The following is a 143,567-nucleotide window of genomic DNA, read 5'->3' as shown; positions in this document are numbered from 1 at the left end:
GCTCTCCTGTACACCTCCAGAAGACGGCAGCTCTGTCCTGCCCTACAGAGAATAGTAACATAGAATGAAAGATGCCACGGAACCAGTAGAACTTTACAAAAATAAAAGATATCCAACCTTGTTGGATTACAGTTCCAGACATTTTAGGTTTAACAGCAGGGAGCTTGTGTTAATTGAATTACACCCACCACAGTGCTCCCGGGGCACAACTAATTCCATCAGGCACTCCCAATCCTCTGTGTTTATCTCTAACCTCTCCTTGGTGCTCTTGTCCCCCTATCAGTTAGTCACAAATATCTCCAAATCAGACATTGTCAAACCTTCTGATGACTCTGGATTTTGTGGTATGTAAGTGGAATATTGCTTTTCTTTTTCCTTTATGCTTTTGCACAATTTTAGAGCAATGTCCTTTTTGTATAGATGTAAGAAGACAGTAAATGCTATGCTCTTTTAACATGGGAGTTGATTGATTCCAAATAATATTTACTCCTGGGCATTCGTCACATTTACTTAATTTAAGCCTCAGTTGCCCTGATATTGACCTTAGTTCCTAACTCCCCAGAAGTCCTGCTGGAGGTCTTGGATGGAACCAGGGCAAGTGATAAGCTACCCTGGCTTTGAGAAGGGGTAGCCTACATGCCACAAGAAGTCTAATAAGAGCACAGTCACGAAACAAGCACTGTCATGACCCATAAAGAAGCAACTGAATAAGGACCTTGTTGGGCTTAGGAAAAATGAATCTGTCCTAAGCGCTGTGGTTTGGGATATATAGTGGGATGTCCCCAGGAAGAGCCATACTTTAAGCTTAAGCTACCTCTTACTGTGTCTATATAAAGTGACTAGAAATGTTATTAAAAGTAAATTTAATATGATTGTTTAAGTGGATTACCAGCAAAGGAAAAGAGAAAGTTATATGCCCGTAGATGAAATTCTGCCCTTGGACAAATCTCCAGAGTGCTGGAGCCCCTAGATGAGATTCTGTCCTTGGGTGGGTCTCCTAGAACAACTTCCCCTGAAGGAAGGGCTTTACATCTGTTCGTTGTTTATGTTAATGTTCAACCACAACTATGTGTAATTGCTGCACCAACCTTTCACGATTTTTATATAATAATGCTGAGATACTTGAATAAATGATCACTGATACCGACCATTAGTTACTAGTCTGTGGCCCCCGTTCCTTTGTTCATAGGACAGGAGGATGGTCTTTGGCCCCAAATGCACCAGGGGACCCCCGGTTACTGCAGGACAGTGGCAAAGCCACAACCCCCTCAAAATATGGGGAGAAGAAAGGAACAGAAACTTGCTCAAAGAATAATTTCAAATGGTCAAAAGGCACATCAAAAAATGCTTTACATCACTAATCAATAGGGAGATGCAAGTCAAAACAATGATGAAATATCATCTCACCCCACAGAGACTGGCACACATCAAAAGAAAGAGAACAACCAGTGCTGGCGTGGATGGGAGAAAGGAATTCTTCTCCATTGCTGGTGGAAATTCGAACTTGTCCAGCCTTTTGGGGAAATACTATAATAGGAAATAATATATTAGGAAAAATGAAGTCATAAAATTTGCATATAAGTGGATGGACATGGAGAGTACCATGCTGAGTGAAATAAGTCAGAAGGAGAGGAACAGGGTTAGAATGAGGGGCAGGGGAGAGAGAGGGAGAGAGAGAGAGAGAGAGAGAAGAACTCGCCAATGAAGCAAGTGGGGTTGGGGGAAGGTGGGAAACTGGGGACATTTGTGGTGGGAAATGTACACTGGTGAAGGGATGGGTGTTGGAACACTGTATGACTGAAACCCAATCATGAACAACTTAGTAACTGTGTATCTCACAGTTGTGATTCGACTAAAAAATAAAAGGAAAATATATAAGTAAATAAAACAGAACAAAAAAGATGCTGTGATTTTTGATGGATCTCCTTAATGTTCCAGAATACGAAAAATCATTTACAAAGGCTTGGCATTTTCACTTTTAACTTCTAATATGAAGACACGCTAAGTTGAATATCAAATAAGGAGAATGATTTATAAGAAGCTGTTGGATAACATTGGTTTGTCCTTTCTCCCCCGCTGCAGGGAACCTAGGTTTATTGAGTAATGCCAACACAGTGCTCCTGAGGCACTCCATTCTTCTGTGTTTATCTTTAACTTCTCCTTTGTGCTCTGCTTCCTCTCTCTGTTAATCACTTATTTCCCCAAATCAGACCCTTTGACTCGTAAAGTCAGATTCTTCTAAGGACTCTGGATTTTGTGTATATGCAAGTGAAATATTACTTTTCTCTTTTCTTTATGTTCTTTGCATAGTTTACTTTAGAGCAATGTCCTTTTTGTATAGACACAGGAAGACAGTTATGCTTTTGTAACTTGGGAATTGATTGACTCCGAATAATATTTACTTCTGGGCATCTGTCATATTTACTCGACTTAAGCCTCAGTTGCCCTTAGTTCCTAACAGCCCCATAAGAGAGTCCTGGGGAGGAACTTGGATGGACCCAGGGCAAGCTGTAAGCTACCCTGGCATCGAAAAGGGACAGGCTAAGTGCCATAAAATTTATAATGTTGAGAGCATGGTCATGGACAATCTCTGTCATGACCCCAAAAGAAGTAACTGGACAAGGATCCTGCTAGGATTACTAATCTGGCAATCTGGCCTGAGGACCGTAGCTGTAGCACTGTAGCACTGTCCTCCCGTTGTTCATTGATTTGCTCAAGCAGGCCCAGTAACGTCTCCATTGTGAGACTTGTTGTTACTGTGTTTGGCATATCGAATACATCACAGGTAGTTTGCCAGGCTTTACCATGCGGGGGAAATACTCTCAGTAGCTTGCCGGGCTCTCTGAGAGGGACAGAGGAATCGAACCCGGCTTGGCCAGGCCGGTGGTTTACAAGGCAAGTGCCCTACGGCTGTGCTATCGCTCCAGCACTGAGGACGGTAGTCAGGGATATATAGTGAGATGCCTCCAGGAGAGCCACCCTTTAATCTTAATATATCTCTTACTGTGTCCAACAAAATGACTAGAACGATTATTAATAAGTAAATTTAAGATGACTGTTTAAATGGATCTGGACTAAGGAAAGGGGAAAATAATACACTTTAGATGGAATTCTGCTCTTGGACAGATCTCCTAGTAGGATGAGATTTTGTCCTAGAAGAAGCTTCCCCTGAGGGAAGGGCTTTACATAGGTTGATTGTGCTACCACACCCATGTGTATTGCGACCCTGGATGCCTGGGATTGTGTCAATGAAGAGGGCAGTGAGACTGGGCACTGGGAGATGGGAATGAGGGGCAGGGGGAGACTGGAATGGGGGACAGAGTAAGACTAGAACAGGTGCGTGGGGAGAATGGAATAAATAGCGGGACAGAGATTGGAATAAAAGGCAACTGATCAGCAACCAGCCTGGCCCCCGTTTCCTCCTTCATTTTTCCATCACCTTCCACCAGCTGGGGTGCAGCTCACAGCCACCGAATGCATGTGTCGAGCACCCACACTTTCTGAACTCACAAAAAGCCTGGGGGGCGGGAAATCCCCTTTTATTAGTTTATAGTCACATCCCCATTAAGATGATGACTTTCTTCCTACAATGGCTTTCTATCGACTCTTGACTCTTTGAGGGGACAGTGCACACCTGGTGGTGCTTAGGACTTACTTGTGGCTCTGTGCTCAGGAGTCACTTCCAGCCGGGTTAGGGAGACCATAGGTGGTGCCTGGGTAGGTCACATGCAAGGCGAGCATGTACTGTCTCTCTGTCCCCAGGACTGGAAATAAGGTATGGGACCAAAAAACCATATTTGTCTACTCAGAGTGCGAAAGAACAAACACAATGGAAAGAACATGGGGTCTAATCATGACTTCATCTGTTCCCTGCTAGAGCAAGGGCCTAGCTGCCTTTGCTGAGGCCCATGAACAGGCAGGGGAATGAAAAGGCTCTGTAACGGGCAGAGGAGGGGCCGACCAGCCCTGATGGAGGCCATGGGCAAGGGAAGTTGAAGGTGAGTTAATTAAAAGTGAACATCCATGCATAGCGTAGAGGTGAATAGAGTAGGGGTGAACAGAGTAGGGGTGAATAGGGTAGAGGCGCATAGACTAGGGGTGCATAGGGTATGGTGGATAGGATAGGGGTACATAGAGTAGGGGCGCACAGCACAGGAGTGAATAGTGTGGGGGCACATAGGCTAGGGGTGCAGACAGTAGGGGTACATAGGGTAGGGGTGTATAAAGTAGGGGTGAATAGAGTAGGGGTGTAGAGAGTAGGGGTGCACCATGTAGAGGTGAATAGAGTAGGGGCACATAGGTTTGAAGCACATAGTGCAGGGGTGCATAGGTAGGGGTGCCCAGTGTAGGGGTGCAGAGTTACATTCTCCAATTGGTTGGAATTAGAGATGAAAACTAGGGAAATTGGAAGATGGTCCTGAGGGTGGGAACGCATACTTTGCATGTGGGAGCCCCACATTTATCCAGAACCCCACAAGGTTTCTCAAGAATCACAGAGTGACCTCCAAGCACTGCCAAGGATGGCCTGGAACAAAAGCAAAAACAAAAAACAAACGAAGAAATTTAGCAATGCTGTTCAGTTATGAATCAAGTCCTGGTCCTCTGGGGTTGAATGCTGCAGGGGTTATTGGGCTTCCTGGGCGGACTGCCATGGTTCAGGTTCTGTGTTATAAGTGCTCTGGACTTTGCTGTATGCTGTTGCATCTCTCACAAGCCAATCAGTTATTAGGGAAGAATAAGCTGTAGCCACCCAAGGCAAAAAAGCAAACCAACGTTGGCTGGGAGACACAGAGTGTTGGGGAAAGAGTCATGGAGAATAAAGCCCCATGATATTCTTTTGGACCCGGTCTTTCGCATGCATCAGAAAAAATACAGAGCTCGGAGCACAGAATTTGTATGAAGGTGACTCTGGGACAGAGGTCTCCATGATGCGAAGAAGCAGTCAGCAAAGTGACCTGGGCCACTAGAGAAAAGTAGGGCCACCAGTGTATGTCAGATGGGCATTCCTATTCTGGAAAATTCTCTACCAGTTATTCGCATCAAATGTTACTTCTATCCCATTCTCTCTATCTTTGCACAAATAAGTTGGAGAGTTCCAGCTTTTTATTTTGTCTTTATTTTCTTTCTCTTCATTTCTGTGTTGAAATCTGTTAAGTTCTTAAACTATTTTCATCTTGTCCTTCTTTTCTTCTGTTGTGTTTGGGCTACAGTTTTTTTCCCCTTAAATTTTTATTAGTGAAACACCATGAGGTACAGTTGTAGACTTACAAATTTTTTTTCCTTTATTTTATTTTATTTTTTTTACAGTTGTAGATTTACAATTTTTTGTGCTTTGGTTTCAATTATACAATGATCAGATACCCATCCCTCCACCAGTGCCCATTTTCCACCACCATGGATAATATCCCTCCCACCCCCATCCCCCCACCCCCCCTGTCTCTGTGGCAGGGCAATCCCCTGTGTTCTCTCTCTCCTTTTGGGTGTTCTGGTCTGCAAAAGAGGCATTGAGTGGCAAACATGTTCAGTCCATAGTCTACTTTCAACATGCATCTCCCCTCCTGGGAGGATCCTCCAAACATCCTTTATTTGGTGCTCCCTTCTCTATCTGAACTGCCCTTTCCTCTAGGATACCCGGCTGGCCTCTAAATTATGGAGTAATCCTCCTGGTGCTGATCTCAGCTATTCTTGTGTATTAATCTCATACTTTGTTACTTTATATCCCCCAGATGAATGCAATCTTTCTATGTCTATCCCTCTCTTTCTGACTCATTTCGCTTAGCATGATACTTTCCATATAGACTTACAAATTTTTGTGCTTGGGTTTCAGTTATAAAATGATCGAATACCCATCCCTCCACCAGTGCCCATTCTCCACCACCACCAGTCCCAGTATCCCTCCCACCCCCATCCCCCCATCCCACCCTACCTCTGTGGCAGGGCATTCCCTTTTGTTATCTCTCTCCTTTTGAGTGCTGTCGTTTGCAAAAGAGACATTGAGTGGCAATCTTGTTCGGCCTATAGTCTACTCTCATCACGCATTTTTGGGCTACAGTTTATCTGCAACTTTTCATTTTAAAGCTCAAGCTTTAGTTTAATGTTTTTTTTTTAATAGCCTGCTCTTCCACTGAATTTCGATATGCTTGCATTATGAATTCAAATACTTCTGCTGTTAAAACATAAACTCACTTAAAAAATCTTTCCCGGTTGTTATCATTTCTTTTCTTGGGGTGGTGGTGCTATTGATATTCAAGGCTCACTCCTGATTCTGTACTTAGGGATCATTTCTGGTGGCACTCAGGGGACCTTATGTGGTGCTGGGGATGGAACCAGGGCTGGCTGTGTGTGAGGCAAGCACCTTCCACATTGCGCTATCTCTCCAGCCCTTATTTCTATATTTTGAGGTGTGTCCCCTTTCTTCTGGGAATTCAGAGTCAACTGCTCTGTTCACGGTCTATTCCCAAGACATGGGGTCTTCCCTGGACTTCCAACCACAGTGCCGAAGGGTATTGGCACACCACAGACTCTGCCCATCCTGAACCTTAGGAGACAGCTCTTGGATTTTCAGATCTTGTGACGCTTCTGGCACAAAGGAATTGACCTTTCTTGCTTTTGCTTGACCCTCTGTCCAGCGATGACTCTACCCCATGTTTCTGCTTGCATGTAGCAGTGAGCTCTATCATCTGCCAGACTGAGACCCGTACCAATGAACACTTATGAGGAGCCTGTGGCATGCTTCCAGCAGCAAGGCATGCAGGAGGACATGGAACATACGGACGTGGGCAAAGCAGGCTCCAAGTCCGAGGGCAAAGCAGAACTTTGCACCTCTCTGGCAGACTGCTGAAGAGCCAGGGAGTTTGACAGAGGTGGGCGTGATGGGAAGGTGGTATGGGCATCGGGGGAAAAAAAGCTTATCCTTCTCAACACTGTGTCTGTGGGGAGAAGATGAGGTGTGAGAAAGGGCATTTTGCAGGGAACACACTTTTTTTTTCCTTCACGTTCCAGTTCTCTGTGTGTGGGCCCGACCACACCGCTATCCGCGGAAGCTGTCCGAGTTCCCACCGCCTGGACTTTCACAAGCTTTGTGTTTCTTTCAGCACCAGAGATATTATTTGATGAATCATTTCTCCAGCAAACATTCTCCAAACAACTGTAAAAGTATCTTCCCCCAAGATTAGTTTTACTGCTGGTATATAGATTATACTCTGAAGGCTGAGAATCGTTGCCAAATACCATTGTAAATATTTATTATGAGACGGTTCCCAAGGATTTAGGAGGCTTTCTTTAGATTTTTGTTTTTTTAAAAACACTAAAAAGTGCTTATTTTTCACATATTTTGGTAACATATGGAAATTATTATTTATATTAAAGATAAACAATTGGGGACCATTTAAAACTTGAGAATCTGGAGTAGAAACAGAATGCCAAGCTTTCCCTTGGACCCAGGGTGGGTGAGTGGGACGTGATGGTGTTGGAATCTCACTGACTCTCGTTGGAACCAAGGTCTAACTACTACCCCTGCACGCCTGTCTCGGGCCACATGATGTGGCTGGCACAGGCTCCTCCTTCCTCTGAGGTTTGACGAAGCACCCCAGATGCTTCTAAATGCCTCCCCAACGAGGACTTCAGGTGCAAGCCCTTCACTTCAGAGATGAGGAATGGAGCCCAAAGCAGGAAGAGATGGAGCAGACAGGCACAGAGACTCTGCAGTCAAACCTGGCTGGTTGCCATGGAAACAACACCATCACCTCCGAGTTGATTTTCTGACACGGTTTAGCCTGGAGCCTTGGGCTCAGACACTCAGAATATAGCTTCTGGGGGAAAACCCAGCCTGGCAAGCTTGTCCTATCGGTGTCTCCTACCTATTAGAGGGGACTCAAGAGTTTGGTGGCGTTTCCACAATCCTCATTGAGTGGATTCTGAGTCGCCACCCTCTTCCTTCCAAGCCTGACTTTTCTTCCCGAGTCATTATGTGCTGCTCTTTCAGTTTCCTTCACTGAGGAAGAAAACAGCTCCTTGGAGCCAACCTCTGAGAATGTGGGGGTTCTAAGTCATGTCCTGACCCTGGTGATGGTATGATTGGTCACCCACCTCTAGATTAGTTTTTGAACCTTGGGTCACTAGGTGGCATGTGAACCAAACGAAAATTCACTTCATGGAAAATATCTGGGCTCTCTCTGATGTAGACACAGTTTTCAGAAGGAAATCAAAGATCATTCATGGTTTGAAACCAGGGGTCCTGATTTGTCACCTGGTTTGTCCCTTAGTCACCATAAAGAGGTAATTGAGTCATTTAAGGGTAAGTGAAACCAGATTCTAGAATGTTCTTCCCTGGGGACTGTGGCTCTTGAACCGGCCCTGCCTGGTTAGACCCTCCACTCATCTCGGTGGCCTGGGGTCATTGGTAGACTGTCTTGGATGGGGATGCTTCTGAGCTGTTGGCAGAGCCCCTTGGAGGTGGCCGTGGCAGTGACATCCAATTCCACTCCAATTTATGTCAGTGTGCCAGTGACGAAATTCACGCCTCTCACTCTGCCCCATGTTGTTCTGTGGCGCGTCCTCTCCAGGGCTGTGCCAGCTACTACAGCAGGTGTGACTCGATGCCCTTTATCCCAATGACCCGAGGCTCCAGGGGACAGCTCAGGAATGCCGCTGACGCCATCGGGCACAGCACACTGCCAGGCCTACGTCAGTGCGTCAGAGGATCTGTGTTCCTGCTCGGGGCAAGTGCCCCTAAGGAGGATTTGGAGTTGGCTTTGTCAGTGTCCACAATATCCATCGTCAAATTGAAGACTGGTTTAGAAGCAGACCCCACCCAGGACTGTGTGGTCAGGCCACCTCCATGCCCCCTGTGCCCCTGTCTCTTTTGCCTGATTCCCAGAATTGAAGGTGGCCATGTCCTGGCGGGAGAGGCCTGTGTCCGGGACTGTGATGGCCACGTGGGAGTTCAGAGACCTCCACTGAGAGCCTGAAGGGTTTGTCCAGACAGGCCCAGTGCATTGGAGGAAGGAGCTCAGGAGACCGGGGGACCCTGTTTTCCTTTCATCTCTTGGGAGAGGGAATGTCCTACAGCTTTTCAAGACTTACGGTGCAAGTTCAAAATTTAAGAATCTCTGGAGAAGCCAAAGGTCAAAGTCTCTGATGAGGTTCCTAAATTTCTGGTTTCTTGGGAGAGTCGTGGGAACCAAGCTCGTAATCCAGGTGACTTACCTGGCAATCTAGGGAACTGAGGCCCAGCACCCTGAAGGGCCCGCTCATCATCATGTCTGAAACCACATGTTTCTGTGCCATGTCACAGCTGCTCAGGTCACCTATCCCCTGCAGCTGTGCCTGGATCTGCTTCGTCTGCACCACCACTTCTGTGTCTCTGCATATCTGTGTCTCTGTGTTTCTGCCTCATGGCCTGTTACCTACGTCTCTGTTTCACTGTTTCCATCCTTGACAGCATCGGTGTCCAATCTGACCTATGTCAGTGTCTGCGTGCCTATGTCTCTAGCTATTTTCATATCTATTGTTGTCTACAATTCTATCTATATATCTATATGCCTACTTATCACCTATATATTTCTCTTTCCATGCCTACCAGGCTTCTCCATCTCTGTATATGTACACATCTGTGTGTACACATGTGTGTATGTGCAGCTCATCATTACGGAGTATGGAGCACAAAGAGTTGCTTTGTTATAAAAGCGCCATGAACTGAGGTCTGGAAAATGCAGACACTTGGCCATAATCATACCTTTTCCTGGGCCACCCCAGTAGGTCCCGGCCTGAAACTTGCTGATTTTGACTTTATTTCAGTAACGTCTAGGTATAATTTTTCAGTTGTGGTTTGCTTTTGAAAAGAATTTCAAGATGTTGCTCCATAATAGTTGCTAACATTGTTAAAAAAAAATCCTGTCATTTCTCAAAAGCATTAAAAGACGTTCTTCCTGTTTTTTCCTGCTCGGTTTTGCTTTGCACTCATTGGAAGTTGCACACGTTTGGTCTTGGTGCTTGCACCCTTGCTTGTGATATGCATACTTCACGTGTCACTGTGTCATTGTGTGCACAGCAGAGCTACCCAGTGTCATCTTCCTCGGTGCATGTGCTGGTTGCCAGGGACCCAACTCTTGTTCTCCTGTTTGCAAAGCTGGTGTTTTGCCTCTCAGCGATTCTTGAGTTCTCTGCTATCATTTGGATCCTCCTCCTCTGTATGGAGTCTGTTTTTTTTCTTTTGCTTCCCACACCCATGCTCCCAATCCCCCCTTTATTAGTGGTCTATCCAATTTGATTATGTTTCAACTTTATGTGATTCTAAAATATGTTTTGTACTCAGGATTAGACAAAGACCTCAGATCTGTGGGTTTGTACTCTTACCAAATTTGGGAAAATCTCATTCATTTTCCTTTGAGATAGTTTTCTGCTGTTTCCTCTCTACGTTCCAAATTCAATGAATGTAGATCAAAGTTGTTCCATTCTTCTCTAAAGACTTTGTACTTTTTCAGCTTTGTTTTCTCCATGTTTTACTTTGAATAGACCCTATTGCTGCTTTCAAACCATGAGTCTTCGCTTTTGCTGTGTCTATTATTACCTTTATTCTTCCTCGGTATTCTTCTCCTGTCCCAATTTCTCTAGGATACACTTAGTTAGCTGTTTTATGTCTTATTTGCAAATTCTAAGATCTGATCCATTTAGGGTTGAATTCTATTGCTTATTTTTCTCCTCATTACAGATTTTTTTTAAAAGGGGGAAGATTTGGGTCACATCTCACAGTGCTCAAGGACTTACTCCAGGCTCTGTGCTCAGGGATCAGTCCTAGTAGTTCTTGGGAGAATATATATGGGGATTAAACTGGGGTTAATGAAGTATAAGTGTCTTTTTAACCCTTATAGTCTTGGTAGAGTCTTTCTCTCTCTCTCTCTCTCTCTCTCTCTCTCTCTCTCTCTCTCTGCCCCTCTCTCTCACAAACACACCACACATACATATTTGGCAGGATTGGTGAATTTTATTTTTCTGGATGATGAGTACTTTTGTGTGTCTATAAATATTCTTGACTCTGGATCACATTTAAGTTACTTAGAAAAAGTTTGATCCTTTGGGTACTTGACTTTAAGAACCTAGTTGGAATGAAGCAGAACATCCTCTCGGGCAAACTATTCCCACGCTTCTACAGCAGATCTCAAGCACCAGCCAGGGCCCCTTGCTGGGATGCTTTGCTGATTTGCTGTGTGGACAGGCCATGTTTGCTGTCCCGGTGCGAGTCTTTCACCTCTCCCCTCTTGGAAAGGTTTTTTCCTGGCCCCATGAAGTCTTTTCATGCTTGTGTGTCCATTAGCACCCTGCTGGATGCTGGAGGGTGTCCACAGATTTTGGGCAAGTCTCCTCAGAACTGTCCAGGCTGGTACCTCGTTCTGCAGACAATCAGTTCCAGGTTCAGCTGTCTATTCAGAGAAGGGAGGCGGGCTACACAGGAAGGCCATGGGTGCCACCAGGCTTGGGACCTGGCCACCCTGCTCAGACACTGTGCAACATCAGCTCAATGCCCCGTCTCTCACAGGGACGTTCCCTATCGTGGGGGGTGCCCAATGCTTCAGAGTATATTTTTGGGAGACACCCTCCACTGCAGTCTTTGTTTGTTGGTTTGTTTTGCTTTTTGGGTCACACCCAGCAATGTTCAGGGGTTACTCCTGGCTTTGCACTCAGGAATTACTCCTAGCTGTGCTTGGGGGACCATATGGGATGCCGGAGATTGAACCCGGGTCAGCCGCGTGCAAGGCAAATGCCCTACCCACTGTGCTATCGCTCCGGCCCCTGTAGTCTTTTTTTTTTATTTGAAAAATTTGATTTTATTTTCTGAATCAAAAAGTATATGTTAAATTCAGAATGTTAAATTTCCCATTACTTTCCAGATATTGTTAACAGTGCTCCAAACTGTGTAAAAGTTAACATCCAATACTGTATTTTAAAGAAAAAAGTTTAAATGTAGACTCTGTTTCTAGAAACCCTTTTCAAAGGTTCAATCACTTAATCACTTAACTTCCCGTTAGTCGTCGATTTGCTCGAGCGGGCGCCAGTAACGTCTCCATTTGTCCCTGTCGCGTGCTAGTGTAGCCCAGTGGCATCTGTTCGCTCCGGGAACATGAAGGGCCTCAAACCGATCGTTCATGATCGAAGAAGTCTGACCATCTGGTAGGTGGGCGGCCACGCGGTCTTTTGACATCCTGTGGAATCCAGTCGGTAACAGCTCTAGTCCAGCGGTCGTCTTTAAATCTCATTACGTGACCAGCCCATCTGATTTTTGACACCTTGGCAAACGAGACAGCGTCCCTGATTCTTGATCGTCGACGGATGTCAGAACTCCGGATTCTTTCTCTCATTTGAGTGAAACGTGATATTCCAAGCATAGCTCTTTCAATTCCTCTTTGGGAGACCCGAATAGCATTCTCATCCTGTTTACGTAGGGCCCAGGTCTCTGAGGCATATGTTAATGCAGGAAGAACAGTGGAATCAAAGAGATGTGCCCGGAGCCGGAGGTTCTTCATCCTCTTAGTTATTTCTTTGACGTTCTTGAAGGAGTTCCAAGTTGCTCTCTTCCTCCTGTGCAGCTCAGGTGCCAGGTCATTTGTCATGTTGACTTCTCGACCTAGGTACACATAGCTGTTGCATTCGGAGATGGTTGTTCCATTGAGAGCGAATGGGGCATCAGGAACGAGGCTGTTTCTCATAAACATTGTCTTCGTAAGATTCAGCTGTAGTCCTACCTTTCCACACTCACGGTCAAAGTCGACCAGCATTTGTGCCGCTTGGCTGATGTTTGGTGTTATTAAAACAATGTCATCAGCAAAGCGAAGGTGGTGTAGTTGCCGATCATCTATCTTCACTCCCATTCCTTCCCATTCCAGCCATCGCATGATGTTCTCGAGGGTGGCACTGAAGAGTTTCGGTGAAATGGTATCACCCTGCTGAACCCCTCTCTTGACATCAATGATTACGTCTTTGTAGAATGGTGAGATCCTGGTAGTGAATCCGCAATATAGCTCACGGAGGATCTTTTTTTTTTTTCTGCTTTTTTTTTTTTTTGGTGACTTAGATACCATTATTATTTTTTTTTTTTGTAGATTTACAATTTTTTGTGCTTGGGTTTCGATTATACAATGATCAGATACCCATCCCTCCACCAGTGCCCATTTTCCACCACCATGGGTAATATCCCCCTACCCCCATCCCCCCATCCCCCCCGTCTCTGTGGCAGGGCAATCCCCTGTGTTCTCTCTCTCCTTTTGGGTGTTGAGCTCACGGAGGATCTTGATGTATTGAGCTTGAATGCCCTGATTGGCTAGGGCTTCAATGACCGTTTCCGTCTCAACAGAATCAAAGGCCTTCTTTAGATCAATGAACATTAAACAGAGCGGCATCTTGAACTCCCGAGAAACCTCAATGAGCTTGGTTATCATGTGGATATGGTCGATGGTGCTGAATCCTTTGCGGAACCCGGCTTGCTCGCATGGTTGTCCTTCATCTAGTGTTCTGCTAATCCTATTTAGGATGACTCAAGTGAACAACTTGTAGATGACAGACAATAGGCAGATCAGGCGATAGTTGCCAATGTCATGGATGTCTCCCTTCTTGAACAGTAGTATGGTCCTGCTGGTTTTCCATTGGGACGGAACCTTGCATTCAGACAGGTAGCGTGTGAAGAGCCTAGCCAGTGTATTGATGAGTACTGACGGCAGGTTCTTCAGGTGTTCAGGTCTGACCTTGTCTGTGCCGGGTGCTGTTCGTTTCTTTACCGACAAAATGGCGTGTCGGATTTCGGAAGGGAGAACGTTGGGAACGACATATCCATCCTGTGGAATTTGGTATGTCGGCAAGTGGACATGGCTATCAAAGAGATTTGAGTAGAAGTCATGGATAATCTTCTCCATTGCCTTTCTAGAGGATGTGATGGATCCATCAGGACGTCGGAGGGCAGTCATCTTGGTCTTGTAGTTGGCAAAGGACAGGCGGGCGTTACGAATACTTTTCCCGGCTTCTGCCGCATCTACCAGCACTTCTGCTCTTCTCTCTTTGAGGTCTTCCTTGATCGCATCTCTGCACTGCTTTGTGAGCTCGGACATTAGCTTGCGGTTGCCTGAGGCATGCGCCAAACCACGCTGTCGAATAAGCTCAAGAGTTTTCGAAGACAGGCGTTTTTTTGTGGCTATCTCTCTCTTGGCGTTCCTTGCATATTCATGGAGGTGCTGTACCAGTCGATTGTATTCTTCATCAACGTTGTCAACAATGGCATCTTCCCATGTTGCCGCAATAGTGCCAAAGAGTTCCCAGTTGGTGGTCGTTCTGGGAGTTCTCTTTTTAAACTTTGCAGCCCTTTCTCCCCGCTGTGTGAAGTAGAATTTTGCACGAAGGAGACGGTGGTCCGATCCCGTTCGGAATTTTGGGACAACAGCGACATCGGTCAGGCAAAACCATCGATTGAATATGATGTTGTCTATTTTGTTGTGGAATTGTCCACCAGGAGACTCCCATGTCCAACGTTTAGATTCTGCCTTCTGGAACTGTGAGTTACCATGGATGGTCTTGGTCGACATGATGAACTCAGACAGTCTCTCACCCTGTTCATTCCATTCTAGGCCATGGGTCCCGATGTGAAGTTCTTCAGCTGATCTTCTCGGTCCTATCTTGGCATTAAAATCACCCACAATGATCTTGTAGAAGGTGTGGTCTTCTTTATAGACCTTCTCCAGCTCCATGTAGAACTTCTCGATTTCTCTTTCATCATAATGAGATGTTGGTGCGTAGACAACGAAGACAGAAACTGCTGGCAGTGAGCCACATCTATTCAAATGTAAACGTCCGATTCGGGTTCTTAGGCATTCGAATGAATCAATGCTCATGGCCAGGTTTGTGTTGACAAGGACACTGACACCTCCAACACCTCTTTTATCGCATGTTCCGAGGAACAATTCTTCTCCAGTGTCGAAAACGGCATGTTGAGATTCGTGCCTTCTTGTCTCGGTCAGACCAATGATGTCGTACTTGATCATTCGCGCTTGTACCATCAGGTCCTCGATGGATGCATCTGATGCTAGCGTACGTGCATTGAAAGTACAGACGATCATTTTTGTCTTCCTTTATTGTGGCAGCCTAGGTCGGCCTTGAGATTTTGTTGGCCTCTCCTTTCTCATCCTTCTCAGTGCTGCCATGTCGGTGAAGCCTTCAGGGTCAGGTGAATGAGACCAGTTGTAGTTACTGGTTTTGGCATATCGAATAAACAGCGGATAGCTTGCCAGGCTCTTCCGTGCGGGCGGAATACTCTCGGTAGCTTGCCAGTCTTTCCGAGAGGGATAGAGGCTTTTGGGGCGACCTCTAATCAAAGGTTCAAAGCATTGGCAATTTTAATTTTAAAAGAAAAAATTTTTAGTATTACTGGAAATTTAAGTGACAGCGATTTTCAAGAATTAAAAGTAAGATTTCTAGAACAGAAAAAAAAAAGGCTGAGGGGCCATACCTAACAACACTGTGATTTCTGGCAGGAGAGCTAACCTGCTCTCTGCTGCTGCGTCTTGTGAAGAGGTGATCCTTAGGGTGGGTTTTATTCTTCTCTACCCAACATGCAGGCATGTGGCTCTCTGGATCTAGTTTAGTCTGGACCCAGAGAGCCACATGGACCACTCTGTCCTTGAAACAGTCTTAAAATCACATCTCCAAGTACCAGGCTTTGCTCCCTGGAAATTTTATCAACTAACCTCTCCTAAAAGGATCCCCTCCACTCATTTCCTGTTTGAAAAATCCAAGCCTCCAGGAAAACAAGTTTGAACTAATGCTTCCCACAGGACATCCTGAGACAAGGGAAGGTGCAGGTGTTTCGCAGGTACCCAGGAAGTCAGGAAGCAAGCGGCTCAGAAGCAGGAGAAAGCGTTGGCGTTTTGGGGAGGTGCTCCCACACCCCCTGTGCGGGGCACAGAGGTCCTGGAGGAGGGACAGCAGTGGACAGCCCACAACAGTCAGAAATAGCTTGTTCTCCTCCCGAGTGGACAGCACTGCAAAGCCGGTACATTTTAGGAAGTTGAGAGTTGGGGCCCGGGATTTTGTTCCAGGCTTATTTTAGGTCTTTTTTTAAATTTTAAGGCATTATAACTTACTAAGGTGCTCCCAAGTTAATCAAATGTTCTCTTATTTTTCCAATTTTTTTCCCATTGTTTTTAGGCTCTGGTTCACTCCTCGTGAAGATGACAAACAGTTTTGATATCTCCTATGGTTTGCATGTGCTGAAGCGATAGCATAGTAGGTAGGGAGTTTGCCTTGCATGTGGCCGACCCGTAGGCCCAGGCTTGATTCCTCCACCCCTCTCGGAGTGCCCAGCAAGCTACTGAGAGTATTTTGTCCACATAATAAAGCTTTGGAAGTTCTCTGTGATGTATTTGATATGCCAAACACAGTAACAGCAAGTCTCACAATGTTACTGGGCCTGCTCGAGCAAATTGATGAACAACGAAAGAACAGTGACACTGACAGTGATGGTTTGGATGGGGCAACTTTCTATATGTGGCTATTTAATTTATGTGGAAATCATTAGGGAACTGAGAAAAGAATATTCTTATTCATTAAGCTATGATGCCATTTTAGACCATCTTAGAGATATGAAGATTAATTTTAGGGAATGTGTCTGCTCTGTTTTCTACATTTTTGTGTCTTTTTTCCTCTATCATGTACTCTAAATTATAGAAATGGACTTTAATAAACTAGATATATTCTTCTCCTCAGTATTCTTACCCATTGAATTAGCTTCCAGGTGGACTTTATATTTTTTTCAAAGTTCCTATTTTACTTTTTTCCTTTTTTTATATTAATTTCTTTAAAAAATCATAAACATTTTATTTGGAGTTAAATAGGATACCTCAAACAATTGTGAGGGGCAACAATTTTTTTTTTTGCTTTTTGGGTCACACCCGGCAATGCAAAGGGGTTACTCCTGGTTCTGTACTCAAGAATTACTCCTGGCAGTGCTCAGGGGACCATATGGGATGCTGGGAACTGAACCTGGGTTGGCTGCATGCAAGGCAAACGCCCTACCCGCTGTGCTATCGCTCCAGTGGGCAACAAATATTTGGGGCAATAATTTGGTTTTTCTTTTCTTCCCACCAGAAATATTTGATCTCTCTATTTACGCAACTCAGTGATATCACTAGGTGACACAGAGATATTTATTGAGATTGATGTATGTGTACTTCCTGTGCATGTTTATAAGATATACCCCACGTTACCTTTTCCTGGTGCTATTACGATTGTAGCTGGGAATGGATGAAAACCTCAGTTTTGTGATTGGTTCTCAGCCACTCTGTGTTTCCCATCTGACAACTTTCATAGCTTCCTGTAACTTCCTGAAGCTTCCTGTGGTTTCATAGTTTCCTGTCGCTGGGTCCAGATGGCGTCTTTCTCCTATCAATAGATCTCTTCAGACTCCTGTAAAGTTTTTGTTTCTTTGGTTTGATTTCAGGACCACATCCTGTGGTGGGTTGGTGCTACGCCCAGCTCAGGGCTAAGAAGTCCCCTCTGGGCCGTGCTCAGGGAACCAGATGGTACCAGGAATCCAACCTGGAACTCGAGAGTGCAAAGAATTTGCTGGAGCCCCTTCGAGAGTCACCCTCGCCCTTCTTGAAGTTGTTTTCTTTTTTTGAAACTGAAGTCCCATTGCGTTGTTCTGTTCTATGCTTAGGGTATGCTTAAGCTTGCAGTCCCATCTGTGCTCGACTTCAAGTTCACCTCAAAACTCCTCAAAGCTGGGGAGCAAGTTTAAGGGTAAATACAACCAAGCCGGGGTCCATCCTGCACCAGGTATGGTCTGGAGACTCCCAGGCTGCAGGGTGACCTGCCTATCAGGGTCCACGTGGCACTGGCCCTCCTCTGGGGTCAGGGTGATGGTTCAACAAGGTTCAGGTCCCAGTGCCTCTCCCACGGGAATGCTGAGTCCTGGTTCCTTTTCCTGGTTTCTGAGGGATCTGGGCCAGAGCGAGGAGCAGGGTGAGAGGGAGGGCGGGGCAGCCGCCCAAGGGCCGAGGGCTTCGAGGCTGAGATCCCAGGGGAATCTCCCAAACGAGGCTCCCAGCTGTGGTTGGGTCTGCGCCCTCACCCTGCCACCCAGAGCAGCACCCGTGGGGGCGACTTCTGAAAAGCAGGAGGACGAGGACCCGGGCCTGTGGTATTTCACCTCTTGCCTGTCTTGAGCGCCCTCCAAGCACTGTAGGTACAGCTGTCTCCCCACAGTGTGCCTCACCTGGCTGGGTACTCAGGGACCACCCTGGGGTGCTGGAGATAGAAGTTTAGGGTGGGGTCTCCCCCACCAATGAGGGCACTCTAGCCTTTTGTTATCTCCCCAGCCCCAAGTGCTGACTTTATGTATTCTTTCTGGTCCTCACTGGAGCATGTGGAATTCTTTCCTTTGGGGTGGGGGTGGAGGGTGTGATGGGGGTCTGTGGCACACACCCAGCCGTGCTCATGGGCTGTTCCTGTTCTGAGTTCAGGAGTGCTCCCAGGGGGTGCTAGGGGCTCCTTCTCTGGTGCCTGGGATTCGAACCTGGGTTGGTGGGAGTCAAGGCATGTGCTAGCACTCTGGTCCTGGTGTTTTCGTGTGGAACTTTTTAGAAATTGTAGTTCTCTTTTCCACGATGTCCGGGCCAGTGGGCATCTCTGACCCAGACCACTGGCATGTTTCCCTGCCCCATCCTCTCAAAACCGAGTTCATGGTCAGCAGGGACAAGGTTGGATGGACACGGCCTCAGCAGCCAGCACAGTGTGGAGAGAACGCAGACCCCTTATGTCAAGCAGAAACCACTTTCAGACTGTTAACCCAGAGGGAAAGGGGCAGGGAGTTGGGGACAAAAGGAACGATTTCAGGTGAAGGACAAAACGGGATGCCTGGGGGTATAGTTTGGGCCCGGGGCAGTTTTCAGAGCCTCACCCAAGACTCCCCTGGCGTTAGCATGCGGGGTAAAAATGAATGGCAGTAGACACTGGCCTGTACCTCAGCCTGAGATGTGGAGAAGTCCACATCGTCCCTTCTCTCCCTTCTCATTTCTGGAAGTAAATTTGTTCAAGAGAATGATTCTACCTCACTAAATAAATAAATGGCAAAGAAACTGGAAAGAAAAAATAAAGTCTCAGGACTGGTACCTGCAAGCCACCAGGATCCCTCTGTGGGACAGAAGCCGAGAGGCTGGGCCTCCAGGCCTGCCCCCAGGGTGAGGGGAGAACATGGAAGAGACCTGAGGCCCCAGGTCCCCTGCCCTGGCCAGGCCTGCCCTGCTCTGGGAAGCCCCCATCCTCACCTTGCTCTTACTAGAGGCCCCGTCTCTCTAGGGCATCTCTGTGGAGGCTGTGAAAGTTGGGAGGCTTCCTGGTGAGCCCATGGCTGGAGCAAACTTCCCCCCCCCCCACCCCACTGGTAAGGCTGCCGCCCAAATGGGGCTGCCAGTTACCCCCCTCCCTCCAATAGGCTGCACTTCCTTTTTTTTAATTAGTGAAACACCATGAGGTACAGTTGTAGACTTACAAACTTTCGTACTTGAGTTTCAGTCACACAATGACCGAGTACCCATCCCTCCACCAGTGCCCATTCTTCATCATCAATGATCCTAGTAGCCCTCCCACCCCCCCACCCCATCCCCCCACCCCACCCCGCCTCTGTGGCAGGGCATTCCCTTTTGCTCACTCTTTCCTTTAGGGTGTTGTAGTTTGCAATAGAGATTTTGAGTGGCCAACATGTTTGGTCTAGAGTCTACTTTCAGCACACATCTCACAACCCGAGCGAGTCCTCCAAACATCCTTAACTTGGTGTTCCCTTCTCTATCTGAGCTGCCTTTCCCCCCAGCATGTGAGGCCTACTTCCAAGCCCTGGAGCAGATCTCCTGGTACTTATCTCAACTATTCTTGGGTGTTTGACCCCCCATTCTGTTACTTTATATTCCCTAGATGAATGCAGTCTTTCTATGTCTGTCCCTCTCTTTCTGGCTCACTTCACTTAGCATGATACTTTCCATGTTGAACCACTTGTATGTAAATTTCATGACTTTATCTTTTCTAACAACTGCGTAGTATTCCATTGTGTAGATGTACCAAAGTTTCTTTAACCAGTCATTTGTTCTCGAGCACTTGGGTTTTTTCCCAAATTTTGGCTATTGTGAACAATGCAACAATGCACTTCCTTTTTTTGAGGGAACAGGGTCACATCCAGTGATGTTCAGGGTTACTCCTGGCTCTGCTATGGCTCCAGCCCCCATCACCTGCATTTCCAGAATCCTGCAGCCCTGCTGGCAAAGCCTATTGCTCCCAACAGCGGCCTCTGGGCTGAGCTCTGACCTGCCATTGCTGGGAGAGAGCTGCTCTTCCAACAGCTCGTGCTGGGCCCTCCCTGTCTGTACTGTGGCTTGCACAGCCTACTCTAACAATTGGGGAAAGGAAGACGGATGTGATCTGTCAATTTTAAGCTACATCTTTGGCTCTGCTGCTCCCTGAACCTTTGGATTAAGAAATGCCATGTCATGAGGTACCTTTGTAGTGCTGGGGAAGTTAGAGACACAAGCAGGGAGCTGACAGGGCACCAGGGAGGCGGCCAGAGACGGTTGGAGCGACCTGTGCTGGGAACCGGGCAAAGAAAGTAGGTCCTAAATCAGTTATGATTCAGAACAGGACAGAAGGACCCAAGCCCGCCTGTTACCTAGGTGGGAAGGGGAGCACAGCCACTGAAGCAAGTGGTCACGGTCACTGTCCTGTCACTGTCCTCCCGTTGTTCATCAATGTGCTCGAGCGGTCCCAGTAACGTCTCCATTTTGAGACTTCTTGTTACTGTGTTTGGCATATCGAATACGTCACGGGGAGCTTGCCAGGCTCTGCCGTGCGGGCGAGATACTCTCGGTAGCTTACCGGGCTCTTCGAGAGGGGCAGAGGAATCGAACCTGGCTCAGCAAGGCTGGCCACACACAAAGCAAACGCCCTACTGCTGTGCTATCGCTCCAGCACAAAGCAAGTGGTAGATTAATAAATGTCTATATGGGCCCTATACCTGAATACACCCACCCCGAAGGTCCCAGCAGCCCTCACGGTCCCGTCTGGTGCCTTTCCAGTCTCAGTGCTCCTTAGCGGGTTGTTACCAAGAAAACAACTTTCGCTCTTCTCCCCTTTGCCCCACTCGTGTGCTAGACTGTCAGGAAAACTCCTGTAAAAGTGCTCCATCCCCTACTCGGGGCTACAGCTTCAGGAGATCTCCTCGTTGCAGCCTGCCTTGAAGTTATTATTGATTCCCTTGTTCCCTGCCTGAAGATGGTGACCGATTAAGCGTATTCCATTACAGCAGGTGAAGGGTTATTGGAGGCATTTCCAGAATAAGCCACGTTGGTGGGGACCAAGAGAGAGGGGCGGGGGCGGGGACCCCAAACTGCCTGGGCACTACTGCCAGCAGATTTGGCCTTTTCTAGCTGAGTTTGTGATGACAGGATCTTTCTCCTCGAGCAGTACCTGGTTCTCGGGACCAGGGGATGGCAGAGACAGTTCTGAAGGTGTGCGGCATATTAGCCCAGCCCAGGGACCTAGAGGAAAAATATGTGTGTCAGGGGAGGGCACACAACGGGCCTGAGGAAGTCACAGGCAGTGAGGATGGTGAGGAGTGAGGCAAACATTTCCTGAGACTGGCATGGATTGATCACTGATCTCCAACCCAGAGGCAAAGGATGACGCTGCACTTTCCCCAGGTGACCACGGGTCACCATCATCTGTGTTACTCACTGAGACCTTGACAACCCCCTCGGGAGCCATACAGGTGGGACTACTCCTCAGGAGCCGTTCTGAGGAGCCAGCTCCCAGGACGTCACACCCAGAGATTCGTGGTGTCTCTGCTGTGACAGGCACTCACTGACACAGGGCAAGCAGTTAGGCTTTTGCGTGGGTCCGTGCTCCCGAACCCCGGTTCTGGAGTTTGCTGCTCAGAGGTCAGAGTTGAAAGACGACTGTGGATGTCGGAAAAACATTCCAGACTGTGCGGACACTAGTGGTGACGGGGGCCGTGTGTGGCCAGAGGCAGTGTCCTCCACTGCACCCCAAACCTGAGGCTGAGCTCGGGGCTTATGGAGGCAGCTGGGAAAGCACATTGCAAGGGACTTCAGGGTGATGGGCCGGGGAGGGGAGTCCCCACTCCCAGGCGGCATCCAGCCGTGGTTCAAGAACCCTCAGGGCAGGACAACTGCTTCTGCGGAACGGGGAGATCAACAGGCTCTGGGGGGCAGGCCTCAGGAGCTGTCCCAAGAGGCCTAGTGTTGACGTGTCGCCTCCGCCCTCCCAGTGGAGCCTGGTTTCACATTCAGCAATGCACAAGGGTGTCCTATAGGGGTGGAGGACAGGGTCACAGCGGGGGGCAGTGAGAGGTTTATAAGAAGCTCCCTTGGAGGAGCAAGATGGAGTCCCTAGTGTCTGCTCACTCGCATCCAAAAATCTTCATCCACATATTTATGCGTGTGTACTCACATACACATCATATTCATATACACATAGACACAGACATATATACATAAGCAGGCACACATGTATGATTGTACAGGTACCCATCCCCACACACACATTCACTGTGGCCCTGTCTATATACTTGTGGGTGCGTATACACACATGTGTATGTTTATCCAAGTCGAATGCATCTATGTACACATAGCATGAGATTGTAAGCTAATTGCGTTCCCCGAATTCCTATTTCCTCACCCCGGTGCTTCAGAACGTGAGTGCGCTTGCACCAACACATGCAGCCTGGAAGGAGGCAATGGTGTTCAGTGAGCAGAAAAGCGGCGACTGACTTAATGTTGCTTTCTGATAGAAAGAGAACACTTCAGCACCCAGAGAAGCACCAGAGGTGACACACATGCATGGCAGTAAGGCCGCGTGTGGCAGCTGTGTCACTATCTGCCAGTCGTGAGTCCTGCTCCACTGGTCTTAGGCTGCTGAACCTCAGGGAGGGGAGAAAAGCCAGTCTCCCCGTCTGTGCTCTCTTGATTGGGTGGCCTGAGAGACTGACGTGCATGTGAGTTTACACAAAGTGCATACAAACCACTTCTTAGGTCACATGTACCTTGTAAATGCATCTTTGTCTCATTGTCCTCATCCCAGACTTCTCAAGGTCATCCATGTACACATTATATTGTAGGAATCTCTGTCTACTTATGTAATCAGAGACACAAAAATCACAGACAACTACTTATGCATACACACATGACAACATATGCCATTATGCACATGAATGGAACCACCCACAGTTACCCATGTGAAGACATCCATACATACAGGACCAGGTATGTGCACATGATCACATCTAATCACACGTGCACATACATGCGGGGCAGAGGGCCACACAGACACACGTGTGTACACATCGACAGAGTTGAGGGCCAGCCACACCACTCTTCAGTGGGGACCACGTTCTTACCAGTTTTCATCACGTTTCTTTGGATTGCTCTTTACATTTAAATAGTTTTTGTATAAAGGGCGTTCGCCTTACAAGCGGCCAACATGGCCGACCCGAGTTCGATTCCTCCGCCCCTCTCGGAGAGCCCGGCAAGCTACCGAGAGTATTCGATATGCCAGACACAGTAACAACAAAGTCTCCAATGGAGACGTTACTGGGCCCGCTCGAGCAAATCGACGATCAACGGGAGGGCCTTTACCTTACCTTTACCATACCAGTAACAGTTTTGTAAACTATGGTGCTTAATTTTTTTTTAAAGTTTGAAACAATTCAAACTTGGAGTGTAGTTGTAAGGGCAGTGCTCAGGCTGCCAGTCACTGGGCACCGCACTTTTCTCGCACCTTCTACAGCAACAGGAGAGTGAGGGTACCCAGCTCTTCTCGAGGACCCTCCAGCCTGCCCAGGGCCTAGCCACTAGCTGTGATCTATGAGTCAGGGCTGCCTGCCGGCTTTCTTTACTAGTGGCCATGAATCACGTTTGCAGGGAGAGTCTTTGGCAGAATGCGTCTTGTTTCCCATCGAACTTTGTGTTTCCTTGCTTATTTATCCTATTCTGGACTCCCAGTGACCTTTTGTACCGAGCCAGCTCCGTTCCGTTAGCTGTCCTATTTTATTATAGTGTCTTTGCCTCCTTGACAAGTACCCGATGTGACCTGACCATGTTCTTGCTTTGTGCTGGGAGCTGGTCCAGGTTCACCCCGTACTTGCCCGCCATGGCTGCTTCTCTGAGAGTCTCTCCATTCTGCAGAGACCAGTGCCCACAAATCTCAGTCTGGGCACAGCTCCTCGTTGCCACCAGGGGGGTCTGCTCCTGGCCACTCAGCTGGGGGAGGTCTGCACACACTCGTGTACCTGCATCTACTCACCACACACACACAGGGACGTCTATAGATCGCATGCACTCACACACACGTGGTACCACACAGGTGTATATGTATCCATACATGATATGTCTAGTCATTATACAAGTTCATATCTCCACATTCCACAGCGCACACATATGCATGAGCCGCAGTCGTACTTCAGGTGTGCACATGTACATAGCCATACACTACATGTGCACATGTGTGTGTCCATAAAGCCACACGGAACATGTACATTTCTCGCCATCCCCACAGGAGACAGGCCTGCCGGCTGTGCAAAGGGCCTTGGTCGGGGACCCAGGGGCTAAGGGAAGGCCCCCTCTGTCCAGTGGGGACGAGACACAAGATCTCAGCCCATAACAGTTCTCCACTTCTGTGGAGCATTGTTTGAGCATGTGGAGGTCTGGCCAAAATTCTCCTCCTGCTTCTGCTATTTGCAGAGAAATCTCGTGTCCAGCTTCCCTCCCAGAAGAGAGTGGGCGAGCAATAGCCCTTCGTGGATCCCCCCAGGGAAAGAAGTTTCCATTTCCGTTTCCTCTCCCTGGCCGGGCACGAAGGACTCCCCATCTCCTGTGTGCTGGCCAGGGAGGCCTGAGCACTAAACGGCACCTCCATAAGGAAGAGGGAGAAATCTCCAGCGTGGAGCCAAACAGCAGAAGCTCGCCTTGGAGAATCGGCACAGCCCCACCTAGTGAGTGGAGGAGGAAGGGACACCAACGCCCCCGCTGCTGGCTCCTCTGGGTTCCAGAACCTTCACTGGTGGTGGGAACTCTCAGTGGAAGATCCTGCAGGGGTGGATGAGCAGAGACCCCACAGCTGCAGAGGCCGATCTCTGCAGCCTCGCCTTTGAGAGAGATGTTGAATTTCTCAGGAGGGTCAGGGTCCTGAAGAGCCTTTTCTTGGTCAAAATCAACTAAACAAAAGGCGTCCTTACTCCCAGGCTGAAATAGCTTGTGCTGCGAAAATCAGCGTACGACGAAGAGGGTGGTAGGTGTGTTGCAGAGTTGGCGTCTGCGTGTGGGCCTGTGAGGGGATCAGTGAACTTCCCCCAGGATGAGTGGACTGCCAGAACGACCCCTCGCTCCTGCCAAGTGCATGCGTGTACGTAGACTCGGGGTCCCAACCAAGGCTGTTCCTGAGCATCGACCACTCGAAGGACCTTGTTGAACTCGGGGCAGATTTCTCTAAGCAGCAGAACCTGCTCCACCCTGCGCCAATCTCAAGAGCGGCCCGTGCTCTGTCTGAGTGCAGAGGATCTCGCGCTAGAATCTCGGGGTGAAGTGGGTGCGCTGGTCCCACAGGGTCGTTCCAGGGGCTGTGACAGCACAGCTGTGTGGCTGGTGTCCCTAACCCGGTGGCTGGTTCTGCCCCTCTCTTCCCAACAAGCTCTAAATGCATCTCCATGGGGCGGGTGGGGTGGGGCAGGTCGGGAAAGAGTGAGTCAGGCAGGGGAGCCCCTGGGGAGAGGGTGGCTGGGGAAGCGTGGGGTGTGCAGGCAGGAGGCAAGTCTCTGGTGTACAGGAGGAAGCCGGAAGCAGAGAGCAGGGAGCTGGGGCCTGGGTCACAAGGAAGGTGAGGCCAGGTCTCGTGCTGAAAGCAATGCCCGCGTGCTTGCTAGAGAGATGTGGAGCTGACCGAGGCCTGTGCTGGTCTGTCCGATCCAGAAGAAAATCCAGAGTGACTGTTAGAAACCCAGCTACGAAGCGCAAAGGCAGCAGTGACAGCAGGTCAGCGTCCACTGCTCAGGCTGAAAACAGCCCAGCGGATCCCAGGGCTGGGGGCGCCTCCTGCCACTCAGAAATAGAAGCAAAGTGGCTGGGGCTGGGTCAAAGTGAGACAGCGGCGACCTCATGTCCTTCCCAGTCCTGGGACCTCCTGCAGCTGAAAAAAGAGTCAGCGGGGGGGCAGGGCGGGGGGGGGCGGGGGGCAGACAGCACCTGAACTCAGGGCCCTGAATTTGCAAAGCGTTTCAGTTCCAACTCCAAGACGACGAGGACGCCCTGCTGCTTTATTATTTTTTTTTTCAGGGGCGTCTTTGAAGAGGCAGCTGGATTCCGGGAAGCCTGTGCTATCTTCTCCTGTGAACCCTGGAACTCAAGAGCTTTGGAACTCAAGAGCTTTGGAACCGGAAGTTTTCTGAGGAGAACTCAAGAGCTTTGGAACCGGAAGTTTTCTGAGGAGAATGGTGCAATCGCGGGTGTAGATGGTCCTCGCTGCATAACAGGTGAACCGATGGAAGACGCATGTTCTCTCGCCTGCCGTTGTGGTGTCTCCTGTCCACAGCTGCACAGGCTGATGCCAGTCTTGACCTCCAGGCTGCAGGCTAGCAAGGACGGGGCATTGAGGTGACACTCGGGCTCTGGGGAACAATCGTGGGAAGCGCGTCTGATCCGGCAGTTCCATAGGAAGAGAATTGCAGAACATTCCACTGACATGTGCACGTTGTTCTCACAGATCTCCGAGGTGCACAGATGTTAGGGTCAATTCACAGCACCACAAGGTTCCCTCAGTATCTCTGGGTGCAGCCTGGAGGTCCCCAGCATCATCAGGATGGCCCGGGCATACCAGGCCTTGTAGGCTGCACCCTCAGGCCTTGCGTGGAACAGATGGTTTAGTTGGCAGAGACTCGCTGGGAGCACCCCTGCCCGCCCCAACAAACAAGCAAACAGATCTTGGTCCTTGAAGGAGGAAATCTAAGTTTCTGCCAGCTTTTCTGTCCTCTGGGCTCAGCTGAGAATTAACACTAGAGACTGAAGGCACCTGACTTCTGTGTGGCCCCGGGGAGGGGAGAGGAGATGCGAGGGGGGTGGTGTGTCTTGCCAGGGGGATGTTCCTTTTCCTTTAGGATAAAAGGCGGTCGGGTCACCCCAGGTCTCCCATATGCTCAGCCCTCGCCACTGAAGGGTTTTCCTAGGCCTTAGAAAGAGGCCTAGGAAATGTCTCATGCCTGTGGGACCCGTCGCCTGGCCTCAGCCCACCCGCCTCCTTCTCCCCACCAGGAACCAGAGAGGCTGAGGGGTGACGGGACCCTCCAAGATGGAGAGTCACTGATTTTGGGGTCACAGAGCAGGCATCTTGTCTGAGATCAGCTAATGCTGGGGCAAAGGAGAGAAAGGATGGGAGGCGGAGGGATGCCCCGCGAGTTTGGGGGATGGGGTTCGAATCAACAGACAGACACAGGAAGAGAGGGGACTGAGAGCAGTGGGCGGATGTGCACCCCTGTGTGCTTCTCAGCTCTTTGCCGACATGCATTCAAGCTGCTTTTATTTATTTTCATTCATTTTTACTTTGGCGGTGCTCCTTGGTGGCCCTGCTTGCTCCAGCCTCTGTGCTCAGGGGTTACTTCTTGCAGGGTTCAAGGCACCATGAATAGTGGGTCGGCTGGGCCGGCTGCCTGCAAATCTAATGCCCTACCCACTGCACTATTGCTCTGCCCCTTCAGTGACTTTTAAAATTGAGCGAGCCCAGGGTTGCAATTCATGGAAGGATGGTGTGAGATGGTGTGAGCCTCCGGAAAGTTTTCAAGGGGTCAGTAACCCAACTCTGGAGCAAAGCCCTCCCCACAAAGCCTTACCTGTTAGGGAGCAGCAGGGATGGGGCAAGAGAAAAGCACTTTTAGCTGAGCCCGAGTTGTCCCTCAAGTTCGGGGTGAATGGACCCTGCTTTCTCAGCAAGAGGGTCCTGGGAACCTCCAAATTCTTTGCTGCCTCTGTTCTCTGGCCCCCAAGCCCTTCCTGAGTGCTTTCCAGACTTTCCACCTGAGTCTTCCTTACTCTGCCAGCACCGGCCTTGGGAGAAACTTGGAAAGCAGGGACAGGGAGGTGCTGGGTGAGAGGGTTTCAGGGAGCAACTTGGGGTGTCCGTCACCATCACCTCCAGAATCGCTTGCTGCTCTCCCTCCCCTCAGGCCCTGTTGGCACAGGAAGGGGTGCCCGCAGCCAGCCCCGGCATGGGTGGCCCAGCAAGAAGGCCCTCAGTGTTCTCACTCGTTGGTTCAAGTCCAAAAACATGAGTCATCGTGTGCTTACTCCGCATCTTTATTTTTCCATCCTGTCCTCTCGGAGGCCATTCCAGGGCCCAGGAGGCTTTCCTTGGTCTCGGAGTTCATGCAGGGAGAGAAGCCGGGAAGGGAGAAGAGTGCGTGAAGGAAAACCCTGGTGGACCCTAACTGGGTGGGCCCAAGCCCTGGGAGAAGTGACTCGTACTCTCAGAGCACCCCGCGCCTGGGAGCTGGATGTGTGCGGGCTTTGGAGAGGCCCACAGGAAGCGGGGATGAATGTGGCCCAGTCTCCCCCCAAGGCCTTGGCTGGACAATGACCAGCTGATGAACAGAGAAGCCTGTGAGGTCGGGGCGAGCAGCTGTGAGGACCCTGCCCGGCAATGACTGTGGAAATTGTCCTGCGCCAAGAGCTGGGGGGGCCCTGCTCAGAGTGGAGGCACACTAGCAAGTCAGCCACCTGTAGCTGTGTTTTAATATTTTTCAGGGAGGGAGCACACCTGGTGGTGCTCAGGGGCTACTCCTGTCTCTATGCTCGGGGGTCCCTATGTAATGCAAGGTGGGAACTGGGGTCTGCCTTATGCAAGCTGATTACATTTAGAACCAGCCCAAGAAAAGACTTAGCATCACTGGCTATCAGAGAAATGCAAACCCAAATGACCAGGTGGATGACCCAGACCCAGAAAAGACCAGAAACAAGCCGGCTGGCAGGGTGTGGAGCGAGAGGAACTGGGGTTGGAATAGAAGCACATCCAGCCGCAGTGGAAAGCAGTCTGGAAGTTTCTCAAGTCATTTGACACACACACAAAGCATGTGCCCTGGGAGTTCTACGGGTAGGCATCTCTCCCAAGATCACACAGACATGAACTTGAGAAGCTTCGAGCACACCTGTGTTGATTACTTCGATGCTTACAACGGCCAACATCCCAAGGGCCCTAGGATGGAGGAGTTGATGAAAGAGCTTCAGTACTCGTACACAGTGGAAGTGACTCAACTAGAAGAAAAGATGGAATTTTGCTTTAGGTTCAACATGGATGGAGTTGGAGTATGTCATGCTAAAGCAGAAGGAGACAGATATTTGAATGATCTCACTCGGATGTGAGATCTAAAGGGGAACTGAGCAAGGGAAAAGTCTATGTCCAGTGAAAACAAATTCTCGGACTCAGACCAAAAAACTGAGGTCACCTCAGGGTGGGTGGTGGGGAGTGGGAGGGTTGAGAGGGTTCACAGGACTTTTGTGGTGGACATGACGTTGTGGCAACATTTTGCCACTAATTTGTATATACATTTACACTCTTGTGAACCATAGTTACCTAAATTAAATATAATTTAAAAGGAAAAGAAAACTCAAAAGAATCAAGTTAGCCTACCAATACATTTATTGCCTATCAGTATAAAACCAAGTGGTTCTTAGTGGACAATCTCAAATTTGTACCTGTAACAAGTTGGCTTTATGGACCTGTAACAAGGTGACTTTCACAGTTTTCAGCTGCAAATCACAATTGATACTCGTGTGATTCACAGGAAAATGTGACCACAATCAAGGGAGAAAATGAGTAGAGGATTACCCTGAAATGTAGTCATGACAAGTAGACAAGGATATTTATATTTTTTAATACTTAAACTCATTATATGCAAATATATCCAGGAATTAAGACAAGAATGGTTGTAATAAAAAGACTTTTATACTCTAAAAAGATCAACAAGCTGCAGAGAGGCAGACCCGCACCAGGCTGGGTCTCATATCCGAGGCTCTCCAGAAGGGGGCAAACAGAGCTCCTGCAGACAGAAAACTCCACACTCCAATCAATCCCTGCCAGGTTCACAGCACGACTCCACAGGCTCAGGACGCGCCTCATCCAGAAATTAATCTTTGAAAATCTGTCTCAGTTATGTGGGTTTTGTGACCGAAATCTCCAGGCTCTCAGGAATCAGGCATGGGCCCCCTCCCTCTATCTCCCTATTCTTCCAGGAGTCTGGGGGTGTCACACTCATGAACTGCCTCTGGCGTCATATAAACTCATTAACTGGCCATGATTCAGAGATTCATAAATAAATCCTGAAAGACATCAACAAGGTACAGAGATGCTTCTGGACCCCAAAGTCACCACCCAGTTAAAAATTTAACTCCAGCTGTATCACTCCATTCAAAATTTAAGAATTCCTGGAGCTCAACCTCAAAATCTACACCACTGATACACCAGGAGTAGCACATCATATTGGATGGAATGTAAAGTAGAAGACGAGCAATCTCAATTAAGGAAATAGTAACACACAGGCTTAACCTGTAACAACATGTTAGCAGTCTCTTATACAAGGGCTTAATGGCTCCAGGGTGAGATACTACAATCTTCACACTCTTTCTTCTAAGGAAATCTTTTTGATCATTTTTAGTAAATTATTCATAACAAACAATATAAAAATAAATTATTTAGGGCTGGTGACTGGGGCAGACTTGGGTTGTGTTTGGGAAAATTGGGATAATGGTGGTGGGAAGGTGTAATGGTGGTTGGATTGGTGCTGGAATATTGGATGTAATAACTCATTGAGAAAAACTCTATAAAAATAAAATAAAATAAAGACAATAAAGACATTTATAGTATTTCAGCAGACTAATAAAAGCAAAAAAGAAAAAAATATCCAAATGGAAATTTTAGAAAAATTATAAAAAATTAAAAATTAATTGGATAAGCTTAACAGAAGCTTGTATATGATAAAGTAAATCAAAAGAAATTAAAGGTTAATTAATGAAGATTATCAATTCTGAAAACTAAAGAGAAGTGTATTGAAAAAAATGCTGACTTGTGGGATTTGACTAAGCAATAAAAAAAGTGTAAAACGGAGTCTCAGGAAAGGAGAAGAACTGGAGAAATGGCACATGGATAAGGCTCTTGCTTAAGCTTCCAGCTCGGTCCCCGATGCCACAGATGTTCCCCCCAGCCTGAGCATGGAGCCAGCAGTAAGCCCCAAGTCCAGGCCCAATGACAAAAAAGAAAAAGAAAAGAACAAAGTATCAAAATAATATTTTTTAAAAAAAACGACTTAAAGTCTAAACTCCATGAAAATACATGAGCATAGTTTCAAATCCAAAGAAAACCACATCTTGTGATGCTATGGTCAAACTGTTGTGAAACAAAACACAGCTCCAGGGAATCCACACGACAACCACGGATTTCAGTTTCCAGTGAGAAGGCAACAGAACCTGTCTTTAAAGTACAGAGACCACCTGTGAACCCAGAATTCTATACCCAGCAAAAACAGCCTTGACCAGGTACAGTTGTTCAGACCCTGAAGATGGAGAGAGTCTGTTAGTGGCACCTTCCCCCATAAGAGAATAGGAAGGAAGAACTCAAGGCTGAGAAAATTTACCCCCAATAAAATTTGTTTCTATAGGGCAACAAAAGCAGCCTCTAATAATAACTCTGTTAGAAAAACGACAAGATTACATAGTTTTTTTATCTTCTTAATTTTCCAAAAGACTTAACATGGTGTGACACGGTGTTAGGGTTTATGAAAGAAGTAGATGGGACATATAGGGCAACAGTACAATAAAGTATGGTGATAAATGGAATGATATTCTTGTTTTTTGCCGACCAATTTAATCTTTTTAATTAAAAATTATTATTGAATCATGGTGATATACAGTTACAAGATTTCATATTTGAGTCCCAACCATGCAATGATCAAACATCCATCCCTCCACCAGTGCACATTCTCCACCACCAATGTCCCCAGCATAGCCCCCCCTTTCCCACACTCCCCCTGCCTCCATGGCAGACAATCTCCCGCATACTCTCTCTCTCTCTACTTTGGGGCATTATGGTCTGCAATACACATACTGAGAGGTTATCGTGTTTGGTCCTTTATTTACTTTCAGCACACATCTCCCATCCCAAACGAATTCTCCAACCATCGTTGACTTAGTTATCCCTTCTTTATTCCACCTGTCTTCTCCCCCAGCTCATGAGACAGGCTCCTAACTATGGAACATTATTCCTGGCCCTTCTGTCTACTGTCCTTGGGTGTTCATTTCATATTATGTTATTTTATATTTCACAAATGAGTGCAGTCCTTCTATGTCTGTCCCTTTCTTTCTGACTCATTTCGCTTAGCATGATATTCTCCATGCCCATCCACTTATAAGCAAATTTCATGACTTCATCTCTTCTAATAGCTCCATAGTATTCCATCGTGTAGATGTACCAAAGTTTCTCTAACCAGTCATCTGTTCTCGGGCACTCGGGTTGTTTCCAGATTCTGGCTATTGTGAACAATGCTTCAATGAACATATAGGTACAGATGTCATTTCTACTGTGCTCTTTTGCACCATCTGGCCATATTCCCAGAAATGGTATTGCGGATCATATGGAAACTCAATTTTTAGTTTTTGAAGGACTGTCCATATTGTTTTTCAGAAAGGCTGTACCAGTCGGCAGAATGATATTCTTATTGTTACAAGGAGCTTATATTTTATAAGTGGTACAGAATTAACCCTGGGAAGATATTCATAGGATTTATCTTGCAATTGCTATGGTGGAAAGGGATCTGTAAAGAGACAATGAAAATGAAAGGTTCAGCATTGAGTTTTGCCTTCCAGGAATCCCTAGAAGATGTATACACATGTATACATTTGTGTATATATACATACACACATACATCACACAAACATCTTGAAGGGAAGACTTATTTCCCTAGCTGCTAGTGGTGCCTTTGGCAGACCCTTCTCCTGTCGGGCCCTTGGAGGGGACTATGAGCTGCAGAGTGCTGCCTTAATGTTCCTTCCTTGCACAGCACCTGAGAAATAACTTAGCAATTGGAAAATACAGAAATCTGGCCACAAGAGCTCGCTCAACTCAGGGCCCCTCTGAAGGACCCATGTAGCTACGAAGTTCTCTCTGGGGTCTCCCAAGCTAGTGTTGGGCCTCAGTATAGTTCAGTTTCTCCCTCTGGCCCTTCCTCCTCCTATGCCCTCCCTTCCTCAGATGTTGCTTTCCATGGAACACCTGAACAAGCTCTGTGAATGCTCAGTTCCAACCTAGGACTTGCCAGAATCCCACCAGGCAAGTTCAGACTTTGGAGCTGGACCTTCTTCACTTCTTTACTCATCTGGCTGATGGGGAAGACCGCCGTCATTGATGTTAGGTGGAGACCTTGGCGGGAGATGGAGATATCTCTGGCTTACGCATTCCAATCTTTGCTTCCTAGTTTATGCATTCTTTGATGGTGAACTTGGAAGGCATATCAGAGGAAAAGAAGTGATGTAATATAGCAGATTAGATAGACCAGGTGCTAAAGAGAAAAATGTAACCTGAGGTTTATAAACAAGAAGAGAAAGGAGAAAGTATTCTTGTTTCTTGTAACAGGAGGGAAATCAAAACTAAGGAGGAAGCTCAGACTTAATTGTCCGAGTAGCTGCTCTCCAAAGGATGTGATAAGCTTATCAAGGCTGATGCTACAAGCTGTACACTTATGGGACATAGAATGACCAGTATTCATGAAATGGGGACAATGTGGTTGATATTTCTCCAAAAGTCTCTTTATACTTACATTTTTATTTGATTTCACAATGGAAAAGTCAAAAAAATAATTAAAAGACTAGAAAAATAAAGAGGAAAATACAAATATCTTTCGTTTGAGATTAAATTCACCCTTATCATGATTTTAAGATCTACAGCTCAGTGGAGTTTAGTATATTTAAAATCCTGTGCACCCATCACCACTAATTTCAGAACACTGTACCATTCTCCCAAGTGACTGTCCCTCTCCCAATCTGTCTTGCTCCTGTACCCCAACACCACAAAGTTACTGTCTTTACACACTTCACCTTCCTGGATATTTCATATGAATGGGCTCTTACAAAATGTGGCATTTTGTAATCTAGTTTCTTTGGGCATAAAGTTTTGTAGATTTGCCTCTGTTGTAGCACATATTAGGTAACTAGGATTTACACCTTTTTCCTTATGAGAATACGTAAGTTTTGGCCTGAAGATTTAGGTTTCTGATTTGATTTGAGTTAAATATTTTGTATGATATGAAGTAGGACTCCCAATATATTCTTTTGATTGTGAATATTCGGTAGATCCAGCACGAATGTTGAAAAATCTATTTTCTCCCCTGCTTATTCTCTCTGCTACAGTCTTGGATCTCCTGACAAAGATCAATTGACCATAGAGAACTTGGTTAAAGTTTGGACTTTTGATTCCATTCATTGGCTTGTTCCATTCATTGGTCTATCAGGACCATACTATTTTAAAACCATAACTTTGTAGTATGTATTAAAACTAGAAACTGTAAACCTTTCTGTTTCATTTAAAATATTATTTTGGTCATTGGGGAGTGACATAAATTTCTCTATGAATTTTATGATCATCATGCCGATTACTACACAAAATACATTGTTATTTCGATTGGGAATGAATTGAATCCATAGGCAGGTAGGGGAAATACTGTCATCTTTACAATATTAAGTCTTCATGGGGCGGGAGAGATAATATAAGCAAGGCAGGGTGCTTGTCTTGTACGTGGCTTACCCAGGTTTGATCCCTGGCACTCTATATGGTCCCTTATGTACTGCCAGAGTCAACCCTGAGTGCAGAGCCAGGAGTAAGCCCTGTGCACTGTTGGGTGTGGCCTTATAAAGGAAAACCAAACAAAAATAATATTAAATCTTCCATTTCTGGTGATGTTTATTTATTTAAGCTTCTTTTAAATGTTTTGTAGTCTTCACTGTACAAATCCTAAATTTCTTTGCTTTTCATTCTTTTATTGTCTTTGCTGCTATGAAAGATGGAATTTTTCACTTTATCCGTTCTTCATTGTTATGGACAATGCAACCGTTGTGGACAGTGTAACTGATATTTGGATTGGTGATTATTAGCTATTTTATTAGCTTAGTTTTTTATTTTTTATTTACTTGTGGTCATATGTGGCAACAACCAGGAGCTACTCTTGGATTAGTGCTTGGGAGACCATGAGGTGCTGGGGAGCAAATCCAGACACTGCCCTCCTGCATGGAGAGCAAACACTCCAGCCCATGGTGTGATCTGCCCAGTTCTGCTGTCTGATCTTTTATAAACACTTTGCCTTTGCCTGTGTTTCTGACATATGCTAATACACTGTAGTGTTAGCTGCGGGTGAGTTCCCTGCTAGCAGACATCAAGGCAAGCATGTCAGGCATCTGGTAGACCCAAAGCTGTCACTACAGTCCTCCGTACCAGGACTGGAACCCAGGGTAAAGGGTGGAGTTTTCTGCACGTAACCTGGTATCACCTCCAGGTTAGGTCCTTTTACTTGCTTAAAGTCCAAGCAAAAGTCTTGGGAGTTATCTCTTTCACCTCCAATCTCGATAAGGATCATGGTCACGGTCCTCCTGTTATTCATCGATTTGCTCGAGCGGGCCCAGTAACATCTCCATCATGACACTTGTTGTTACTGTGTTTGGCATATCGAATATGTCACGAGTATCTTGCCAGGTTTTGCTGTGGGGGCGAGATACTCTTGGTAGCTTGCCAGGCTCTCTGAGAGGGGCGGAGAAATTGAACTTGGGTCGGCCATGTTGGCTCGATAAGGATAATAAATGAAAAAAATATGTACTTTGTGGGTGACGGAAATGAGTTTTCCTTCAAGGATCTGGAAGAACAGGATGGTAAGCTCCATCAAATTTCTTGTTTTGGAATGGAGGGCAATGTTGGGCCATATTTCATAGTGCTCAGGGCTTACAGTTGGCTCTTGTAGTAAATTGTCATAGAAGTTATTTTTCAACTGTGTGGGGTGAGGGATCAAACTTAGGTCAGCTATATGCAAGACAAGTACCTTATTTACCGAGATATCTCCTTGCCCCATTATATCAATTTTTAATTCCAGGCCCTAAAGTCCCAATGGGTCTTGAAGGACCGTGATAGACTTAGCTATTGCCTTTGAGCCAAATGTGGTCTGTTGGCTAGAATTTGAGGAACACAGCTGCATGTGTGTGGTCTGTGGCCAACAGATGGCAAATATCCTTTTGATCTTCAGGAAAGAGAATCAGGATGAACTTGAATCCACATGGGGTGGTCAAAAGCCTGAGTCTCTAGAATCTCCAGCCCTCTGTGAATTCTCTCTCTGGGTCATCCTACATTTGGGAGAAGTATGGGCCACCTGAGCACTAGGTGCTTCTGTATTAGCAGTGCTGTTTGAATAGGGCTGGACGGCCAGATGACCGTGTCCCTCTGGAACATGCTTGTCCAATGAGTGTGAGATGAGCCCTAGGAAGAATTGGGGGTCAGATTTGTCAGTGAAGGGGATCCAATGGTCAGAGAGATGCTGGAATGCCCCATCCCCAGCAAGGAACAAACAACGGTGTCTTCTTCTATCTCATAAAGGGGGAAGCACAGCACTGGCCCAGACAGGGGGCAAGAACATTGTCTACCAGGGGGACCCCAGAGCAGGAAACAGAGTAGAGTAGAAGCTCCACGCTTGGATCCAGGTGAGACAGATCAGGCTTCCTAGGCCTCAGCCTTGCTGTCTGCAGTGGGGACTAGATACCTGTTCAAAAATAACTTCTGTGACAATTTACTACAAGAAAGCCAATTGGATGGGCATCTTTGATCTCCATCCAGTATATGGGGGTGGGTGTGGGGGGTTGGTTGCAGAGAATGAGACAAACTAACTCACAGGAAGACAATATACAAATACTGTTCAAGCTTTGAGGTTCCCTGGGCAACCGTCAGTAAGCTCACAGGCTGGCCACTAATTCAGTACAATATTTCTTGCCCAACCAAGTTTAAAGGGACAAAGACATTAAGGACAGTCAGTAAACACATCCACATTCAAGGTAGCTGAAGAGCAGAGGCTGGGGTGTTTCACGGCCAGTCAGCTCTGAACGTGTACAGTCATAATTTCCTCTCCTCTTCTTGCCCCATGTTGCTCTCTCCCTCTAAAAAACCCTCCACTGGTTTATTCTTTGCTTGGTGCAAGTTTGTTGCCCAGGGGTGTGCGTTGTCTTGCCCTCACCTCCTCTTTCCAGGGCGCATGTTTACTAGGCAGGTAAGACCTACATTGTTTTGCTGGGAGATGGTCCTGACCGTGGGGATTTTTGTTGTGTAGATGATCTCCCACAAATTTCCAGGAGATTCTCCAAAGGGAGACTTGGCAGCTGTCCACATGGAGATATCAAGTCCCAGGTCAGGTGGTTTATATGTGTTGGTGCATCTAGAATTGTGTCCGAACTGAGCCAGGGGGACAGGCTGTCTCGGGAGCACATGGCTGACCCATGGTGCACACCTGTCTCCCGCTCCCCTCTCCTCCCAGCCAGAGGGTGGGGAAGGGACAGGTCTAGCCTGATTCACCAGGGATTGGCTCAGAAACAGACAGTGCCAGTGCCACCTCTTGCTCCAAGGGGGCTTCTGGGCACCTTTGGAGGCTCTGGTGATAGTGTGTGGAGTGTTGTGGGTCATCCCTGGCGGGTAGGACAATCTGGTTCTGAGTTATGTATGCATGGACACACAGACACTGCAAGGTCATGGCTGACGGTCGTGGCCGCAAAAGAGACAGTTCAGTGGGTAAGGTGCTTGCCTCACACGTGACTACCCTGTTTGGTCTCCAGCACCACATAAGTTCCCCTGAGAACCACCAGAAGTGACCGCTGAGCACAAGGCCAGGAGTAAGCCCTGAGTGTTGTCAGCTGTTGGCCTGTCTCCTCCCTCTCCTGCTAAGAAAGGCTGTGGCGCACATATACAGCATAGCATGAGGTCGAGAAGGAGGTTGTTTCCCGCTGGCGTTGGAGCGGAGGGAATGCGAGGGGGTCATGAGAAGCAAAATAGTCAGGAGACAACTATGCACTGGATGATTTCACTTGAGTACAGGGCAAGGCGCGCAAGCTGATGATGTAAGAAACTCAGAAGTCAGTGAACAGGGGTGTCGGAGCTGAGATGACTACAGGGAAAGAAGCTGGTGATGGGGAAAGAGTGGAGGGGATTTAAGAATGGGCAGTAGGCACTATATCAGCCCTTTATCTGCATGCTGGAGCAGAGACGTGTTCAGGTATGACGGGAGGACTCCCGAGGGTCCGACTTACCCCTTCCATGAAAAGGGTCAGACCAGGGCAGCCAACTCCAGCCTGCAGGCACTAGAGAGCTCGCTGGCCGCTCCTCCCAGGGACCAGACACTGCATTGGAAGAGGTGGACACAGAGAGCACCCTCCTCGGTTGAGACGTTGACGTGCCTTTTCTCCCCTGGTATTTTCACAATGTTGAGTTGCACTGATTGATCCCCAATCAGGACCTCAACCTCATTTCATGAAGGGATAAGCTCACCTGACCCTAAGGCATCACCCTTTGCGTGTTTGGCTGGGTGGCGCTCAGGGACCTTTTGCTGGGGATCTCTGTGGGCAGAACGTGACGGCGACCAACAGGAGGCTACTATTCTTAGAAAGGCGTTTGTGCGTCTGGCCGTTGGCTGGCGCCTGCGTTTCAAGAGCGTCCCACCCCCCGACTGATAAGGGTGACTCACGGCGTCTGAACTGTTTGTGCGAACAAGGTGATTTATGCCGAGCAACTGCTTTCCCTCTGGGGGCTGAAATCTTGGTCACTTCTGGGCAGAGGTGCCTGTGTAAGCAGACAGAGTCTGGGAGCCAACTGTGTTTACCTGTTGGGGCGGTTGTTGGGGAGGAGGAAAGCTGTGTGCTTCCCTCGGAGCAGACTCATGCTGGCATCTGGGTTCCTCCAATTCGACCCCTGCACCAGCTCCCTGAGCTGGTCTAACTGCCACTGTGAGCAGGACTGCAGGGTCCCCTGGTTTCTCTCGGTGAAGCTGCTCACCCGTGTGAGTTTCTGCCATGCTAGCATTTACATGCACCGGACACTGCTCTGTGCCTGTCTCTGTCCATTCTCTCCACTTCCTTCCCTCTTGTGTCCCTTTGCTGTTGTTGCTGTTGCTACAATAGCTTGAGGCTGCACACACCTGCCCCGGGGCTCACACACACACCTCACCTGGAGCTCACACACACCTCACCTGATGTTCACACATATACCTCACCCGGAGCTCACACAAATAGCTCACCTGGGGCTCACACACCTCACCTGGGACTCACACACACCTCACCTGGGGCTCACACACACACACACACACACCTCACCTGGGGCTCACACACACACACCCCACCTGATGTTCAGACATATACCTCACCTGGATCTCACATAAATAGCTCACCTGGGGCTCACACATGCCTCACCTGATGTTCACACCTATACCTCACCTATAGCTCACACAAATAACTCACCTATTTGTGTGAGGGATCACACATACCTGCCCTGGGGCTCACACACACCTCACCTGATGTTCACACATATACCTCACCTGGAGCTCACACACACCCGCCCTGGGGATCACATACAACTCACCTGGAACTCACACACATCTGCCCTGGGGCTCACACACACCTGCCCTGGGGCTCACACACATCTCACCTGGGGATCACACACACCTCACCTGATGTTCATACATACAACTCATTTGGGCTCTCATATACAGCTTACCTGGGGCTCACACATAAGCCTCACCTGGGGTTCACACACACACCTCACCTGGGGCTCACACACACCTCACTTGGGGCTCACACATACAGCTCACCTTGGGCTCACACCTCATCTGGGGCTCACACACACCTCACCTGATGTTCACACATACCTCTCACCTGGGGCTCATACATACACCTCACCTGGGTCTCACACACCTCACCTGGGGCGCACATACACCTAGCCTGGTGCTCACACAGCTTCCTAATTGTGATGCTTGATGAGGGTGGGGGCCACACGCCTTTTCCACACACATCTGACTGCTTGCAGAGCCTGGATCACAGAGAGCAGAGCTGCCAAGATGTCACTCAGCACATGTGGGACATGGGGCTTTAAACTCAGGACTGTGCACTTCAAGGTAGGTGCTCCGGACACCCATGCTTGTCCTCAGACCCTTTGTGCCTTCCTCGGAATGTCTATCAGGCGTTGATATCAGGTTTTCCTGCTTCAAAAGTCAGACCTGTGAAGAAAGCACATTTATAGTCGGACTGGGAAAAGGTCTAGGCAGCAGAGAGCTTCCACGCAGCCCTGCTAAGGAGAATGGTGCTTGGGAGAGCTTAACACTTTGCTCAGCTGAGTTCAATCGGGTCCCTCTCACCCAGCACTCACCCCTGAAATTCCTTTCTCAGCTAGGGGCCTCTTAAAACAGGTAGGGAGCCAGGGTTTCATTTGCATTGTTGTCAAACTGTCTGTGTCAGTTGTGATTAAGTCAGTTCTCCTAGAACCCACATGGGGGTGTTGTAACGGACTTTAAGATCACACCGAAACCATCTTCAGGCGTGAAAGCAAGGAGATTTAATTATTTGACATCAAGATGAACTGCAACGAGGCAAGTCACCTGAAACTGAGGCCCCAAGCAGGTACACAGAGCACTTTTTATAGGAATTTTCCTGACAACATAGCACACTGGTAGGATAAAGGGGAGAAACGCAAAGGAATGCAGTTTCTCAATGGGTTCCTTGAGGACAACGCCCTGAGGGGCACTGAGCAGGAGAGGCACCTGACGGGACTGTGAGGGTCGCTGGGAATCTTTGTGCTGAACACTTTCTGCCCACAGGGATCCCCAGCAAACGATCCCTGAGCGTCAACCAGCCACACATGCAGAGGATGACGCCTTGGGTGAGAGTACACTCTCATGGCACAAGGTTGGCGTAAGGATTGTGAATCACCCAGCGCAGCTCGACAGGGAGAAAAGGCATGTCAGCTTCTCAACCGACGCCAGGAAGCGCTGGTGTCCATGTCTGCCTTTCCTTACGCAGAGTCTGTTGGGCAGCTGGTGGTTTAGGTTCCATCACGATCACGATCACGACCATCCTGTTCATTGACTGCCTCGAGCAGACCCCGTTAACGTCTCCTTTGTCGTAGCACTGAGATTTTTTTAAAAAGTGCCACATTCAAGGCTCTTTCAGGGTTAGGAGAATGAGGCCCATCATTGTTGCTGTTATTTGGCATATTGGGTCGCCACGGGGAGTTTGCCAGACTCTGCCGTGTGGGCAGGTTATATTCGGTAGCCTGCCAGGTTGTCCAAAGTAGGAATGAGATAATAAGATGTCCTTCTGTCCTGTTCTGAATCATAACTGATGATTTATGACCTATTTTCTCTGCCCGGTTCCCAGCACTGACTGCTCCGAGCTCCCGCCTCTGACTGCCTTCCTGGTGCCCTGTCAGCTCCCTGTTCGTGTCTCTAACTTCCCCAGGACTACAGCATAAGGGAAGGATAAGGCATTTCTTAACCCAAAGGTACATGGGGCAGCAGGGCCAAAAAAATACAACTATAACCCTGACAGGTCATAATGGAAAAACCTGCTACCCAGCGCTCATGCACTGGGATAATAAATTCCATCAGCAAGTGTGCCCCCTTGCTCCTTCCTAAGGCACCCCTGATGGTGAGAAAGAGAAGCCAGGGGCCCTGGCCCCCGCAGCGGTCGACTCTGGCCGGGAGGGGCCCCAACCCCATGCACATGTGCTCCCAAGAGACTCATACCCCAAAAGGCTCCTCCTCTTTCCACAGTGCATGCTTTGATTTGTTTTTGGGTAACAGAGTGTGTTTCTTTCTCATATCTCTTTTTATAAGCAGTTCCATAAGAAAAAGAACTAGGAACTTTTTCTTTTGAAACCCCAATTCTTTAAGAAAATCAGGTTCGAGTAGCCATTGTGATGAGACGTGAAAGATAAGGAGGAATGACTGCGCTTTGACTGTGGTTCTCATGCGGTAAAATGATTTTGTATGCGATGCTTGGCTGAATAAATTCCCATTCTCATCCCTCTGCTGACTTTCTTCCCAGTGCCAGCGTTCACTTGACCTTTGGAGAAGATTATCCAGGTGAACTTACTGGAATCACAGGAGTCTGTTGAAAGCAGCCTCGGAGGCCAAGGGGAAGGAAGAGAAATCTTGAGCAGAGGCAGCATGCCGAGCAGTTCCACGGAGGGGCACAAGCCAAGGGTCTGGGCAGCTTCTGGTGTCTGAGAAAAACTCAGCTGATGGCCCCCAAGGAAACCAGGACTCACTTCTCCAAGCCTATGAAACAAAATGAATCAATAACACAGCAAGGAGCCCCTAGAGGTGAAGCCTCTGGATGAGAACCAGGCTGGCCTTTTCCACCTCTGCTTTGGAAAAACCTAAACTGAGAACAGCTAAGCCTCCATTGGCCAGATTTTGACCTACAATGGCAACTTCTCAATAAACGGGTCTTGATTTAAGTTGCTCTGTGTGGTATCTCTGCAACAGCAGAAAATAAAGCTGAACCTCTGGGACACAGCAGTGGCACCTGGAGAGTTCAACACCAGCTCCAATCCTCAGGTTTCCCTCTCTGCCAGCAAGATAAGGCTCCTGAGTGTAAAGAAAGCAAATAGATAAAAACAAACAAACAAACAAACAAACAAACAAAAACCAGAGGGAAATCCAAGCTCCGGATTGCAGCGTTGCAGCTCTGTCTGGGGCATTCTCTTCCTCATGCAGGGTGCCTACACAGGGCTTGAAGTCATGATAATTAATTGCACCAATACCTTTACCTCGAGGTTTAGGAGCCCCTATTTCTGGTAACTTCTATAAATAGGGCCAGGAATAATCAATTCTGGAGCTCCATCTTAGTATACTGTCCGAGAACAAAGAGGGAAACATCCTCTTTCCTCATTCGGACACAGAAGTGTGTTTTCCTAGGTTGCTTGGTGCCTCCTAAAATATATGTGCTTATCCTGGAATTAGTGCAGACAGTGACCTTCTTTGGGTAAAAGTCTCTGGAGATGCCAATAAGCAGAGGGTTTCGAGATGTGATCATCTGAGCTTTTCTCGGTGGTTTCTAAACCCAAACACTGTTGTTGGAAGAGACACATAGGAAAGACCCAGGAGGAGGAGGAGGCCCTGTGAGGACAGGCGGAGGCTGGGGAGAAGCGGACATGCGCCAGGCCGAGCCTGCAGCCGGAAGCAGGAAGAGGCAGGGCGGCCCCTAGAGCTTCAGGAGGGAGCGGACCCTGCCCACACCTGGAATTTGCACTTCCAGCTCCCAGGAACCACAGAAGAAGAACTTTCTGTTGTTTCGAACAACCCCAGTGAGTGGTTAAAGCACCCTAGGGAGTTAAAGGAATTGCAAGCCCTTGACATTTTAGCTTCTCCACTCCACGACTTGCCTTTCTCATCTCTGCTTCTGTGCCAGAGATGCCGAGTCTTTCTGACACAAGTATTGCCAATTCCACCGTTATGCACACAGCCCCAAGAGGAGTATTGAAGTCACCGTGATAAGCTAGGGCATAAAGAACGCCCATTGTTTTCAAATGCTATGGCCCATGAAAAGCCTTCATTGAGCTTTCTGCTTAGGGGTGGTTTCACAGCTCTGCAACGGGAAGTTGGGGGTCTAGTTGAGAGAGAGAGAGAGAGCAGGTAGGTGGAAGGTCAAGGGCAGAGTCAGGAGACACTTCCAAGGTTCTAGGACATGAAGCAGAAGCAAAGAATTTCATAAGAACAACAAGAAGCAGAGACTGTTTTGTCTGTCTAAAATATTCAGATTCTCAGAATCTGGGAAGCAACACACCGTCTCTGCAGAAAAATATTAAAGACACTGGCAGGAGTTGAGAAACAAAGTCCAGGGTTGGGGAGATGGCTCAAAGGGTTGGGGTGCAGGGCCTTCCAGTCTAATCCCTGAGGTGAGCTAGCCCTCCCCCACTCCCATTCCCTACCAGGTATAGCCCTGGTGCTCCCCAGATGCTCAGGCCTGAGCAACACCAAATCTTTTCTTTTTTTTTTTTTAATTTTTATTAGTGAAACACTATGAGGTACAGTTGTAGACTTTTGTGCTTGGGTTTCATTTATACAATGATCAAATACCCATCCCTCCACCAGTGCCCATTTTCCACCACCACAGGTCCCAGTATCCTCCCACCCCCATCCCCCCACATCCCACCCTGCCTCTGTGGCAGGGCATTTCCTTTTGTTCTCTCTCTCTCCTTTTGGGTGTTGTGGTTTGCAAAAGAGGCATTTAGTGGCAATCATGTTTGGTCTATAGTCTACTTTCAGCATGCATCTCCCATCCTGGGCGGATCTTCCCAACACCCTTTATTTGGTGCTCCCTTCTCTATCTGAGCTCCCTTTCCCCCTAGCATGTGTGGCTGGCTTCCAAGCCATGGAGTAAACCTTCTGGTACTAATCTCGGCTATTCTTGGGGCAACACCAAATCTTCAGACTAGCTTTGAACTGAATTTCTCCAGAAGTGGCCCCAAGATTGCTTGGAAGCGCCCACCTACTCCCCTGCAGAAGAAAAATGGTCAGAAGCTTTAGCCCATCTATCACAGAGGTGGCCCTGGCTGGGGCTGAGCTGACCCTGGTGAGCAGTTGTGGGGCAGGGCCTTACAGAAGGTGGATTCCCCTTCCCTGGGTCCCATTTCATATTGGTTGTGCTGTTGTGTCATCTAGCTTTTGGAAATGACATGGCAGGGGCTCAGAGAAGGACAGAGGGGGCAGCATGGAGACTTGCTGCCAGGTTCTGTCCCCCTAAGGGCAGGGCATCACAGGTGGACGGGTTCTGAGGGTCCCGGGGTCCCAGAGCCCCAGGCGGGCTCGTGACAGGTTTCACGAAGTTGGCTCTGGTGGCTCCGGCCTTGGCAGCCCCCGGCGGCCTCCCTGCCAAGCCGAGCTGGCACCACAGCCCGGCCAGGACGGGAATAACGGGGGACGAAGAGGCTGACGCACACAGATCACCAGGGACGCGTTTCTCCAGGAATAGCTGAGCTGGCGGCACGCAGCTGCTTGGCGGTCACTGGAGACTGCGACACCCGTTGGGAGCACGGCGGGTTCCGGCCAAACAGAGGCCAAGAGGGACCTCTCGGCCGCTCCTACCCTCTCCCTCTCCCCCTCTGCTCCCCCTCTCCCTCTCCCCCATCCCTCCCCCAGCCCCCTTTCCCTCCTCCCCTTCCCACCCTCCCCCACACCCCTCCCCCTTTCCCCAACCCCCTCTCCCCCTCCCACCCTCCCCCTCTCCCCCACTCCCACCCTTCCCCTCTCCCCCTCTGCTACCCCTCCCCCTCTCCCTTGCTCCCACCCTCCTCCTCTTCCCCCCACCCCTCCCCCTTTCCCCAACCCTCCTCCCTCCCCTGCTCCCCCTTCTCCCTCTCCCCCACTCCCACCCTCCTCCTCCCCCTCCCAACCCTCCCCCTTTCCCCTTCCCATCCTCCCTCCCCCACTCCCCCTCCCCTCTCCCCTGCTTTCCCGCCCCTCTCGCCTGCTCCCACCCTCCCCCTCTCCACCTGCTCCCACCCCTCCCGCTCTTCAGTGGAATTCATTTCTAGACTGGACTCAGAGAGGCAGCTTTCATCTTGAGGCAGTTTTCCCCTTGGCCTCTGAAAACGTCCTCTTCAGCGGTGGGTGATACAGGTCCCATCAGGTCAGGGTGTGAAACGGCCAGGCCCTCCTCGAGTCATTTCCCCACGGACACGGAGCCGAGGAGGTGAAACATACGGTCCGCCGTCCTGCCTCCTGCGCCCAGGCAGCCGCATGTGGTCCAGCTCAAGCTCATCCCCTCTGGGTGTGCTGGGGATGCTGGTTGCTCTGCGGGGACCTCTCTGACATGGATAACTGGGGTGGGAGAGGTTGCCCCAGGAGAGTTTGCAGGAATAGGAGAGTGACAATGGGGTGAACTCCTCAGAGAAATGAACCCCCCCACCACCAAGGTGGGAAGGAAGGAAGGAAGGGGCCCAGCCCTGCCCAGGGTGTGAAGAGAGAGCACTGGGCTCTCACAACTCCAGTGACAGTCAAAGACAGATGTGGCACATCCCAAACTCTTACCTGTGGCCAGACTCCTGCCTCTCCATCCCACTCACCCCCCTCTGCTTTTTTGGAATACCTGAGGGTTCTCAAGACTTACTGCTGACTCTGCACTCAGGAATTCCACCTGGCAGTGCACAGAGATATGGGATATATCTCCGGGATATATATGGGATTCTGGGGATGGTACCTGGATGGGCTGTGTGCAAGGCAAGTGCCCTACCCACTGGACTACCGTTCTCAACCCTCTTCTTTCCTCTTGATTGGCTCTGCAGTCCACTCTCCAGTCACTCAAGTGTCTCATGGGTGGCACTGATTCTACTCTCTCCCTGCCTCTGCCCCCTGATGTCCCACTCTTTCCAAGTCCCCCTTTCCTCCCTGCACAGGGTCCTTCCTTCGTGGAGAGCCCACTGATGGTTGTTGAGCTATCACCTGGCCTCTAGAACTAGATCCTTCAGCCAGGCATCCCACCTCCCAAGGTCCACCCCTCATAGTCCATGGGGCATGCTCCTTAATTCTGCTCCTCCAGACCGGTCGCTCTGCCGGAATGGGTGGGTCTCTCCGGACTCTGAACTGACCACCCCCTCTTTTCTGTCCCAAGGGTCGTACCTGCACTGCCAGTTTTTTTTGTTGTTGTTGTTGTTTCTCTTCCCTTCTGCCCTGAGAGGAGGCTCATAGAGCAGCGACAGTGCATTGCTTGTCTTAGTTCCTTCAGCATCTGCCCCAGTAGCCAGAACTCAGTGGATGCACAAGAGAGGGAGTGAGTTAATGAATTAACGGAAAAGGAGAGAGAAAGGAATGTGTTACCAGAAGTAACTGGCTCCTCACCACCATTTAGGATCCAGTCCGCTAACCAGAATGCCGCTGAACCACAGCCTCAGCTCAGGCCAAGGTGAGCTCAGGAAGTGTGTTTTGCTTCCCTGAGGCTGCACACAGGACAAACTAGCCCTGTGAGAGCAGGATGCCAAGGCAGATGGAGAGGATGATAAGGTTACACCTGTTCCATCCCTCCTGGCAATGATGTCCTAAGGCTGGGAGAGATTTTTCTCAAAATTTAAGAAGTTTGGTTGCCAATGTTTTCCAAACTTAAATGAACCCTCTTTCCTTCCAAGATGTCTTCAACTAACCACAAGTGTATGTGGGGCGGAGAGTAGGTAAGAGAGAAGAGACCAGTATGACAATAATAGCTAGGAATGATCATGCCGGACAAGACCTGAGTGTTCAAAGTAGATAAGGGGATAGTCTTGATAACCTTCAGTATCAACATTGCAAACCACAATGCCCCAAAAGGAGAGAGAGAGAGAGAGAGAGAGAGAGAGAGAGAGAGAGAGAGAGAGAGAGAGAGAGCATCTGTCATAGAGGCAGGCAGGGGGTGGGGGTTTGGAGTGATGGGAGGGAACTTGGGGACACTGTGGGAAATGTACACTGGTGGAGAGATGGGTGTTGGAACATTGTGTGACTGAAATCCAATTATGAACAGCTTTGTAAGGGTCTATCTCACAGCGATTCAATAAAAAAGTTAAAACAAAAAAGATTCCTTCAAGATGTCCTCTCTCTCTCAAAGTCAGTTCGTGGTACATCATTTGAGTTTCTAATGAGGGTTATTCTAGAGACATCTCACACTGGCTCTTCTTGGGCTCTAAGGAGTTGGGTGCCATCTTCTGAGGACAATTGGCACCTGCCAAGTTTTACATCTGATTTTCAAATGAGAAATAGATTTGAATTCATGACATCTTAAAGGTGACTGACTTGTTTCCCATTAGGAAAATCCAAGATTCTGTTCATCTTAAGAGGCTTACTATTGGAGGATAAAATGCTATTTTCTCTATTGAACTATTTGAAGATTAAATGAAATCCTGTCACTGTCACTGTCCTCCTGTTGTTCATGGATTTTCTTGAGTGGGCCCAGTAAGTCTCCATTGTGAGACTTGTTGTTACTGTGTTTGGCATATCAAATACGCCACAGGGAGCTTGCCAGGCTTTGCTGTGTGGGCGAGATACTCTCGGTAGCTTGCCGGGTTCTCCGAAGAGGGGCGGAGGAATCAAACCCGGCTCAGCCGGGCTGTCTGCACGCAAGGCAAATGCCCTACCAGCTGTGCTATCGCTCCAGCCCATTAAATGAAATAAAACATATAAAAGTATCATTTTGATCCCATTCATATATACATACATACATATGTGTGTATATATGTATATATATACATATATGCACACACATATACATATATATGGTTCATACTTATGGTGCTTCAGGGCCAAGGGTCTTGCACATGTAAGAAATGTTTTCCATTTCAGCTTTCTTTTGGCCCTCGGTGAATTTCTTTGGGGGTAAAAAGTCAGGTCTGAGACTTTTTCAGGCTCCTGAGGGAAGACAGGTATTATTTCACAACATGCTCCAGACAGGGAGCTTCAAAGCTGACCATTTCAAGTTTTTATTTTTCTTTAATTTTGGGGGGGGGGGCTTGGGGACCACACCCAGCGATGCTCAGGGATTATTCCTGACTCTATACTCAAAAATTACTTCTGGTAGTGCTCAAGGGACCATATGAGATGCTGAGGATCAAACTAGGGTCAGCCGAGTGCAAGAACAGCACCCTACCCACTGTATTATCTTTCTAGTCCCTCAGTTCATGTTTTCACATTTGATATTTTAGAGACAAAATGTAGGACATATTTGGGTACATATTGTACACTAACACCCATTCTTAATTTAAAATTGAAAGATACTTTGGGTGGAGAGACAACACAAGAGGTAGGAGCATAGGCTTTGCATGCAAGAGTACTGGCTTCCAATCCAAGAGTGAACCCCTGAGCACCAACTCTGGGGTGGTATCCAGTACTATTGGGTGCGACCCCAAACAAAACAAAAACAAACAACAAAATAGAGATTTTATTGCCTAAAGAAATAGATCAGGAATGATAGTACAGCAGTTAGGGCTTTTGCCTACCCCATGGCCAACCAGGATTTGTTCCCTGGCACCATATTTAGTCCCCTAAGCCTGCCGGAGTGATCCCTGAGCACAGAACCAAGAGTAAGCCCTGAACACCCCCAGATGTGGCCCCCAAACAAAAAAAATGAAAGAGAAAGGAGAAAGAGAAAGAAAGAAAGAAAGAAAGAAAGAAAGAAAGAAAAGAAAGAAAAGAAAGAAAGAAAGAAAGAAAGAAAGAAAGAAAGAGAAAGAAAGGAGGGAGGGAGGGAGAGGGAGGGAAGAAGGAAGGGAAGGAGGAGAGGGTGGGAGGGAGGAAAGGAAGGAAGGAAGGAAGGAATATAGATAGGAAGGAAGGTAAGTAGGAAGGACAGATTAATTTGACCTGTAATTTTTTCATTTTTTATAATTTTATTGATTGAATCACCATGAGAGCAGTTTCAAAGATTTCGGGTTTAAGTCTCAGTCATACAATAAAACACTCATATCTTCACCAGTGCCCATTCTCCACCACCAAAAACCCCAGTATGCCCCCATCCTACACCCTCCCCCTATCTGGGGGGAGGTGATTTCTACATTATTCTCTCTCTCTACTTTGTTTGCATTTAATATTTTGACACCTGACCCACCATTATTATTTGGGATTTTACCCCAACACTCGGATCTGCCAAAAAGGCAACAGTAGACAATTTGTTTTCTATTGCTGGTTATGAATAACATATGATGTTGCACAGCTGCAGTAGTAGCTGTGCTATTTTGAAATTCCAAAATTTTAACCATTAAGTCTGGAGGGATTTCTGCCCAAACTGCTGGGTTCCAAGATTTGTTCCTGAGTCTCTGGGATCATGGTCGTTAAGCAGCTTGATCAGGAGCCAGAGAGGCTGTTTATGGGCAGCGACTCAGGGTCTCATTGTGGTGGGGAGGAAAGGGCTGACTCTACCCTATCCTGTGAGGCCCTGCATGTCTCGTCACTGAGGCCCAAACCTGACTGTCCAATGGCTCTGGAGGATGGTGGCTACTGAGCTGCCAAGGGGGAGCAGGCGGAGGGACAGCACCCTTTGCCCCATGGGGTGGCCCAGTGCAGTAACCTACTGCGGGGTCCAGACGCATTTCTGTCAAAAGCCTCTGGGTTTCAAGATTTGTTTCTGAGTCTCTGGGATCATGACTGTTAAGCAGCTTGATCAGGAGCCAGAGAGGCCATTTGTGGGCGACAACTTGGGGTCTCCTTGGAGTGGGGAGGAAAGGGCCGGCTCCACTCCCATCCCGTGAGGCTCTGCGTGTCTCGTCACTGCGGGTCCAAACCTGACTGTCCAGTGTCCTCAGGAGGATGGCGGCCACTGGGCCGCCAGGGAGAAGAGGCCAAGGCATGAAACCTATTCCCACCTGGAGTGACCCAGTGCCAGTAACCTACTGTAGGGACCGGACACAGTTCTGCCAAAAGCCGTTGGTTTCGAGATTTGTTTCTGAGTCTCTGGGATCATGGCCATTAAACAGTTCTATCGGGAACCAGAGAGGCCATGCCTCCAATTATATAGCTGAGCTGGAGGTGGTTTGTGGGTGTGTTTCCCACATACCTAACTTTTGGCCGTTTACTTTCTTGGTAAACTTGGCCCCAAGTTTTTGGGATCTAGCCAAAGGCACAGCAGCAATTTTGGGGTACCTGGAAGTCCGAAGGCGCCATCAGGCTGCTGATACACTCACCTCACAGGTACAGATTGACCTGCTGGTGGCACCATACCCCCTCTGGCCTTTCCTTGAGTGTGTATGAGTTAAAAGGTCTTTCTTTAATCTTATCACACTTTGTCAGTCACTCTGCAAAGTTCAAGGGCTGCAGTGTAAGAGAGCACCGCACAGCTGTTCAACATCCCTGGCAGCATCTGGAACTCTTTTTGTCCCCTGTTTGTCCGTCATTCATCTGTTTGTCTTTCCTGATAGGGTGACGCTGATTTGAAATCCCTTTGCAGAGATGGTCTGGAAATGCTCAATTTCACTTTCTTTTTGTTCCAAGCCAACTTTTCTAAGTATTTGATTTAACTAACGAATTATGAAGGAGAGGTTTTTCATCTGAAAAATCTGACCTCGAATTATGATTCCTGAGCAGTTGCATCATTTCATACCCCAGTGACGAGGGTACCCTTGGCTTTGACCTTGGAATCTGCCCAAAGATGGCCTGCTTCTCCCATGGAGAGCTCGCTGTCAAATGACCACGCAGGAAGGGTTCTTTCCAGCTGAGTTTGCCTGTGGCTGCCCGTGTATAAAACACACTCCATTAACAGACGTCTGCCCACAGCTCAAGCCAAGGATATTTCCACTGTGTGTCTGTCTCACACTGGCAAGGGCGGCAGCAAAAATCCCTTCTGCCCCGCCAAGTTCCATGAGTGGTGGTTGGCAGCCCTGCTCAGGACAGGCTGATCAGAAGGGCAGCCGCACTCGGCCGCTGTGTCCTGGTCCCTCTGGATAATGTGAGCTCAAGGCTTTGCTCCTCTTGGATGATTAAGAAAAACCTCATTTCTAGAAGCCATGGAGAACCTGCTTAAATTTCCCCACAGTGCAGGTGAAAGGCATGGTAAGAGCAAAGCAAAGTCAGCACAAAAGGGATGTAGGTAATAGGAATATTATAAACATCTCATTGAGTGAGCCATCCAGTGTCCCTTCAAATGACACAGTGAGCTGATAGAGGATTTGTGGGCGAACTTCTCAAGGGGAGAGGCGACAGGGTCCAGGCAGCAGGGGGCCCTGGCAGAGGTGAAGAAGAGAGGAGAGGCAAGACAAGTAGACTTGGGTAGGCCACATCTGGAAAGAGGCATAAAGAAGCACAGCAACAGAATAGCAAATGGTCCAAAGCTATAGAAACTGTGGTTTGCTATGGTGGGGAGACAGCAGGGCTGGGAGTTTAGGGGAGGACACCAGACCCTGGTGGAAGGAAACAGATACTCTGTATCACTGACAGTATTATAACCACTGGTGACTAAAAGTAACACAAAATAATAAAGACGAGCAGTACAGAAGAACTGAGTTTTTGGTGAAGGTGGAGCCTTTGGGATGATGGAAAGAAGTGGGCACTGTGGTGGTGAGTGTGTTGCAGGAAACCAGCATTAATAGCTCTGCACAGTAACAGTAACTCAGTAAAAAAAAATAATAGTAAAAGAATTTTCTGCTGAGAGTTGTGCTATTGAGCCCATGAGGTAGGATCTGGTCATATGAGATCTGTGAGTGGAACTGGATGAATTTGGAAGAGTAGTTGACGTGGTCAAGCTCTTTTCTCCGTGCAGTGCCACACTGAGCAATGGAGACCACCACTGCCCTCTTCCCATGAGCTGCGGGTGTTTTCCTGTTCTTCATCTTCAGGTTCCTAATGGAACAGTAGGATGGAAGGTGAGTGTGGTGTGGAGGACACAGCAGACACATTCTGGGGATGGTTGACACATTCCTGAAGTTGACTGTGCCACCAGTGGCTGTGAGGGCCTTGGGGACAGAGGGGTGCAGGGATATGAATGTGTATGCCTGTGTCCCAGTGGGAGAGGCAGGAGACAGGCTCCGAGGGCATTTCAGCTGCAAAAAAAAAAAAAAAAAAAAAGGGCGCAGTGTGACCATAAGCAGGGATTGGCCTGTGTTCATGGAGGGTCACTGATGGTCCTTGATGGAGGGATAACTTTGGAGGGGGTCTCATGACAGGGGCTGGGGTGGAGGACCCAGTAGACTGGGCAACGTGAGCGTGTGAAGGGAAGTTTGGGCGTGTCTGGGGCTGAGATTCTGGTTGGTCAAACAGGTGCCAACACAATCTGTGTGTCGCAGGACACTGATCAACAGTTTCTGGGGTGAATGCCTCCGCGTGGCCCCCCAATCTGACTGTGACCCAGGAGCTCTGCGGGAAAGAACCTGGAGCTTGTACTGACTGGGGTGAGCCCCGGAGCACTGAGACTTGCAGGGAAGTCACATATAGCCCCCCCCACCAACTCCCATTGGGAGAGCAGAAGTTGCCTGGGGGTGGGAATTTGCAGATAAGACTGTTCCTTGCTGTGACTGGGCTCAGGCCTGAGACCTGTCTACCTCTTGCACTTCCTATGTGGCGTTTGCAGGTCCTCCTGGGGGCTGGCATCTTAGGATGAATAACCTAGATTCTTACTGTTTCCAAAGCAGAGGATCCCTCTGTCCATGCCAATTTCTTCTTCTGTCTGTGCTCAGAGGAAATGTAATTTCTCTAATTCTCAACCACAGAAGACTGCAGTAGACTTTTTCTTCGCGTGTGTGTGTGTTTGTGTGTGTGTGTGTGTGTGTGTGTGTGATGTGTTCCTGAGCAATGCTGGAGGGCCCTGGGAGCTAAACTTCTCTTTCTCTATTTTTTTGGGGGTTCTTGCATAACACCCTGCAGTGGTCAAGGCTTACTCTTGACTCAGTGCTCAGGGGTCACTCCTCGAGGGGACCATATGTCGTGTTGGGGAATCAAAAAGAAGTCAGCCGCATGCAAGATGTGTGCCTTAGCCCTGTCCTATCTCTTCACCTCTAAGCTTCTCTCTTTGACCATCTAAAGATGTACATTTATTTATTTTTTAAAATTTTTAAATTTTTTAAATTTTTTGAAATTTTTATTAGTGAAACACCATGAGGTACAGTTGTAGGCTTACAAATTTTTGTGCTTGGGTTTCAGTTATATAATGATCCAGTACCCATACCTCCACCAGTGCCCATTTTCCACCACCATGGATCCCAGTATCCCTCCCACCCCCCATCCCCCCCCCCACCCCACCCAGCGTCTGTGGCAGGGCATTCTCTTTTGTTCTCTCTCTCCTATTGGGTGTTGTGGTCTGCAAAAGAGGCATTGAGTGGCAATCACGTTCGGTCTATAGTCTACTTTCAGCATGCATCTCCCATCCTGGGCGGATCTTCCCAACACCCTTTATTTGGTGCTCCCTTCTCTATCTGAGCTGCCTTTTCCCCCAGCATGTGCGGCTGGCCTCCAAGCCATGGAGTGAACCTCTTGGTACTTATCTCAGCTATTCTTGGGTGTTAGTCTCCTATTTCGTTGCTTTATGTTCCCCAGATGAATGCAATTTTTCTATGTCTGTCCCTCTCTTTCTGACTCATTTCGCTTAGCATGATACTTTCCATGTAGCATCACTTGTATGTAAATTTCATGACTTCATTAAAGATGTACATTTATTTTGAAGCAGAAAAAGTTCGCTTCCTGTGGCTTCAATTAACTTGTCTTCTTTGCTAAACCCTGAGCATCTTGTCACACTTGAGTCAGCCACAGAAAGAGCCTGCCCCCATGCCCCACTCACAAATGCAGGGGCTGCAGGAGTGCACTGTAAAAGTGTTCTCGGGAGCCCAGGATCCTTCCCCAGAGGCCCAAGGCAAGAAGGAGGCTCTCTGGCCCAGGAGAACCTGGATGAGTCTGTGTGAGTCCCTGCGTTCCACTTTGAGTGGCTACTTTGGATGGAGAATGGAGCAGGGCCAGGCGGAGGCTGGATCTGGCCACGGCACAGCTGTGACCTTGAAGACCAGCTCAGCGGCACCATATGCTTGTTGCACAAGAGCTTCAAGACAGTTGTCATGGCAATATATTACTACTTTTATTTTTAAAACACCTTTTAATTATGAAATATTTTAAGACTCAAGGGAAGTTGCAAAAATAGTCCAGAGAATTTCTTGTGCACCTCTCCACAGCTCCCCCAGTGATGCCATCTTACATAACCGTGGCCTTTCGCCCGAGCCTGGGCACACACGTGGCCTTGCACTATGAACCCAGGTAGGTAGGATGCTTGGAACCAACAAGTTCTCATTTTTCCTTCTAAATAAACTGAATGCTTTGGAATCATGAGATCACTCATTTTTTCCCAGCGTTACAAATGCTAATAATAACTCGTAGTTTTGCAGTAAAAGCTTCCATTTTTATAATAAAACAATTACCTGACAATGTTCTCTGAGTGACAACAGAGTAGGTTTTATATTCATTGAAAGTGTATTAAGTTTTGATATTAAAAGGCAAAGGTTTTAAATTTCTGCATCAAAAAAATTCCCAAATGGTTGATGGGAGTAAACCTACAAGGGAGGTGGAGGGCACCAGGACAGGAGTTTCCAGGACAGCCTGGAAACTCTAAGGCACTGCTGAGAGGGACAGAGACACTGAGAAATGGAGAGACATCCATGTTCTGGGTTAGAAAAACAGGAATTATTAAAAATGGTCTTTTTACCCAAAGCAATCTATGGAGCCAATGCACTTGCCATCAAAATGTCAATGGAATATTTAAAGAACACAAAACAATGCATTGTAAAATTTGTAGGAAGTTACACAAGACCTGAATTAGTCTAAACAACTCTGAGAAACAGGAAGAAAAATGGAGACATCATGTACCCTGGCCTCAAACTATGTTACAAAGGGGCTGGAGTGATAGTCCAGCAGGTAGGGTGCTTGCCTTGCATGTGCTGACCTGTCCAAGACATCATCCCACCATGATGGAAGTCCCTGATGCATTAGTGGCAATAGACCCCGGCTAATAGACAAGGAACAGGTTGCAGACTGATTGCCAGACAATAATCAGCAACCTTTATTCCCAATTCCACAGGGAAGAGCAACTACAGGAGAGTCGGTTGGATGGTGATAGACTGGGAAGCAATGCAGGATAAGTTCAGCACAAAGGAGAAGTTTAACACAGGTGTGGGGAATTGGGAGTATCCCTGGGGAGTCAATGAGCTGGAAGCACTGCAGTTGGGTGAGACAAAAGGGCAGCAGGTAACTCAGTTAACTAACATAACCTCCAGCAAGGGGAACAGACCTGAGCCAGGCTGAACTGCTTTTAATAGAGGAGCAATGATCACAAATTAAGGGGACCCAGTGCCCCTTTTGGCATTGTCCTTTGCCTCTGAGACAATGTCTCTGAAGCTTTCTTGCCCCCAAGAAAATCCCTGGATGTATAATCAACAGAGCAGCATTGCCTAGATGTCTCAGGAGAAGTACCAGAGAGGGATCTAACACTTACCCAGGTTCAATCCCTAATGTCCCATATGGTCCCCTTAGCACCACCAGGAGTAGTTCCTGAGTGAAGAGCCAGGAATAACCCATGCATATTGCCAGGTCTTGACCCCCCTCCACAAAGAATCCCCAAACTCTATTACAAAGCAACAGTAATTAAAGTTGTATGATATTGGAGAAAGGACCAGGTGACAGCCAAGAGATGTTCCTCCTTAGGAACTGACTTTGAGGTTAGAATTTGGGATCTGGATTCTAGAGAGAACCCAAAAACGTAGTTTATCACCTTGTAAGGATAAGGTGTCTCCAACACAGCCCCTCTGACTGCTGATTCTCAAGACAAATGGCCAAATCCTGGAGAATACTATTAATTCCATATCAAGATGCAATAAAACCAAAACAGAAGTATTTGTGTCCTTCCTAAATCACAATGAACCCAAGAGCATGAAACCATTATGAAGTAGGTGTACTCCACAGGTAGCTTATATAACGCAGAGAGGAGAGAGGCAGTTACTTTCTCCCAACCTGCCTCTGCCATCCCAAGGCCATCTGGGAAGGCTAGGACTGATACAGTCAGTGATGAGCCTCTGTGTGGCATGGGTCTGAGCCCTGACAGCCCTACCAGGTGGCTGTCAAGTCACAACTGACATCCACTTGGTCTTCTTGGCATGGGAGTTGATCACTGACACTCGATATCTCAGAGTCATGGACTCAGGTTGGGGCAAGGAATTGGTCTTTGCAGGAAAGGAAAGTCAGTCCTAGACCTTACCCAGAGTTACCAGGTTCTTATCTTGAAAAGAATTTTTTGAGTAGGTGAGCAAAAGTAAAACAGATTTTATTTGGAGGTTTTAGGAAAGGGAAGGAGGGAGAGAAAGTGAGAGAGAGAGAGAGAGAGAAAGGGAGGGAGGGAGAGAGAGAGAGAGAGAGAGAGAGAGAGAGAGAGAGAGAGAGAGAGAGAGAGAAAGAAAGAATGCGGGCATCTCCAAGGGTGGAACGCATCCTAGCATTAGATATGAAAGCATGAAAGTACACATCTCAAGAGGGGAAATGTGGGCAACACAAGTGCTCGGGCACCACATGTGCTTGCCACATGGGCACAGGTAGTACATGGGCTTGGATAACATATACAAGCCCTTCCCTTGTTCAAGGTAGCTTTTATAGGGTTTCTCCAATCCATACCACCTGAGGCTTTCTAGCTAGGTAAGACTCAGTTGCTAGGGTAGTTGCCAAGGGATAGAGTTGGGAGTGTCTTTGAAACTCCTTTTCTTTGTTCCTGCTGGATCTTCTCTTGGAGGGTGAGTCTAGCTTTCTCTGGTCTGGGCTAGCCAAGGGTTAACCAAATTAAAGGAAGGAATTGTGGGGTTCTGAGGATTTTTCTTCAGGTCATTATTGAAGGGAGGGGTCTAATCTCCTCAGGGTCTGCTGCTGGAGAAGATCTTATCAGGTCTTGCTTCTTTATCCACATAGTGGGTCAGCCTTAGGACTACTGGTTTTATTACTTCCCAGGAATTTCATTGTCATCATGTGGGGCAAGGGGAGGGGGTGCTTCCCTAATCTACCTGCCTACATTAATGTAATGGTTCAAGCATACAGGGAGTTTTCTCTTCTTTCCTGGACAGCAGACATGGGTACAGAGATGACAGTATCCAGGTGTGTGTGTGTGTGTGTGTGTGTGTGTGTGTGTGTGTGAGAGAGAGAGAGAGAGAGAGAGAGAGAGAGAGAGAGAGAGAATATGGCTTAAAGAATACAGGTGGAATATTTTGTGAAGTTTCAAAGCCCTGAAACATAAGAATGTGACAGTTAGCTGAAAATATTCAAACAAAGCCTTTTTCAAATGTGCCCAAAGTTACAGGAAACCAACTAGGGAACTTTGATATAAATGACAATTAAAAATGGATATGGGATATGTTTATGACTTTCTAAGAAAGTCAATGTTCTGGATGGAAGCAAATAGATACCAATGGTCTTATTTGGCTGAGCCTGTGAGTTGAAAGTCTGGCCAAGGTCAAAGGCCAAGAGTCGCCTTCCCACCCTGGCTGGTCAACAGTAACAGGAAAATGAAGGTGGAAATGGGGACCACCAAGCTGGTTGGTAATCAGTCATCCTTTATTCAAGTCTCAGGTCAGGTTAGTCTTTCCTAACCCAGCAGACTCCTTATCCAGTTACTTCTTTTGTAGTCATGACCGGGTTTGTTCCATAACTGTACTCTTAAAACTTATTATACGTTTTTTGGTGTTTAACCCATCCTTTTCGAAGCTTACTGTTTGCCCTGGGTCCATCCAAGTCCCTTGCCAGGACCCTCTTTTTGGGGGTGTTAGGAACTAAGGGCAACTGAGTAAATATGACAGATGCCCAGGAGTAAATATTATTCAGAATCAATTAACTCTCAAGTTAAAAAAGCATAGCATTAACTGTCTTCCTGTGTCTATACAAAAAGGACATTGCTCTAAAGTAAACTATGCAAAGGACATAAAGGAAAGAGAAAAACAATATTTCACTTACATATACCAAATACAGGAACTAGGAACTAGTTGACTAGTTGACTAGGAACACTGTAAAGGTGATTAGAAGCTGCCCCAAAAGCTTCCATCCCTCTCGGAGAGCCTGGCAAGCCACTGAGAATATCCCGCCCACACGGCAGAGCCTGACAAACTTACCGTGGTGTACTCGATATGTCAAAAACAGTAACAATGAATGATCCTCATTCCCCTGATCCTGAAGGAGCCCCAGTATGTCATCGGGCTACGCTAGCACGAGACAGGGATGAATGGAGATGTTACTGGGCCCGCTCGAGCGAATCGATGAACAATGGGGTGATAGTGATAGTGATACAAAATCCAGAGTCATCAGAAGAATTTGGCTTTACAAATCATAGAGTCTGATTTGGGGATGTTAGTGATTAAGAATAGGGGAAGCAGAGAACAAAGGAGAGGTTAAAGATAAACGCAGAGGATTGGGAGTGCCTGATGGAATTGGGTGTGCCTTGGAAGCACTGTGGCAGGAGTTACTCAGTAAACCTAAGCTTCCCATGGTGGAATGGGGAGAGAAAGAACAAACCAATGATATCCAACAGGACCTTTTTTAGAAAATTCCATACATGAGTGTGGAAGCAGTGGAACATGTCTGCTCATAGTCCTGGGGCTGGGGTCCAGCAGGCAGCGAAGTCTGGGTTCTGGTGAGAGGGCAAGAGTGTTGGAGACAGTGAGCATCCTGCCCTGTGAGGTGGGCTTCCCCCAGCCCCAGGAACTAACCACCTTCTAAGGAGCATCTCAGACTCACAAATGAAGCTTGGAAGAGAGCATCATGCTTCAGAGATGTCTCCTCACCCCATACCAGGCTGACTTTATCTGGGTGCCTCAGAGTAGGGCAGGTGAGTCCCTCCACCTGCCCCAAAAGGGTCCCAGCAGCTGCAAATCTCCAGAACCCAATTGCCGCCATGCTCACAGTCAACCTTCACAGGCTTGTCCCGAGCTCCAAACACATGAGAATGAATGAAAACAAAACAAAACAAAACAAACAGGTATGTGGAACTTGTGACTGAAATCTCCAGACTCCCACAGAGTTGGGAATGGGCCCCCTCCTCCCATCTCCCTGTGCTTCTAGGTCCCTGGCAGTCATGCCCATGAACTGCCTCTGGGAGCCATATAAGCACATTAACAGCCATGATCCAGAGACTCACAAATAAAGCTTGGAAGAGAGCCACATGCTGCAGAAATGTCTCCAACCCCATACAGTTAAAAATTTAACTCCAGCTCTGGCACTGTAATTAAAATTTTAGAATTCCTGGAGCACACAGCCGCAAAAGTGCTCACATGACATAATGTTCCATTTACTCTCAATGGAACGAACATCTCCGAATGCAGCAGCTATGTGAACCTGGGTCGAGAACTCAACATGAGGAATGACTTGGCGCCAGAACTGCGCAGGAGGAAGAGAGTGGCGTGGAGCGCCTTTAAGAGCGTTGAAGAAGTTGTTAAGAGGATGAAGAACTTCTGGCTCTGGGCACATCTCTTTGACTTCACCATTCTTCCTGCGCTAACATATGCCTCAGAGACCTGGGCCCTACAAAAACAGAACGAGAATGCTATTTGGGTCTCCCAAAGAGGAATCAAAAGAGCTATGCTTAGAGTATCACGCTTCACTCAAGTGAGAGAAGGAATCTGGAGTTCTGACCTCCATCAATGATTGAGAATCAGGGATGCTGTGTTGTTTGCCAAGACATCAAAAATCAGATGGGCTGGACACATAATGCAATTTAGAGACAACTGCTGGACTAGAGCCATTACTGATTGGATTCCACGGGATGAGAAAAGGACGCATGGCCGTCCACCTATGAGATGGTCAGACTTCTTCATCAAGACCCTGAACAAATGGCTTGAGGCTCTTCGTGTTCCTGTAGCGAGCAGATGCCATTGGGCTACACTAGCATGTGACAGGGACGAACGGTTACTGGCACCCGCCTGAACAAATCGAAGATCAATGGGATGACAAGTGATACAAGTGATACAAATGATATACCAAGAGTTGCACACCACATTTGATGGGGCGTATGGTAGAAGACAATGGTGCCATATATGTACATATATATATATATATATATATATATATAAAGTAAAGTAAAGGCCCTCCCGTTGATCATCAATTTGCTCGAGCGGGCCCAGTAACGTCTCCACTGGAGACTTTGTTGTTACTGTGTCTGGCATCTCGAATACTCTTGGTAGCTTGCCGGGCTCTCCGAGATACATATATATATATATATATATATATATCAACCTGGAACAACATGTTAGTGACCTCTTATAGAGGGCCTTAATGGCTACAAGGTGAGATGCAAAAATTTTGGAAACATTTTTGATCATTTTAGTTGATTATTCATAACAAGTAATACAAAACAAATTATTTAGCATCTGCCTTTGGGGCAGGTTTGGGTGGAAGTGAGAAAATTTGAAATAATGGTAGTGGGAAGGTGTAATAGTGGTGGGATTGATGTTGAAATATTGAATGCAATCAATTATTGTGAACAAGTTTATGAAAATAAAATTTAAATAAATAATCTCTAAATAATACATAACTAAAATATAAATAAAGAGCATCTCATCAGGGGTCAGAGTTCAGCATACACATGGGAGCGGGGCTGGGAAGGGCAGTTCAAAACTCAACACGTACCAGTGCAGTAAAGCTTTGGGGGCAATAGCAGATTAGCTCAGCTGGCTCAGAGGTAGGCAGAAGGCCCAGGGTTCGGGTTCAGAGAAAGAGAGAAGGAGAGGCTGGGCGTGATTGGGGCAGGGCCAGCTGGGGCCCCACACCTGCCACAAATGTCAAATTCCATTCTGTCCTGGGAATAGCTCTCCACGAGTCCCCACACTGCCCCTGGGGTGCCAAGACTGGGGCGAGGCAAGGGCTGCTTCTGGGTGAGAGAACTCCAGGTGGGGCCTGCTCCTCCAGGGAGAACAAGACAGGCAGGGTGAGTCCCTCCAGGAAGAAGTTTGCTCCATGATGTCAGGGCCTCAGCTCACTTTACTCACCAGGCAATGCCGAGTAAATTCTCCCACCTTCCCATGGAGTAGTTTCATGTGAGTTGTTTCGTGCTTCCCAACTCCCTGTTTCCGGTCCTCACCTAGAAGACAGGACCTTCACCTAGTGTTGTTCGGTGCCCTGGGTTCAATGGATGGATGGACGGGATTATCAAATGTTTCCTGGAACAGGAAACAGGGATTTTTAGACAGTTGGGTGTGGGGCCTTGAGCCATTCTCAGCAGTGCTCAGGAGCTCATCCAGCTCAGTGCCCAAGGGTCACTCCAGATGGTCATGCTCAGAGGACCATGCAGAGGGGACAATCAACCCCCAAGCCCCCATGTGCGAAGCATGCGCTCAGTGAGCAATTTCTCAGTCCCATTTAAGCATTTTTAAATTCATAGAAGCAGGAAAGAAAGTGGGAAGAGCAGTTAGACACCAGAAAGACCCCAGAATTACTCAGACCACCACAGGCAGGGGACCAGAACTCCCCTCCAGGAGCGGGTCTGGAACTACTGCTCACGCTACAGATCTGTGGGAAATGCCCACAGCTTCCTGCATCTGCTTCTCTCCAGGGTTCAGGAAAAAAAAAAGGGTTTTGTTGTTGTTGTTGTTTTTAACTTTTTGGCGATGCTCAAGGGTTACTCCTGGCTCTGCACTCAGCAATTACTCCTGGCAGTGCTTGGGGTACCATATGGGATGTCGAGGATCGAACCTGGGCCGGCTGTGTGTTTTGACTCTCATACACTTTCGTGCTTTTCTGACTACCTGTGCTACTTCATTTCTTTGAACTCATTGAATATCCTCATCACAGTGTTACTAAAGACACTGCCTGAGAATTACCTGCTGTTGTTTATGTCTTCGATGATATTATTTTTGCTCATTGAGCTTGGTGGGCTTCTGCGTGCTTTCTCCATTGGTTTTCTAGTGTTCTTGTGCTGGGAGTGAGTGCTTGTAGTTACTAGCATGCCCCACCTCTAGAAGATACTGAAGGATTCAGTCAGTCACGGTCCTCCCGTTGTTCATCGATTTGTTCAAACGGGCCCAGTAACGTCTCTACCGTGACACTTGTTACTGTGTTTGGCATATTGAATACGTCACGGGGAGCTTGCCAGGCTCTGCCGTGCGGGCGAGATACTCTTGGCAGCTTGCCAGGCTCTCTGAGAGGGGTGGCGGAATCGAACTCGGACTGAAGGATTAAGCTGGAGATTGCTCTCTGGATTCTCTGCTTGTCCTCTCAGAATGACAGGAGAAATCAGTGTGAGCAGCATGTAATTTGTTTGAGTAGAGTAGTTGCGAGGCTGCTTATGTGACTGCATGCTTCAGGAACTGTGATGTGAGCCCTTATTATGGCGCAGGTCAGGCATGGAGGCTGCTTGAACCCATGCGGTCTGGAGAGGTTCTGCCTCCTGTTCTGGGACAGGCCCAGCTGGTCTCACTGGGGATGGGGGAGCAGAAAGCAGAAGGTCAGAGTTCTTCAGTTTTCATTCAACTCAAATGACTCAAGTCATTTCGCTTGTTATTGTTTTGCATTTATTTATTTAAAATAAAAATTTTAATAGAAATTATTAGAAGTCATAAAAATTGCATAATCATCTTAGTCCCGAGTTTTTGCCTTTTTACCCTTTGCCATTCTGCCTCCAAATCTTTGAACCCAAGTTCCCATTGAGTGCCCATAAACCTTGTGAGCTACCTGTGAGGAATAAAGATGAGGAAGTTGGGAGAGTTATGAGAAGAAAAAAAAATAGATTACCTTCCCAAGTTTTCATTGGATGCGATTTTCTGGAGGGTGCCTGAATACCTATTAACATTCATATCTCGCCAGCGAGAGTTAGCTTTCATATAAAGTGCATCTGGGTCAGGAGACAGCGGGGGCTGGTCAGGAGCAGTGCTTTGAGGTTCTGTGTCAATCATACCTGCTAGCAGCTCCCCTGTGCCTGTCTGTGGCTTTCCTGAAGCTGCCTTCTTCCCTCCTGGAGCTTATCTTCACGGGACTTACAGAGACCAGCACGGAGGTCCAGAAATGGTGGGTCCCCCCTGAATGTGTTCCCCAGGAGGGCCATTACTGGACCAGGATCGCACAGGACAGTTTCACCCCCAGTGAGGTTCACTAATGGAACTTCAACTGCAATATTTCAACAACCGATTGGTGACATTCCCGAAACCTTCACAAATCATGAATCTGCAAAGCAGTGAGTGGTTTGCTTTGTTTCATTTCAGTTTGTTTGTTTGGGAGGTCACACTTGGTCGTACTTGGGGGTTACTCTCAACTCAGGGCTTGGGGGACCATGTAGTCCTTGGGGATTGACTTCTGGGCTCCTACAGTCAAGTCACAAGCTCCCAGCCTTTTGAGCCATCTCCCACTCCCAAAGCGGTAGATATAACCTTAGCCTAGGCTGCAGCTTCCACACAGCCCATTTTACGAAGAATCCACGCATCTTTTCCACTTTGTCTTTCTCCTTGGTAACTGTCCGTCGCCACCCCGCTCCACTGTGGGAACTGGAACTACAGACTTTCCCATTTGGTGGTGGTCCTGAACCCTCTTTCCTGGCCCACCTTCTGAGGGAAGAGCGTGGTGCCTGCCTCAGGGAGGAAGGGGCAGGATCAGAGGACATAAACTGTGTCTGGGAGTTTTGATTCCTGATGACGGAGTATCTAACACAAACCTGACGGAGTGTGTGGAGGTGGATGTTATTCTTATGTTGCTTTATATTAATAGCTAATTAAGGCAGCACTTACCAGCTTTCAAGTACTGAGTGATTTGCATTAAAAAGGAGAAGGTTCCATTGTTCCTCAATTGCACAGAAGAAATCGCAATAACTTGCTCAAGGTCATTCACCAAAAAGAGAAGAAAAGGATTTCAAGAAAGTAGGTCTGGCTCCCAAGTCCAGGATCTCAGCAACCACTCTGATTGTCTTTGGTCGAGTGGAGCCAGCGTCCATTCTGGCTCTGGTGGGCGGCGTTTAAGACTAGCACACAGGCTGCCAGATGTGTTCCGATACAGCTGTTCCATTCCACAGGGCTACACCCCATTGTTTGCATAGGTTTCTCTCTCCAGGATAGCGCCCTGATCGCTGCATTGTGGCTTCCTGCTGCTCGGTGCTCACTCTCTCTTTTCCTTGCTGTCAAATCATCTGTGGATCTTCATCATCTCTGTAGTCTAGTCCCCTGTGTCTTCTTTTTCTCATGGCCTCAATCTTCTGTTGATGTGCATTAAGGGTTCATGCCATCTACCGATGTGATCTCCTATCTGTGTCCTGCATGTATACAAAACCTACCTCATGTTAATATATAATATATAATATATAAGTATATATCCCCTTCTTTGATGGTTTCTGCTATCTGACTACTTATACCCCTGTAAACGATGTTTAGTATGACCAGTGGGGTCATCATGATTATCGGCTTCCTTTCTTTTCTCCTATAAATGTCTATATGCTCAGATTCCTCCATTTTTACTGAGCGGTTACAAGGGAAAGTACCCAGGCAAGGAAAAGCCAGGAGACAATACAGCAGAATTCCCTTGAGAGTTTCTTCCATGTGTCGGGAGCAAGGAGGAGGAAGACTCACCTGGGGATGGCAGGTGGTTATGGGGGCAGGAGAATAGTTGTTCAACCCTGCTGTGCAGGTCTGGGAGGAGGAGAGTCAGATTTTCCATGCCCTGTCCACCTATCAGCTTAGGGATGCCCGGGGAATCAGTGGGTTGAGGATCAGTGGGTTGTTCTGTTTGATTGTCCCAGGAAGGCTCAATTGTTTGGGATCTGGAAATGAGGCTGAATCAGAAAAGCAAATCCATGCACCCAAGGGGGTGGGGCTTCTGCCCTGTTTCATGGGGAGACACAGGAAGGAGGAGGCGAGCCAGCAGGCAGAGCTGCAGGTGAGGCACCCCTGTGTGTGGTGAGGACAAGCACCCATCATTCCACGAAGATCTGTTACACCCTCTGTGGACCAGGAAGAGTTCTAGGTGGAGGTGACAGGAGAGAGTGACCCAGAACTTTCTGTCCTTGAGGAAGCTGCATTCTAGAGATCAGGGCTGTGAGCCCCAGGAACACGGGGAATGAGATGCATGTCACAGGGAGCACGGCGGATGCCTGGGCAGAGTGAGGTTTGATGTGTTTGTATGTGGAGGGGGGAAGAGATGGCAAGCAAGAGGCCAGTGTGTGGCGGGGTGGGAGCTCCATCTGGCCCTTGGCAGCCTGCCCTGCACTGGACTGGCCCGGCTCTTGAAGAAGAACATTCCAGAGCTCCTCAGCAACACGCCCTGACACGGAGATGACATTCAAGCCAAAGCCTGAGGTACATGGGGTGCTGAGACGATGCTGAGAGTCAGGCTGTGTCGTGGCTACAACATAAGGGGGGGCTTCAGGATAAGGAGCTGGTGGGACAGGTTGAGTCCGGGGTCCCGGGGGCAGTTGGGAATATGACCTCGATCTCAGAGCACATGCAGACACAAAGGTCATGGCTAATTGGGAGGTTGCTGTGCTGATTTAGAGCTGAAATGAGCTCATGAGAGATGTTAGGGCCGACATGAACACACGAGAGAGCAATATGAATGTCTATTTGCGAGCTGAGAGTACTAACAGCAAGTTGCCGTAAGAACAGCTACTCGGGGCCAGAGAGACAGGGCAGCAGGGAGGGTACCTGCCTTAACATGGGGCTGACCCAGGTTTGATTCCTGACACCAGGAGTGATCCCTAAACACAGAGCCAGGAGGTAAACCCTGAGCACCACCAGGTGTGGCCCCCAAGCCCAGAAACAAACAACCAAACCAGCTAACTGATAAAAGTACGCAAAGGGGCAAAGGGGCAGTAGGGGAGCGGGGATCGACTGGTTGGCGGTGGAGCGACTGGCTCCAGACTCCGGTAGAGGCAATGATCCCTGCCATCTCCAGGCTCAGTGTGACCCAGGGGGCAGAACTGCTTGTGACCTGTCAGTAACAGGTGCGTGACCTCCGGTGTTGCCAACAACACCTGCACAGCAATAGAAACGCAAGTGGAGCAAAGCCCCATTCTGTGGCACTTCATGTATGGTAGCTCATTCGGTCCGCAAGGAGCTGTGAGGCTGTTAGTCCAGCTGCCACCGGGAGAGGATGGGACTCAGTAACCAGGGAGGCCAAGCCAAGGGGGGCTGCATCTGCGCACTCGGCCCCAGAGTCCTTGTCCCAGGAAGCGGGGGGAGTCTGCCCCGTGCATTTAGCCTTCTGACCTTGGAGAAAAAAACCAGCTAAGGGCAGAACGTGTGGGGACCACTTTTTAGTGGGGGGTGGGGGGGAGGCTGGACTGAGAGCTGGGAGGTGGGAGGCCGGGCCGAGAGTGGCAGGTACCGTGGGGAGGGGAACAGAGGGAGGCGCAGTGGCAGCGAGGTGGGTTCCGACCCAGCTCTGCAGAAAAGACCGTGGCGGGGGGCTTCGTTGGTCGAAGGCGCCCCTGGCCCAGGGCGGCCCTGGCGCTGTGCTGCGAGGTGGGCGCTCGCTCACGTCGGGGCTGGCTGGACTCTGAGCACGCGGCCTCACCACCGCGAACTGCCCAGTTGCCCTTTTTTGGGGGGAAAAAAATCAAATCAGATTCTCTGGAGATGTCGCCACAACTTAATGCGGCTCCGTGCCGCTCTGCAGTCGGTCAAGGACGCGGCCAAGCCCTGGCCCCCAGGGAACAAGGACTGCGCAGCGCACGTCCCGAGTCCCCGCGGGGGACCCCGGGGACCCCGGAGCCGTGGACTCCGGGGAGCCCAGGGTGCGTCGGGGTGACCCGGGAACTTTGTTCCGGAGAGGCCGCGGCTCGCAGGTTCCCAGAGGGGCGCGGGGGCGGGGCGGGTCCCCCGCAGCGCACCCCCTGGTCCCTGCGGGCGCCCAGAGGCCCGGCGGCCGCTGGCGGGGCGCCCGGGGGCGTGGGGCGGCCGCGGCGGCGGCGGGGAGAGGCGGCGCGGGCGGCGCGCGGGTCACTCGGCGGGCAGGACGCGCTCGCGAGCGGCCCGGGGGCACCATGCCCACCTTCGACGAGGCGCTGCGGCGGGCCGGCGAGTTCGGGCGCTTCCAGCGGCGCGTGTTCCTGCTGCTGTGCCTGACGGGCGTCACCTTCGCCTTCCTCTTCGTGGGGGTGGTCTTCCTGGGCCGCCAGCCCGAGCGCTACTGGTGCCGCGGGCCGGGCGCGGCGGCGCTGGCCGAGCGCTGCGGCTGGAGCCCCGAGGAGGAGTGGAACCGCACGGCCCCCGCGCCACGCGGCCACGGGCCCTGCCGGCGCTACCTGCTGGAGGCGGCCAACGCCAGCGCGCCCGCGGCCGCCGGGGCCACGGCCGCCCCGCTCAGCTGCGCCGACCCGCTCGCCGCCTTCCCCAACCGCTCGGCGCCGCTCGTGCCCTGCCGGGGCGGCTGGCGCTACGCCCAGGCCCACGCCACGATCGTCAGCGAGGTAGGCAGCGCCCACCCGTGCCCGCGCGCCCGCCGCCCCGCCGCCCCGAGCGCGCCCCGGCGCGGGGGTCCCAGGGGAGCGCCGGGTCGGGGTGGCGGGGGCGGGATCGCCGGTTCCCTGTGCGGGACGGGGGTCTCCCGGGCTCAATCCCCCCCGGCCGGCCGGGGCTGCGGGGAATGCCCAGCCAACCAACAACGCCTTCCGTCCGCGCCTCCCCCGCCACACCGGCTGGTGCCCGAACGCGGACAGGCCACCGGGTCAGGAGTGTTTGCGGGGACGCCAAGGGCCCGCCCGGGCGCTGCGCGCGCCTTTTCAAGAACGGGTTCCTGGGGGACTCGCGGAGGGGACCTGGGGTCTCTGCGGAGAGCTACGGGATGGTCTTGGGGTCCGGGAGAGGAGAAAGGAATGCCCCAAAGGCAGCGCAACTTTCTCTAGTTGCCCAAATGCCGTTCGAAAGTGTCAGGGACAAAGGTCAGTGTTCTCCGAGGACGGGCGTGGGGGGACGGGGGATCCTTTTGGAAAAACTGCATTGGGACAAAGAGCAATGTTTGGGGGAGAAGTTGGGGAGCTGGGGTTTTGTATAAAAGGACTTATCACCTCTCCACCCCTCCTCAGTTACCTGCAGTGGCCGGGAAGGACAGCCCCCCAAGAGATCTTGGGGAATGCTTGGGGAGGCTTTCCATTTCCCGGTGGCCCCTTCCTTAGCTGCCAGAGTGCCTGGTGGGCTGGTGTCACCTTGGGGGTTCCCGCTGAGCTTGGGGGACAGGGGTGAACCTTGCATTAGCTCTTCATGCCTCATCCAGCTCAGTCTGATAGCTAGAAAGATGGAAGCTGCTTAGGTGAAGTGGGATAAGAAAAGCTGTTGCCTTTGCTGTACTTATCACCACAAACTGTCTTAAACACCTCCTTGAGTACTGGGGAGAGGGCTGGGTTCCCATCAGCAGAGCCTCTTTTGCCACTGTTGGGGGCGCTGGCCTCTGGGGCTGGGTTTGGTGATCAAGGCCCACATATACCATAGCCAGGTGAGTGTGTGTTTGACTGGGACCTTAGGAGACCCTCCACGCTCCTCCCAGCCAGCCCGCCAGGCTCCTTTCTGCTTTTTCTGCTTCCATAGCTGTGTCGGTCTGGTTCGTGGCTCCGGGTTGGAATGGAAGCAACAGGGGCCCCTGTCAGAGAGGGCCTCAGCCCGGCTCCCTGCCTATGTGACTCCTTCCCGTCCACACGGCAGATGCACAGTCCCTGCCGGGGAACCCACGCCTCTTTTTTGAGGACACATGGAGCTCAGATAGAAAACGGAATGTGCAAAGGGTGTGTGGTCTGTACACAATGAGAAGGGGAACAGCGCCCGTGGGTAGGATGGTGTCTTTATCCTTACAGCTGTGGAAAACTGTTTGAGGGGTTCAGAGTACGTATTCCAAGCATCCAGTGTTGCTTAAAGTGGGCAGCGATGATTCCCAGTAGTCTAAGCTCAACTAGGAATAACTTCGTAAAGGAGACTAAGTTTGCCCCAGAAGAGGGTCAAAGGATCTCAACTCTCCAAAGCCTTTATTAAAACATGAAAAAATAAACATGAGTTGCTAGCCCGGGGCCGGGGTTGAAGTGCTGTGTCAGCTCTCTGTGTGGCTTGGGGTGGTTCACCTCTCTGGGCTTAGCTTTCTCTTTTGTAAAATTAGGGCTGGGTATTAGCCCTCTCCAGTCCTACAAATTTCAGGAATCCTGGTTGGGAACTGAAAATCTTCAAAGCAACATAAGAGATTCCGAGGAGGTGCAGCCGGCGTGGGGAGATAATGGGGAGGCTTTGTCTGACGTGGCTGGCTGCTTCTGGTTGATTTATTTTCACCTTGTTCTTGAGAAGAACCCCCATCCTGGGCTCTTCCGGAAGTCAGCCATCCAAAACAAGTCTCTCGGGTTTCTGCAGGGGCTCATGTTCTGCTGTCCTGGGTCCTGAGAACCATCCAGTTGGCCTGGTTCTTCCGTGGCCCGTCAGGATCCGCAGCTCCAGGTCTGTCTGACACGCTCTGTCTCTGACGTGTTTTCGTAGAGCTGGAGCGTGAGAGGACATTGATATGCTCCATGGCGGAGTCACGGAAAGTGGACACCAGGAGCTGCCTGACAGGCTCCCACAGAGTCCAGAGTGTCTCCCAGTGGCTCTCTGGTCAGCCTTGGCTCCTGAAGGGGGAGTGACACTGTCCTGGTGTGTTTGCCGAGGAAAGGGACAGACAGGAGAGGGGCAAAGGCCCTCGGTTCTCCCAAACCTTTTAATGTTATTATTTGGCGGGGAGGGCACACCTGGCAGTGCTCAGGGATTACTCCTGGCTCTGTGCTCAGGGGTCACTTCCAGTGGAGACCATAAGACTGTTTGTGTTGCTTAGGGTCAGCTGCATGCTAAATCAGACATCTTAACCCCTGTATTATCTCTCCAGTCCCCCGACCTCTTAGGTAGGCAATCTGGGCATCAAATCTTGGGATACTGATTGTAAATTCATCCCTTCCTCTGTGCATTTTGTGGCATAAGGCTGGGCACCCAGAGACCCTAAATCTACAAGGAATCTTCTGGACCTCATGTTTCTTTATTCTCGTGTTCCTCGGTCAGGTACCAGTTTGGGTCATTTCATGCCCTTCAGAGGCACAGCCTGGTGGGGTGTGAGGGAGGCGGTGTGAGAGTTGCCCTCTGGGCCCATGGCCTGACGTCTCCTCTGCGCAGTAGGCACTTGACTTGACCCACTCCGCATCCTCGACAGTGAGGCAGCTCCAGGAGTCTGGAACGCGGCCAGTGCCAAGCGCCGGGCTCTGTCCCTTGGCCCTCCCTGTCCGCCGCCACCTCCTCCAGCTTCCGGCCAGGTCTTGGGCATGCACTGACCTGGAACTTCCTCCAGGCACCCTCCTCTGACACCCGAGTCTTCTCCGCATGTCAGACCCCAGCGCAGAGTAGAGCTCAGAGTCCTGCATACACAACCAAGTCCTGCGCCCACCTGTTGCCCACAGAGCAAGTCTCGGAGTTTTTTTAGTGAGGCATGGGAAAAAAGAGAAGGGGAGAAACATTGCGTGTGCCAGTGGGACTGGGCCCCAAGCAGCCTTAAAAATAGGCAGGTTGCCTGTGTTTTTCCTTTCCAGATCATTTTCCTCACAGAATGAAGTTGAGTCCATTTGTGAAGCTCTTGACCCTGGAAGGCGCTGGTGGCCTCACGCCCTTTCTCAGGGCTGGCATTCTCTGCTTTCTGCCTCACAGGGTGGCTGAGCCCACAGGCCTCAGGGTTCCGGTCCCCTGTGCTGACCGTTAGCCACGCAGCTGAGTTGAGGGTCACTGGAGAAAGGCTCTGGCCAGGCCTTGGATTGTGTCTCTGGCACTCTGAAAAGGTCCAACTTCATATGTTTTGGGGAGCTGGATTAGGGGGCCAGAGCCTGTAGTGCTCAAGACCCTCCTGGCCCTAACCACCACCAGGAGCGACCCTTGAATGCAGGAGTCAGGAGTAAGCCCTGAGCACTGTTGGGCGCGGCCCAACTGCAGGGAAACCAAAAAAGGAAAAGAAGGAAAATTAGAATTATATTGTCAAAAGATAGAAGACAAATATGAGCTGTAAGAAAAAAGTAAAATAATTCACATTCTGTTTTTGAAAAATATATAATGTGAGCCAACTCTAGCTGATTGTACCAAAGGGACTGAAAAGTCAAGTATTTTATGGGCAAGTCTTATCTTTTCTGCAGTTCCCAGTTCTTCTTTAAAAAAATAAAACTTAAAAACTCAATCACTGAGACACATGGTTGCAAAGTTGTTCATGATTGGGTTCCAGTCATGCAGTGTTCCAAGCACGGTCCCTCCACTAGTGTGCCTTCCCCACTACCAATGTCCCCAGTTTCCTTCCCATCCCCATCCCCCCTCTTGCAGCCTGTTTCAGTGTCAGGGACTCTCTATGTGTATCTCTGTCTCTGTCTCCCTCTGTCTCTCTCTATGTCTCTGTCTCTGTGTCTCTCTGTCTCTGTCTCTCTGTCTCTGTGTCTGTCTCTCTCTGTGTCTCTCTGTCTCTGTCTGTCACTCTCCATCTCTGTCTCTCTCCATCTCTGTCTCTCTCTGTCTCTGTCTCGCTCTCTGTCTCTGTCTCTCTGTCTCTATCTCTGTCTCTCTCTGTCTTTCTCTGTGTCTCTATCTCTGTCTCTATGTCTCTCTGTGTGTATCTCTCTCTGTTTCTCTCTGTCTCTCTCTGTGTCTATCTCTCTGTGTCTCTGTCTCTGTCTCTCTGACTCTCTCTGTGTCTCTGTGTCTCTCTGTCTCTGTCTCTGTGTCTCTGTCTCTGTCTCTCTCTCTCTCCACCCTCTGTCCCCGGTTCTTGAAGGCTGCTATGCCCTTCTCTGCTCTGTGCTTGTGATCAGAGGTACCAGGCTGATACCCATGAGGATACCGGCAATGAGGGTTGAAGGCACTTTGGGGTGAATGAGTAGACGCAAACCTCCTGTCCCACCACCTGTAGACATCCCCACGGTGCGGTGCGTCTGCCAGCGCAAGGTGGTTCTGCTGTTTAAGTCTTCTGCTGCTTCCTGGGGCAGGAAGCTGTGCTTTGTTGCTGAGTGCTTTCTGAACGCTGGGGTCCTAGTCTGTTTAATCCATGATTAAACTGATGTTGGGAAACTGGGGAACTGGACCCCTTGCCCAGGCCCCTGCCTCCACAACCGAGCAAAGTGGTCGGTTGTCAGTGGGTTGCTACAGCTTCTCTCTCTCATCCTGGAGCCTGGGTCGCCCTCAGGTGCCTCCTAGGTGAGCCCTGGCTGGGCACAGGCTTGCCAACAGCCTAGGGCAGGAGTTAATCTCCAGATGTCTTGGCCCAGGCTTGTCTTCCTCATGGCCAGGCACGTGGGAGCAGGTACGGTCCTATTTTCTTTCAAAGCCCCCCACCCCTCTGCCCTGCAGGAGAACCCCAGGATGGGCCATAGTTCCTCCACGTGGAGACCAGCCAAGCAGGTGGTTCCAGAAGCAGGATCAAAGGGAGAGAGAGAATAGTCTGAGTAGAGGGACACCCCTGGGCAGTCTGTCCACCTGACACCTTGCTGGAAGGGACCGGAGAGGGCAGCATGCTGAATAGCCGAGACCTTTTCTTCTCTGCCCCCGCCATGGTCCTCTCCCCTGTCCGTGTCCTCACAAACAGGTCCTGCTTCTGACCCCGGAAATGAAAGGGGTGGCTCTGAAAAAGGCCCCAGTCTTGGCAGGTGTGAGCCCATGGAGGACTGTACGGGTGGAAGCAGGGATGCCCTGGGGACCGCTGAGGTCTGTACTGAGACTGTCCTCATTGGGATAGAAATGTGGAGGCGGCAAACTGCAGGAAGGACCCAGATGTCCCTGGTCGAGTCTGTGCGCATGTGCTGCCCCCATGCACCTGGTGGTTGATTCTTAAACCAGGAACTTCAACCCACAGGGTCAGGCGCCTGTGTCCCATGCTCCCGGCCCAGGGAGGAGTGTCTCCTTTAGATGGCATTTGTTGGGATAATTTGTTTGTATAATTTTTTACCATAATACTAAAAATGTTTGATACCAAAAAATAAATGTGGGGTATTTCTTCTCCTCTTTCTCCTTCTTCTCCCCCTTCCTTCTCTTCCATCTCCTCCTCCTCTTTTCCCTTCTCCTCTCCCTCTTCCTCCTCCTCTTCTTCCTCCTTCATGAACTTTGGAGCCTTCAGATGATGTGCAATTGAGCACAGCCCTCCTCCTGAGGGTCTCCTGCTCCTGGGGACACACAGCAAACTGAGGGTCTCTCTCTTTGCCCAAGTTAGCAGAGTTTTGCTTCCTGGTAGAGAACAGTGCAGTCTCCTGCCCCCGCGCCTAGCTGTCCTCGCCAGGGACCCTTGGAGGGGAACGGGTTGAGCTTTCCTCCCCGCCCCAACCAGGGCTCTGGCAGCCGAAGACCTCCAGGACCAGCCAACACCGTGCTGAGACCACTCTCCGCACACATGAAGGCACTGGCAGAGGGACAAAGCCACGCAGGTTCCGGGGCCGAGATCTCCAAGCCTACTCGGACTGGGGCCGACCATCCTCCACCCAGATCCTCCAAATTCCAGTCGGCGGGGCTCACACCCACCAACTGGCCCCCTGGCGCCATGTAATCCCATCAGCGACCAAGACTCAGAGACTATAAAAATCAGCTCCTGGAACCGCGCGGCCGCATTCGCGGCCATGCGATATCTTATTATGACATCTTATTATCTCACTCCTACTTTGGACAAACTGGCAGGCTACCGAATGTAGCCTGCTCACACAGCAGAGTCTGGCAAACTCCCCATGGCGTACCCAATATGCCAAATACCAGTAACAATGATGGGTCTCATTTTCCTAAAGAGCCTTGACTATAATCTCAGGGCTAGGATGAAGGAGACGTTACTGGGGCCTGCTTGAGGCAATCGACAAATAACAGGATGATTTGTGATTGTTTGTGTGATTGCTTCCTGGTGTGGTTAGTTCTCTGAGCTGTCTAGCAGTGGGGCATTCTCAGAGATTCAGGCCCACCCAGCCGGCCACAGGGTGCGGCTTGCTTTTGTAGGGAGGGCTTCTCAGCCAGGGTCTCTGGGTCTTCTGGGGGCCCCAGGATATTCCAAGGGGGGGTCACAGGTGAATAATGTCACATTGCATTATAACAGAAAGAATATTGGGAAATGTGAATCATTATTTTTTTGAAAAGGCTCTAGATGTTTATGTTTTACATCAAAAAGAGCAAAGCTTGGTCTAAGAAGTTATGGTCAGCTCTGTCACTACTGGGGTGTCTTGGTCCTGTTGCGGGCGGCTGGCCCCCCACTCAGCCCTGCTGGCCTCCATGGTTACGGCTCTGTCTTGCTAAGGGGCCCCTCTGACCCTCTCTTGGGGTTCCAAGCATCTTGGGGCTTGCAAGGAAGAGCCTTGGCTCAGATGAAGGTCCCTCCAGCCATGCCCCTCTGCTGATGAGCTGTGGCCACCCAAAGGTGACCAATCCTGGCGCTGGGGTCCAGGGAGGGGACAGCAGTGTCTGCCAGCTGGGGCGGACACGGGCCCCATAATTAGAGCTGAGTCTCTTGTGTCCTGGTGCCAGAGATGACCTTCGCCTCTCCCGAGCCTGGGAGACTTGTCACCCAGCCATGGGGCACCACAGGAGATGCCAGGCAGGGACAGAATTCAGGGGATGGGGGAGGGGACAGGCCAGTGAGCCAGGCTGCCTGCAGAGGTATTGCCACCACCCACACATCGTCGGGAAGGGACCTGGGACAACACAGCGGGTGACAGGGTGGACCACCCCTGCCACTGGGCCCCTCTATCCCAGGACAGCCAGGACCCTTCCCTGACCCTCTTCTGTCCCTCTGACACCATGTTTCTCCTCGCTGCCCTCCCAGCTCCTCCATCGGCTTCCTGTTCCTCAGAACCACAACTCACCCACTGAGGCCTGTGCCAGGGCACCCAGGTGATCCCACCACACCCCTTGAGATGTAAATTCTTTTTTTTTTTGAGTCACACTGGCGATGTTCAGAGGTTACTTCTGGCTCTGCACTCCCTGGCTGTGCTCGGGGGACCCTATGGGATGCCGGGGATTGAACCCAGGTTGACCACATGCAAGGCAAATGCCCTCCCTGTTGTACTATCTCTCCATCCCCTGGAGATGTGAATTCCATGGTGTATTTGACACGGGGAAAGATGGAGCTTGAAAACAGCAGTTATGCAACCTGCCCAGCGGCACAAGGCCGGCCCCGGAGAAAGCGTCCAGATCCAAAGAGCAAGGCTCTCTTGGGGTTCGCCTCTTAGCCAGGCTGCCAATGTCAACTCCGTTGAAGTCGCCAGCTATTTCCTGCCACTTCTCCAGACCCTCCCTCACCCCTGCCCATAGCATGGGGCTGGTGCGTGGTTCAAACCGGAATGTATTCGTGCCCTCTCTCACTGTTGTCATTTGTGATGCCGTGAATTGTAGAGTGGACTGGTCATGGCAGGCTTCTAACTGGGGGCCGTCAAGTCTCCCTTTTGTCTGTGATGTGAAATTTAGGTCCCTCTGTCGGATTTTTATATCCCAACCCTGCAAATGGTCTTTTTACCTTATCTTTGGCATGATGACAGAAGAAAGAAGCAAATGTAGCTCTCTAATATTTCTTTAATTTTTTTCTCTTTACATACTATGGCTCACGTAGTTGTTCGCAGTGGTTTTCAGGCACACAACGTTCCCACCTCCTATCCCACCATCCAGTGACCCCCATCCCTCCGACAGTGACCCCAGCTTCCTTCCCATCCACCAATATGACTACTAGACAGTTACATTTGGTGGGGAGGGATTTTTTTTTAAAATACTGTGATTTGCAACGGTGCTCATAATACAGTTGTTAAGGGCTTTCAATACTGCAACACCAACCCCACCACGAGAGTGACCATCCATCCCCATTTTCCCAATCACCATCTCTCCTCAAGCCTGCCCTTTGAAGGTCCACAATAATTTATTATATATTGCTTGTTGCAGTAAGTGATTAATGGAATTATCAAAAATATTTTAGGAAAAGAAAATTTGTGAAAATTGTTCTATCTCATCATGGGGTCATTAAATTCTTGTCTAAAGTTTTAACTAAACTGTTCGTTGCCCACTGAGACATCTGTTATTGTTTTTGTTTGTTGAGTTTAGTTGGCTTCTGTGTTACTTTCTCATCTAATTTGCTGTGCTCCTCCTGGAAGGTACTCTGTGCATTGTACACTGTGGAACTTGGAGGTGTTGGCGTGGCCACATATGTGACTGCGCAGTCCAGAACTTCAGGATCCCTAAAACCTGGCCATGAGTTGACAAGGTGTGGCTGTGGGAAGAGGGTGTGGCTGCTTGGAATTCTAGAAGTATGGGGTGGGTGGGTGGGAGAGGATACCCATCCCACTCTAAAAAGACTCCGAGTTCTCAGCCTGAAACCCCATGTGTGCCTGGAGTTTTTGTGATTTGCTTTCTCTGCAGAGATTATTCATGACAAAGTGGAAAACTGGCCGTTGATGTAGCAGCAGCCGTGGGCTGTGGGTGTGGCTGCTGGGGCCTCAATGGGATGGGAACTCCTCCTGCACCCCCACCCCCTGAGAGTACCCCAGAGTTTTCAGCCAGGAGACTGGTACATCCATTAATTATGTGTTGGCTTACATCTTCTCGGAGTTTCAGCTGAGAATCTTGATAGCAGGGCTGGTGAGTGAGTCTAACAGGTATGTCTTAAAGTTTAAATATAGTTGGCCTCCAGGCTGGAGGTAGTGATAGATTTAGTGGTTTGGGCATGTACAAATACTAGAGGATCACAGATTGTGGTGTGGTCCTTGATCCTCACTCCCTCTGCTACTCCCAGGCCTCCCTTCTTGCCCCTTTTGGCTTCCGCCCTGTTTCTCTTTTTCCTTGGAATGATTGTGTGTGTAATCTAGAGCCAGTGTTTTGTCCATTGCTGTGGCCTTTATTCCCAAGACGTGTTATTCTCTAGAGTACTGAACAGTGAGAACACCTTGTATTCGAGCTTGTCCTTCTGACTCTAATCTTTCTCTGGAGGGTTGAAGGATGCCTGAGTGCTAAGTAGCTCTAACCAGAGACTCCCAGTTTTAAGACAAAACTCCAGTTAATGGGAGAAGAAAGTTGGCTGCCCCAGCACCCACACCCCACACCCCAAGAGAAGAAGGTCATTCAGAAGAAGTAAAATAATGAAAGTGCTGAACAGTTTGGGCCTTGGCAGAGGATGTGGTTGTGAAAATAACGTCCTCTCCTTCAAGGGCAAGACATTCCGACTGGAGAGATAGTACAGCTGGTAGTACATGTCTCATGTGCAACTGACCCGTTTCATCCCCAGCACCACATATGGTCCCCTGAGCCCCACCAGGAGTCATCCCTGAGCACAGAGCTTAGGAGTAATCCCCGAGCACAGCAAGTGTATCCCCCAAAACACAAGAGAACAAAAGGAAAAAGATCCCGTGTGTGTGAGTAGCATTGTGGAGACGCTTGGAGTAAATGCTAAGAGTTGGCAAAGGTCACATGCTGCTCCTGGTTGGCCTCCTAGTCAGCCTCCATGACACCCTCAGGGGCCTGGAAATGGGTCTGAGGCTTCAAGTTCCTGCTCACAGCCCCTTCTCCTTGGTCCTTGCATGATACTCTACCAAAGACAGTGCTGGAAGGCTGGAAGCCTGAGTTTAAAGTGTCCACAGAGAAGGTGGGGTGGGGGTTGACTGTTTCTGGCATTGGCACCAAAAGTCTATTAAATTGATGGGATTGCCTCAAGCAAGTGAGAGCTGCCACTTTAAACATGTGAATTGGATTGGGTTTCCGTCAAGGGTGAGCCCGCCAAAGAGCATCCCAGTGCCCCCCTGCGACTCTCTAGCTAGAGGTTGTGAAATCCAGTGGTTAGTTAACGAACAACTATTAGTGATTTGCTGCCCCAAAGATCAATCAGCTGTTTGATTACATGGAAACTTTGCAGATAGTGGTGGGGTAGGGGGTGAGGGACCCCATGGGAACGAGAGCAAAGGGTCAGTCTGGGAGTTGTCCCTGGTGCCAGAGGTGTTCTCAAAGTAGCCAGAAGCTCACCTGGGAAAACCAGTGTTTCTTTCAGCAGGTTTGAACTTGCCCTTGATCTTGACTGTATTCCTGCTCTTCATCGATTGCCTCGACCAGGCCCCAGTAACGTCTCCTTCGTTCTAGCCCTGAGATTTTAAAAAGTGCCACTTTCGAGGCTCTTTCAAGGTCAGGAGAATGAGGCCCATCATTGTTACTGGTTTTTGGCATACTGAATACGCCATGAGGAGTTTGCCAGACTCTGCCGTGTGGACAGGATACTTTTGGTAGCCTGCCAAGTTGGAGCAGGGTTTTATAGTCTCTGGGTCTTGGCCGTTGATGGGATTACATGGTGCCAGGGGCAGTTGTTGGGTGTAACGCCTACACACTGGAAAATGGGGGATCTGGGTGGAGGAGGCCCAGTCCCAATTCGAGCAGGCTTGGGGATCTACGCCTCGGGTACTGCACACCTGGGTTCCTCGGCCAGTTCCTTCATGCGTGAGGCTTGTCCAAACGTGTGGAGAGTAGTCTTAAGCATGGCTGTGCCTGGAACTGTACATCTTCAGCTGCTGGGGCTCTGCTGGGGGTGGGGAGGGAAACTCAACCCACCCTCCTCCAAGGGGCCCCAGTGAGGACAGCCAGGGGCATTCAGGGGTCTTTCCTGAGACAGCTCGCTTCTGGTCACACCATGCGCAGGTGTGAACGCTGCTCCTTCTGCAATGATTTAGGGATATTTTTCCCCAAGATTTGATGCTCCCTGGAGTTCTTTTTGTGTAAACTCACACAAAGTGGGGGCACGGCACCCGCAGCGGCAGTGGCTCTATCTCTCCCGCTGCCCGTGTTCGGTAGTCTCACCCTTCTCCCATCCCTGAGAGGTCGATGGCGATGGTCAGGCAGAGGAAGGAACGAGGGCCAGGCTGGTAGGTATTAGTCGTAGTTTATTCTGATTCTCTCCTCATCTCTCCTTCTGTCTCTGCGCCCCATTCTTCCTCCCCCAGCTACTTCATTCTCCTTCTCCATTCCCCTTCATCCTTCTCTGGAGTCTGGGTTCTGATCCTCTATGAACTCTCTTCTTCCTTCTGCCCCCCAGCCCACTCCTACAGTACAGTTAAATCCTCTCTCCATGAGGAATTGGGGGAACAATTACACATAGGTGCGGTCACAATCAATAGGGGTAGAAATCTTAGCCTCAGGGAAGACCGCTCCTAGGACAGATCCTTCCTCAGCAGGAGGACCCACCCTAGAGCATAATCCCATGGGCGTGCCTCTCCTCCCCTTGTCCGACAAGCATACAAGAATATAATATAAATCATTTTGTATGGATACAGTAAGAAATATCTTAAACTTATAGAATTGCTCTCCTAGGGCCATCTCGATCTCAGACTATGGTGCTCAGGCCAGATAGTCTTTCCCACCCCTAGCAGGATCCTAGTCTTGTCGTTACCTTTGGATCATGACAGCATTTGTCTATGATCAAACTCTTAACTTATAGTTAAGAATCATGGCACTTTGGCCTGGCCCATTTCGCTGCCAGGGTAGCTCACTGCTTGCCCTGGGTCCATTCAGTCCCTCGTCGGGACCCTGCTTTTGGGGTGTTAGGAACTAAGGGCAACTGAGGCTTAAGTCGAGAAAGATGCCCGGGAGTGAATAATATTCAAGGCCAATCAAATCCTATGTTACAAAGCATAATGTTAACGGTCTTCCTGTATCTATACAAAAAGGATATTACCTTAAGGTAAACTGTTCATAAGGCATAAGGAGAGGAGAAAGGCAATATTTCACTCATACATATAAAATCATAGATTTCTGGGAAACTGATCTTACAAATTAACAAAGTCTGATTAAGGGGAAAGCTGATTAACTGGGTGAGAAGGAGCATAGGGAAGACTGTTTACATGTTTACATGTAAACACAATGGAAGTGGAAGTGCCTCTGGAGCACTGTGGTGGGTGTAACCAGATTGATGGGTGTAACCAGATAAACCTAAGCTTATTGAAGGACAAAGCAATGTTACCCAACACTTTTGATTCCAGGGGCTTGGATTTCCCACTTTTTGCATCAAAACTGTCTTTATCAGGTGGGGCCCCTCACCCTCAGCCACCCTTGTTGGGCCTGCCTGACCCTCAGTCATACCTATGGGGGTCCTTCACCCTACGTCACACCTGTGGGAGTCCCTCACCTCAGTCACACCTGTGGGCTCCCTCACCTCAGTCACACCTGTGGTGGTCCCTCACCCTCAGTCACTCCTGTGGGTCCCCTCACTCTCAGTCACACCTATGGGGGTCCCCCATCCTCAGTCACACCTGTGGGCCCCCTCACCCTCAGGCACACCTGTGGGACTCCACTCCGCCATTCCTATGGGGGCTCCTCACCCTCAGTCGAATTCTTACCCTCAGTCACACCTGTGGGGATTCTCAGCAACCCAAACTCTGATTTCCTCAACCCCTACTGCCTCTGCAGTTTCCCCCTTGCCCGTGACCCCCACCTGTCATACCCCCCCCCCCCCCCTTTCCTCACCCCTGGGAGTTAGGAGCTTCTTCAGGGCCGTGGCCCAAGGCAAGATTTGACCGGCTGCTTCCTTACACCTCACGACCCCAGGCCCCTCCTCAGACCACATCTCCCAGCATGCTTTTCATCTTGATAGTTTTGCCTTTTCAGTGCTCTTTCTGTTCAACGCCTGTTGTATGTGTCTGTTGTGCTTCCCAGCTCCCTTGCTGCCTGTTGATGGCTACACGCAGGGCCACACACTGGCCACTGTGTTTGTTTGCTCCCCCTTGTTCCCGGGCACTGGACTCCCTCACCAGTGTGGCCACTCGGGATCCCACGAGGCAGCACTGCTGGGATGGCATTCAGTTCACTGTGCAGGCAGGTCAGGACAGAGCTTCACGCTTGCAAGGCAGCTGCTCTGCCATGGGGCACACCCCAGCCCCAGGTGCTCTTCCCACCTCTGGCCTCCACTCTGACATCGTCCCCCCATGCCAGTGCCCAGGAAGCAGATTTGCTTTCCTCTGCTTCTCTGTGGGACACTCCCAGTGAGTGGTACTCAGGAACCTCCCTAGAGGTGCTCACTACAGGCAGTCCCCCTGCCCAGGGGCCCAGGTTCTCAAAGGCTTTCTTCCTCATTTCGGCTTCATTCTCAGAGGCAGTGCTGGGGATCCAAGCCAGGGCCTCGCACTTTGAGGTGTCACGCCTTGTACCACTGAACTACAGCCCTAGCTCTTTGTTTGGAGATGCTTTTTAAGATGAGAAATGTTCTGAAAGTTGGAGTATAATGAATATTTAGATTTACGTGTTTACTGACTTTTTCATTGACTTACAGCATGAGAGAATTTTTCTTCTCTTACTCACATCCTTCCTATCCACATACTATTTCAGGCTCTCCTCTACCCAGGTATGACTTCTCGTTTTGTGCATGGATAGTGTCACCTGTGCTCGAGGAATGAACTTGGCGTGTCCTTTTGAGTGAGCTGGCCTGACCGCCGTGTGGAACCATACCCACTAACCTCCCAGCTCTCTGGGCTCCCCGCGGCTCTGATTTCACTTCTGCCTGCTCTGGCCCATGTCGCACAAGCCCAGTGCTCTGACAGAGCTGGGCACACACACACATTCTCATCCCTCGATTCCCACCTCACCACCTGCTTCCTATTTCCATCCACCACTTTCCGCTTCCAGGAACCATTAATCTGGAATCTGGAGAGAGTTGTTCCACGGGAATGCTTCCATGTTTCAAAGGTGGACCTCTTGCGGGTTAACAATCAGCATTTCTCTATTTCCATCTCCACTGTTTCCATGTGACTGATTTCACCTTTGCCAGTGTTTGCCCTCAGTCAGTCTTACTCCATCTGTAAGCGGCCCACTAAGCCTGAAATAGTATGCTGATAAATTACCCCCAAATATCTGTTTTTCTTCCTTAACCTTTTCTGTCAGGCCCAAATTTATTAGTCTTCCGACAGTCATGTCACTAATGCTATGCAGCATGTAAACGGCATTTCCCCAATTACCATAACGACTTTAGCTCACGTGGAAGGAATGGGAAACTGAGTCAGTCTGCAGCTGTGCAGATGTTCGTCAGAGTGTGGTGTTGGCTGCAGTCTCACTCACAGACTGTTTTGCAGTATTTTTATCTTCATCTTGGAATCCTCAAAGGAGCAAAGTTAAATTGCAAATAGCTTTACATGTGAGTTTGCGGGGAATATTTCCTTTCTTCTTTTCTTAAAATGTGAATTCTTAGATGCATCTTGTAATGGCAATAATTTGTTTCATGTTAGGAATACAGACATAACAGAGCTAGAGAGATAGTATAATGGTTATTAGGGTGCCTTTCTTGCACACAGCAACGTGGGTTTAATCCCTAAAGCCCCATATGGTTCCATGAGCCCACCAGGAGTGATCCCTGAGCACAGAGCCAGGAGTAAGCCCTGAGCACCATAAGATGTGGACCCCCTAAAGAAAGAAATACCGATATACCTCCCACGAACTTTTAAATGAAATAAGCAAAATTTTCAGAGAAAACATTGGGATTTATATGTTTTTCAATGAAGGAAAAAAAGTATATTATCATTCTATCATGCTTGCTTCAGATTTTATAAAAAGAGATTAGCCATTATGGATCAAATTGAAATCATTCACCATCCTCTGGCAACCAACTACAGCCTGGTTTGGATATTTAAGTTTAATCTAGTCAAAACCTAATATAACGAGTAACAAATTTAGCAGATGGTGAGTGTCCGAAGGCAAACCCATTCACTTTCTCCAGATCTCAGATTCTGGGGCAGGGTTCGGGGCGGGCAAGTTGGGGAGGGTCTATCCCTGCTCTGAGCTGGGTCACCTCCGGAGGAGAGCCAGGCTGAGGTGACCCCAGTGGCAGAAGCTCCATGTAGGAGTCTGCAGTCTTGGCTGTCCAGGGCCATCTGCTGGGCAGTGATGGCTGTGTGCGGGCTTCCACCTAGCACGGCAGTGCCCGGCTCCGTCACCTTCATTCTTTCATAGCCATGCTGGCTGTGGCTCTGTCGCTGTGCCTACATGCTCGTTCACTGGTGACACACCCCTGCGTGGGCTCTTCCTGAGGGACCTGGCCGGGCTCTGGAGGAGCCTGTGTCCTCAGTACTCCTGGATTATCCGCAGGGCAACCCCAAGTCCCCGTGTCCTCCTCCTCAGGGGCTTCAGACTTGTGGGCTTCTGACCCTGCTTGTCCTGTGTGTGTGGTCTCCATGCAAGTGGTCTCCCTCGCAGCCTCTGTCTTGACAAGCGCACATCACGGAGAGCCATGGACGGCCTGTGCCTCGACTACAACTAGTAAAAGCGATTTGCTTTATCACGGATGAAGCTTGGTCAGTGGGAAAGGAACATTGGTGAAGTGGCGATTATTAATGTGATTTAATTATGCTGTTACCCACTTTAGAACTTTTTTGGTTCGTTCTTGTGCCACACCCAACAGTGCTCAAGGCTGACTCCTGTCTCTGTGCTCAGGGATGTCTGTGCTCAGGGCTCAGGAGACCATCTGGGTTGCCGAGGATTGAACCTGGATCTGCCTCATGCGGGCAGCACCATACCTGCTGTGCTATTGCTCCAGCCCCCTTTTTAACCCCCTTTGTTTGGGTGGGGGGAGAGAGGGGTTTGAGCCACATCTGGCTGTGCTCAGGGCTTATTCCTGGCTCTGCACTCAGGGATCACTCCTGGTGGGACTTGGGAGACTGTATGCCCTATTTCTGTATCTGCTCTCTTGGTTAATGTATGTTGGAGTGGGGCACACCCTCAGTGATGTCCTTTAAGCCCCCTGACAGGTCTGTATGAAGTCCACTGGCATTTTTATATTTCCTTATTCTAGAAAACGATGTTCATAATTCAGAGAAACGGTGTTCAAGACACATGTAGGAGCAAAGGTTTTCATGTGGGTACTTGGCACCGTTAGCTATATCATGACCAAGGGACCCCGGAGGAATGCAATCCTAGGTGACCGTTGCTTGGGCCTGGAGCTGGCAGAGTGGAAGAGCAGCCCGGTGCTAGCAAGGGCCCCGGGAGACCCTGCATGCTTCCCTCTCACCTGTCCATTCACCACCTAGGTAGGGGAGTTTGGGGCATCTGCAGACTTTGGAAAAGATACTGTGTGTGTGAATGTGTGTGTGAGTGTGTGTGCGTGTGTGTGCTTGTGTGTGCATGTGTGTGCATACGTGTGTGTGTGTGTGACAGAATTTGGGCCAGGACCTTGACAACTTGTGTTCCCCTTGAGGGGTGTTTGCAGAGCTGCTCTGCCCAGTCAATGTTCCCATTGTCCCTGATTTCCTTGCAGGGCTCTACTTAGGTCCCAGCCAAGACTCTCAGCAGAACCCTTCTTCACATCCCTCCTCCTGATCCTAATCGACTGGAAATGTTATGAAAATAACTCTCTGTGCTGGAGATCCCCGTATTCTTACACTCGGGTACAAACCACCCAGAGAATGAAAAATGGTACAGAAGCAAAGACAAGACAGAGAAGGAAGTGGGAGTAAGGAGTGGCGGACGCGAGCGTGGCTTGGCATGCGGGTTCTTGTCTATTAGATCTGTTCCCCAGGTGGGACTCAGTGACAATTTGTTGGTTTGTGTGAGCAGAGCTCCTGCTCTTCCTCTTAGTTGATTTAAAATGAGGTTTCTCCTCTGAAATTTTCACTGGATATTTGTCCTCCCTAAGATAACGGCCATCCTGGTCTTAGCCTGTGACATTCACAGAATCGGGAACTCTTGAATCAGGCCGACTCGCGAGGCTATTCTGTGTGAACTAAGTGGCATATGAGCAAAACAGAGGCACAGAAGATTTCAGAGTGATGTTTCTGAGGGGAGGAAATGTGGTTTGCAGGGTTCAGACTGATACAGATTTTTGCAAGTTTGAGAAGGACACTGTCACCGGAGTTAGCGTGAAAGTGGATTTGTCCCTGACCCAGGGGGTTCTTGAGTCTTGTATGGAAGGTTTGCAGACAAAACTTGGGTGCTTAAGAAGTCAGAGCAGATGGATAGTTTAGGTGGATGCTCCAGGTCCCTCCCTGAGGTTCAGGCCTCTCCTCTTATTCGTGTGTGATGTCATTCGTTCTGCCTCTCAATGTCCAGTCCAGCATACACTTCCCAGGTCCTGTCCCTGGCCATTTGCTCACCTCCATTGTGCCATGGCTAATCTTGTCCGCTGTGCAGTGTCCCTTCCCTGCTTTGGAATCTGCAGCTGGAGCCCTGTCCCTGTGCCCCTTGCTTGGCCCTGCTGCTCTCTAGGACTGTCCCCCAGCAGCAACCGTGCCCTCTGTGTGTGCACGTGGGGGAGATCCCTCTGTCCTGCCATCTGTCTGCAGGCGAGAGGGCCGCCTCCCTCTCCCCTCAGCAATCTACCTTTATCACACTCCGCTGCGTTCTTCACGTTGGCCCAGTGACATCAGGACATGTTTCTGTGGGACCATCTGGGCTCTGGCAGAATTTAAAAGGTGTCCGTGTTGCCCCATGTTCTGAGGGATTATGAAAATCTTGGGCCACAATGTGGTTTCCAAGTGGAGAAAAAGAGCGAGCGAAGACTTTGAAAGGCAACTCCAACCCCCCGCAGGCGGCGTCTGTCTCCTTCTGCCCCACAATCCCTCTCGTGAGCAGGAAATTCCGGGCTGCTCAGGAGGTGGGTTTCTCTGAGGGGTCAAGCGAGGCAAGGCGCCCTGAGACCCCAAGACACAGGGCCACGGCTGGGGGTGGGTGGGGTGTCTCTTCCCAAAGGACAGCTGGGGAAGATCACTTGTTTATGTTCTGTGAAAGGAATGGCTGGGCCCCTGAGGGCGGTATTGCTATTGTTATTGGAATGGTTTTCGCTGTTTCATCCCACACTTTGCCAAATGACTTCTGACATTGTTCCTTAATGCTCCCCGGGGTCCTACAAATCCCAAAGCTGCCAAATATCACTCTGCAGTTTAGGAATATTTCTAGCAACAAAATATCCCCTGGAGCTTTTTCAAAATGCCAACCAGATGGCCTAAGTTTCTGTACCAGGGGAAGTCTTCGAGGCCCTTTCTTCCCGAGAAGTTCCAGTCCGCCTTTCCCCAGGCCGCAGATTCCTCGCCTGTTATTATCGGTCATTCCAAACCTTCATTTTCTTCACATAAATCGGGTGCTTTCTCCTGCTCTTAATACCCATTGTGACCAAAAAGTGGAATCATTTTTTGTGTTTCTACCAACTGGGGCTGGAGCGATAGCACAGCGGTAGGGCGTTTGCCTTGCACGCAGCCAACATGGCCGACCCGAGTTCGATTCCTCCACCCCTCTCGGAGAGACTGGCAAGCTACCAAGGGTATCTCGCTCACACGGTAAAGGCTGGCAAGCTCCCCGTGATGTATTCGATATGCCAAACACAGTGACAATTGTCGCAACGGAGACATTACTGGGCCCGCTCGAGCAAATCGATGATCAATGGGAGAGCCTTTGCCTTTACCTTTTTTTTTTTACCAATTTGGGAAACAGAACAAAAATTTCTTCAGCGAGCTGGTCTGGGGTCCAGAGCAAAGAGCACCTGCAGACACGTCTAACCTCTGATACTGAGGTGTCGGTATCAAACAGACCGACAGAGATTCCCGTTTCCCATAAGGCCTGAGGAATGAAGAACAGTTTTTAAATTAACTGTTCCAAAGGACATACGAATACCAATAGGAGCTCTTTGGCCTTAATAAAATTAAACATATGTCTTGTACTAACACTGAACATCTGCCCAGTTCCCTTGGACGAAGCGACCAGCTGAGCCAGTCTTCCTTGAGTGCCACGCGGCAGGCAACTCTGCCCATCACTCCTCTCAACAACATGACTTGAACTGGGCACGTCGGTAAGGGAGGGCACAGTGCCTAAAAACAGGCCCCTGTTGCTGCTCTCATGGAAATGGGGGATGCCCCAGTGATGCCAGGGGTGCTGATTGGCCTCCAGACCATAGACCCGCGGGCGCCCGTGTGTGGAGCTCAGGGCATTCCTGTGCAATTCTGTGTAGCACGCTCCTCCTGGGCCCTGGTTCCAGCGGCCAGCTGCATGTGTTTTGAGTGTTGTTGCCCGAGTATAGCAGATGCTCATTACCAGATAATCAGAGCTGATGGCACACTCAGCACCAAGGTCAGACTGAACTTCAGCATGGGGCTTCTTCCTGGAAGGGGCAGACCTTGAACATTGCAGGTTCAGGGACCGGAGCCATGGTACAGCGGGTGAAGTGCTTGAGAAGAGCGAGTTCTAGAAAGGAATGTGCTAGTTTGCTGAGGCGTGTATGTTTACGAGCCTGCTCATAACTCTATTCTGGCAGCATCTCTTGGGGCTGGAGGTGTAGTTCAATGGTGCAGACCTTCATGCATGAGGTCCTGACAGTAGGAAAAAAGAAAAGAGAAAGAACCCCAGCACGGTCAACATGCCTGCCCGCTGCTCCTGAGCCAAGGGTGTCAAGCTGAAGCGAGGCTGTGTAGGGATGTGGAGGTGCACTGGGGTTGGGGGAGGGGGAAATATACCCGGAAATCAGCCTGGACGTGTGAGAGAGAATCTTCCTGAGAACATGCCCAGTGAAGGCACAGCTTGGGCCCTTTCTGCTAGGGCGTCCTCAGCTGTAGCACTGTAGCACTGTCCTCCTGTTGTTCATCGATTTGCTCGAGCGGGCCCAGTAACGTCTCCATTGTGAGACTTGTTGTTACTGTGTTTGACATATTGAATACGTCACGGGGAGCTTACCAGGCTTTGCTGTGTGGGCGAGATACTCTCAGTAGCTTGCTGGGCTCCCCAAGAGGGGCCGAGGAATCGAACTCAGGTCGGCCTGGTCGGCTGGGTGCAAGGCAAACGCCCTACCTGCTATGCTATCGCTCCAGCCCTGGGGCTTTAAAACCAGAGAGCAGGACAAGTTGCAATAGTGCATGTGGTAAGGTAAAGGTAAAGGCCCTCCCGTTGATCGTCGATTTGCTCGAGCGGGCCCAGTAACGTCTCCATTGGAGACTTTGTTGTTACTGTGTCTGGCATATCGAATACTCTCGGTAGCTTGCCGGGCTCTCCGAGAGGGGCGGAGGTGGTATTCCACAGTAAATTGGAGCGATAGCACAGCAGTAGGGCATTTGCCTTGCACGCAGCCAACATGCCCGACCCGAGTTCGAGTCCTCTGCCTCTCTCGGAGAGCCTGGCAAGCTACCGAGAGTATCTCGCCCGCACGGCAGAGCCTGGCAAGCTCCCCGTGATGTATTCGATATACCAAACACAGTAACAACAAAGTCTCCAATGGAGACGTTACTGGGCCCGCTCGAGCAAATCGATGAACAACAGGAGTACAGTGACAGTGACAGTGAAATGACTCTGCAATTAACTAAGAGAATAAGTGAATAAATGGCCAAATAACTTTTTCTTTTGTTTTTATTTTGTTTGGGGGGGTCACACCCAGCGATGCTTGGATTACACATGCCAAGAACACCAATACCTGGTGGTGCTGAGGGGACCATATGGGATGCGGGGATTAAACCCTGGTTAAGGCAAAAAATTCAACCGCTGTACTATTGCTGGGCCCTTGAATGACTTTTGCAGAGTCTGGTGATTTCCATTTATTTTGTGATACCAGGATTTGGAGACCTCAGTGGCATGTTGGTGAGTAGAAAAGCAAAAGTAATTTTGATGAGCGATTGCTCTGTGGATCTTGGCATATAACTAAGAAGGAATCAAAAGAATTGGGCAACAATTCTGTAACAAAACACTCTATTCCCACTAACTTCTTTATCCAGACAAGATTTCTTGGCATTTGTACTTAATGAAAAGAAAAACAGGAATATAATTGATGTGGAACTGTAAATGGTTCCAGTAATAAACAGTTTTTATCTGCAGATCCCATGAACAAACTGGAAAACCCCAGGCTTTTAACAGAGAGGTACATTTCCAACACAATTTTACTCATGGGTAACAAAGTTCTTTTCAAATTCATAATAACTTACGTTTTTACCAATTATGATCTAAACATAACTGTATTTATAGCACAATCAGTAAAAGAATCTAATAAAGACTTATTGTCACAGGAAACTTTTCTTTAATTAAATTCCAATTTATAGGCTTGATTTCTCACTCAGAAGTATGAGAAAGTAAATTAATAAAGTTTGTATATTTTTATAAAATTATTTGTGGGTATAATAAATTATATCAATAAATTGACATCTAATTAAAATTTTTCCTGGATAGTGTCTTTCAATATTGCAATTCTTTCTGGTTAGGTTATTATGCATATTTGAAAAGATTATGTAACATTTATAACATACACATGTATACATAAAAATTATAAACATAATCAATTCACCTCACCATTAATCACCATACAATGACACAAAACCCAAGAAAGTACCCTCTATGAAAAATATTATGTAGAAATGGGAATGAAAATAATTAGAAGAGAACAAAGATTGATGTCGTAATTAATTAACTAATTAATTTTTTTGTTTGAGCCACACTGCTGGTGCTCAGGGCTTACTCCTGGCTCTGCACTCAGGGATCACTCCTGGCAGGCTTGGGGGACCATATGGGATACCAGGGACCAAACCCAGATCAGCTGTGTGCAAGGCGAGCGCCCTTCCCATTGCACTACCTCCCTAGCCTTTGATGTCATATTTTAAACCCGTGTTTTCCCAAAGTAGATAATGGGGGTAGTGGTGAGCTCAGGTACAACTTGGGCGCCCTCTGTTCATTTAAGGAAGGTAGATTTCAAGATAAGGCCCTAAATGATCATTTTTTCTGAAACACACATACACACACACAGACACACACAGACACACCAACAGCAACAACAACAAGCCCCAGTGGGGTGGTGCTGATTTTTCAGACCAATTCAGTTTGGAACCTGCTGTTTGAGAGTCTGGAAGACGATGTTTTTTTGTTTTTGTTTTTTTTAATTTATTTTTTAAATTTTTTAAATTTTCATTAGTGAGACACCATGAGGTACAGTTGTAGACTTACAATTTTTTGTGCTTGGGTTTCAGTTATACAATGATCAAATACCCATCCCTCCACCAGTGCCCATTTCCCACCATCACAGGTCCCAGTATCCCTCCCACCCCCATCCCTCCCATCCTACCCTGCCTCTGTGGCAGGACATTCCCTTTTGTTCTCTCTCTCCTTTTGGGTCCTGTGGTTTGCAAAAGAGGCATTGAGTGGCAATCATGTTTGGTCTATAGTCTACCTTCAGCATGCTTCTCCCATCCTGGGAGGATCCTCCCAACACCCTTTATTTGGTGCTCCCTTCTCTATCTGAGTGGGAGACAATGTTTTTATTGGACTGTAGCTGACTAGTGGCTGTGGCTTCTGGTGGCTTCTGGCTATTTGGTGCAGGTGAAAGATGGACATGGTGATGGGATTTTTACACATCAGTGTTTATTAGAGACTGGAAATTACCTGCCTCACCCGCTGCCATTGAGAGTGACAATGAAGACTGGCACATTTCTACACAAAACTCTGCGGGTGCTATGTTTTAAGCACGTATTTAAGACCATTAAGTGCTATGCTGTTCGACACGTGATTGCTGATGTGAACCACCAACTAGTGGCCCACACTTGAATGTGGATTTGTTAACACAAACTGCAGGGCGGGGGGTCTCTTGTTACAGATCTCTGTTCGGGGGACACCCAGGTGCTGAGGGCAAGTGCAGCCAGGGTCTCCCATGCTTTTCTTCTCTCCGCAGTTTGACCTCGTGTGTGTCAATGCCTGGCTTCTGGACCTCAGCCAAGCCATCCTCAACCTGGGCTTCTTCATGGGCGCCTTCACCCTGGGCTACGCTGCCGACAGGTACGCACGGAAGGACAGGGGCATATTTTGCTCCCAAGTGCTGCATACACGTTTCACGGCTGCAGTCAGGAAACCCATGGAGTGGGACACACAGAAAATGGTCCGAATTCTACCGCTCCCTCTGGCCGCTCTCAGTGCGGGGGTGGGTTGAATCTGAAGTGAGTTCCTGGTACTTCCCTCTCTGGAGGGCAGGTGAGGAGGGGGATGAATGCAGAGGAAGATTGGCCCATTCCAAATCACTTCCACTTAATTAAAAAAGAATCCTTGTATTTTATTCTATAAAGTTCAAACAGTAAGGTTTTCTAGAAACCACGAAGAGTTTTCTGAGTGGCAGCATACCTAGCACTCATTGACGACACCATGAGTCATCTCCACCCCCAGGTTCCTGTTCTAGGTCTCTGGGATGTGGTTCCTGGAGGATCCCAAGAACTTCTCTAACAAGAAACACTCGCGCGTGTTTGGTGATTCTCTGTAGGCCCCTCGGCACGGGGATAGGAAATCTCTGACCTACGGCTGCTCTGATTTTATATCGCTCTGGCCATCCTAGCCAGCATGCTAGGGCCTGGGGGACGTGTGGGCAGTGAGCACTGCTAGGGGCACCTCTTAGGGATCCAAGGCCCCGATGAGTTATGAACCCCGACTCATTTAAATGCTCAACCCTGTAGCCAATGCATGGGCCTGCCCAGAACCTCGAGAAGGGTCATTCTCTGTCTCCTGGGGCCGGGGTCCCCATCACTTATTCTCCTCTCCTCCTATGTCCCTCCCCTCCCCCCACCATCTCTTGATCCCATGTCTGAGCTCTTCCTGCCTTTCTTTCCTCTCCCCATTGTCTTCCCTGCTGCCGCAGCCTCTCTGCGGCCCCTGCTCCTTCCCTCCGTGGCCACAGTTTGGAGACAGTGACCTGTCTTTCTTTCTGCTTGATGGGGCCCTTCCTAAGTTAAACATCTGATGCTGCTTCTCGGGTTTGCTTGTCTTTCATTGTTAGCAAACACATCCCTGAAGTCTAGCGACTCCAAGAAAGAGGGGGATGGTCTGACCCAGTGTTCTGGGGGGTTGGCCCTCACACATAGTGGGAAAGATGGAGTCCAGTGCACCTCACAGGGCTCGGCTGGGGCTGCTTCTCAGTGGCCTTGCAGCAAAGGGCCAGAAACGAGATCAGTAGCGCCCCCTGGAGGAAGAGAGAGAGTAGCCAAAGCAACGTCTGGCTCCTGAGGGATGGGGGTGGGGTGTGGAGACATTTCTATTCTGCTGTTTGGTTTGCGGCTGAGGAGAGACTTCCCGCTCTCTTCTTGTTGTGCTCAGGGGACCATGTGGTGCAGGGGATGGAGCCTGGGCCTTCCGCCTGCAGAGCCTGCATGCAGCCCTTTGAGCATTTCTCTCCCACCCAATCCAACCACATCCCCTGGCACAACCGGATTGGCCCATTGTGCATCAGGCTCTCAGGCCAGCCTGCAGGGGGCCTTGTCCCATTTCCCTGAACTTGGTAACGCTCATGGAAATGATGAAAGTGAAGGACAGAGCTGACCGAAGCACAGCTCCTGTGGCTGTGAGCCTGCATGTGTACACATAGGCTTTCGTGTTTGTGTCTCCTCGGGGTCTCTAGCACCCCTGTGACCAGTCCTGGGCTTTGGTGAGCTGAAGACTGCCTGGCTCAGGACCCCAGACTTTGGCATGGTCACTTCTGCTGCGTCCTTCCATCTCTCTGTCCTCTGACACCCCTAGTTGCCAAACCGTATGTGAGGAGGACAGATGCCATCAGGAGATCCCGAAGGACACGTACCACACTGTGTGCGTGCATGTGACCACATATATATATATATATATATTTTTTTTTTTTTTGCATTTTTTTAAGTGAAACACCATGAGGTACAGTTGTAGATTTACAATTTTTTGTGCTTGGGTTTCGATTATACAATGATCAAAAACCCATCCCTCTACCAGTGCCCATTTTCCACCACCATGGATAATATCCCTCCCACCCCCATCCCTCCCATCTCACCCTGCCTCTGACCACAGATATATTTTAAAGCAAACCATGCAGGGCCAACGGGATAACACATTGGTTAGGGCCTTTGCATTGCACTCGGCTGACCTGGGCCCAGTCCCCGACATACCATATGGTCCCCAAGCAGTCACGGTCATGATCCTCCCATTGTGCATTGATTTGTGAGCTGGATTTGATTCCTCCGGCAAGCTACCAAGAGTATCTCGCCTGCATGGCAAAGCCTGGCAAGCTCCCCGTGACGTATTTGATATGCCAAGTCTCACAATATTACTAGGCCTGCTTGAGCAAATCGATGAACAACGGGAGGACAATGATGGTGGTTTATTTATATATATATTTTTTGCTTTTTGAGTCACATCCGGCAATGCTCAGGGGTTGCTCCTGGCTCTGCACTAGGAATTACTCCTGGTGGTGCTCAGGGGACCATATGGGATGCTGGGAATCGAACCCAGGTCAGCTGTGTGCAAGGCAAACTTCTTCCCCACTGGGCTATCGCTCCAGCCCCATGTGCCACACTTTAAATGTCATAATTTTCCTGCTTTCCTTTGCTCTTAAAGGTGACCCTGCTTTAAGCAGTGCCATACTGCTCTATCCACCATCCACTGGTTCCACTATCCAGCAAATTCCCATTTCTGAGATCTTTTCAGCAGGTATATATATTTTTAAAAAATTTTGTTAAGTAGTTCACAATCTTTGATTACATTTAATATTCCAACACCAATCTCACCACCATTACAACTTCCTACCACCATATTTCAGATGTTTCCATCCTAAACCCCAATCCTTGTCCCAAACCAGAACCAAAATAATACGGTTTTTATTCTTTGTTATGAAAAACCACTGAAAATGCTGCAAAAAAAGTATCCTTAGAGGAAAGAGGGTGAGGATTGTTGTATTTCACCCAAGGACCATTAAGACCTTCTATAAGAGATCATTAACATGTTATTAGAGGTTGAGCCTTGTGTGCTTATATATATATATATATATATACATATATATACACACATATAAATATATATGTAAAAAATATAAATATACATACATATAAATATATATGTAAAATATATAAAATAGCATGTGACAGGGACAAATGGAGACGTTACTGGTGCCCGTTCAAGCAAATCGACGATTAACAGGAAGTCAAGTGATCAAGTGAAAAATAAAGTATTTCCCTTGAAGATTGGTACCCTTCTACTTTAAACCCCATCAAATGTGGTGTGGTATTCTTGGAGCATAGATAGGGTATGAGGTATGAGATGTCCAGGAATAGGTTCACTCATGGGTGAAGCTTGGCCCAAGCATGTGGAGAGTGGCCATGAGCCTGCAGTGGTTGAGTTCTGGAGGTTTTCAGCTGCCCGGGCTGGGTCCCTTGGGACAGGGAGGGGTCTGTTTTTGGAGGGTATTGACGAGGCTGCAGAGGACTGAGCTGCCCCTGGCTCCAGCCACCAGCACCCGCGGTGACTTTGGATTGTCTGTCTTTCCCACCAGGTACGGCAGGATCATCATCTACTTGACCTCCTGCCTGGGTGTTGGCGTGACAGGTGTGGTGGTGGCCTTCGCACCCAACTTCCCGGTGTTTGTCATCTTCCGCTTCCTGCAGGGCGTTTTCGGGAAGGGCACATGGATCACATGCTTCGTGATTGGTAAGTGGGGGCTCATGCCTGGTGAGAATTGGGGCTGGGTGTGGGACTTTGTAGCTGCCGCTAACACCAGCCAACCTTCCTCCCAACCAGCGGACACTGCAGTGGCCAGGATTAAAATACCGCCTCGGGAACCAGATGTGAACTATTGCCAAGGTTTTTTGGTGACCCTGCTTTAAGCAGTGCCATACTGCTCTTTCATGATTTTTTGCTTTTTTAATTAATTAATTAGGGTTTGGGGGCCATATCCAAAGCTTACTCATGGCTCTGCACTCAGGGATCACTCCTGGCAGGGCTCAGGGGGCCATATGGGGGTGCCTAGGTTTGAACCTGGATGGGCTGCATGCAAGGAGAATGCCCTGTCTCTGTACTATGGCTTCCAGCCCCTCTGTTTTATTTGAAATAAATTTTTGTAAAGATATAAGTAACTCTTTGAAACATTTACAAAACATTTTATATGTATTCTGTGGTATAATCTGAGATTGCTTTCCTATGTTCTCAGAGATGATTTAATTCTATTTTTTTGGCATACAATAAGGGATTTTTTTTTTTTACCATTCAGGGTCTTCAAATTCAGTCCAATTGTGAACCTTTGTTATCATCCATAGCTTCGGATTATGAAAGAACAAAAATTTCCCTCTGTTCTCTGCTCTATTCCTTGGGAGGTCCTGGCTGTCCTTTGGGGCTATTTCTAGTGACAGGGTCAGGGACGGCCATGCAGAAGCTATGGGGTCAACAGTAGAGAGTCAAGGAAATGCAGAAATGCTTCCTCTGTAGACTCTGTAATGCTCTGGGTGTCTGATGTCCTCAGCTACTGCTGGGTAGGCCTGGGCAGAGGCCCCTGAGGACACCCTCTGGGTGATTCTTTTGGGTGCTCAGAGCACTTGGAGGTCCCTGACTAGGTCTAAGGAAGCACTCCCTTCGTCCTTGATTCCAAGCAGATGCAAGTCTGGCTAGATTTTCAAAGTGAGTGGTTTGAGCGAGATGCCTGAGCACATCTGGGGCGGGGGGTGTGGGGATCAAAACAGAGCTAGAATCTCTGAAACTGCCATGTGGGACATTAGGGAGAGCTGAGAAGGGCACAAAGGATGGATTTCCCGGATGACTCCTTAGGTCCATCAGTGAAACTTTCAGCAGTGGAGGGAGGACTGTCGCAGGAGAGCAATGATCTTTGGATACCAAAAAACGTATCTGCAGAGTCTCTCGTCAAAAAAGAATGTACTAAACAGACAATATGAAGATCTGTAAAGATAAAAGTCTAGTGATAAAGTCAGGTGGAAATATGGCCAGTTCTATTTCTGTTTGGGTCGTGGCAAACAAATCCATCTGCCTCATTGGGGGTTTCTTACGTGAGGGTCCTCACGCCCGTGCTCTCTGTCTCAGCTGGGGGGGCCGAAGCAGGCCGGCAGCTGATGGTACCTTCCAGAGAAGAGGAGAGCACACAGATTCGCTGGAGAACACAAGCCCCTCGTTTCAGGAGGCAGTTCCCACAGAATTGTAGCAGACTGACTTGGGAGGCAGGAGGACTGTGCCTGCTCATCTCATTGTTCAGAAGCTGATCTTGACCTCCCTTAATCCTAATCCCTGCGTTTTTTCTCCCGCAGTGACCGAAATGGTGGGCTCCAAGCAAAGGAGGATTGTGGGCATAGTGATTCAGATGTTCTTCACCCTGGGAATCATCATTCTCCCAGGAATCGCCTACTTCATCCCGAATTGGCAGAGCATCCAACTCGCCACCACACTGCCCAACTTTCTCTTCCTCCTGTATTACTGGTAAAGCGGTTCTCACCATTAGCATGGTTATACTTATTCCACAGAAAGGAAGAACCTTTTACACCAACAGGAACACAGAAGCACGGAGAAGCGCTTGTAGCATCTCGGGTATGGAGATGGATTTTGAGAGCACACAGAGATGAGGGGCAGTTATTGGGGAAAGTAAATGAACTAAATATTGAAGCCCCAAATTCTTTTTTTTAAATTATTTTTTTTTAAAAATCAAAAACTAATTTTGCATTGAATCACAGTGAGATACACAGTTAAGGTTGTTCATGATTGGGTTTCAGTAAATAATGTACCAGCACCCATCCCTTCACCAATGTACATTTCCCACCACCAATGTCCCCAGTTTCCCTCCCATCTCTCCCCACAGGCCTGCCTCTGTGATGGGTACCTTTCTTTTATTCTCTCTCTCTCTCTCTCTCTCTCTCTCTCTCTCTCTCTCTCTCTCTTTGGGCATTATGGTTTGCACTACAGATACTGGAAGGTTATCAAGTGTATTCCTTTAGTTACTTTCACCACTCAGTTCTTGTTCAGAGTGGTCATTTCTATTATTGTCATACTGGTCCCTTCTCTATCCTAACTGCTCTTTGTCCCCCACACACTTGTGACAAAGGAAGCCCATATTTCTAACAAGTGCCCTGAATCACGTTTGCCTACTTTGTCAGATCTCCATAAGACAACAAACCAGATTTCTAGTCCCCCATGCAAATTAAGTGCAACGAAATGGACTTGCTTTTCTGTGTGTTCCATTAAGCAAATTAACATTATTTAGGAATTCATTTAGGATTAAAACACTGTTAAGAGCATCTGAAATTAAGTCATCAGAAAGTCACATGTGTATATATTTGATTCTTATTACAGAAACATTTTAATCATGCCAATTTCTTACTTCTAAAATAATGGTAAATTGACATAAATCACATTCTTAACCTTTACCCACATGATCACTAAATCCCAAATCTATTCATCTGTGTAATCAAGGACATTGTTCAGAGATGGTCTGCTATTGCAAGAATAATGTAATATTAATTTATTATCAGCCATGACCCACTAATCAAGTATTTTTCTTCTATTTCAAACTTGGAAAGATAATCTCTATTTCAGAGGACCTATTCTAAACACTCAGAATTTCCTAAACGTGTGTTTAAGTTGTAAGGTTCATGTTCCCAGAGAAATGCAAGTCCTAAGTTTTGAAGATTTGAAGTTCCTCAACATATTTTAAAAGGCTGTCTTATTACCAGGGTGGTTCCCGAGTCTCCCCGATGGCTGGTGACTCAGAAGAAAGGAGAAAAAGCATTGCAAGTTCTGAGGCGCATTGCCAAATGCAATGGGAAATACCTCTCACCAAATTACTCAGAGGTAACTAACTTATTACTCGTAACCGGTATGGTCAAAATGAGTCAACTCATTTGGCATTTAAACATATGTCACCAGTGTTTGTCTAAATCATGTTCTGTTTGGCTTTTTAAAAGAAGGAAAATTGTGAGGGCCGGGGGGGAGGACTTACAAGGCACAATCCAGAAGAAATTACCGTGAATTACTGGTTAGTTGTTTAGTCTGTGTTTTAACATTTGCACCAAGCCCTTGAATCATACTTAGGGTGGGTGTGTACTATTTAACAATTCAACTCAATTGCATAAAATACTAGTTTTTCTTGACATTCAAATTAGTTTTAGGATTTGAAATTTAGTCTGACTACTTACTTGAACTAGAGTTTAGCAAGGTTTGTATTTCAGCTGTTAAGACTTGCCTGAGTGATGAGGCCAGTGAGATAGCACAGCGGGTGTGGCACTTGCCTTGCACACAGCCAACCTGGGTTCGATACCCGGCATCCCATATGGTCCCCTGAGCACTGCTAAAGGTGACTCCTGAGTGCAGAACCAGGAGTAAGCCCTGAGCATTGCTGGGTATTCCCCCCCCCCCACCAAAAAATAATAGATTTGCCTGTATGAATGGCCATCCTTCCAACATCCCTCCTCCCCTTCCTCCTCTCACCTCCCTCTTCTTTCCCTCCCTCCATTTTTCCTTTCTTCTTTCCACAAAGGTTCTTTTTAAGTGGCTCCCTATCTCCACCCTAGAGAAACAGGGGGTGGGGACAAATCTGACTTGAGGGTCCTTTGGAGGATTTGATCCACGACCACAGACATGCGCAGATGTTGGAAGCACCACAGTTCTCACACGAGAGCAACGCATCAAGAACTAGATGAGGACGTTTTAGCTGCAGAGACACAGTATAGAATCCAAGCAGGACAACAAGTGGAATAACAAAGAGTGTGGTAGCAATATCAACCCTTGCTATAAGCCTTGAAGAATAGTAGATCGCTAACATTAGCTTCTTCATAACGTTTGTTTGGTTTTGATATAAACATTCTGGTAAAAAATAAAGCAAAAGACTTCGCAGGTACCAGATCAATGATACAAAAGGAAGGTGCTTCCTTGGCATGCAACCCACTCTGGTTTGCTCCTGGGTACCACATAAGGTCCCTCAGCCCCACCAGATCCCCAAGCTCAGCTGGGTGTGCTCCTAAATTTCTTCTATAACGATGCAGTGATTTCTGTCCCTTCCCCAGCTGCCTGGAGCTTTCTGCCTTCCTGCTCTACTCTGAGGTTAAGTTGCAGAGAGAGGCAGCTGCTGTGGCCGTTGATAAGGCTCCTTTCACCAGCCACTTGTGCACCTGGAGTAGAGTCACTGTGCTCCTTGAAGTTTCCTGGCCGTAAAACCTATGTGAAACCAATAGATTTTTGTCACTGGGCGAACGCATTTGACCCTGTTGTGCACTAGGTCTCAGTCCCTGCCCCCACAGCAAATGCAGGGGTTTTGTACTCAGTTTTAACAACTGGTGGGTATTTTATGCTACTTTTTCATTTTGGGACCACACCCAGTGCTGCTCAGAGGTCACTCCTGGCTCTTGCAGGGGACCATATGCGGTGCTTGGGATCGAACCTGGGTTGGCCACATACAAAGCAAACACTCTACTTGCTGTATTATAACTCCTGCCCACATCCCCCATAATATTTTTATCATTTATGTGGCTGCTTCCTGAAGATCTTGTATGTGTAGACCCAGAACTCAGCATTCATGAGCTCAAAGTCTGGAACCTATGAACATGGATGAAAGAGTAGCCACTGGTGCCCTGTGAAATAAAATACCACACCAACAGGCCTGCCTGGTCCCTCCCATTCCACACTGATAGCTCCCAGCTCCCACAGATACTCTTGGCAACCCTGAGCACTGGAAGAGGAGTACCTCAGCCTCACACATTTTTACAGATACATTTTTCTTCATTTGCCCAATTTTTCGTTCCCAGTGAATTCTAAGAATCAAGGAATATTTACTTCAGTTTGTAGTTGAAAATGACTCTGCTCTCAATGTGTTTCTTCCTTTGTAGTCGGGCTTTTGTGGCCAATCAAATTGTTTTCTCAAGGCTAACGGGGCTATCTTTTGCCTAGCTGCAAGATAATTAGTTAGAATATTATTTTTCCCAAACTTTAAAGGTTTTTTTTTCTAAAAGTCTTGCTATAATTAGTTATCTGTGCAGCTCAAATAGTCAAGTCTTATGTATACTTTAAGTTTTATTTAAAAGCAACCTTCGAAAACACATAATTTAGAGGGAAGGAAGAAAGTCTTAGATCACCGATGTCCAGTTTAGTTTGAAGGTGAAATATTTCTTGATCTTTCTGCCATCTCCTTTTCTTCCTGTTTGGAAATTACCAATATTTCCTTGAGACAAAACTCTTCTGGGCTGGAGTGATAGCACAGCGGTAGGGCGTTTGCCTTACAAGCGGCCAACATAGCCGACCTGAGTTCGATTCCTCCACCCCTCTCGGAGAGCACGGCAAACTACCGAGAGTATCTCGCCCGCACGGCAGAGCCTGGCAAGCTCCCCGTGACGTATTCGATATGCCAGACACAGTAACAACAAAGTCTCCAATGGAGACGTTACTGGGCCCACTCTAGCAAATCGATGAACAATGGGAGGACCGGACCGAAGACTCTTCCAAGAAAATGTTTTTGTTTTCCTGCCCCTTCTCACCATAAATACATATTTTGTTCTCTGGAGACATTTATTTATTTTTAATCACTTTGATTTCATAAAACATTTAGGACTTTTAATCCTTAAAATATCTATTTCCTCACTTCAAAACTGAAAGAAGGAGTTGGAGAGATAGTACAGAGGGTAGGGTGCTTGCCTTGCTTGTGGTCAACCCGGATTTAATTCCTGGCATCCCATATGGTCCCCTGAGCCCCTCCAGAAGTGATTCCAGGATACAGAGCCAGGAGATACCCCTGAGAACTGCTGGGGGTTACCCCCAAATGAAAACAAGAACAGAGCCCCCAAACAACAACAACAAATTGTAAGCAGAGTGAGGTGGCGGTATATTACCAAGCACATCCCTCACTCACTGAGGAAGGGCAGTTAACACTTTGACTGTGGGACACTATTGCAGGCAGTAAGAAAATGCAGAGGCAGGGCGGGTGGGAACTGAGATGGCCTTGAATGACAAAGGCAGGGGATGGATGCAGGAGGGACTAACAGCGTCAAACTTTCCATAAGGTTTCTATTTGTTTCATTTTTTTCCTTCCAGGTTTTACTATTGGGGAGTAAGGGAGTAGTGCCTTTCCCCCCTTGTTATACTATGAAGCAGAAGCCCTTCTCAGAGTGTTCCTTGTTTTACAGAAACATAAAAGCCTGGGCATAAGGCATTTTTATCTCACTTACTCTCTCTTTCATAAAACTGTTCTGGTTGTCAGAGTGCATAGTCATTTGAAATGTGTGCCAGGCACTGTCTCCAGGCACTGTCTCGCCTCAAATTCTAGCTCTGACGCAGGCCAAGCAAGGTTATGATAGACAGAAAATCATTTCTTTTTTTCCTTTGGACCCATAGCTAAAGGTGGACCAGCTTCCTAGGATATAGCCCAGGAGGATTTTAGGAGGCATCAAAGCTGAATCCCCCAAATGACATACAGACAAAAGCAAATTTCAAACACAACAAAAACCAGATTCCAAACATAGGCATAAGCTAAACAAAAGCAAGTCATAACAGGACTACAAATGCAAACTCATAAAGAAAACTCAATTCCAAACAGAAGGACAGATGGGACTTCTAAAATGCATGTCCTCCCAAGAAGAAGGTAGGTGTTCAGATGTTAGGAAGACCACTTGGATTTTTCCTCCAGTTGGATACTGAGGTTAAGACCCCCAACTCTGAACATTAGTTTTGATTCTGACTGACTTTAACATTCCAGAGTTGCACACCAGGCAGAAATCCTGCCTAGGAACCAGAAGTGGCCTTACACATGTGCGTGCACACACACACAAACACACACACACATATGCATGCACGCAAACTGCATGCACACACACATGCAGACTTCGTTGATTGATTGACTTACCCTAGTTGTTTCTGTCTTTTGAAAGGGTTGGCCAGGGAGCAGCTGATACAGAGCTGGGAAACTGGGATTGGGCCTTTGCCTGTTTCTTATTCAGAGGATACGTGCACAAGAGTCTCTTGGCACGTGCCTGGGGAGATGACATCCCTCCCCACGGGCCACTGAGAGTCAGAATCTCTCTTTCCGAGTCATCAGAAGGGAAACCCACACTGCATATGTGACATTCTTCTTCCAAAGGGGAAGGCAGTCATGAAAGAGAGGGTCTGATAAGATCTGTCACCCATCTTGAGAAATGGCCACCGTGATAAGCACGCTGGAATATCAACTGTTTCCTTACGCCACGTCGGTTGGGCGAAGACTCCCACACAACTTTCCAGCAAAGTGGGAGGCATTTCCCTTGAGTGCTGCGGGAGCGGTTCTCTGCTGCATGCCAAAGTGTTTTCAGGTTCCTGTTCAGTGGTGCTAAGACTGAGCACATAGAACCCTGGTTCCGAGGTGGAAGAAAAGCAAAAATCCAGTGACAGGAGAGAGAAGTCCTGAACGGCAGAGGCACTGTAAAGAGTCATGTTGTGGCTGTGGTTCCGCCCAGAGGCGACACAGGGAAGAACCTGCTTCTCGTGAGTCAGTACTCACTGGCCACTCTCACTGACAGCCGTGCTTCCAATTTTCTCCTAGCTGCTTTACTAAGTTAGGGTGCCCGACCCAGGGGTGTAAGCCAGGATCAGGGATGCTTGGCCCCACACCATCCCACCAGTCCCCGCTGGGTGTTTGACTCCTATAGAATTTTCTGCTGTCTCCATTACCTCAGTCTCTGGCACTTTCTACACATTGGAAGTTAGATCTAGGGCTCGGTCAGATTTGGGTTTGATATTTTCTTTTTTTATCCTTTGTTTTAGCTTGCTTTGATTTTTAGGGATACACTTGGTAATGCTCAGGAATCACTCCTGGAGGTGCTCAAGGGACCATAAGGGTTGCCAGAAATTGAACCTGGATTGACCGCATACAAGCAAGCTCCCTACCTGCTGGACTATGGCTCTGGTCCAAGGGTTTGGTAATTTCCATAAAACTACTTTGGAGGTGGCCTTGTCCTTTTCCCTGAAAAGTTACATGTTAGCCTGGCTTGCCAGAGATGTTTGCTGCATCTGAGAATCATTGCCTGGGTTCATCCAACAGAGGTTGCAAAGTTTAATAGCTGTATTCATCATGACTTCTCCCCTTTGCCCAAGATGCTTTTAGGAAGAGCAGCTTCTCTGTTTGGTCACACTGAGCAACTCCTTCAGCGGGCAGGAGATGCGCTATCCCCTTCTTTCTTTCTCAAATAACGAGTTTATTTCCTGATGCCTGTTGTGTACTTTGCAGGTTCCCCATGTGCTTTATTGAAAACCTCCGCCCCAGTACCCCCACCCTCCACTTTAGTCCTCTGTGGGTGCCAGCAGTAGCTGAGCTGGTGCCAGATTGTCTTGGAGCTACGAAGCTGTCTTTCCAGGTCCCCGAGCCCCTCTGCCCCATCCTGGTCACCTCCACGTCCTCTCTCGATTACCCTCCTAGTATGTGCTACCTGCCCTAATTTCAGGCTGGGCATCACCCACTGCTCACAGGGTGCTTTTGGTTTTGAAGCGAATGTTTTTAAATGCAAGCTACCCATCTTGAATGTTCTTGAGACTATACCCCTTACGGAGAGAAGCCAGAAACCATCCTCAAAAAGAAGAAATGAACATTTTAGTTGAACCCTCCCTGGCGAACATCCAGTTATAGGGCCAGACCATTGTTGATTCCAGACACAATAATGTTCTCACAAGCCCAGACCTCTTCCCAGTACTCAGACGCTCGGGCCGTGGGAAAATCACTCGACCCGAACGCCAAAGGCAGACAAGGCCTCGCTACCGTTTCAGTATAAGCAGAAGCACAGCCTTCACTTTTTCTCCTATTCTGGTTAATCGAATAGTGCTCACCTGTGTGAGGCAAGGATCACCTGAAAGCTACCTTTGTGTGGGCATCCAAACCTTCATGGGATTTTTCATTCCCTAAGGGGCAACTCTAGCATCATCTCCAGAAACTCCCGCTCGGGGCCGATAGCCCAGCAATCTCATTCCAATTCTTATCAGTAACCCTGATTTTAGAAGATGTTATTAATATATACAGTCCCTTGTCTCCAACCCCCCCCTCCATTTTCCACCCCCAGATCAGGGGCACCCCCAGATTTTTGCAAAGACTGGAATGAACTGGGAAGGAGGCTCAGAGGATGGATTCCAGCACCGAGTCAGGTGTCTTGTCTGTGGCTGCATTGTGAACCCTTTTGGCTCTGCTTCCCATGGCTGTCACCCATTCCCTGGGGGATTAACTCGGTTCTCTATGTCACTCCTTCCTGGACTTCCTTTTGCCAACTTTCCAGCTGGTGTCAATTCTGCTGAGGGCAGTCAAAGATCAGACACTGAGTATACCAACCGCATCATAATTCTTTTGCACTGGAAAGTCTAAAAATTGAAATATCAGTGCACTTGTGGAAGTGGCTTGAACTCCTAGAAGCTATGACCACAGAGCAGCAAATCATGACTGGAGAGAGGCCCCACTAGCTAGTTGCTCAAGCTGAAAGATTGGGAGCATACAGATCTAAACTGGGTGTTGTTGGCCACTTGCGTTTGTCCGGGACAGTGTTTGCGGTTAAAGAACCAAGCCACTGTTCAGTCTGAGATAATTACATCCCAGGCACTTAGAGTGGGAGACGGTCTTCCCAGAAGAGTCTCTTCTTGAAGAGATGCACCAACTTCCACCTCCCCTGGGAGATACAGTCCAAAGAACAGAATCTTGCCTTGGTCACACCCTTGATTTGATCCCAGTGGGAAAGTTCCTGCAGGTTTCACTGTGATTTTTCTTCCCCACCAGTTTGGCTTTACCTGACCCTGGGTGCTGTGGTGTGAGTAGTCAGGAAGCCGTGGTCAACCCCAGTGTCTCACATGCAGTAACCCCGGGAAGAGCTGCTTGTGGGGTCAGGCAGAGCCCCGTGTGGCAGTGCTGGGCTTGGCTGCTTCCCCAGAGCAGGACTGTGTGTCTGTCCAAGCAGAGAAGGAGTGAGTGAAGATCTGAGCGGCACTAGTGCCTGGAGGTGGGGACTAGGCTTGCCGCCACATGGTGGGCAGTTGTTTGTGGGTGACCTTTCCATGGCTTCTGTGTTTCTTTCTGTGCGGGACCCTCTTGCGCATCACGTCCCTTAAGAGAAACCCATCCCCCCGTGCATGGCCATGGGACTTTCCCCCTCCCTTCCCAGGCAGCTGTCCCTCCCCATTGCTGGCCCCCTGACCTAATGACGGGGAGCTGAAGGGCCACCTCCAGCTCAGCGCAGGAGCAGAGATGCCTCAAGCCTTTCGGACACTCTCGTTCTCTCTGCCAAGAACAGTGTGTAGCTGCCCGTCAGCCCTGTCCCGTAGCCTGAGATGCAGAATCAGAAGAGAGGTGACCCGTGACCCACAGCTGCTGCATGGAATGTGGCTAAGTTTATGGTTCCTCTGTAAACCCCGGGATGTGAAACACGTTTCCTGGCTCTAGAGGGTGGTTTTAGCAGCCGAAGGGGACCGGCCTGTGAGTACTGGGTCAATGAACAGAGTGAGATGGCTTATGTTGGTGTATCGGATTTTAGGGGGCTACTGTCAAGCAGTAGCTTGGCCTGGAGCGATAGCACAGCGGTAGGGCGTTTGCCTTGCACGCAGCCAACATGGCTGCCCCGAGTTCGAGTCCTCCGCCCCTCTCGGAGAGCCCAGCAAGCTACTGAGAGTATCTTGCCTGCATGGCAGAGCCTGGCAAGCTACCTGTGATGTATTCGATATGCCAAACACAGTAACAACAAACTCTCCAAAGGAGACGTTACTGGGCCTGCTCGAGCAAATCGATGAACAACAGGAGGACAGTGATACAGTGATACTGTCAAGCAATGCTCACACCTTTCCTGAGACTGCTATGGATTTTGACTGTGATGTTGGGAGTGGGGAGATGAGTCGCTGGTTTGCCCTGCTGTACTTTGCTGCTACCCTTGCCCCTGTTAGTTGCTCTGGCCAAGGAAGCTTCTTGAGAAGGGCCTGTGTGCTGAGACTTGACCTCTGCTCCTGAACCTTCATCACAAGAACCTTCATTCCCAGGTTATCTTGAAGCTTCATTCCCAGGTCCAGGGAGGACATGTGGAGTACGACAACCCCAGTGAAGCTGCCCCAACCTCCATCTCTAGCTCCCTGGAAATGCCCAGACACACAAGCTAAGTGAGGGCGTGGTACCTTCTCTGCCACGACTGTGGTCGTTATAGTGTGATAATGTCAGGAATACAGAAGGTTCAGCAATGCCAGATCCAGCAGCTGATGTGGTGGCACCCTGGAATTTTTCCCCCTCAAGTATTTAAAATTCCATTACTATGAAGGTCCTTTTTCTCCTCCCCCCACCCTCCTCTTCTTGTCTCTGTGTGGGATACAATCACAAAAAATAGCCAATGACAATTCTAGTTAACCACATGTCTCCAGTGCTGTGAGCCCATTAGTGTCATGTTTGGTCCTTACTGCTCCAATAACTCTAAAGCTTGATTGTAGTGTCTATGCCATACCTACATAGTTCCTTATTTCTAGCTAATCTGTGGCTCATAAAAAATTTAACTAACAGGTGGTATTGATATACATTCCAGTTTTGTGCTAAAGGAACAATGATACCGGATGTTTCCAAATCAGAGAAGACACCATCCTTGTGAGGAATCGTTGCTGGTTATAGATCACTGTGTGGCTTGCACCCACAGCTGTTCTTTGTCCGTGTCACTTAGTGGAAGCTCATACATCATATTATTGTGCCAGGGGACCTTCCAGCTGTGGGAAGGTCTGTTTATGACACTTCTTTTCAAGGGAATTTTTATCAATTTGATTTTTGTTCTTCCAGAAGAGGAACCCCCTGAGTATTCTGGCTTCAGTGAAACCCATTGGGACTGTGTGGCATTTTCACCCCACTGATGTGCTTTTTTTGATGGTTGTCTTGTTTAATCACTATCACACACAGAGATATGGGAAATGCTCTGGGTGTAATTGTTTGTTTGATTGGTGTTTGGGGCTACACCCAGCGGTGCTCAGGATTTACTCCTGGCTCTGTGCTTAAGGATTACTCTGGCAGGGCTTGGGGAACAATATGAGGTGCCAGGGATTGAATCTGGGTCTTCCGTGTGTAAGGCAGCTGCCCTACCCATTGTAGTGTCACTCTGACCCTCTGCATGTAATGCAGTTTTGAAAAATTCAGAGAAGTAATTTAGGCCCAAGGATTACCTGAGGGACCCCAGTTCAGTGCAATTGTCAAGAACAGGAGAGAAGAGTTGATAAAATAGTATCACTCTATCACTATCTTCCTGTTGTTCATCGATTGCCTCGAGCAGGCCCCAGTAATGTCTCCTTCGTCCTAGCCCTAAGATTTTAAAAAGTGCCACATTCGAGGCTTTTTCAGGGTCAGGAGAATGAGACCCATCATTGTTACTGGTTTTTGGCATATTGAAAACGCCACAGGGAGTTTGCCAGACTCTGCCGTGTGGGCAGGATACTTTTGGTAGCCTGCCAGGTTCTCCAGAGTAAGGACTAGATGATAAGATATCGCGGCCCCATGCTTCCGGGAGCAGGGTTTTATAGTCTCTGGGTCTTGGCAGTTGATGGGATTACACGGCTCCAGGGGGCAGTTGGTGGGTGTAACACCTACATACTGGAAGATGGGGATCTGGGTGGAGGAGGCCCCAGTCCCCATCCGAGCAGGCTTGGAGATCTACGCCCCAGGTCCTGCACACCTGGGTTCCTACCTCGGCCAGTTCCTTCATGCGTGAGGCTCGTCCGAATGTGTGGAGAGTGATATTAAGCATGGCTGTGGCTGGAACTGGAGGTCTTCAGCTGCCAGGGCTCTGCTTGGGGTGGGGAAGGAAACTCAACCCACCCTCCTCCAAGGGGCCCTGGTGAGGACAGCCAGGTGCGGAGGCAGGAGAATAAAGTAGTAAAGTATGTTATAAAGAAAGTTACAGGAAACTCAGCTCACTTTCCCTAATGGAGGTAACCTTTCTTTCTTTGGCTTTGAAGGGGAAATGGGTCTGATCTGCATCATTCTTAAAAATGACACATGGGGGCTGGAGCGATAGTACAGTGGGGAAGGTGTTTGCCTTGCATGCCGCTGATCCGGGTTTGATCCGTGGCATCCTATATGGTCCCCTGAGCACCACCAGGAGTAATTCCTGAGTACAGAGTCAGAAGTAGCCCCTGAGTTTTGCTGGGTGTGACCCAAAAAAGAAAGAAAGAAAGAAGACACATGGAAATAATTACTGTATTATACATGTCCTCACATTAGCTCTGACAGAATATTCTTGCATCATAAAAGGATCCAGATGCTTCATGTGTCAAATTTGGGCCTTTGGAGTGGAAATTAGTCATTATCAATTTGTTAGTCATTATCTTCAACACATTTTTGAAAATAGCCAGTATTTATCAAAGGTAGATTATTCTAATTAATTTAAATGGATTATTCCAGTAAGTTTCTATGTCTCTCATTTAAAAAAAAATAAAGCAGTATTGCATCAAAGGAAGAATGTGCTTATACTACAATAAACAAGCCGTGAAGTTGGTGCTGAGGGGCGCCATCCAGCTGAGTCCTCTTGCTGGATTTATGATGGGGCCAGAAATTGCTTCCACCTAGGAAAGTCCAGCCTTAGATCTTCTAGATCTGTGGGTTCTCACTGAACCCCAACCAGGACCTTGGGTCAGCGCTCCTGGACGTTGAATGGCTCCCACAGGGCAGGGTTCCCAGTGGTGTGCCTCCGAAGGATGCTTGGGTGGTCCCCTGGGCTGGCTGTGAGCTTCAGGGTGTCCAGCCCAGGTGGATTTTGAAGCCTGGAGAGAAGAATGAGTCCTCTCTCCCCCCACTTACTTTTGTCATCCAGAACTCTCCCATTTCAGCACAGTTAAAGGTTTTTTGCTTTTCTCCCAGAACTGTGGAAGGTAGCCCTGCTCCCCCCCCCCCCCGCCCCGCCCTCTGTTCTGGTCACCATTCATGGTGATTATCAGAACATGCTTCTGGGTGGGGCACAATGACCTCACTGGGGCTCCAGACCTCAGGACAGCTAAAGGAACCCCGTGGTGGCCCTGATTATCCAGAACTGGGGGAAAGGGGATTCCTGGGGGTGAGCCTTTGGGCTCTGGGACCTTCTGGGGTGATTGGTCCTCCTTGATGAAATCAGCCTTTGCCTTCCTGCATCTGTTCAGAGGAAGACCCCAGTTATTTGCAACTGCAGTTCCACAAGCTCCTTCTGGCCACCTCTGGACCAGGGGAGCCTGGGATGGATGATCCTCTGAGTCAAGGAGCCCAGATCCTCTCAAACCACAAACACGCTGAAGGTCCCAGGTGCCCGCAAGGTTTCTTCTTCTTCCTTAATCCTTAGTGTGTGTGTGTGTGTGTGTGTGTGTTTAAAAAGCTACCAAACAAAGCACACACACACACACACACACACACACAAACAAATGGAATAGCTTTAATTTGAAGTGATATTTATTAAGAAAAAAAATGACCTTATTAACAAAGGATTAAAATCCATCAGTAAATATATACTGCTTTTTCAGACATCTCCTCTGTACAGCTTGCTCAACCCCATGTACTACTTTCGTTCTAAATCTGGCCCTGAGCCCTAGCCTCTCACACAGGGTCCCCAGCTCCCTGTTTATTTTCTGTTGTCTGTATTTTCTGTTATTTTACTGCTTCGCCCCAGTAAATCCTGTTACTTATGTCTCCCCTTGTCCGTTATCTTAAGTTTGAAGCTTGCACACTCGTGGGGATGGTACCCACCCATCCCCTGACTCTCCCCAGACCACAGAGAGCAGAGATCTTCCCCTAGGTTCAGGTGTACCCTCCTCCCTACCTGTAACCCCCCCCCCCCACCTGGAAGGGCAATTCTCTGTTTGGATTGGCTTGAGCCAAAGCCCCTTTCCGCCACTTATTCCCCAGCTTAGGCTTCCTGCTGTTGAGTTCCCAGAGAATTTTGTAAGCAGCAAGACTAAGTGGGGGATAATACATGACTTTCAGGCTTTATAAAGGGGCTTGTGATCACATAGTTCCTAAATAATATAGCACAGTCCTCCCATTGTTCATCGATTTGCTCGAGCGAGCCCAGTAACATCTCCATTGTGAGACTTGTTGTTACTGTGTTTGGCATATGGAATACAACATGGGTAGCTTGCCAGGCTTTGCTGTGCGGGCAAAATACTCTCGGTAGTTTGCCAGGCTCTCCGAGGGGGCGGAGGAATCGAACCTGGGCCGACCGGGTCAGCCACGTGCAAGGCAAACGCCCTACCCGCTGTGCTATGTCCCGTGTTAATACGTGGCACCAGCTTGACTGGGACTCAGCAAGCAAGGAGACAGGAAGTGAAGTGGAAATCTGTCTCTGACTTCTGGGTTGGAAGATTTTTTTGTTTTGTTTGTCATTTGTTTTAAACGGGGCCTCCCCAGCGTTGCTCTCGAGTGGCAGGGCTCACGCCCAGAAACTCAGATCGCCACCAGGGACACCCCCTGCAGTGCTCCAGCCCTGAGAGCTAGCTCCCGCCACAGCCTGAGTTTTTGCTAGGGCCCGGAGAGATTAGCCCAGGAGTCAGCATCAGCTGTGTGTGCTGACACTTCCTCCTTGTGGGATTTCTGTCTTCAAAAGAGGCTCAATCTGTGAGATACTTGAACTTCCTGTTAGTGCTTGACAGCAGTGGTAAAAGCAAATGGAAGGGCTGGCAGCGCTTTCTGCCCTCTCGCTGCCTCTCAGCTTCAGTTTCTAGCCGCTGTTCAGCAAGGACGCTGTCAGGAGTCACAGTGTCCTCTCTTTTCCCCTTTTCGGTGGCTGGTCTCTGTCTGGCTCTCTGGAAAGTCCCTCCCCTCCCAAGCCCACCGTATTCGGGTGAGAAGCCTTTGCCTTTGACTGGTCTAACCCATATTTGGGTGGCCTTCCAAACAAAATTAATGGAAACAGAATGAGCCAGCCACACAAGACTTCCTCATTAGTGTCAGTTGCTCTCTTTAGTGGCGGTTGGGAAAATGCCTAATTTGATTATTTTCGTTCTTCGCGTCTCTCTAATAAAATAGAGAAGTGAGCTTGTTTATTCTTTATTATTTTCTGTTTTCTTTTTCTCAGTTTTAGTTTTGAGTATTTGCCAGGAGAACGGCTCTCTTATGCCTTCTTTGAAATCTTCCCACTCTGTGCGAGAGGATGGTCAGCTTTTGCCAGGGTTTTGTCCCTCTGCCATCTGGCCCGTTCTGATGCTTTCTGCAGTCCAAACGGCTGTGCTTCCCTACTGTGAATTAATGAGAAAATACTCACTTTTTGTGAAAGTTCCCTCACTTCCAGAGCCCTGCATGCCCTGCTTGCTGGACAGGCTTTCCCCGGCATTATTCCAGCCCCGAACTGCTCAGGGTAGACAGATTCTCTGGGTCTTAGACACTTAGAAGATGCCTTTCTTCATGAAATAACCCTAAGAAAAGGGAAATGGTGTGGGGAGCAGGAAACATTCCCCAGAGGCAAGCAGATGGTTGGGGTCCAGAGACTTTTGATGTCAAGAAAAATGAGAGGTGGTGATGCTAAAAGCTCAGGCAGGAAGCATTCTTAGATCCATTTGCCTAACCCCTGCCTCAAAGACCCCAGCTGGGAAGATGGTCTAAGAAGAAAGATTTTTATCTTTTACTTCCTAGAAAAAAAACACAAAGGGTCAGCGTGATAGTTTAGCGGGTAGGGTGCTTGCCTTGCAGGCGGCTGACCTGGGTTCATTCCCCAGCATCCCATATGATCCCTGGAGTACCATCAGGAGTAATTACTGAGTGCTGAGAAAGGAGTAACCCCTGAGCATCGCCAGGTGTGACCCCAACCCCCAAATACAAATAAAGATCTGTCCAACAAATGGCTAGATGAAGACTAGCCTTTGTGTTGCCATAGCAACCAACACTAGCAGGAGAGGGCCTCCCGTGAACCAGATGGACATGTCGATTCCTCAGAAACAAATCCCGGGGCCCGCACTCTTTTCTGACCCCTGTGAATCTGGCACTATGAGAAGGAAGGAGGTGACCTGGGTGGACAGGAAAAGAGCCTGGTGGAGTAAATATCTTCCATCTCCAAGTCACGAATGTCCCTTTCCATGGCAATCGAACAAAGGAAGTGAGAAAGAGAGCAGTCCTCAGATCCTTCCTGAAGAACGAGGGGATGTTGGGGAACAAAACCAGCATCGAGGGCCTTTTCCTGTTGGAAGAAGCTTTCATGTAAAAGCAGTACTTGATCATCATCCCTAGTAACAAGCCAGAGGCTGACTGCATTCTTGCTGGCACACTTCTGGCTCCCAGGAACTGTCCCCTCAGCCCCAATTCGCTAGAGAAATCACATGGTCTCTGTCTCAGGGGGCCACCGTCCTTGTAGTCTGTGGAGTTGGCGTGAAGATTCACACGCATTTTTTAATGTTTTTTTTTTTATAAAGTAGTTCACAGTATTTTATTACATTGAATATTCAAACACCAATCCCACTACCATTACACCTTCCCACCGCCATATTTTGGATGTTTCCATCCTGAACCCCAAGCCTGCCCCAAAGCAGAACCAAAATAATATATTTTGTGTTGTTTGTTATGAAAAACCACTGAAAAGGCTGCAAAAGAGTATCCTTAGAGGAAAGAGGGTGAGGATTGTTGTATTTCACCCAGGGACCATTAAGACCTTCTATAAGAGATCACTAACATGTTGTTAGAGGTTGAGTCTTGTGTGCTTTTATATATATATTTTTTTTTCATCATCCTGTTATTCGTCAATTGCCTTGAGCAGGCCCCAGTAACGTCTCTTTCATCCTAACCCTGAGATTATATTCAAGGCTCTTTAGGAGAATGAGACCCATCATTGTTACTGGTATTTGGCATATTTGGTACGCCACGGGGAGTTTGCCAGACTCTGCCCTGTGGGCAGGCTACATTCGATAGCCTGCAAGTTTGTCCAAAGTAGGAATGAGATAATAAGATGTCATAAAAGATGTTCTGATAAGATGTCGCGCGGCCGCACTTGCGGCCGCGCGGTTCCGGGAACTGGATTTTATAGTCTCTGAGTCTTGGCTGTTGATGGGATTACACAGCGCCAGGGGGCCAGGTGGTGGGTGTGACCCCCACCTACTGGAGTTTGGAGGATCTGGGTGGAGGATGCTCGACTCCAATCCGAGTAGGCTGGGAGATCTCGGCCCCGGAACCCGCATGACTTTGTCCCTCTGCCAGTACCTTCAGGTGTGCGGAGAGTGGTCTCAGCATGGTGGTGGCTGGTCCTGGAGGTCTTCGGCTGCCAGAGCCCTGGTCGGGGCGGGGAGGAAAGCTCAACCCACTCCCCTCCAACGGGCCCCGGCGAGGAACAGCCAGGTGCGGGGGCAGACTGCACTGTTCTCGTCCGGGAGCTGGATTTTATAGTCTCTGAGTCTCATATATATATATATATATACATATATATATATATCTTATCTATATATGTTTGTAGAAAGAAAATATATTTGTAGAAAGAAAATATTTCCCTCTAAGATTGGTTGCCTCCTATTTTAAACCCCATCATATGTGGTGCTGTACTCTTGGAGTATGGGATATGTTGTGTGGTATGAAGTGTCGCAGGTCACATTTGTGGCCGAGCAGTTCAGGAATAGGTTCACTCTCCACCCGAGTGTGCAGAGAGTGGCTGTGAGCGTGGCGGCCTTGAGTTCTGGAGGTTTTTGGCTGCCGTGGCTGGGTCCATGGTTTGGGGTGGGAACGGGTCTCACCTGCCCACTTCAGGACGCCCCAAATGAAATAGCCTGACACAGGGTCCGGTGGCATTGTTATGGCGAGCGTCATATTATGCTATTTTCCAGGAGAGAAGGACCTCCACACGCCTTTTGACATGAGCTCTTGCATAGAATAAATGATTGTGTCGCACCCTCCTTCCAACTAAAGCCACATGCTGCAGGGATGATAATGACATGAAAGGTGCTATTGTGCTCATAGGAAATCAGGATGTCCTGTGGCTGGTGACTAGAAATGAAAAGCAAAATTTCCACTTGTGGTGGTCATTCATTCTGGGACATGAGCCAGAAGTCCTCATGCCCCAGAGGCTCTGAACCAGCACTCCTGAGCATGAGGAAGAATCCCCACCTTCTGGGCAGGTATGGGATGAGCTCCTGAGGCCGGAACAGAGATGGACAAATGATATTCTTTTTTTTTTAAGTGTGTTGGGGGATGTTTGGTGCATATGCAAGGATTACTCCTAGCTCTGTACTTGGGGGTCTTGAGGGGCCCGGGAGATCACTCAATAGACTAGGTGCATGTTTTGCATATGCGGGGGGGAGGCTCGATCCCTAGCACAGCATGGTCCCCTGGACACTGACAGGAGTGACCCCTGAGCACTGAGCTGGGAGTAGCCCCTGAACCCCCCGGATGTCCCCAAATCGAACAGAGTTCTAGACTCAATTTCCAAGACTTGCTAGTATTTCTTGATTGAACAAATGCAATATGCCTTCATACTTAGCTCTCACTGACTCGAGGACTGATTCTCTGTGACAAGTTGGAAGGGCTGAGTGACCCAAAATACCTACCTATGTCTCAAAAGGTGAATTTTCATTTGATGAGTATTCTACATTTTTCATGGTTTGTTTTTTCATATTAGGGCTCAATTTGAATAGAGCATGAAAGCTGAAAATCTTATACTTTAAATGGAAACTTAAAATGACTGATTGGTTCAAAATGAAAAAGCTAATCTGTAACCAAAACCTGGCACCAACTGGGAAGACGGCACTGCAGGACTGCAGGGTGTGTGAGAGCAGAGGTCATGGTGGGGAGTTGTGGGGGGGGGGGGGGGACTGGCAGGAGGGCTCAGACTTCCACACAGTGCAAACTCAAATGAGGAGGCTCTGTCTTGTCAGTGGGGGGGGCACCAGAAAAGTGCTCAGACCATTTGTCCACTCTTGAGAGCACTATGGACGACCTGTCCACTCTCCAGGCCTCCCAGGGTCCATGTGGGCACTCCAGGGGGCTGACCACATCTGTGTCTGCATCAGGGCTGAGCCCAGTGGGGAGGTGATGGGCGTTGGCATCTCAAACATGTCTTTATCATCCTGAAGACAAGTTGGGTCCCCAACAGGATATGGTGATGTTGGGACAGTGGGGTCATGTTTCGGGATACCATTTTGCAGGAACATTTTCAAATGATGCAGGAGTCACGAGAGAAAATCAGATTAGGAACGTGTCTGAGGCTAGATGTGGGATTGCAATCTGTCCTATCCTGCTGTCCAGCTGGCCCCAGAGTCCCAGACTTTCTAGCCATCATAACCTTGGCAGAATATTCATCAGACTGTGGGAATGGACTTGGCAGGAAACCCCTGGGCTTTTAAATTGATCCATAGGCAAGGCTGACCCACAACTCCATCCCCACACCCCATACCAGCCACCACCACGCACTCGATGCCAGCATCCAGACCAGGCGCAGAAGTGGGAATCGGGTGAGGCCCTGGGGCACTTTCTTCAAGTGGGAGTCAAGGGCCGCAGCAGCTGCTCTGGGGACTCATAATTTGGTTCTCGAGGAAGCCACAGAAGGGTTAGCTAATGAGAACTCCGCAGAATTGTTTCCATGACCAGCCGTGTCTACACTGGAGGCCATTCCAAGGAAGCCACCAGTGAAAATCACATCAGTTGGGTGCCCCAAGACCATGAGGCCGACCAGCAGGACAGGGCGGGGGTGGGAATGGGTGACCAGAAGGTGGCTGCAGTGGGAAAGAGGCTGAGAAACACTGAAACAACATGTGCAGGGAGGCAAGGGCAGGAATTCTTTGTGTGGTGGCACTTCATGGACACCGTGAATGTCTCTGCCAGAAGCAAATTGATCGGCCCCATTTTCCCAACAATTCAGATGATGGTTAGCATTTTTATAATATCAGAAGATATTTTAGGTCAGGGATCTTATGTAATTTGGGGGTGGGGTGGACTAGAGTGGATGGTGTTCAAAGGCTACTCCCAGCTCTGTGCTTGGTGGTCACTCCTGCCTGTGTGGTGCCAGGGATAGAAGCCAGGCCTCCTATGTGCAAAGCCTGTGCTCAGACATGTGTGCTCTCTCTCCATCCTCTGTTCGTAGCTCTCTATGACAGTGCTGCAGCGTTTAGAGTGTGACATTCTCTCATAAGCATCAGGAAACCAAAAGCTTTGGTACTTTTGTGGTGATAGTTGCTGTACATCAGAGGGCCAGAACCAAACCCCCAATGTCCTCTTGAGGCCCGTCCTTACCTACGTTCTGGGATGAGGAGGTGTGGCTGTATTCTGTCTCTTCCAGACCTGCCTTAGACGTGTCTTACTGAGCAGAACCCCCGTCTGCATTCTGCAGTTCCAGCAGGCTGCACATTGTACTGGCACTCTGATGGCAATGCAGTGGAATATGGGATTTGCTTTTTGGGGCCTTTCTTAACTTGCCTTTCTTGCCACAGTTCTGTAAACCATTTGGCATACTTTGTTATATAAATATAACCAGCGTCGAAATTTCAACAAGTGAATTATTTATTATTGCAGCAAAAATATTTTTCCCATTACAGATGGCATTTCAGGATGCCATATTAAGCTAGCACATGTTTATAAAAACCATTTAAATGTAACTGACATGAGGTTGTCACAGAAACGAAAGTGTATTGACACTCACAATGTTGCAAGAATCAGCCCGCGTCTTCATCCATTTATCAGCACATGGCTCCTGAGCGCTATTCAGAACTATTTGAATTTCAAATTCAAATTTGAAATTTCAACCTTCTCTCTCCCCTTCCCCTAAAAGAGTTGGAAGAGAATAGAAATAAGGGGGAAAAGAAGGAAGCCTCCCAAGGTATGTATGAGACAGGGCAGGGGATAGAGGGGGGAGGGTCTCCTATGCAGAGTTCCCAAAACATCCAGTTATTTCTTTAATGTATTTATTTATTTTGTTTGGGGTAGGGGGCTGGAGCGATAGCACAGCGGTAGGGCGTTTGCCTTGCACGCAGCCAACATGGGCGATCTGAGTTCGAGTCCTCTGCCCCTCTCGTCTCGAGAGCCCGGCAAGCTACCGAGAGTATCTCCCTGCACGGCAGAGCCTGGCAAGCTACCCATGATGTATTCGATATGCCAAACACAGTAACAACAAAATTCTCCAATGGAGACATTACTGGGCCCGCTCGAGCAAATCAATGAACAACAGGAGGACAGTGACAGTGACAGTGACAGTTTGGGGCAGGGCCACACCTGGCAGTGCTCAAGGGTTTTGCAATGAGGAATTACTTCTGGAAGTGCTTGGGGACCATATGGGATGCTGGCCCAAATCTGTGTCAGCCCCAATGCAAGGCTAGTGCCCTACCTGCTGGACTATCACTCCGGCCCCAAAAGATCCACTCTGTGTTGTTATTCAAAAACATGTATCTTCAGATGTGTTCAAGGCTATTCCTGTTTTTTTGAATCTTCATACTTGTTTCTCACTCTTTTTTTCCCTCTTTGGTGTTTTCAGTCTTTTCTATTAATACTCTCTTCACTTTAGTTGTACTCACTTTCATCGTACAGGGAAGTATAATAGAATACATTTTTTTAAATTTAAAATTAAAGAATAGTTTAAATCTTATGTGTAGTTATTGGAATCATGTTCAGTTTGCTTTTGCTTTTGATCATGTTTGTTTAGGAATAAATATTCCAGTTGAATCTCAGGCTGCCTGTTACTTGTGGAACTTAATGTTTGCATTGGTTAGAATATAATTATCCTAGTTCAGGTCAGAGTAAAATGCAACAAGGTAGATGAGGAAATGTGATTACAGTATAATGAATACAGTGTGGTGGTCCAGCACTGGCCTTGTACTTCACGCCCAGCCACCTCCAAAAGTAGAAGACTGGGATTGAGATGTGCCGTCTGCACATGGTTCACACATAAAGCATCCCACTCTTCTATTATTCAGCCTTGAACAATAAATGGCGTACCAAAAAATAGTAAGTAACCACATACAGAAAACATTTTTCCATGATCAAGAAAGGGAAAAAGAAGAAGCTTTCAAATTCCAGAAGGCACAAAAGGTGGTGGTGTTTTTGTTTTGTTCTTATTTGGGGGTGGGGGGCACAGCCATCAGTGCCCAGAGATTAATCCTGATTTGAGTGGTCAGGGGACTGTGTGGTGCTGAGGACTGAATCCAGGCCTATGTCCAGTAGCCTCTGAGCTAGCCCCTAGACCCAAGAACTCGGATGTTTCCTGATGTACCTGTGCATTGTTCTTTAATTGTTTGACTGTACTTGATGTTTGTGGGGTAGTTTCCTCAATATTCACAAAGTCAAAAAATAGATACAAAATGGCAGTTTCCTGATCTAGAGAAGGAAGGCAACAGAGATTTTGGAGAGTTGGCAGATCTGCAAACCCTGACAGTGAGGGTCGGCCAAGAGGACTTGGGTTCACTTGGCATGAAACTGCATCAGTTCTTGTCCTGTTCCTTGAATCAAGTTGACTTGGTCTCATCTCTCTGTGCTCTCCTGCTAGACTTGAGTTTTCCCTTCCTCCTCTTACCCTCTTAACTTCTTCTCAAATTAATTGCTTAATTGACACCCTCTAATATGTATGTGCCCTTAGAAACTAGAGTTTGTATGCGTGCATTTCAGAAAAATAAATAAATGCACCGTTCTCTTTTAGAGCAAAGATTTGCAAATTTATTTGTCCTACCACCCTCTTTCCAGAAAAAAAAAAAACCCTCGTTGCATCCCTGGAAATCTGTCTTTTCTAAGCAAGCAATGAGAAAAGACACCCAATTACTGTGACCCATCTTCTGACCTGGCTCTGTACTTGGTGATCACTCCTAGCAGGGATTGGGAGACCATATGTGGTGTGTGTTGGGTAGTCGTCCTAGCTTCTAAACTGGTAGGTCAAGACCCCCAGATGGGGTCACATAGCTGAATGCTGGGTTGCCAAACTTGTGTTCTAAAATATATTGATGATTCAATATCAGTAAATGTTTGATTAGCATGCCTGTTTTACATATCCACAGTCACATGAAAATAGCTCAGGTGAAAAGGGGTCGTGAGTGGAGGGAATTTAAGCAGCCCTGCTCTAGGTCATGTTCGTTTCTTACTTCTTTGCACCATGACATGGTATTTGGAAACTCTACCCACCCAGCTCACCAGGGAGCACTGTGCAGACTCCACCTGCGCCATCTGCTGTCTCACTGTCTCCAGCTTCCCAGGGACAGGCCCTGGTGCCTCCAAGAACTGTGATAAGTGTTTTCAGACACTCTTTTTGGAGTCTTGTCTGATTTCCCATGGCATGTGATGCTCAGAAGTGGAACTTCTGGATCCAGGAGAGCTCCAAGATGAGTACCCTAAGCAACAGCCCCTTGTATCTGGGGACAATCCCGTGGCTTCCAGCCACACTGGGCACTTCCCAGGCTTCTAATTTGGGCACCCTCTCCTGAGTGTTCTCCATGGCTCTGGTTACAAGAGAGGTTCAGTGCCATTTCGGGCACAACAGTGCTTTGTGACTTGGTTACTACTCAGAATCCCCCGGTCGGTGCTTTACCCATTTTATGGGATTCGTATCTTGTCTCCTTTGCCCTATCAGATCTCTTTCTCTATCCTCAATATTGCTCTCTGCTGGCTTGAGACTTTGCAGGATTTTAGCTATTTGAGAACGTTGCCTCTTTTCTTCTTTATTGAATGTCACTGTCACAGTCACTGCCCTCCCATTGTTCATCGATTTGCTCAAGCGGACCCAGTAATGTCTCCATTGTGAGACTTGTTGTTACTGTGTTTGGCATATCGAATACGTCATGGGTAGCTTGCCAGGCTTTGCCGTGCAGACGAGATACTCTTGGTAGCTTGCCGGGCTCTCCAAAAGGGGTGGAGAAATTGAACCCGGGCCGGTCAGGTTGGCCATGTGCAAGGCAAACGCCCTACCACTGTGCTATTTATTGAATGATAATCCTTAAACTGATTTGATCGTCAAACCAAGTGTCTATATTTTTTGCTGATCAGTTGTTTTATGAAGTTTTGTTTTTTAAAGAAACATTCTTCTCTAGCTGAAGGTTACAGTGCAGTGTCCCCTGAGCTGATGTCCCAGGAGGTCATGTTTGGGTCTGAATTCATCTGGACCCCTTGTGCCCCCTCTCTCTTGGGTGTGAGGTAGGGATTGTCTCCATACTGAGCCCGTTTTTGAGCAAGAGCTGATAAACAGATTCATTGTTAAGCAAGTTTCCATTTCTGAGTCTAGATTAGTTCACAGTCTACAACCTTCCTGCTAGTTTTAAGGACACAGTAATCAGGAAGTTTTGAAAAGAATAGTGGGATTGAAGAACTATTACAGGAGCTAAAATGCACTCCTATTCAATCTCTAGCGCCACTTGGCCCCAAAGCAGCACTGGATGCAGTCCTGGAGACCCCTAGCACTGGTAGAGGAGGGGGCCAAGGTGATCCCTGACACTGTGGGGTCCAAGCAGTACTGCATCCCCAGATCCTCGCATTGAACCCTGGGCCAGGCTGGCTAAGAGTCACCAGGAAGGGCCTGCTTGGGAGGACTCTCTCCACCAGTGGTCTTCAGTGTTGTGGATTCCAGCTGAGCTTCAGGCCGTTGACTGGGTGGAGAGGGGCGCCTTGGTGACACTCAGATGATGAGCTCAACTCCCACACTGCCATGGGTCCCCTCATATGTTTGCCTCCAAAGATGTATATTTTTTGTTTATAAACACCCAAAAAATGACTCCCGGAAGCTTACACTTACTAACTTTGGACTGCCCATCTCCCCGCAGAGTCCAAATGTGACTCATGCAAAGGCAAAAGGAAGGGAGAGGCTCCTCCAAGATGCCCAAGCACATCTGCACAGAGGGGGGGTTAGCTCTCCAGGGTGTATCCCTCACATGTATCTGACAGATGGAGGTTGGTGGGAGACGGTGCATGTAACCCACATTGCTGCTTGCGGAAAATGCTCATGAGCCTTGGACCCACTCTTGGTACATGCATGTATGGACCGGCACGGGACTGGTTGACAGTTTCATTTCAAGGGGACGAGTGCCTAGAGATGAGGTCCTCCCTCAACTCCTTCTTTTCCTGTGTGTACATGGATCTAATCTCTCGGTCCAGGGATGAGCTGGTTGGCGCTGCTAATAGATAGAAATAGTCCTCATTCTAAAAACATTCATTTTACGAGTAAGGACTTATTTATTATGAGAAATAAGCAAAATAATGTAAATTGAAGTTTTCCCATATTTAAAGCAAAGTCTTAGTTTAAATACTTCAAAAGACCCATTTAGGATGCAGTGCAATCAATTCTTCTCCAGAAGACAGTGAGGATCAGAGGATTTTGTTCTCTAAATTCCAGAGTTCCATAGCATGGGGGCAGTACTGGGAATAAAAAAAATGTGTGATGTCCAGAGTTAAGGGGAATCCCCTACCCCACCCCTAATCTTTTTCAAATAAAGTAAATTATTCAGAATGCGCGATTCAGTTTGAGTAACTCTGATTTAGGAAAACAAATTTTTTTCCCTTCAAATCATTACAGCAAAGGAGTTTCACATTTATAGTAGCAAAAAGAAAAAAAAAGACATCACAATAATTTGGTCAAAGTCTAAGCACATTTAATTATTATAGTTTGTATCACATGCTTACAATAGCGTTAAGTTCTGTTTGTGGCCACTAGGTATAAATAGACAGTGCTTGTCTTAAACTTGTGTCTGAATCTTTCAGAAATGAAGATGACTTTGTGGGCAGCAGTGAGTGGTGATTTTTTTGGGTGTTTGTGCGTATTGGAGGAATCTGTAGGTGATTTGGTTCAATGCCCAACTGCCTGCTCTTCTTCTTCTTCAAAAATTCCTTGGCTAACAAGTGGTTCGTGGGTCTTCAGCCACTATGTTGGGGGTCCAAGCATGCTCTGCTCTCCTCACTGAAGACCCCATGCATTAGCATTGTGAAAGCTGGCCCTAGGCCTCCTGTTTCCCCTCTGTTGGCAACCAACTTTGACTTGTTTAAGTTGGTTGATGAACACCACGTTTTACCAGCCGCTCCATCAGCTGCTGAGTCTTTAGTACAAAGTTGTAGGAGTAAGTGACGTCCCTCCCATCTTCCGTCCATGTCTGTGACTTTATTTTGGGCCATACCCAGTGCTGCTCAGGGTTTACTCCTGCTTCTTTGCCCAGGGATTGCTTTTGGCAGGCTCAGGGAATCACAGGGGGTTGCCAAGGATTGAACCCAGGTCAGAGGCATTCAAGGCAACTGTTTCTCCAGCCCCTGAGTGTGTTACCCTAAAACCTCCCCCTCTGCTGTGGATAAAAAGCCTCTCAGATTCATTTTTAAGGAATAAAGAAATGTTCCAGCTTGTGGTCCCAGTGGCAACCCGTTGACCTTTGCTAGTACTGGGCTCCTTGGGGATGCTGAGCTGTTCTGGGCTGTTTGCCTGTGGTGGGGTTGGGGGATGGGAGGGGGTGCTCAGGTCAGAGTTGAATGACAGGAATGCGCATTTTCTCTACCAAGGGTCTGACCCTGAGAGCTGGCAGGCCGCTGTTGAAACTTGCTGTGCTTAGGACAGTTCCCGCCAGCAGTGGCCAGGGAGAGGCTGGTCTGAGAGAAGCCACAAATGGATTCACCGGGAAATTAAACCTAGAAAACACCTCAATAATAGCGTTAAGGGCCAGAGAGGTAGTGCAGGGGTTAAGGTGCTGACCTGGGTTTGATTCCTGACACCCTTATATAGTTATCTGAGCCCTTCAGGAGTGATCTCTGAGCACTGAGCCAAGAGTAAGTCCTCAGCACTTCCAGATATGGCCCCAAAGCAAAACAAAACAAATAGAAGATCTCATAATGACACCTGAGATAAAATTCTACATAGTGGAACAAATGATGACACTTTGACCCATTTCTTTTTCCCATGAGTAGTGTGGCCAGTGGAAACTCAAGACAGTGTGACCTGCACTTTATTTTCACTGACTAGCTCTGGACTAGGTGACTGAGAATTGTTCTCAGTATCCTGAATAAGCAGAAAATGCTCCTGGTCACTTCAGTCTAACTGGTTCTCTGGCACAGGAGCTGGTGGTTTTTACCTGCTTCTGGTTTGAAAGGAGGCATCATCAACAACCCCCCCCCCCAAATACTCAGGCAACCTCTTTTACAGACACAGGTCCCTATATTGCCACCCAGAAGCTGATTAAAGCTCAGTGAGGTTCAGGATGAATTTCCGGGCCCACAAGTGGTTATTGGTGTGTCCACCAGGCAGCGGGCTGAGGGGACAGTGGATCCCCCAGTTGTCACCACACCATTTCCTCCATGTCCTTATGCTTTTCTGAAAGAGCAAATGGTTACTTAATCTTAAAGGTAACTCCTGGTGCTCCAAATCAGTGTGCCCACTCTCCTCAGGTGTTCACCAGACCTTTCAGAGATGAGTTTCTGGGACACAGAGCTGGTAGGGACCTCGTGACACAGCAACTGTTAGCCTCAAGAGCAGATGAACTCCTCTCCTCGTGAGAGACTCTCCTGGCCCTGGGGTATGTGGTCACTAAAGAAAAATCCCCGTTAGGAGAGTAAGGAGTGGAAGCTGTGAGCTGAAAGGCTGCTGTCTTCATGGCCACCCTGGCTGTGTCTCGGCCTCACAGGCCACTAGGTTCGGTCTCTGCTTCCTGACTCCCAAAAGGGGCCTCCTGGGGTGATGCCTAGAGTCGGAGGCATGTCCACCAGGCTCCCAGCGATGCCCCATTGACTCAGGGTCCTGCCTTTGAGTAGCACATCCTCTGATCAGCTTGTGTGTGCATCTGTGTGAAGTCACTCTGGCACCAATATGCTGGTGACATAAATCCCCTAGATCTAAGACAATGCAAAATAACGAGAAAGCATTCCTTAAAGAAAAAGTAGTGGGGGGTGAAGCACAGTGACTCTTCTCTCACCAAAGCAGCCTGTGTTGGCTCCTGTGAACGGTATGAACCTTTATGCACAGCAGCAGGAGGTGTGGGCTCCCAACTGAGAGGAGGAAAGGCAGCCAGGGAAAGATGAAATGGAAGTCAGTGCCTCTGAACTGTCAGACTAACCATTGCCATGTGGTCAGCTGCCATTACTGAGCACTTCCTGTCCATCAATGAGCACCTCCTGTGCCCACGTGGGAGGGGTGAGGGATTATCCAACTGATTCTCCAGATACCGCTGAGGGAGTGTCACTACCCTCAGGTAGTGAAGAAAACTAAGGCTCATCCGTAAGGCATTGTTCTGAGGAAATGGCGCATTGCCGGCCCCCTCTGGCTGGTTGTCTTGCTCAGAATGTCCCCCCACCCCCTCAACAGGAAGCTCTGAACTCTGTCTTTACACCAGATTGTTGTTTCTGATTGATGACTTTCTTTCCCTTGGCTATAAAGTCAGCTAAAAGAGTGTTCCAGAAAGGTGCTGGGAAGAACAGTCAATAAAGCTGGCATCCTCAAAGAAGGACGGACAAAGTCGTCTTTTGACACAAGCCACGTCATTGTTGAGGTCAAACAGAAGTCTTGGCAGGATGAAAAGACAAGTTAGAGGCAGAGCCAGCAGGAGCCTGCTCGGTAAATAAGCACCAGGAAACAGATGGTAGTTGGATTGGTAGCAAGGCCCTGTCCTCTCAGTGGCCTTCCCGGGCAACTAGACCCACAAAAAAAAAACTTACCTGGAGCATTTCCCACCTGACTGCTCCGAGTCAGAGCTGACAGGCACGACTTAGATGCCGTAAACATAGAGCAAAATACATGCCAAGCTCAATGTCCTGAGTGTTCTGCTTATGAGAAATTCTAGAAGAGGCAACACTGTAATGACAGAAAGAAGTAAAGGGTAGGGGCAGAGTATAGACAGCATAGAGGAGGAGACACCTTTGGGGTCCGTGGAAATATTCTATACCATGATGGTGGTGATACGACTCAATATGTTTGTCAAAGCTCACAGAAGCAAAAGTCTGACTTTACTAAATTGCAACTGAATGTAAATCAAATACCAAATGGGTAAATTGTAAAACATGCGTATAGCACTTCTATCTTTTGGTATTTGATTCTGACTGAGCAAAATTTGGGAAATGGTTGGCACGAGAAAAAAAATAATTTCACAAGGTAGCACGAAATTGCTGTGAAAGAACAAGGGCTGGACAGGAGTTGCCAAAACTCAACCAGGTGAACTCCAGCCAAGGCTCCTAGTGTCTCACCGTCTTGGACACCAGTTGTTGGATCATCTTTAAGTGTATCTGCGTCATTATGGAAGGCATGTGAGTAAACAGAAGGCCAGCTGTATTCGCACGCAGAATCTGTTGCTTAGACGTACTCTCAGGCCTCAACTGACCAGGGAAGATAGACTTCACTCATGTATCACTTTTCCATAAAATAATACTATTAAACTAAAGACTTGATTTTGTTGTTGCTGTTGTTGTTTGTTTATTTGGGGGCCACACCCAGCAGTGCTCATATCTTACTCTTGGCTTTGTGCTCAGGGATAACTGCTGGTGGGCTCAGAGGACCATATGGGTGCCAGGGATTGAACCTGGGTTGGCCACATGCAAGGTCAATGATCTACTCACTGTACTATTACTCTGGCTCCAAGGCTTGATTTTTAATCAAGTTCATAATATCTTTCTCAAAATATATGTAGAAGAATCAGGGGGTGCGGGGAGTACAGCCCACAGGGATGGAGCATGTGCCTGGAATGTGAAGTCTCCATTTTCCATTCCAGGCACCAGAAGGTCTCCTGAGCATCACTGGGGTGTCCCAGGTGGCCATCCAGAGCTGGACCATTGCCAGAGTGGTCCTCAGATCCCCTGAACATTTTTAGGAGGCCCTCTTCCCTCTAAAGAAATAGAGAAGGAGCCACAAGTTTAAAAGAGCTTTCCTAGAATACAAAACCCTTCCCTACATTTGCTCAAGTACCCCCAGCAGTAGGGCGTTTGCCTTGCGTGCAGCCAGCCTGACCGAGCCAGGTTCGATTCCTCTGCCCCTCTCAGAGAGCCTGGCAAGCTACCGAGAGTATTCAATATGCCAAACACAGTAACAAGAAGACTCACAATGGAGACATTACTGGGCCCGCTCGAGCAAATGGATGAACAATGGAGGACAGTGTTTGTTTGTTTGTTTGTTTGTCCCTATATTTAGCACTGTAGAGGGTTAGAAGAAGAACTTTTAGGGGCTATAGCGAGTACAGCAGGGAGGGTGTTTGCCTGGCACATGATTGACCTGGGTTCGATCCCCAGCTTCTCATATAATCCCTGGAGCACTGCCAGGAGAGATTCCTGAGTGTAGAGCCAGGAGTAACCCCTGAGCAATGCCCAGTTGTGAGCTAAAAGGAAAAAAAAGAAAAGGAAAAGGAGGAGAAGGAAAAGAAGGAAGAAGTCTTGTATCAGCAACCTGGGTTAAAACCCTGGCTTAAATTATCCCTCCCTCCCTCCCTCCCTCCCTTCCTCCCTCCCTCCCTCCCTCCCTCCCTCCCTCCCTCCCTTCCTTCCTTCCTTCCTTCCTTCCTTCCTTCCTTCCTTCCTTCCTTCCTTCCTCTGCCCTTTCCTCCACCTCTTCCTTCCTCTCTCTTTGGTCATCCATGTCTGAGGGGAGAAAAGAGTGATGATACTAGGCATAAAATCCAGGGCATCTCACATGTGAGGGACTCAGTGCTCTACCACTGAGTCACATCCCTGGCTCCAGTTCCTACTGTTTAATCCTTAATAGCCTTATCTTTCTTATTTACAAAGTGAAATTAATAAAAATATAACTTTATGAAGTTTTTAAAAAAAATTTTATTAGTGAAACACCATGAGGTACAGTTGTAGACTTACATATTTTTGTGCTTGGGTTTCAGTTATACGAAGTTTTAATGAAAAGTAAAAGGTCCACAAAAAGTACCTAGCCCAGAATAAGGCAAATATTTAGACTCCATAGACGCTAGCCATTTCAGTGTTGGCAACATGTAGACACTAATTGTGGAAAACATTTCAATAAGACTCTAATATACTAAGTTTATATTTATATACTAAGTTTACACTAAGTGTCTATCATTTTTGGGGAATCCCTACCTTAATTTGGAGCTGTAAAGTAAAGTTAGGTTTTATAAAAAAAAAAATCTTTCGCTGGGACCTTAAAAATTTTGCTCCATGGCTTGGAGGCCAGCCACACATGCTAGGGGTAAAGGGAACTCAGATAGAGAAGGGAGCACCAAATAAAGGGTGTTGGGAGGATCCTCCCAGGATGAGAGAAGCATGCCGAAAGTAGACTATAGACCAGACATGATTGCCACTCAATGCCTCTTTTGCAAAGCACAACACTCAAAACGAGAGAGAGAGAACAGAGGGGAATGCCCTGACACAGAGGCAGCGTGGGATGTTGGAGATGGGGGAGTGGGAGGGATACTGGGATCCGTGGTGGTGGGAAATGGGTACTGGTGGAGGGATGGGTACTCTGTCATTGTATAATTGAAACCCAAGCACAAAATTTGTAAGTCTACAACTGTACTTCATGGTGTCTCACTAATAAAAAATAAATAAATAAAAATTAGATTAGCTGGAAGACCATTTTAATGCAGCTAACTTCCTGCTGAACCAGAGACCTCAAAGATAGAACAGCAAAACAAAGAAAGTATCCTTCTCTCTCCCTGCCCTAACCAAGGTGCACAGCCACACTGGAATGCAGCTTGAGGGCTCAGGGCCCAGGCTCTGATCTTGTTCTCCACCTCACCTACAAGGGAGTGTTTGCTCAACCCTTCCTCTTCCTCCTGCTCCTCCTCAGGAACAGGAAGTTGGTGAGGGAAGAGCAAGCAGCTGCCCTTTTCAAGGCTGAGACCCAGAATTCCTACTCACAACCTCCACAGCCACCTCATTGCTGAGATATTCCCACAAGGCTGCCAAAGCTAAAAGACAGCCTGGGAAGTGCAGCTTCAGCCGGAAGCTCAAGCCCATCTACACTGCAGTGACTTCTTTGCTCTAGAGGAGGAGAAAAGAATTCATGATGGCAACAATGAGTACCACCCTGAATCTTATCTCCTAAGCAACTACTGTTTCACTGACTATAAGAAGTGATTTTCTTTTTTTTAAAGAAAACATAGAATTCTTTATTATATTGACTTCAAAGGAATATTCAAAGATTCAATTCTACTGGCAAACAAAATAACAAATTATATCATATCAAACTAAAAAGGTTTTCTTTTTTTTAAGGTTTGAAGAATCGTATTTTATTTTATTTTTTATTTTTTTAATTTTTTAATGAATCACCGTGAGGTACAGTTACAGACTGACAAACTTTCATTCTTATATTTCAGTCATACAATGATCGAGTACCCATCCCTCCACCAGTGCCCATCCTCCACCACCGATGATCTCAGTATCCCTCCCACCACCCTCACCCCACCCTACCTCTGTGGCAGGGCATTCCTTTTTGTTCTCTCTCTACTTTTGGGTGTTGTGGTTTGCAATATAGGTATTGAGTGGCCATCATGTTCGGTCTATAGTCTACTTTCAGCACGCATCTCCTATCCCGACCTGGCCCTCCAAGCACCCTTTACTTGGTGGTCCCTTCTCTATCTGAGCTGCCATTTCCCCCAGCATGTGAGGCCAGCTTCTAAGCCATGGAGCAATTCTCCTGGTACATATCTCTACTATTCTTGGTATAAGTTTTGTATTCTGTTAAAAGAATTGATTTTCAATCTTCCTATATCCACAGACCAGTAACTATTGAAGAAATATTTTGCAGGCTGCTGAAGCAGAAACAAAAACACTGCTTTTGATAAGAATATTATATATGCCACATTTACAATAGTACTGACACAGGCATACCACGATAGACCTCTTTTGTGGACCAGCAGGACATTTCAGTGGACTTTTCCTGGTCTGTGGACCAGTGGTTGAATCCTGCCCTAATCCACTCTTGATTTTAAGACATGAGGTCATTTGATGGAGTATTTGTTATTGTCACCACCTGGCTTTCCTCTCAGCTCTACTGTAAGACATATCCCAATTTCAGAGATGGTCAGATATGAAAAATGTGCCCTAATCCAGAAGAATTACCTAATTGGGAAGATCAAGGGTAGTAATTCAAAGGGTAATAATTCAAAGAAGTATTTTAGTAGTCTTTTTTTTGTGTATGTGACTTTCTCTGGGGGAAGCATTGGAGCAGAGATCAAGCTCAGGTTGACTCACTGATGTAATATTACAAAGAGTTGGTTAGTGTAGATTTGTTCTAAGCCAAATTCCATTAGCTGCTAGGAGAGGAACTCTTGACCTCCCCAGTTTGGGGACCATTTATCTCAATTTTTACTCATTCGTATCTGGATCTGCCATGAGAGTGAGCACTAAGAAGGGTTTCTCATTCCCAGACACTTACAGAACAAAGATTGGCAATGAACTCAGGGACCAGATATAGCCAAGGCATGTGCATGCATTTTTCAGCAAGCATCTCAGGCGGTTAATGACCTGAGCCTGTGGTGAAGACACTTTACTTGATGCCACAAGACTGTCCTGTGAGCTCCAGAGCTCATGAAGGGAGAAAGCTATCCATCTAGGCCAGATGTCAAACTGGTGCCCTAATAGGTATCCAGTAGTCGAGGTAAGGTCAGAGCTATCAAATATCGCTGAGACAGGAAAGATCATTCAGGGGAAGGGAAGTCAGGACCTAAGGTATTTCGCCAAATGTGGTGTTGGTAGGTTTACTCTTCAGCTCAACTTCCTTTAGTGTCTGATATGGAACACAACACAGGTGATATTTGTTTAATTTAATGAAAGAAAGAACCAATTTGGGGCATGACCAAATAGAGCTGAGCTGACTTTTCCTGGGGGAACCTGCAGGCTAGATTCTAGCAGATGGACAGACTGAACTGTTCTCTCATTTGTCAACATTATGTCTCAGGATTTCAGAGCTGAGTCCTCAGTGGGATTCTACCAAATTTAGTCATGTTCATGCTAATTTTCTCCGGTTTAATAAACATGCAACTCATCATAGAGCACACCTTCCTTCCCCAAGCACTCAGTGCAGGTCAACAGGAAATGCTATTGCTATTAACCCCAAAATAGACATTTGTTGTGTTCATAAATCTCGGAAATGGGACATATTAAGCACATCAGAGATTACCCTTTTCAGACCTACAGTGAAAGAGCCTGGTTGGTTGAATGAGATCATTTGATTTGGTGACTTTGCATGTGGTTAATGAACAAGTCTCAAATGCAGGTCTTGCTGTCTATTGCTACTGAAATCTGCTTCTCTTGTGTAGATCACTGTTACAGATGAGGAAGTTAGTAACCCATCCTTTTTAGATCTGGTGAGAACTCCCCAAATGAGGAAGTGCACCCTTATTCTTATGTTTGCTTGGTAAGTTCGACTTTTGATGGATTTTAAAGTTTGTGTCAAATTTGCAGCATTGCCCTATTTCTCAGCTGCTGATGTGCCGTTTCAATCCTGCCTCTCTGCTGTCTTGATGTTTGCTGCAGGTTCACAAGTGCCGTGGTTTACCAAGGACTCGTCATGCGCCTGGGAATCATAGGAGGCAACCTCTATATTGACTTCCTCATTTCCGGAGTGGTGGAGTTACCAGGAGCGATCTTGATCTTACTGACCATTGAACGCTTAGGCCGCCGTCTTCCTTTTGCTATCAGCAACATAGTAGCAGGGGTGGCATGTTTTGTCACTGCATTCTTACCAGAAGGTAATGGTTTCCCCAATATGTACTGCAGCTAAGATGAAAAATTCAAATCAAAATAATCAAGAAATGGGGAACATCTTATCCCTGGGAAATGTACCATTTGCCTCCAAATCACAGTACCAGGCAGTCTGTAGTGATGTCTCAATCTTGTGCTGAATCTGTGCACGAGATCATTCTGCTCTCTGCACGTGGAGGCTCACTCATGGGTGCAAAGGGTGAGCTCCAGCTCATGTGGATGCAGTTGACTTTCCATCACTGCATCATGTGGATGCAGTTGACTTTCCATCACTTTCCATAATTTGCATTTGTGCCACCGCTTACATTGTTACCTTGGTTTCTCAGCATGTGTCCTGGCTACTCTGGCCCATGCAAAGGGTGGGGTAACACAAGGATGGGTGTAGTTCTGGGCTTCAGAGGGTCCACAACCTGTTAAGGGACTGGACACTATAAGATCTGATGCTAAAGGAAAGAATATAGTACTTGCAGAAATAGCAAACAAACAAAAAAAGTCAGTGAGGTGAGCGTTTAATCCTGGAATTTGGAAGGGTCCTGGAGGCAGAACTCAGCATATGAAGGAAGAAGTCAGAGCAGGAAGGAAGGAGGCAGTGAGTTTTTTTGAGAGCAGAGCAAGGTTCCCCAGAGTGGAGTATAGGACTGTACTCCAACCCTGGGACTGGTTACTGTGAACCCACTCTCAGCAGCTGCAGCCATTTGTACAATGACATTCAGGGGAGATGCTGTGAGCAAAAATCAAGGCTCGGTGGGGTCTGTGCTAGAGAACGGGACAATCTCCATGATCATTTTGGGGCACGGAGGCCTGTATGTGGCAGCAGGGGAGCTGGGGTCCATCTTAGAGGCATATTAAGCGCCTTGGACTGGTCCCCACTTGGCTTTGATGAACTGGCAAGAATAAATCTCCATTCCCTCCCGCTCTGGGTCAGCCAGGCTGCCGAAGTTGGCAGTCCTGTTTTCCCACTTAAAGCAGCCTCTGGGCTTGGTGCCTGGTCTGTTGGATTAGCATCAGTAAGTCTCTCCCTCCCATCATGTTTGGTTGTTTCAAACATGTCAGCAGCAGACTGGCACCCCTACCGAGGCCAAAGCACCAAACAGAAACTTCCCTTCCACTTTTCCATGGTCTGGAGGATGAAATTCTGGAAAAAGAAATCAGTTTTCTTCTGTCTCCTCATTTACTACTCACTGCTCTTGACCTCGATTTTTGGAGCTCTAATTAAAGTCTGACAAACAAAGCCCTTTCATTTTTCACTGCACCCTGCTACCAGCGCAAACCCAGCATTTACACAGGGTGGCTGCAGACCTGGCTGTTTGGGTTAAGACTGTGAAATGAAAACTGGGTCTTTTATGTCTCTCTCAGAAGAAAGCAGTTCTGTGGGATTTCCCTGACACCCCCAGGTGCAAAGCCCCTCTCTGTGCTTCAATAACCGTCTGACTCTTCCCTGACTCCCTTGCAGGAATCCTTGTCTCTGGGTCCGCCTGATTCTGTAGAAGACAGATCTGGTTTTTCCTTTTTTTTTTTTTTTTTTTTTTGTATTTTTGTTGTTGCTGCTGTTCGTCTTTTGCATTTGGTTGGTTTTAAATTGATTTTTGCTTGGTTTGGTTTTGGGTTTTGAGCCTCAGCTAATGGTGCTCAGAGGTTGTCCCTGGCTCTAGACTTAGGAGTGGATCCTAGCAGTGCTCAGAGACCAAGTGTGGTGTAGGAATTGGAACCAGGGTTGGGTGTCTACATAGCCACTCAAAAAGTGAGGCTTTTCCTCCCGTCCTATCTCTCTGGTCCTCTTTTTTTTGTTTTGGATCATATCTGGTGGTGCTCAGGGACTGCTCTGGTTCAGTGCTCACGGCTGACTCCTTGTGGTGTGTGGAGGGAACCGTATGGTGCTGGGGGGGGAACCCAGGCCTCCTGCATGTGAAGCACGCAATCCATCCATTGAGCCTTTTTCTCGCCCTTAGTCCCTTTTTAGCCTTTATCTTGAAACTGGCAGGGCTGGGGAAATAGTTCAATGGACTAAGGCAAAGACGTTGCATGAGGGAGGACCAGTTCAACTGCTGGTACCACATGGCCCCTCCCCACACCAGCAGGAGCCACCCCAAGTAGAGCCGGGAATCACTCCTAAACGCACACAGCTGTATGTGGCCCCAAACAAGCGGAAACCTGCCGCTCCAGGAGGAACTTAGCACTGGGCTGGGACGAATAGCGTTTGTGAATGAACGTCATAGGCACGACTCACGCATCCTAGCGGGTTGCTTCACTCTCCCTTCGGTTGTGTGCTGAACTGTGCCCAGAATCACTTTGTCCTAGGGCAGTCCAGTGGCAGTGCATGCTGGGAAGAGATGGCCTGTTCCAGAAAGGTCCAGCTCACAGAGACCAGGGCTGCTTCAGGCTGCAACCAGAAGTGCTTTCTGATCTACATTCTCTGAGTCCACCTGATATTTCCTCTGTGCTCTTTCATAGTCTCTGTGTATTCTCTGATGGTCTCTGCTACTCTCTGTATATTACCTGATATTCTCTTTTTATTTTTAATATATATTTTTTGCTTTTTTTGGTCACACTCAGCGATGCTCAGGGATGACTCCTGGCTCTGCACTCAGGAATTACTCCTGGCGGTGTTTGGGGGACCATATGGGATGCTGGGGATTGAACCCGGGTCGACCACATGCAAGGCAAATACCCTACCCGCTGTATTATCACTCCAGTCCCAATATTCTCTGATAGTCTCTGTTTTTTGATATTCTGTATATTCCTGTATATTCTGATATTCTCTGGATGTGTATATATATATATATATATATATATATATATTTCTCTGCATATCCTCTGAGGGTCTCTGAATATTCTCTGGCCGTCTTTGTGCTTGCTCTGAAAGCTTGTCTATGTTCTGGTGTGTCTGTATATGCACAGGATTTTCATGGTGTGTGTGATGTCTTTGGTTTCTAGGTCTCTGCAGCCTTGCCTCCGTGGGTAACTAGCACCATGGTTGTTGGTGGGACCCACTACAGAGAGACCTTGATTTGGTAGGAAAAGTACAGTCATGCAGGAGGCTGATGTAGACAGTCATGTTCTTTCCAAGGTGGCAGGCAAGGAGTGCTGCAGGGGAAAGGGCACCTGCGGGCCAGGGTGCAGGCCATCTGGGTGGCAACATCCACTTTCCGTGACTCTTCGACTGTACCGCCTGCTCATTCAATAAGGGCAGGGTGCAATGCATTTCCTAGACCCCTCTCTGGCCTTCTTGGAAAAGCAACTTTCAAATGAAACTGTATTTCCCAGTATTCCTTGCAGAGCAGCTGAACGCCACCCCCACCATCCTTGGCTTCGGGCTCTGGTTGTTACAGGCCCAGATGGTGTCCCAGACACCAGTGCATTCTCAGCTGCTTTGCACTCCAGCCTTGGGAATGGGGACCTCCCGGCAGTGATTGGGGGGGGGGTCCTTGAACCCCAGGTCTCCTGTGCTCATCCTCCTAAGTAAGGGTTTCTTTCAGTGAGTTTCCACTTTTGTTGTTTGCTGAATGTTCTCCCATGAAAACATCCATTGGCCAAATGAGCTCGATTGTCCTCTATTCCCCTCATTCATGCCAACTTTTCTTCTAAAACATCTTGGGTTCAGGAAAGGGCAAGAATTGTCGAAGCAAGAGGACCACTTAGTGCTGCATTCCATATCAGCCCGAGAATCAAGGAACGTTTTCCTTTCGGGAGCCAAGGCAGCCCTGCTCTGGGTTGCCCCCCTCCCTCGGGTCACACTGTCCTTCCTACCCAGCTGCCAGGGCAGCCTTGGAATCCCATCGCTCTCCCAAAACCCAGAACACCGACTTTTCAGCACAGAAATGGTTGACTCCTTCTTCCCTTGAAACACAAAAGGGAGGATTTCATAGAGAATGCTTGGCGTTCCCCTCTAGTCTCTGTGGAGAAGGGAGGGGTGCTTTGTCCAGAGCTGCAGCATGCCGGCAAGGCCCATTTTTACATGAATGAGCTGACTCGTAGTTAAGAATCAGACACCTGAGGCTGGGTGCTAGCCCAGGGTTCAGGGGTGCAGGCTCTGCATGTGCTCAGCCCGGGCATCAACTGATGGGGACTCCTGAGCAATGCCAAGCCTGAGCGGCGCCTCCTCCCAGGGCTCTCGCAATGAATCATGCAGCCCATTTGACAGAGTATCACCGCAACAGGCCCTGGTGAGCCCCCTCCCCTCAAAAGAACATGTTCCCTCTGATGGGGGGTGGGAGGGATACTGGGATCCGTGGTGGTGGGAAATGGGCACTAGTAGAGGGATGGGTATTTGATCATTGTATAATTGAAACCCAAGCACAAAAATTTGTAAGTCTACAACTGTACCTCATGGTCTCTCACTAATAAATTTTTTTTTTTTGCTTTTTGGGTAACACCTGGCAATGCACAGGGGTTACTTCTGGCTCTGCACTCAGGAGTTACTCCTGGCGGTGCTCAGGGGACCATATGGGATGCTGGGAATCGAACCCAGGTCAGCTGCGTGCAAGGCAAACGCTCTACCCGCTGTGCTATCTTTCCAGCCCCACTAATAAAAATTTTTAAAAAATTAAAAAAAATCACAAAAAAAGAAATAAAGATGATGAATAATTGTGAGGCACTCTTGCAAAATACAATAAAAAGGGGAGCTTAAGAAGATGAGAAACTGTCCAAAGTTTCCCACAATTAGTAATTGTGATCCAACTTTTATTTTTTGGCTTACCTTTAGCATAACAGAGGATTGTCAATAAATATTTTGGTATATTTCTTTAAAAAATAATGTTCCCTCTGGCTGATTTCTTTTTCTTAAAAAAATTTTTTTTTCATTGAATCACTATGAGATAGACCCTTACAAAGCTGTTCATGATCGGGTTTCAGTCATGCAGTGTTCCAACACCCATCCCTCCACCTGTGTACATTTCCTAGCACCAGTGTTCCCAGTTTCCTCCCATCACCACCCCACTCCCAGACTGCCTCTACAAGGAGCACCTCTCTCTCTCTCTCTCTCTCTCTCTCTCTCTCTCTCTCTCTCTCTCTCTCTCTCCCCCCCCCCCCTTCCTTCTCCCCCCTCCCTCCCTCCTCCTTTTGGGCATTGTGGTTTGCAATACTGAAAAGTTATCAGGAATATCAAGTGTGTGGTCAAGTGTTATTAAAAGTAACCCCTCACTTTTCCCTCCCCAACTCTGTTTGCAGGAATGCCCTGGTTAAGGACCACAGTGGCTACCGTGGGCAGACTAGGGATAACTATGGCCTTTGAAATAGTTTATTTGGTCAACTCGGAATTGTACCCAACGACCTTACGGTACGTCCTCCTTGATTTCGCAATTTCGCCAATGTAATTCTGAAACCCAACGTCTTAGGTTGATCTCCAGGCTAAACTAGTTTCCTTCAGTTGGTGGGGCATGGATTCAGCCCTGGCCTGGATTCAGCCAAGGAACAAAGGCTGCCTTCCAGCGGCTCTTTGTCGCCCCCTGCGGGCTGCACTGCATGTTTGAAAAGAAGAATTTCTCATATCTCTATGCTCTTATCTCTATGCACATATCTCTATGAACAGCCGTCATTCTGTGGAAGGTTCTAGATAGGAGCCAGGAAGGCTGGTTAGCACTCCAGCTGAGCTGCAGGTAAGATCTGAACTCATCAGCATCACCTGCTCCAGGGGCCTTTCCCCAGGCGCCGCTGTAAGAGGAAGCACTCTAGTGCCCTGGGTCTCTATACCCATTTGCCTCCTTTCCTGGAGGATATTTGTGGGCTCAGAGCATGGCCAAGGGAAGGTGCCTCAGACATGGCAGTTGCCTCCGACTCAGTTAATCTGTTCCCTTTCTCTCCATGACTCGCACTGAGGCTGGTCAGATGGTACAGAATAAAAACGGTTTGCTTAGAGCCTGAGAAAATCAACTATTTGAAGTCGAAACTGTAGAAGTAGAAGTAGATGAGTTAGGACACTGGCCTTGAGTGCAGCCAACCCCAGATCAACCCTCAGTACTGCATTATCTTCCCACAAGCACTGCCAAGAGTGAGTGCCGGGAATCACTCCTGAGTACCGCCAAGTCTGCCCCCACCTTTACCAAAAAATAAAGTGGGGGTTGGAAACCCATCGAAGTGGAAAAAGTTATCATTTCTTTGTTATTTCAATGTATTGATATTGTATTTATCCTGATTTTCTTTGAATATTTCTCACTAAAACACTTTTATTTTCAATCCGCAGGAACTTTGGAGTTTCTCTCTGTTCAGGTTTGTGTGATTTTGGGGGAATCATAGCCCCATTTTTGCTCTTCCGGCTAGCAGCTGTGTGGCTTGAACTACCTCTTATCATTTTTGGTGAGAATTTGTTTCATATATTATTTTAAGTGCTATTAAAATTTTTAGCATTAATATAACTCCATAGTGATTATTATGTTGGATATGAATGCTATCCATCAAAAGTATTCATTTTGAGGGACCAATGGGAATACAAGAAAATATGAAACCAATAGGAATACAATGAAATATGGAACCCTAAACAATTTCAATTTTCTTTAGGCTGAAGAGTTGTAATGATCTGCATCCAATTTAACTTTCTTTTGTTAAGTTCAAAGTCAAAGACAGTGAAACTTTTGATACTGGGGAACAAAACTACTCATTTTCAGGGGAAAAAAAGTAGATCTTCCGTATGTTTTAAAAATAAGTCTAAAACTTACTTAGACTTGGGGGTATGGTGCCTCCAGCAGGTTAACCTGTATCTGCGGGGCGAGTGCATCAGCAGCCTGATGTGCCTTCAGACTTCCAGATACCCCAAAATTGCCGCTCTGCCTTTGGTCGGACTCCAACAACTTGGGGCAAAGTTTACAAGAAATTAAACAGCCAAAAGTTAGGTATGTGGGAGCCACACCCACAAACCTCCTCTGGCTCAGCTATACAAGCTAATTTATTAGCCTTATTACAGAGATCCATAAATAAATTTTGAAAGTTATCAAAAGCCATTGTCATTGTCTTTGTTCATCTATTTGCTTGAGTGGGCCCAGTAACGTCTCCATTGTGACACTTGTTACTGTGTTTGGCATATCGAATACATCATGGGTAGATTGCCAGGCATTGCCATGTGGGCGAGATAGTAGCTTGCCGGGCTCTCCGAGAGGGGTGGAGGAATCGAACTCATGCAAGGCAAATGCCTGCTGGAGCAATAGCACAGTGGGTAGGGCATTTGCCTTGCAAGCAGCGAACATGGCCAGCCTGAGTTCAATTCCTCCGCCCCTCTCAGAGAGCCCGGCAAGCTACTGAGAGTATCTCACCTGCACGGCAAAGCCTGGCAAGGTACCCATGATGTATTCGATATGCCAAACACAGTAACAACAAGTCTCACGATGGAGATGTTACTGGAACCGCTCGAGCAAATCAATGAACAACGGGAGGACAATGACTTGACAGTGACTTGATCAAAAGCCACAGTTAATCTCAGACCCGTGCATGACTGAATAGACTGGAATAAATTGGAGTGGGGGGTGGTGTTGGCTTGTGTCCACCCAAGCAGATCCCCCAGCAGCCACTTGTTTCCATAATCCAAAATCTCCACCATGCCCCTGGCTCGACTCTACCATCTCAGGATGAATCTCACCGAGACATAATCTACTGAAAATTATGGTCCGCAGATTTTGTGACTGAAATCTCCAGACTTTCTCGGGGTCAGAATGGGCTACCTCCCCCCACTTCCCTGTACTTCCAGAAGCCTTGGCAGTCGCATACACACTCCAAGGCTTCCAGTTAATTGAAAAGCTACGTCAACCTTATTGTCCTGATAAAAATCCTGAATTCCCTGAACAAACACCATGACCTCTTAGCACCTGCATTGCAAACCATAATGCACAAAAGGAAAAGGAGAGAGAGAGAGAGCAAGAAGGAAAGTGCTTCCCATAGAGGGAGGCTGGAAGTAGGGGGTGGGGGGTTGAGGGGTGGTGGTGGGGAAACAGGGGACATTGGTGATGGGAAAAATACATTGGTGGAGGGATGGCTGAAACCCAATTGTGAACAGCTTTGTAATGGTTTATATCACAGGTATTCAATTTAAAAAACTTTTTAAAAAGTAACATGGAGTTCATTCCCAATTCAATCAGCTTAATCAATAGCTGAATAAATAGCAGTACTTCTACATTTAAAAATAGAATAAAATAAATAAAACTTAGACTTATTATTAAGACTAAAAACTCAGTCTTTTTCAGGGTCCTATCTCTATCAGTATCCTGCCTCCATTTGCTGTGATGCTAAGGAAAGAGACTAGAGACACAGACCCCTCTCATGTGTACACACAGAAACCTACTTGAGAGTCATCACATTCATGCTCATCTTGCTTGTCCCCAGTCTTCACAGAATTCATGAAAGAGGATGTGAAAGAAATTCAGGAAAAAATTGAGAAAGAGAGAGAGAGAGGGAGGGAGGGAAGGAAGGAGAAGAGAACTGCCTGCTGTAGAGGCAGGCTGAGGGGCAGGGTGGTGATTGGAGGAAATTGGGGACACTGGAAAATGTGCTTGTGAGGGGATGGGTGTTGGAACACTATATGGCTGAAACCTAATCGTGAGCAGCTTTGTAAGGGTCTGTCTTGCAGTAATTAATTTTTAAAAATCTTTTCAAGAAAGAAGGTAAAGGTAAAGGTAAAGGCCCTCCCGTTGATCATCGATTTGCTCGAGCGGGCCCAGTAACGTCTCCATTGGAGACTTTGTTGTTACTGTGTCTGGCATATCGAATACTCTCGGTAGCTTGCCGGGCTCTCCGAGAGGGGCGGAGGAATCGAACTCGGGTCGGCCATGTTGGCCGCTTGTAAGGCGAACGCCCTACCCGCTGTGCTATCGCTCCAGCCCCAAAGAAAGAAAAAAAGAAAGAAGAAATTCAGCCCAGTCTGTTCTAATTATCTACCTAAAAACTCAGAAAGTAATTTGAAAGGCAAGGTACATTTATTTGGGATCAGAGAATTACTATTTGGAAGTGTAAAGATTTATGTGGGAAACTTAAATCTAAGGATCCCAGTGGGCTCTGGGAGATTGCCCTTGGGTAGAGGTTGGGACCTATCACATAACATGATGGATGAAGGAAAGGGGGAATGGATATAGTGTGGGGGGCAGGAAGAAACAACAGAGGTGATTATTTTATGATGGGTCTATTTCCCCCTCTGAAGCTGAAAGTGACATCTTTTCTGAGTGTTTGTAGTGTAGTAGGCACTCAATAAATTATTGAGGAAAGAAGGAAGGAAGGAAGGAAGGAAGGAAGGAAGGAAGGAAGGAAGGAAGGAGAGAGGAAGGAAGGAAGGAAGGAAGGAAGGAAGGAAGGAAGGAAGGAAAGAGTCTAGGGATGATGGGCTGGGCTGCTACAGTGTTGGAAAAAGGAACACATCTGACATCATTGTAGGAGCAACACGGACAGCGAGGTCATGTCAGTCAAGTTAGCTGTCATGGCACCCAGAGGGAGCACTAGGCCAAGGGAACCATGCAGAGTCTCCAGAGGACTGATGCCTTCTACCTGTCCTGCAGGTGTCCTGGCATCCATCTGCGGTGGTCTTGTCATGCTTCTACCTGAAACCAAGGGCATTGCCTTGCCAGAAACAGTGGATGATGTGGAAAAGCTTGGCAGGTATCTATAAAATTCAGTGTATCCTAAATAAAAGTGGTACAAATAACTCTGAGGGGAAAAGAATGGTGTTGGGAGATTAAATATTCCATGTGTGCAAGACCATGGACATGTCAGTGGGACTCCAAGATCCCTACCCTGGGGGACAGCAGTGAGCACGGGCATCTTCCCCCTCGCATGGGCTACCCCCGGTCCCCAGTGCTCTCTGGATCAGTATCCCACAGGCCAGGGGGTGGGGATGGGATGGAGGGAGGGGAAGGTGAGGAGAGGCAGATGGGATACCCAATTAAAAAAAAGTCTAGCAAAAATATGATTTATCACCCACAGATAAGTTGTAAATTACATTCAATATTTTCTTATTCTGGAAAAATAAGAAATCTACTTTGCCTCAAATTGCAAAATATGCTAATATTTTTCCCACTGAAAGGGCTTTTGGTTGTGCTGGCAGTTCATTCCAAAGCATCTGTTATCTGAAATTCTCAAAGAACATAGAGGCCGTTGAGTGGATTAAGCCCGGGTCTGAAGAGAGAAATGGCGAGCTTAGGGTGCTTGTGTTTGTGGCCTCTGAGAAGCCACGTCTGCTTGTGATTGGCCAAACTCTGCAGTGAGGTTGAGTGGTGACAAGAACTCGCCTGGGCTCTTGGTAGAATGGCCACACTCCCGTGAGTCCCACCGAGGCAGCTCAGCACTGAACCCTTGTCCAAGAGGGAAATTTAGAGACAGGCCTGGAGTCAGCCCTGGCAGCCAAAAACCTCCAGAACTCAATTGCCTTGGTGCTCATAGCTGCTTTCCACACGTTTGGACAAGCCTCCCCGGCAAGTGAACGCATTTGCGGTCACATGACATCTCATACTTTAGATCATTGATATACCAAGAGTAGCGCACCACACTTGATGGGGTTTAAAGTAGAAGGCAACTTGGGGCTGGAGCAATAGCACAGCAGGTAGGGCGTTTGCCTTGCATGTGGCCAACCTGGGTTCAATTCCCAGCATCCCATAAGGTCCCCCAAGCACTGCCAGGAGTGATTCCTGAGTGCAAAGCCAGGGGTAACCCCTGATCATTGCCCGGATGTGACCCAAAAAGCAAATAAATAAATAAAGTAGAAGGCAACCAATCTTAAGGAGAAATATATTCATAAAAGCACACAAGGCACAACCTTTAACAATGTGTTACTAATCTCTTATAGAAGGGCTTCATGGCTCCTGGGTGAAAGACAACAATCTTCACCCACTTTCTTCTAAAAAAACCCTTTTTTGGGTCTCATTGTTAGCAGATTATTCCTAATAAGCTAGACAAAATAAATTACTTCAGTTCTGCTCTGGGGGCAGGGTTTGGGATTCGGGGTGGAAACATTCAAAATGTGGTGGTGGGGAGGTGTCTGGTGGTGGAATTGGTGTTTGAATAGTAACTGTAGTCAAATATTGTGAACAACTTTATAAAAAATTAAATTTAATTTAATAATAAATAAAGACAGGGGCTGGAGAGATAGCACAGCGAGTAGGGCGTTTGCCTTGCACGTGGCTGACCCGGATTTGATTCCCAGCACCCCAGATGGTCCCCTGAGCACCGCCAGGAGTAACTCCTGAGTGCAGAGCCAGGAGTAATCCCTGTGCATCGTCAGGTGTGACCCCAAAAGCAATAAATAAATAAATAAATAAATAAAGACCCAGGGGAGGCCGAGATAAGGAAGGCAGAGGCAGTGGGGCAGAGGATGGCTTCTCCACCTCGCACACAAGCCTGGGAGTTCTTCCGGGGGGCCCCGAACCACCAGCCCCGCCACACTGGAAGGTGGAGCTTGCAGTTCTTACACTGCAAGGTGCTGAATACCTGGTGTGAAGCCTTGCCCCGCAGAGGGAAGAGTGCCTAATGGCACGACTTTCCATAAGAACTTCGCCATCGTGCCTTGCTGATCCCTGTGCCTGTCCGTCTTGCAGGAAAAAGAAAGTCCCAGTTTCCAGCACTCACTTTTGAGGCTCCTGCGGAAGGGGCCGGGAAGGAGCTGCCCCTGCCCCTCCAGGGCCAGCCGGACCTTGAGACCAGCATGCTGCTCCAGCCCCGCTGGGACATCCAAGCAAGCCAGAGTGTTGTTGAGAATGTTGGACACTTCCCCTGTGTGCACTACCCACGAGGGCACACAGTCACCGGCCGGCTCAGCCGAGCCCCTGGGTACACACAGCAACTGCTGGGGTGGGTGGTGGGTGGGTGGGAGTCTCGGCCCCAGCCAATCCCTGTGACAGCTCCGGGCAGGTGGGCAGAAACTCGGGCTGTGAGTGTCCAGAAGATTCCAGGAGGAGATTGGGGGTCCTGCTCAAAGAGAGACCCAGTGTAGGCCCTGTGCTTCCTCTCCCTGCACCCCTGAAGCATCTGGGGGGTGGGTGTACAGGCCTCAAGCCATAAAGAACAGGGTAGGAGAGAGGGGGGCTCTTGGTCCCCAACACAAGTGTGGGGTCACACTTAGTCTGAAGGTGGTTCTGAGTGGTGTGGTCCTCCTGGGGTAGACACCGAGCAGAGCGAGTGGACGCCACCTCTTAGGGTTTGATGTTAAAGCGATATTTACCCTCTGCTTGTGAGTGCCCGCTACACTCTGTCTACGGTCAGGAGGGGAAAGCACTTTTGTCTTTGGAAGAAGCTGACTTTTTAGCTTAAAAAAAGATCGGTGATCTCCAGAAAGGAAAATGGCGGAAGCTTTATAAGTGGCCTCATAAATACTAATCGAGATTGGGGGAGGGGCGGGTCTTTCTCTTGGAAGCGCAGAGCTGAAGTACCAATGTGCTACCTCTCTCTGAGGTTCTGCTTTATATTTTATATTTGTCCTATTTTTTCAGGCTCAGCATCTTTCTGATGCCAATTTTTTTTCATGACTTAGTGTGTGTGCACAGGCCAAATGGGCACCAAAAGGGTAAGCTCTGGCCACGAAGGCTTGGTATCCTGCGGACATCTGCAGTTGCCTGTGGTGTTGGTACTAACCAGCATCCCAGCGGGTGGTGAATGTTCGATTTTGTAATGGAATCAGCACAGCTCTCGAATTCACCCTTTCTACAGATACACTTGCATCTTTACTTCCTCTCCTCTCACCCTGGAATTGTATTCTGCGTGGATGTGTTTTTGGTCTTGGTACTAATAAAACCATGCAAACTGTCAAGGCAAAACAGCTCTCATCCTGTCTCTTGGTTTGGGACTTGGGTCACCATCAAGCACCGTGAGTGCTGACGTCAGAGCTTATCACAACCTAACCTCGGGCACCATTTCTAGGCCCGGCACTGCCTGCCACTCCAACTCGCCGCTGGTCTTGAATTACTCTCCGCTGCCAGGCTCACTGTGCAATGACAAGTCTGCCCAGTGTCCCTGAGCGGGGCTT

At 48.3% G+C, this 143,567-nt stretch overlaps 1 protein-coding gene and 1 long non-coding RNA gene across 3 annotated transcripts; both read left to right on the top strand.

The window, feature by feature from the left end:
• Positions 1–38,251: 38,251 nt before the first annotated feature.
• On the top strand, positions 38,252–42,588 carry LOC130034769 (uncharacterized). Of its 2 annotated transcripts, none has more exons than XR_008794147.1 (3): positions 38,252–38,356; positions 41,505–41,628; positions 42,174–42,588. It is a non-coding gene; the product is annotated as an uncharacterized LOC130034769 (long non-coding RNA). The 2 variants fall into 2 exon arrangements; XR_008794148.1 differs by lacking the exon at positions 38,252–38,356 and adding an exon at positions 40,619–40,748.
• Positions 42,589–67,483: 24,895 nt separating this feature from the next.
• SLC22A3 (solute carrier family 22 member 3) lies at positions 67,484–143,352 on the top strand. Its single transcript, XM_056126165.1, has 11 exons — positions 67,484–67,958; positions 91,097–91,200; positions 94,694–94,848; positions 96,450–96,618; positions 97,866–97,983; positions 130,201–130,298; positions 130,418–130,632; positions 135,812–135,920; positions 136,824–136,936; positions 140,113–140,212; positions 142,144–143,352. Exons 1-11 carry the CDS (start codon positions 67,533–67,535, stop codon positions 142,178–142,180), a joined length of 1,644 nt encoding a protein of 547 aa, XP_055982140.1. The 5' UTR covers positions 67,484–67,532; the 3' UTR covers positions 142,181–143,352.
• Positions 143,353–143,567: the final 215 nt, after the last annotated feature.

Source organism: Sorex fumeus, unplaced genomic scaffold (assembly GCF_029834395.1).
Source record: "Sorex fumeus unplaced genomic scaffold, SorFum_2.1 ptg000061l, whole genome shotgun sequence".
NCBI lineage: Eukaryota > Metazoa > Chordata > Mammalia > Eulipotyphla > Soricidae > Sorex > Sorex fumeus.
This window is presented reverse-complemented; position numbering and strand designations above follow the sequence as displayed.

Coding starts and splice junctions, on each gene's coding strand:
- SLC22A3 (XM_056126165.1), top strand. CDS start 67,533: ATGCCCACCTTCGACGAGGCGCTGCGGCGGGCCGGCGAGTTCGGGCGC. Junction 96,619..97,865: donor CTCTTCCTCCTGTATTACTG/GTAAAGCGGTTC, acceptor TCTTATTACCAG/GGTGGTTCCCGAGTCTCCCC. Junction 130,299..130,417: donor CTTATTCTTATGTTTGCTTG/GTAAGTTCGACT, acceptor TGTTTGCTGCAG/GTTCACAAGTGCCGTGGTTT.